Source organism: Gadus macrocephalus, chromosome 4, assembly GCF_031168955.1.
Source record: "Gadus macrocephalus chromosome 4, ASM3116895v1".
In the NCBI taxonomy this organism is placed as follows: Eukaryota; Metazoa; Chordata; class Actinopteri; order Gadiformes; family Gadidae; genus Gadus; species Gadus macrocephalus.
In genome coordinates, this window is record NC_082385.1 from 33,144,912 (window position 1) to 33,288,608 (window position 143,697).

Genomic DNA, 143,697 nt, shown 5'->3' on the forward strand with positions numbered 1-143,697 from the left:
ATTGGTCGTCATTAAAAAAACATAAGGGGTAACACTGTTGTTTTTTATTGGTCTTCATGAAAAAAACATAAGGGGTAACACTGTTGTTTTTTATTGGTCGTCATTAAAAAAACATAAGGGGTAACACTGTTGTTTTTTATTGGTCGTCATGAAAAAAAACATAAGGGGTAACACTGTTGTTTTTTATCGGCCGTCATAAAAAAAACATAAGGGGTAACACTGTTGTTTTTTATCGGTCGTCATGAAAAAAAACATAAGGGGTAACACTGTTGTTTTTTATCGGTCGTCATGACAAAAACATAAGGGGTAACACTGTTGTTTTTTATCGGTCGTCATGAAAAAAACAGAAGGGGTAACACTGTTGTTTTTTATTGGTTGTCATGAAAAAAAACATAAGGGGTAACACTTGTTTATTATTGGTCGTCATGAATAAAACATAAGGGATAACACTGTTTTTTTTGGTCATTATGAACAAAAACATACGGGGTAACACTGTTGTTTTGTATTGGTCGTCATGAAAAAAACATAAGGGGTAACACTGTTTTTTTTTATCGGTCGTCATGAAAAAAAACATAAGGGGTAACACTCCTGTTTTTTATCGGTCGTCATGAAAAAAACATAAGGGGTAACACTTGTTTTTTATCGGCCATCATGAAAAAAAACATAAGGGGTAACACTGTTGTTTTTTATCGGTCGTCATGAAAAAAAACATAAGGGGTAACACTATTTTTTTTTATTGGTCGTCATGAAAAAAAACATAAGGGGTAACACTGTTGTCTTTGTCAAATAAAATATAAGTGGTAACACTGTCTTTTTTTATTGGTCGTCATGGAAAAAACCATAAGGGAAACAATAGAAATACACACATACTTTTTAATGTCATGTATATCCTCTTTATTGATGATTGATTATTGTGTTTTGTCATCGCCTCAGTGGTGCAGTGGTGTGCACTCTGCCTAACCCATTGGAGACCGCGGCTCAACTTCTCTGAAAAACACAAAGTCTTTAATTTTAAACATAATGCTATCATGTCTATTGCACTGTCATAGATAACCTCAGACATAATTTATTAACTAATTTCAGTGGGAAGTGGAGAGAGCTGTGCGTTAACCCCCTGGAGACCGGGGTTCAAGTCTGGTTGATGTCCTCTGATGGAAGACCCTTATTTCCATTTCATGCGAATTATAACGTCAAGTATAAACATTGTGTCGACTTTATTCAGTGTCTTGATGGTGCATTGATAAGTTCGGAGGTTCACACTCTGAACAGCTCAGGTTCGGATCCCCGCAAAAACGTAGACACTGTTATTTTTTATTGGTCGTCATGAAAAAAAACATAAGGGGTAACACTGAGGTTTTTTATTGGTCGTCATGAAAAAAAACATAAGGGGTAACACTGTTGTTTTTTATTGGTCGACATGAAACAAACATATGGGGTAAAACTGTTGTTTTTTATCGGTCGTCATGAAAAAAAACATAAGGGGGAACACTGTTGTTTTTTATTGGTCGTCATGAAAAAAACATAAGGGGTAACACTGTTGTTTTTTATTGGTCGTCTTGAAAAAAACATAAGGGGTAACACTGTTGTTTTTTATTGGTCGTCATTAAAAAAACATAAGGGGTAACACTGTTGTTTTTTATCGGTCGTCATGAAAAAAACATAAGGGGTAACACTTGTTTTTTATTGGTCGTCATAAATACAACATAAGGGGTAACACTGTTGTTTTTTGGCGTCATGAACAAAAACATAAGGGGTAACACTGTTGTTTTTAATCGTCCGTCATGAAAATAAACATAAGGGGTAACACTGTGGTTTTTTATCAGTCGTCATGAAGAAAGACATATTTGATAAAGAAAAAATATTTGTCTTTGTCAAATAAAATATAAGGGGTAACACTGTTGTTTTTGGTCCGTCATCATGGGAAAAAAACGTCCTCTAAAACCACGTCAGTTTCGAGATTAGACTTACACGCACAAAATACGCCCTTTAGTGTATGATATGAATTTCTCTGAAGACACAGCAATTGAGATCAAGGTAAGACGCAGCTGCAGGTTAAACCACAAGTAGCCTACAAGGACACAGCAATGGGGCTTAAGACGTCACTTGACTTCTTGAGTTTAAAACCGTGTTCAACTCTAAAAAGTGGCTAAGCTAGCGACAGAGCTATTGCCGCGAGCGCCGGTTCATCAGGGTTAAAAATTGTATAATTATAAATAAATAAAAATGTATTTGATTTGATTTTGATTAATTAAACTCAAACAAATGCCTTACAAACATGAAAAGACATCAAATACAATTCAGGATAAAAAAACAACAACAATCAGGTCCAGGACTTATTTCCATTGTGGAAATACACAAAAAACACAAAACATCAGGACGAGACAAGACAAGACACTCACAGAGTGTGTGATAATCAATAAAGAGTGAATATATATATGTTTATTTTTTTGTTTTCGGTACGCACCGAAATGAAACGTGCATCGAACAGTTAGACCAATACCGAACGTTTTCTGAATGCGCGTATCGTTACACCCCTGGTCCGGGTCGCTCTCCTGAGCCTGGAAGTCCCCGTCGTTCCTGGAAACCAGTAGGTTGGCCAACGGTCCCAGAGATGTGCCGACGCCCTGTCCCCGTGCCAAAGCAACACGCCGCATAGTGGACACAGAGCGACAGGGAGGAGCGCAAAGAAAGGCAAAGAAAGAAAGCCACATCAACGAGCACGGGGCAGCGAGAGGACCTCTTCCTCAGGTTGAGGAAGAGAGAAGTAGCCGATCCGATGGGCCCAGGGGAGCTCGGCGGCTTCCAGCCATAGGACGTGACGGGACGGAGGCAGAACCACCCCCACGCGGACATTTAACACACACACACACACACACACACACACACACACACACACACACACACACACACACACACACACACACACACACACACACACACACACACACACACACACACACACTGATCGTCCCCCTAGCCTAGTCCGCCATGCCTACTTTTCAATAAAGTCACACAGATTATAATGACACAAATGTAATGATTATATTTCTAAAGTATAACATTTATTTTAGTAATATCCATTCCTCGTTGTATGCAGTATATATTGTCCTTTACTGCACCATTGGGGCGATTCTAGGTTCTGTCTTTTTGGGGGGCTCAGCCCCCAGAGACCACAGGGGTGTATGAACCTACATAAAGGCGGACAGTGACCTGGTGGAGATCCTACATTTATTCTGGTGGGGGCAAATCGATCTATTTATCTATCAATCCAACACATTGTATATTTTTTAATAGTCCGCTGGTGTATCGTCAGAAAAGCACAGAGGTTTTGTAACAGCTAAACCTCAGTTAAACTCACAATACCAATGAGTAGGCCTATTTCATCCCAGAGGAAAGGATTAAACACATTGTGGCTAGACTCTAGCTCTTAAAGAAGAAACAAATTGTTTATAACTTAACGTTTTTATCGGAGTTATAGGCAACACTGTTATAAATGTAGTATTATGTATTGTTATATTATCCATGATTCTTTTTTTGTCTTGTCCAAGATTCTATTTAGTTAATGTGCTGTTGCATGTCTCAGTCTAAGCCAATAGATGGCAGTGTGAGCTAAATGATGCAGTTCTGAACAATTTGGGGTATATTCAATTTCCTTTGGGTCATTTTCACTCAAAAGTGACCATATTTCCCCCGTTTTTTATTTACACAGTTACTGAAACACATTGGTTTTCAAAGTCAACTATACATGCTAGACATGGAAAATGAAAAAAAAAAATGTGAAGACAAGTAAAATGTGAACTTCAAAACAAATATTGTCTTATTGATATCGGAATATTGTATCAACAAACCTTTTTATAAAACTTGTGATGCAAAAAAAAAATCAACACGTACGACGTGTTCTAGACTAATTCTCTGAGAAACAGACCACAATTTCTTGAGCGCTGAACAATGTCGCCTCACTTTCAGGGAGGCCCAACAATCTATCTCTCATATATATGTATATATCATGTATATATATATATATATATATATAATTTATATATATATATATATATATCTCTAATTTATATATATATCTCTCTAATTAATATATATATATCTAGTTTAGGATCTATTTTCTCAAGAACATCCCTCTCAACAGACATGCTTATCATGCTGCGCACCATTACAAGCCTCTGCAGACTAAAACATGAAGCAATTCAAGAAGAGGCATAGATAGAATCGCCTTGTGGTCAACTGTCATCTAATACGGTCATGTGGTGGCCCCAAGGAAGCATCCTAGGGCTTTATAACAATGACATGGAGTCAGCTTGTACCTGCAACCTCTATCTTTATGCAGACGATTCAGCCCTCTTAGTCTCTCATCATGATAAAACTGTGGTGGAGAGTTTACTAAGTTCAGAACTTCAGAAGGTCAAGGTGGTAGTGGGTGATTCTGAGATCACAGCCAAACAAACTGTGACATACTTAGGTTGCATTCTGGACAATAAATTATCTGGGGAGGGTGAACGTGGCTGTGAAGGTTATTTCCAAAATAAATCAGAATACAATTTCTGGCTAGAATGTTCGACCTAATTGATAGGAAAGCTCTGGAGACACTGGCTGGGGCCCTAGTACAAGGCCACTTTCATCCTCAAAAAGAAGTTACAAACATCTCAAAATAAACTAGTAAGGCTTATCCTTAGGCTACAACCTCTCACTCATCTCACTCCTGCTCATTTTAGTAGCTTGAAAGTAGAGGATAGAGTAAACTATACACAACTGTGTATGGTGCATAGAATTCTTAAAAACGAGGTACCTAAATATTTATGCAATTATTTCTCTAGGATCCTAAACCCACATGGCTACTCCACAAGATCAGAGGGGTGACGAGAACAAATATGAGACTGTGCTGGACAAGCTGGTCATTTATTTTTTGTCTTACGTGAATGTCATTCACGAGCGAGCCTGCTTTCATAAGCGAGTACAGAAACATGGAGAGAGCTTAGAGGAGTACATTAGAAGCCTGCATGAGATGGCAGACACATGCTCCTTTGCCGATGTTTAGACTGAAAATGTCCGCGACAGGTTATGTCCGCGATGACGTCACCTCAGGTGGCCTCAGGTGACGTCATCACCTCAGGTGACGGAATATTGTATCAACAAACCTTTTTATAAAACTTGTGATGCAAAAAAAAATCAACACGTATTTTGAGTGCTTTATGTACCCATTAAATCGAAACTTTCGGTTAACCTGCACCATGGGCTTTAAGTAAGGATTAATGTAATCAGAATAATGTACAAGATATTATCCCTTGATGCAATGTGTCAAACATTTGATTCAAATTGTAAAAAAAAAAAAGTTATCTTTCACACCGTTCAAGTCTTTTAGACTTGAAGTTAACATGATACATTTATCATGTTTTCGTTTAACTTTCGTTAGACAAACAAGGAGTGAAGGGTGACCAATGCTAGGAATCTTCTGACTGTCCCATTAGAATAAAGCTGCATTCTAGAGTGAGGACCGGCATGAACTGACTCAAGCATCACTGAGATCTAGACATTTAACCTGTGACCTTTTTAAGTGGATCCTCTTCAACCACGATTGCAGATTGTGATACAAGGTATGAACTAGAAAATAATGGCAGTAGAAAGACAGCAATTAGAAAGTCAAAACAAGAGGTAGTTGGCATTAAGCACATGACGAAAGGTAAGTGTGAAGTGAACTTTGCAGGCTTTTTTTAATAACAAAGGTAGAGGTAATGACATAGTTCTGGAAATATCAAGCGTAACTTTAATATACAATTGTATACAATATATATATAATTACTATTCAAATGAAAGGAATTTATATACATTCTCCTTGTAACTAGAGATACCTCCAGTCCCCTCTGATTAAAAGGCGTTAAGATAGTTTGCATTTGAACTTAATGAACGAATGCCTGGTAACTTTGCTGCCTGTATCTTCCCATGGTCAAGCTCTAAAATTAAATCAAATATTTTGCCGTCAGAAGTGTCCTAGAAATAAGTTATTCTTCATCACACAGACATCATGTGGATCTTCAACTTGGAGCCATGACTGAAGCGCATCGTGCATTAATCGCACCTGAAGGACTTTTCCCCGGTGTGATTCCTCATGTGGCTCTTCAGGGTACGTTTATGTCTGAAGCGCTCCGTGCATTGGTCGCACCTGTAGGGCTTCTCGCCGCTGTGAGTCCTCATGTGGATCTTCAGTGTGCCTTTCCGATTGAAACGCTTGATGCATTGGTCGCACTTGTAGGGCTTCTCCCCGGTGTGAGTCATCATGTGGAGCTTCAGTTGGCGTTGCTGTCTGAAGCACTTCGTGCATTGGTCACACCTGTAGGGCTTCTCCCCGGTGTGAGTCCTCATGTGGCTCTTCAGATAGGAGCTGTAACTGAAGCACTTCGTGCATTGGTCACACCTGTAGGGCTTCTCCCCGGTGTGAGTCCTCATGTGGGTCTTCAGATAGGAGCTGTAACTGAAGCACTTCGTGCATTGGTCACACCTGTAGGGCTTCACCCCGTCGTGAGTCCTCATGTGGCACTTCAGATCGCAGCTGTGACTGAAGCGCTTTGCACATTGGCTGCACCTGTAGGTTTTCTCCCCGGGGTGAGTCAGCATGTGGCCCTTCAGGGAGGAGCTATGCCTGAAGCGCATCGTGCATTGGTCGCAACCGTAGGGTTTCTCGCCGGTGTGAGTCCTCATGTGGCACTTCAGGGAGGAGCTCTGACTGAAGTTCTTCATGCATTGGTCGCACCTGTAGGGCTTTTGCCCGGTGTGAGTCCACATGTGGATCTTCAATTCACATTGCTTTCTGAAGCTCTTCGTGCATTGGTTGCACCTTTGGAGTATTTCCCCGTAGTGCGTTCTCATGTGGATGTTCAGGTTGCCTTTCTGACGGTAGCTCTTCGTGCATTGGTCACACCCATACAGCTTCTCGCCGGTGTGAATCCTCATGTGTCTCTTCAGGTCGTTACTTTGACTGAAGCGCTTTGTGCATTGGTCACACTTGTAGGGCTTCTCTCCGGTGTGAGTCCTCATGTGGATCTCCAGCTTGCTTTTCCGACTGAAGCCCTTGATGCATTGGTCGCACCCGTACGGCCTCTCGCCGGGTTTTGTCCTCATGTGAACGATCATATTGTCATTATTGGGAAAAACCTTGCCACCCAAGACACCGGGCCGGCCCTTACAGCCGCCCCGATGCCCAGTCAGCTCCTCAAGGCGGACCAACCGCACGCTGCAGTTCAGGCTCTTGGCCACGCTGCGGTCCACGGACAGCGAGCTCAAGGCCTCCAGCTTACACGCAGCAGTAGCACGCAGCAGTAGCGGCGTGCTACGGTCTCTGATGTCATAGCCGTCTTCTTCAGAGAGGAAAACAAAGACAGAGAAAGTAATGGTTTGAATTCATGATTTGCACAAAGGGATACAGCATGTACTTTTACACACTGATGTATTGGAAGAAGTATATTTTGACACTTTCTTTCTAACGTCTTTTTGTTTATTATGCATTTCCCTTGTTCCCCTTGGGGGGGGTCAAGGGTCAAAGGCGTCAGCTGAGAAGGCACCGCTACGTCTCCACCTTTTAAGGATGTGGGGAGGTCATCAAGACACAACCCAGGTCATCTGTTGTTTCCTATCACCTGCTTTACCAATACTGTAGATATACTGGGAATCAGAGCGGATTCAGCATTCCTGACACCTGCCATGAAGAAGATGGAAATCATTCTACTATCAACTGTATAGTAGTCCTTGTGTTTTAGGAGGGCTTTGGTCATGATGCTTTTCAAAAGAGGACCAGGCTTTTTAGCGTAGGTAGAATCGAGTACATTCTCAGTTGGTAGGTCGTTTGCTTGCATGGATGCAATGTGTATTACTAACCTACAGCGGGCATGCCTCCACCAATATCCTCTTCAACCTTGATTGAAATGGTGTCCGGGGTCTGCTGCTTTCCAAAAAGAAGGAAACACACACAAGACAAATTCTTTCATTCGCACAGAATAGTTGTTAATCCCCACCTACGATAGACTGGGTGCCCCCAGCCTGTTCTGCCGGTGATTTGAATTCGCCCTGTAGAAGGGTCTGGAGAAGAGCAATTCATTTCTTTCTGCTTCCGATATGTTTTTGGAGGAGCCAATCACCAAGTTGGTTAGTTCTCCCCCTGGCGCCCTATTGGCTGGTTTAACACAATGACGACAGGGAAGCGACGGCAAGCAGCCATTTGGAGACAGAGTCAGTTGATCAAGCCTCTCCTGCTGAAGACAATGACAGCAGCTTCCCCAGACCAACGAGTCTGGCAATAGGCAGGCTACACTTACGGAACATTAATTCATAGAGGAGTGTGCTTTATAAGGGTGTGTGCTGGAGTTGTAACAGAGGAAGCCTCTCATTTGGATGCTGAATAAGAAGAAGATTTCCAACCTGCACACTCAGCTCCTCGCGGCAGACCAGCCGCTCGCCGCGCTCCAGGCTCTTGGCCGCACTGTGGTCCGCAGACAGCGAGTTCAGGGCCTCCACTTCTGACGGGGTTAAGAGGGTGTCATGGCCGTCCACCGCCAGTGGGCCCTCCCCTTTACCGTAGACGCTCAGGATCTTCAGCTCCCCGCTGTGACTGGACATGTGGGAGGAGCCAGGGGCGTCCACGCCCAGACTCTCCGAGGTGGCGCCGCGCTGCGTGCTACGGTCTCCAAAGGCATCGCAGTCTTCTGCAGAGGGAGAAAAAAAGACAGTCATTGTTTTGACACAGTGTTTGCATAGAAGGAGGAAGTGTGTATTTGTACACATGAAAAAACTATTTAAATGTACCATTGACATAGAGGGTTTAAAATGTGTACTGCAGACAAAGATTCAGAGTTTTGGAGAGGGACGTCTCCTCCAGCCCCCTCCCCCCTAGACTCAAAGCTCAAGCGGGGGCCAGGTGGAGGACACTGAACGAACACCAGCGCAAAATGATCTGAGCACAACACGACATGTGAGACAAGCACAATTATTCTATTTTGACAATAACAAGCGACAATGTGTCCTTCCCTGTAAGCTGATCAGCTAACATTTATACATTTTGAATTCATTGATGTTTGAGAATGATAAACCAGCTTATGGGGAATCTGTCTTGAAACCCTTCTGGGCTCTTGACTGATTCCATCTTTGAAATGCTACTCCCAAGTTTGACTCGTGTTTTAACAGGGCGCTGGTCATGGTGCTTTTCCAAAGAGGACCAGGCTTTTCAGCGCAGTTAGAATCTAGTACATTCTCAGTTTATCCAGGTCGTTTGTTTCCATGGATGCAATGTGTATGACTAACCTACAGCGGGCATGCCTCCACCAATATCCTCTTCAACCTTGATTGAAATGGTGTCTGGGGTCTGCGTCTTTCCACATAAAGAAGGAAACACACTCAAGACATATTCTTTCATTGGCACAGGATAGTTGTCAATCCCCACTAAGGACACATTATGCATTTTTACACTGCCAAGCCGGTTCGTTCGCCGCTTTGCACGCCCTGCAAATTCATTGTCTTGCCTGTGTACAACAGAGGGGGTAAAATCCCCCTTCGTAACGGAGCCAGCTTTCTTGGTTCACTGGAGATGGCGGGGCTATGCACGGAGAGTACACGTCTTATCAATAAATTGCATACTCCGAATGTCTTTTTTCTTTCGATTCACTCATTCTAGCATGCAAGAATAAGTTGACATCTGAGTGTAGACTCAAACGCGATTCACTATTTACAAGCGCAAAATCAACAACATATTCTTTGTTTGGCTGACCACTTTGCTGACCAAGCATCGTAAGGAAAGTTCTTCTGGTATTTTCTCGTAGATCGCACTCTCTCACCGTCTTCGTTAAATGAGACTGCATCACCTTCCCTCCCATGACGGTCAGCAGCTTGCAGATATCAGTATCCTTCCAGTTATAACTACTCATGTTGAAATCACTGCGTTGTCTCTGTTGTTGAGACAATGCAGCAACACCTCTACCCAAGTCCCTTCCCTGGAACCTCAAAGCTGTCTGATCACATTTACATCTAAATGAAAAGCGCCAATATGTGTAGGGTCTGAGAAGGTAAATTGGGGTGCGAAATCAAGCCGGTAAATTACCACGGTCAGTGTAAACGCGCGGATCATGCAAGGAAAAAGGTGGGCATAAGACGGGCATATTTGGCAGCGTTTACTGAATCATAAAGGGGTGTGCTTTCTAGGGGTGTGTGCTGGAGTTGTAACAGAGGAAGCCTCTCATTTGGATGCTGAATAAGAAGATGATTTCCAACCTGCACACTCAGCTCCTCGTGGCAGACCAGCCGCTCGCCGCGCTCCAGGCTCTTGGCCGCGCTGTGGTCCGCAGACAGCGAGTTCAGGGCCTCCACTTCTGACGCGGTGAAGAGGGTGTCATGGCCGTCCACCGCCAGTGGGCCCTCCCCTTTACCGTAGACGCTCAGGATCTTCAGCTCCCCGCCGTGACTGGACATGTGGGAGGAGCCAGGGCCGTCCACACCCAGACTCTCCGAGGTGGCGCCGCGCTGCGTGCTACGGTCTCCAAAGGAATCGCAGTCTTCTACAGAGGGAGAAAAAAAATGACAGAAAGTAATTGTTTCGGTACACTGTTTGCATAAAAGGAGGAAATGTGTATTTGTACATTTTAAACTATTTAAATGTATGTATATACCATTGAGACCGAGGGTTTAAAATGTGTACTGCAGACAAAGATTCAGAGTTTTGGAGAGGGGTGTCTCCTCCAGCACCCTCCCCCCTAGACTCAAAGCTCAAGCGGGGGCCAGGTGGAGGACACTGAACGAACACCAGCGCAAAATGATCTGAGCACAACATGACATGCGAGACAAGCGCAATTACTCTATTTTGACAATAACAAGTGACAACGTGTCCTTCCCTGTAAGCTGATCAGCTAACATTTATACATTTTGAATTCATTGATGATTGATGATTCATTGAGAATGATTAACAGCTCATGTGATATTAGTCTTGAAACCCTTCTGGGCTCTTGACTGATTCCCTCTTTGAAATACAACTCCCAAGTTTGTCTCTTTGCAGGGCGCTGGTCATGATGCTTGTCCTAAGAGGACCAGGCTTTTTAGGTAGGATCTAGCAGCCTAGAGTCTTTGCTGCCTAGAATCTACTACATCAAATGTAAATGTAGTCAAGGTGGAAAGTACATACCTTTACTTGTGAAGTGGGGCCGGAAAGTCTTTAAGGATAGCCGTGTGGCTACAGTATGTGTTTCCAGGTGGTCTGTATGGCAGGCAACATCCCTTGAGAGAAACACCTGAAAGTTACCAATTGATGGGCTGGCCTGTGTAGAGACAACAAGGTCAAATTTGTACTCAATGTATTGCTTTGTATGTATTCCAGGTGCAAGTTGTAAGAACATATAAGGTACGCATGTTTAGTGAATTACATTAGCCAGATACTTAAAATTAGATCTATGAAGTCATCAAATGATGTTACATTCATTTGTTTGCATATTTCATGCAACGTAAAAGATCATCTCATCATCTCACTACAATTACATCAAGCTCTGCAGAAACCTGTAAATAACCCATTGATTTGAATCAGTTGCGAAGGGGAAAATATGAGTGGGCCCTAGGGCAGTCAAACCCGCAACTCACTACCTGTGAACTCAGACCAGATCGATGTATAACATTATGCTGCGTTCCAGGGACACTTTTTAGTCCGTAAGTTACGAGCTGTAACGGAGGTCATCGATCTGGTAGAGGGTTGTGAAAACACGGGTTACGGGTTGCCTGGATCGCATCATATGTATGATTATCTCCTCATCAGTAAAACGCTAGAACTACTGCGGTCACGTCGCTGTTAAAATACAGCTGTATTAGTTTGTAGTAGAGCCCGACCGATATATCGGCAGGCCGATATTATCGGCCGATATTAGGCATATTAGCCCTAACCCTAACCCTAACCCTGGAATAACAGGACATTTTCTTTTAAATTGAATCCAAAATCATATTTAATATGTCTCATATTGGAATCTTTGGTGGGCTTTTATTTTGAAACTCCACATCAGAATGTTCTGAAACTTCGTGGGTAACCCTATGGGGTTCTGAACTATAACTCTGAAGTGAAATGAGCATGGAATAACAGGGCATTTTATTTTAAATCGAATCCAAAATCATTTGTAATATGTCTCAGATTGGAATGTTTGGTGGGCTTTTATTTTTAAAGTAAATACCACAACGGCCGTACACTTCCTTTGATAGTATTTGCTTTTATTGACTGTCTTTTTGTATGTACCCGACGAATGCTTTTACTTTAAACTAGTTCCGAGACGCTATTACCGTAATGGCTAGTATATACAGGTACGGCAAAAAACTGGGTCGGCTGGCTTGACCGCCGATCTCGATGAGTGGGCTGGCATGACCGCAGTGCTTGAAGGTAGGTTTGCAATGTTGACACTAGACCGGTAGACCTCGGGAGGTTGGCTATTTGAAAAGTAGATCTTGGGTCAAAAAAGGTTGGGCAGCCCTGCTGTAGAGCTAATGCTAGGGTAACAAGGTAACCATATACAGTAAAGCAACACGATGATATAGCGGTAGTTTACTTACTTGTCCGAGATTTGTCGCTGAGCCGAGGAGTGTTGGTACTAATCCGGACTCCATTTCCAGACGTTCCGCAAGTCCAGCTTTGTATTGGACCAAGTTGAGGAAGCAGTCGTCGGTGAAACTTCCTATATGTAGTGATGTTATGGTTTGCGTCGAGGCATTGGGGCGTGTGTCGAGTACCTCGGCTCCTCCCCCCCAGCGAAGCTCCCTATCGAGCAGGCTTCACGTAGGCGAAATGACGTAGCGTGTGACGTTCGAGGCTTCATCTCGGGCTGTGTAAAAGGTAACCTCTCCCCGTATTTTTCTTATTCTTTTTTATTGAACATGTTTATAGATGATAATAAAAAACAAAAGAATGACCGATAAAAAGCAAGAAATAAAATAAAAACGAACAAATGAGATCCTCAGGATCCTTAGCTTAGGTAATAGTTAAAATAATACTTTTTACTACTTTACTACTTTATTACTCCTCTTCTTGTTCCCTGTATCAATACCCGCCAAGACGTCGTACTAGTGCAACTATCTTGCCGTTATTAACAAAGATCCTTTATCAACAGTCTCTGTTAATGTTAAAAGTAACTCATTCTATCAATCACATGCACATTCTGAGTGCAGAAACTGACGATTGCAGATCGAAAATCTGATTTACAGAGCAGTTAGGATTACCTAAATTAAGATAAAATGGGAGGCCAAAGATAAGATAGGAAACGGCCAACAGGTTAGGGACTGCTTCTGTAATAGGAAGTTAGGATTTTTCCTATCTTTGAGTCCCTAACTTAAGTTAGGATGAGAAGTTAGGATTTTTTCTGTAATGAGGTGAGGCCCCTGGTGTGTAAAAAGACTAACTAACTCTGCCAACTAGCCACTGTTATTCACAAACGTTAGCAAGTAAACAATGTGGAAATTAGAGTCAACTCGGCTGATACTGTGCTGAATTTCACACACTAACAACATGCCGACAAGCTGTTGCGGTCTGGGATTATACACAGCTTTATCTGTATTAGCTGTCTACCCCTACCTACTGCTTCATCACATGTATCCTTAATCACTGTCTTATCCCTACCTACTGCTTAATCACATGTATCCTTATTCACTGTCTAACCCCTACCTACTGCTTCATCACATGTATCCTTAATCACTGTCTTATCCCTACCTACTGCTTAATCACATGTATCCTTATTCACTGTCTAACCCCTACCTACTGCTTCATCACATGTATCCTTATTCACCGTCTAACCCCTACCTACTGCTTCATCACATGTATCCTTAATCACTGTCTTATCCCTACCTACTGCTTCATCACATGTATCCTTAATCACTGTCTAACCCCCTACCTACTGCTTAATCACATGTATCCTTATTCACCGTCTAACCCTAGCCTGGTTCTACCAGACTCTCGTACTTCACTTCATTTCATTTGTACAGAGTCTGGACCTAATCAATTGACAAACGTTAACTCACTTGAAGGCGGGTGTCTGTTGAAGTTTTAAATGATTGGATCTGCCCAGTGCCACTCTGGATCTGCCATAACCAATCGCTAACGTTTGGTTGTGACGTATGTCATGCGCCGGGAATCATGCTCAGGTTGTACACAAACCAAACACCTTGCGCGTCTGCACGAAAATGTCCGTCAACGACAGCTGCAGGTTTTGTTCATCGAATTTAATTTATCAGGGAAAAATTGCACGTTGTAAATCAACTACCGACCTACAACAACAACTCAAACTGGCGCACGACTTTATCGTCATTGTTCTCAGACACGCCCACTGTTCGCTGATTGGGCGCCGCTGTGGCGGCACCAGAAAACCAAATTACATACAGCAGGTCCAGACCTAGTACTGAAGGGAAATTCAAATTGAGCGGAAGTACTTTGGCGGGCGGAGCCAGGCTAGTCTAACCCCTACCTACTCCTTGAATCACATGTATCTATGTACTGTAAGTCGTTTTAAGGTGAACGGGTCTGAAGGGTATCAACCACCATAGTAACGATCGAAAACGTTAAATTCAAACAATTTTCTGTTGAGATCTGAAAGAAATTAACTGCCTATTGTGATTCAAGGTATGAACTAGAAAATAATGGCAGTAGAAAGACAGCAATTAGAAAGTCAAAACAAGAGGTAGTTGGCATTAAGGACATGCCAAAAGGTAAGTGAAACGAACACAATCATGTATAATGTGGGGTTTAATTGCAGTCTATTTCACAGGTCAACTTTGCAGGCTTTTTCTAATAACAAAGGTAGAGGTAACGACAGTGTCGAAATATCAAGCGTAAGTTTAATATATACAATTATATACAAATGATATAAACCCTGTTTATAGAATAGAATACTTTGTCATCATACAATGTAGAACAATGGCTATGGCGTCCTCCGTTGATCCATTTGATCGATAGGCAAACTGGTGGGGGTCGAAGCTGGGTGGGAGGAGGGCTTTAAAGATGAACTGAGCTGAGATCTGAAGTTTAGTTGATATAACAGATGTATTGTCTGCCTTCTCATTGGTACAATAAATAAAAAGGGCTGAACTTGCTAAAAGGGATTAAATTGTCCGGTGAAGGGGTGAAAGTGTTACAGGGCGCCGCCATGTTGGATTTCAACAATCAGCTACGTCACTGGCTTGGTAACCTACTCCTACTCTGTGACTCTAGAAGCCATAGCTGGTAATGAGTCAGGCTCTGAGGCTCGCCGAAATGGCTACGGAAAATAAAACAACCAGGGCTACAGGAGGATCATACTGCATTGGCCCTGGCTTCATTAAGGAATTATATAGGGCCAAGGCAGCTGGGGTAATCATACATTTCCACAAGCTACCTTTGAATAGGAAACCAGCCCTTAATACAAGGCTGGCAGCCTTAAAACTGACTAACCCTCCGATGTAAATCAGCCCCCGTCATGTCAATCTCCACAAGCTAGCACTCCGACCATAAAGTGTATAAACTATTACTCCGACAATATCACAGATCTATGTTTCCAAGCTGCTAATTAAACTACGGCGGGTAAGTAAACAGAAGTTACACAAATGTCCCTTTCTACTCACCCTGTTGTTTGCCGACTACCCGATTGCCGATGCAGAGGGAGTTTCATAATCGAAGAAGTAGTTTCATAGTAAGATTTATCTGTGCAATATCCATCAACATCCACCAGAAAGTAAACCTCCAACATCCACCTAAAGTAAACGTGACACTCGTGAATCCGCCTCGCATCTATTTAATTACTAACTGTACATTAAAAAGTATTTCTACTCAATCTAAAAAGGTTAAACAACAACTATCTCCGCCCAGTCACACCCACATGATCCGAAGGTGGAGCTGGAGCCTGAAATTGATCCCTCTCCACCGGGTGGCAGTCGGACACTACAGGCATGTCCCTCACAGGCCCAAACTCGTAACCAGCCATATTAAAATCACTATTTTCAACCGTGGAGTGAATAAGACATTCGCGAGTCTGCAGCAACGACCTAGTTGTACCATGCAAGTGATGTCATCGGCGCTCTAATACTAAAAGACGCATTATCTTTTGTTGCTAAAAAAAAAGCTATACGTTGACTTTTTAAATAATTTTTTTAGTGTCTTTTTTTTTTATTTTTTATAATGGTCATAACTAAAACGTTGTCGATGTTTATTATTTCAGTTCAGTTCATCTTTAATGTGGTGAAAGACCAGCCTTTCAAAGGATTTCATGATCACAGGTGTTCGAGCTACTGGGCGGTAGTAGACACACGCAGGGCTTCTCCCCGGTGTGAGTCCTCACGTGGATCTTCAGCTTGGAGCCATGACTGAAGCGCCTTGCGCATTGGTCACCCATGTAGGGCTTCTCCCCGGAGTGAGTCCTCATGTGGCAATTGTCGTGCTCTTGTTGAAAGTAGTTCGAAACGGGTGTTTTTTAACTCACTTTATTTGTTTAAGTATTTCGGTATGGTAACTATGAAACAAAAGGGAGGGAATAGTATCCAACACTAGCAGAGAGAAATACCGTGAGCTACTTCGAGCCCCGGGCTTAGGCCCGAGGCTCTCTGCAGGGCGCCTATGATTCTCTGACCTCCGCTGGGTCCGGTCGCTGAAAATGGACCAATTAGGCGTGGCTTATGTGAAGTGGGCGTGGTCTAGCTGTTAGCTGCAGCTTCCGCGTCTGTCTTAAAGATGCTGCCTTCTGTGGCTGGGGTAGATATTACAGCTTTTGTGTTCGATCCTGCTCCCTTGTGGCTGTGTGGGGGTGATGCAGCTTTTGTGTTCGATCCTGCTTCCTAGTGGCTATGTGGGAGCAGCTTATGTGCTTAAAATACATAACACATGTGGTCCTGCCTTTTCTGACTGAAGAGCTTCGTGCATTTGTTCAGACCTGTAGGGCTTCTCTCCGGTGTGAGTCCTCATGTGGACATTTAGGCTGCCTCTCTGTCTGAAGCGCTTTGGTCACAGTTGAAGGGCTTCTCCCCGGTGTGAGTCGTCATGTGGATCTTCAGCTTGTCTTTCCGAATGAAGAGCTTCGTACATTGGTCACACTTGTAGAGCTTCTCCCCGGTGTGAGTCCTCATGTGGATCTGGATTAGGGATGCACCGATCCGCTTTTTTCACCTCCGATACCGATACCGATATCTGAGGTTTAGTATCGGCCGATACCGATCCGATACCGATATAGAAAAACAGCGCGAAATTATGGCTACAAACTAAGTTTCATTGAGGGGAAAAGACTGGGATCATGAGACTTGAATTTTTGGAGGTGCTTTATAAGGTTTGTGGTATTAAAGCTAGAAGGTTTAGTACCACCCCTCGGGACATTTACTTTGCATATGTTGCATGTAGCCGTGGAGCTTGCTGGCTTAGGTAAAGTGAAATAGCTCCAGATAGCAGATCCTTTTGCTCGCTCCATTTTGCAATCACTGTAGGCTCCGCATGGCGTGTTGCTTGTTCATGACGTCACTCACAGCGCACAGCATAGAAACTGAATAGATCAGCCAATAGATAGATAGATAGATACTTTTATTAATCCCGTGAGAAAATTTTCGTGGGAAATTCAATTATCAAAGCAGCAAGGTAGTAGGAATAGGATTCAAGTATGTACATAAACGTAAAAAAAAAATATATATATATTTTAAATATGGATCGGCCCATTTGTCACCGATACCCGATCTAGAAATGTCTTCAATATCGGTACCGATACCGATACAAATATCGGATCGGTGCATCCCTAATCTGGATCTGAAGGGTGCTTGTCTGTTCGAAGCGCATTGCGCATTGGTCACACTTGTAGGGCTTCTCCCTGGTGTGAGTCCTCATGTGACTCTTAAGGTGGCTTATCGTTAAGAAGCGCTTTGCGCATTGGTCACACTTGTAGGGCTTCTACCCGGTGTGAGTCCACATGTGACTCTTAAGCTGGCTTGACTCTCTGAAGCGCTCTGCGCATTGGTCACACTTGTAGGGTATCTCGCCGGTGTGAGTCCTCATGTGGCTCTTAAGATGGCTTGAATATCCGAAGCCCTTTGCGCATTGGTCACACTTGTAGGGCTTCTCCCCGGTGTGAGTCCTCATGTGGCTCTTAAGATGGCTTGAATGTCCGAAGCCCTTTGTGCAATGGTCACACTTGTAGGGCTTCTCCCCGGTGTGAGTCCTCATGTGGCCCGTAAGCTGGCTTGTCTGTCTGAAGCGCTTTGCGCAATGGTCACACTTGTAGGGCTTCTCCCCGGTGTGAGTCCTAATGTGGATCTGAAGGGCGTATGTTTGTTTAAAGCGCTTTGCGCAATGGTCACACTTGTAGGGCTTGTAGGGCTTCTCCCCGGTGTGAGTCCACATGTGGCTCTTCAAGTGACAGTTCAGACTGAAGAGCTTCATGCATTGGTCGCACTTGTAGGGTTTCTCGCCGGTGTGAGTCCTCATGTGCCTCTTCAGGTCGTTACTTTGACTGAAGCGCTTTGTGCATTGGTCACACTTGTAGGGTTTCTCGCCTGTGTGAGTCCTCATGTGGCTCTTCAAGTGTACTTTCCCAATGAAGCTCTTCGTGCATTGGTCACACCCGTACGGCTTCTCGTCGGGTTTTGTCCTCATGTGAACGATCATATTGGCATTGTTGGGAATAACCTTGCCACACAAGACACCGGGCCGGCCCTTGCGGCCGCCCCGATGCCCAGTCAGCTCCTCAAGGCGGACCAACCTCACACTGCAGTTCAGGCTCTTGGCCACGCTGCGGTCCACGGACAGCGAGCTCAAGGCCTCCACTTCTGACGTGGTGAAGAGGGTGTCATGGCCGTCCACCGCCAGTGGGCCCTCCCCTTTTCCATAGACGCTCAGGATCCGCAGCTCCCCGTTGTGACTGGCCATGTGGGAGGAGCCAGGGGCGTCCACACCCAGACTCTCTGATGTGGCGCCGCGCTGCGTGCTACGGTCTCTGATGTCATAGCCGTCTTCTTCAGAGAGGAAAACAAAGACAGAGAAAGTAATGGTTTGAATTCATGATTTGCACAAAGGGATACAGCATGTACTTTTACACACTGATGTATTGGAAGAAGTATATTTTGACACTGTCTTTCTAACGTCTTTTTGTTTATTATGCATTTCCCTTGTTCCCCTTGGGGGGGTCAAGGGTCAAAGGCTCCAGCTGAAAAGGCACCGCTACGTCTCCGCCTCCGCCTGGGGAGGTCATAAGGACACAACCCAGGTCATCTGTTGTTTCCGATCACCTGCTTTACCAATACTGTAGTTATACTGGGAATCAGAGCGGATTCAGCATTCCTGACACCTGCCATGAAGAAGATGGAAATCATTCTACTATCAACTGTATAGTAGTCCTTGTGTTTTAGGAGGGCTTTGGTCATGATTCTTTTCAAAAGAGGACCAGGCTTTTTAGCGTAGGTAGAATCAAGTACATTCTCAGTTGGTAGGTCGTTTTCTTGCATGGATGCAATGTGTATTACTAACCTACAGCGGGCATGCCTCCACCAATATCCTCTTCAATCTTGATTGAAATGGTGTCTGGGGTCTGCTGCTTTCCAAAAAGAGGGAAACACACGCAAGACAAATTCTTTAATTTGCACAGAATAGTTGTTAATCCCCACCTACGATAGACTGGGTGCCCCCAGCCTGTTCTGACGGTGATTTGAATTCACCCTGTAGAAGGGTCTGGAGAAGAGCAATTCATTTCTTTCTGCTTCCGATACGTTTTTGGAGGAGCCAATCACCAAGTTGGTTAGTTCTCCCCCTGGCGCCCTATTGGCTGGTTGAACACAATGACGACAGGGAAGTGACGGCAAGCAGCCATTTGCGTACAGAGTCAGTTGAACAAGTTGATCAAGCCTCTTGTGCTGAAGACAATGACAGCAGCTTCCCCAGACCAACGAGTCTGGCAATAGCCAGGCTACACTTACGACTTATTAAATCATAGAGGAGTGTGCTTTCTATGGGTGTGTGCTGTAGTTGTAACAGAGGAAGCCTCTCATTTGGATGCTGAATAAGAAGATGATTTCCAACCTGCACTCTCAGCTCCTCGCGGCAGACCAGCCGCTCGCCGCGCTCCAGGCTCTTGGCCGCGCTGTGGTCCGCAGACAGCGAGTTCAGGGCCTCCACTTCTGACGCGGTGAAGAGGGTGTCATGGCCGTCCACCGCCAGTGGGCCCTCCCCTTTACCGTAGACGCTCAAGATCCGCAGCTCCCCGCCGTCACTGGACATGTGGGAGGAGCCAGGGGCGTCCACACCCAGACTCTCCGAGGTGGCGCCGCGCTGCGTGCTACGGTCTCCAAAGGCATCACAGTCTTCTGCAGAGGGAGAAAAAAAGACCAAGTAATCGTATTGATACACTGTTTGCATAAAAGGAGGAAGTGTGTATTTGTACACATGAAATAAACTATTTAAATGCATGTTTATTAGGGCTGTACCGATATGCATATCGAAACCGGAATCACGACACTCAAAACCACAAACCTGTCTCGCGGTGTGAGAAGGCAGAAGCGCGATACGCCCTTTCTAACTCTCCGGTCAAATTGTCAGATGGAAATTTGCTAATAACCTGTCTAAATAATAGTCTGCTGACACCGCCCCCTCTTATCGATGCCGTAAATGTGCGACGAGATGCCCTCTCTGTGATGACAGCTCTCCGTGGCTACGGAGGATTGCATTTCTCCACCGCCTGCGAAGTCCTCATATGCGATATGAACGACATTTATCCAGAGTGGGACAAATGCGAAAAAATCGCCTGTGTGATCCTGTCTATTGTTTTGTGTGCTTTGAACGGCAGTTGGTCTGCTTATAGGTCGGAATGAAGCGGCCACCGATTATTGACAGGATGGGTACTTTATTCTACCGGACTCGTTTGTTTCTTCACTAGACACACACACGCTACCGCTCGCTCTCCTCGCTCGTCCACTCACTCGCTGACGTCACTCACACACACATACATACGCTACTCGTAACACTGCCACGTTATCGCGAATCAGACGTTCATGTTTTTTCCCCATCTATTTGAAAGTTAGGCTATTAAAAATGTTCTATACGGCCTGATTATGTAATTATTTAAGCTACATAGCCTAATAAGAATCCATAATAGGATATTTGACTAAACCACAAAACTAGTTGAGGGTTTTTGTATAACTGCAAGCATCCTCCAACTGCAATCTTTGGTTATTTATTTATTAATGTAGCGATACATTAATAGTATTCTTTCTGTTCAAATCTGATCAGTGTTCCAAAATATTTTTTATTAAATGTTACATTAAGTTTATTGTTATACAAGTGTTGTTTAAGATTAAAAAAAATCGGGGGAAGTATCGAACAGTGGGTCAAAAATCTTGATACAAACCGAATCGTGAGTTGGTTTATTGTTACAGCCCTAATGTTTATGTAACATTGAGACCGAGGGTTTAAAATGTGTACTGCAGACAAAGATTCAGAGTTTTGGAGAGGGATGTCTCCTCCAGCACCCTCCCCCCTAGACTCAAAGCTCAAGCGGGGGCCAGGTGGAGGACACTGAACGAACACCAGCGCAAAATGATCTGAGCACAACATGACATGCGAGAGAGGCGCAATTACTCTATTTTGACAATAACAAGCGACAACGTGTCCTTCCCTGTAAGCTGATCAGCTAACATTTATACATTTTGAATTCATTGATGTTTGAGAATGATAAACCAGCTCATGTGATATTTATCTTGAAACCCTTCTGGGCTCTTGACTGATTCCATCTTTGAAATGCTACTCCCAAATTTGACTCGTGTTTTAACAGGGCGCTGGTCATGGTGCTTTTCCAAAGAGGACCAGGCTTTTCAGCGCAGATAGAATCGAGTACATTCTCAGTTGATCCAGGTTGTTTGCTTGCATGGATGCAATGTGTATTACTAACCTACAGCGGGCATGCCTCCACCAATATCCTCTTCAACCTTGATTGAAATGGTGTCTGGGGTCTGCTGCTTTCCACATAAAGAAGGAAACACACAAAATACATATTCTTTCATTTGCACAGAATAGTTGTCAATCCCCACTAAGGACACATTATGCATTTTTACACTGCCAAGCCGGTTCGTTCGCGGCTTTGCACGCCCTGCAAATTCATTGTCTTGCCTGTGTACGTGAAATGAGCCTGAAATAACAGGGCATTTTCTTTTAAATTGAATCCAAAATCATATGTAATATGTCTCATATTGGAAACCTTGGTTGTCTTTTATTTTGAAACTCCACATCAGAATGTTCTGAAACTTCTTGCGTGACCCCATGGGGTCTTGAACTATAACCCTGAAGTGAAATGAGCCTGAAATAACAGGGCATTTTATTTTAAATTGAATCCAAAATCATATGTAATATGCCTCATATTGGAATGTTTGGTGGGCTTTTATTTTGAAACTCCAAATCAGAATGTTCTGAAACTTCTTGCCTGACCCCATGGGGTCGTGAACTATGACCCTGAAGTGAAATGAGCCTGGAATAACAGGGCATTTTCTTTTAAATCGAATCCAAAATCATATGTAATATGTCTCATATTTGGTGGGCTTTTATTTTGAAACTACGCATTAGAATGTCCTGAAACTTCTTGGGTGACCCTGTGGGGTCTTGGACTATCGCCCTGCAGTGAAACGAGCCTGGAATAACAGGGCATTTTCTTTTAAATCGTATTCAAAATCATATGTAATACGTCTCATATTGGAATGTTTGGTGGGCTTTTATTTTGAAGTAAATACCACAACGGCCGTACACTTCCTTTGATAGTATTTGCTTGTATTGACTGTCTTTTTGTATGTACCGGACGAATGCTTTTATTTGAAACTAGTTCTGAGACGCTATTACCGTAATGGCTAGTATATACAGGTACGGCAAAAAACTGAGTCGGCTGGCTTGACCGACGATCTTGATGAGTCGGCTGGGTTGACCGCAGTCCTGGACTGCAGAGGTGCCCACTCAGTCAGAACGGTTATCCAAATAACAAAGAAGTGTACAACACTCGCATTACAGTGCGTGTATTCACACACAAACCTGATGCCATCTACCTTTACATTAGAGACAGTAACTGGGCCGGTAGCTGTAGAGCTAATGCTAGGGTAACAACAAGGTAACCATATACAGTAAAGCAACACAATGATACAGCGGTAGTTGACTTACTTGTCCGAGGTTTGTAGCTGAGCCGAGGAGAGTTGGTACTGCTCCGGACTCCATTTCCAGACGTTCCCCAAGTCCAGCTTTGTATTGGACCAAGTTGAGGAAGCAGTCGTCGGTGAAACTTACTATATGTGCTGAGCTCACGCGGTCGCAGCTCATTTTCTCATGGGCGGTCGGGACAAATTCTCTGGACGGGCAAAGTAGAGAAAGGGGAGGTTACCTCTCCCCGTGTTTTTCTTTTCTATTGAACATGTTTATAGATAATACAAACAAAAGAATGAGCGATAAAATGCAAGAAATAAAATAACAAATGTAATGAGGATCAATGAGATCCTCAGGATCCTTAGCAACAAATATAGGGTTAGGTAATACAGTTCAAATAATAATTTTCTCTTTCATTATTTCCTTTTTGAAGAGTTTTGTTAGATTTGATATAGTGTTAAATGTTAACCCTTTGCATTGGTTCTTATTGGTGGTTGGTTGAAGGAACCACTAGGGGGGACACACACACACACACACACACACACACACACACACACACACACACACACACACACACACACACACACACACACACACACACACACACACACACACACACACACACACACACACACACACACACACACACACACACACACACACACACACACACAGTGGCGGTCTTGACATAGAGGCATAGGCCATCTCACTAATGGTCACTCAAAGTCCGGGTCACGCCCACTTTTGGCGGTGGAAACGCGACCCGACCCGCACCTTTGCGATCCGATCCGTTCCGCACCCTGCAGTGGAAACGCGCCATTAAATGTATTTAAGGTCACCATGTCCAGTATTCAAAGCATTTATTCACACATTCTTTGCCAACCGGAGCCGACAGTCCTTTGCTAGACTAGTATGCAAATTAGCCATGTGCGGCAAACAGAAGATAGACGCAATGTATAGAACTGATTGTTGTGCATTGTTGTGGATATGTAGGCTGGTTAGTTGTGGTTGTTTGTGGTCTTAGTGAAACAGCTTAGCCTTGGAGTTGGAGAAGTTGGAGTGATTGTGTGAATGTGCGAGAGAGAGCGCACCTGCCGTGGTGATGTTGGGCTTGTTGTGGGCTTATATGTGATCAATGATGTATCTGTCTGATCGTATTAGCTGTAGATGGATGGTTAAATAATGTCAAAAGATCGGTCATACTGCAGGCTCTCATTTGCAAGTGCACTGATTGTGTGCTCGTCTCCGATATGCTATACCTGGCATTTATTCAGTTCATGTTCTTCTGAGTGCGCAAGAATGTTGCCAATTATTGTCGTGTTTGCATTGTAATGCACAACTTTGCCTCTCCCTGTGTTATAAAATAACGTGCATCCCAAAAACTTTAGCCAATGCAGGCTCCTATTGCTTTCCCAGTGTGTTTAAAGTTTGTGTGCGTGTGTGTGTTTAAAGTCTGGGTGTGTGTGTCTCCAAACTTGACTCAGATTATCTTGTTCGCCACCTACAGAGCTGCTATGTACGACGAGGGAACCGCAGCCTCGGACGCGGGACTTACTCTTCAGAGGTCTATTGTTTTTCATATTTTATTAACACCACATGATTGGACCATTCAGCGAATCAATCAAATAGGCTACCTCCCTCAGCAGCAATCGCGCAACACAACTGCATGCAGAGAAAAGAGATAGAAACTAGCAGACAGAGAGTTGCAAATTACAACTCTGCTAGAGTTGTAATTTCTTTGCTGGATGGAAAGGAGCTTTTCCACCCTTTTCAGTGGAGGAATTGGACTCCCAAAGCAATATAGTAGGTCTGTATATGCAGTGTAAGCTTGGCCAGGCCCTGCAAGTCAGGGTGTAGGCTATGATTTTTAAGCTAGGGGGCATCTCAGAAATGCACCAGAATACAGAAAATAAAATTTACCAAATTCAAAATCGTCTACCCCCGTTCATTACTGCACCCCAGCCACAAATTTGATCACCAGCAGCCACTGCAAACAAGGAGTGAAGGGTGACCAATGCTAGGAATCTTCTGACTCTGTCCCACTAGAATAATGCTGCACTCTAGGAGGACCGGCATGAACTGACTCAAGCATCACTGAGATCTAGACATTTAACCAGGGACCTTTTTAAGTGGATCCTCTTCAACCACGATTGCCTATTGTGATACAAGATATGAACTAGAAAATAATGCCAGTAGAAAGACAGCAATTAGAAAGTCAAAACAAGAGGTAGTTGGCATTAAGGACATGCCAAAAGGTAAGTGAAACTAACACAATCATGTTTAATGTGCGGTTTAATTGCAGTCTATTTCACAGGTGAACTTTGCAGGCTTTTTCTAATAACAAAGGTAGAGGTAATGACATAGTTGTGGAAATATCAAACATAACTCCAATATACAATTGTATACAAATTACATGAACCCTGTTTATATAATTAGTCAATTTAAAGTAATTTATATACATTCTCCTTGGACCTAGAGCTACCTTCCGTCCCCTCTAATTGAAAGGTGTTAAGATAGTTTGCATTTGCAATTGAACTTATTGAACAAATGCCTGGTAACTTTGCTGTCTGTTTCTTCCCATGATTAAGCTCTAAAATTAAAATGTTTTGCAGTCAGAAGTGTCCTAGAACCAAGTCATTCTTCATCACACTGACATCAATTCAAAAAAAATAAAAACATGTTGAATCAAACATTGGAAAGCGTTTAATCATGATGAAAAAAAAAAGCAGCACCTGGATACAGGTGTGAAAGTATCCCTTTAAAGGGGTAGTTCCGAATTTTGGACAAAGGGCCCGATTCTCATAATGTTAGAAATAAAACTAACCTTGCGTTAGAAATTAAACTCGCCGGTGTGAGTCTTCATGTGGTTCTTCAGATTGCATTTCTGACTGAAGCGCTTCATGCATTGGTCACACCGGTAGGGCTTCTCTCCGGTGTGAGTCCTCATGTGGCTCTTCAGCGTGCCTTTCTGACTGAAGAGCTTCGTGCATTGGTCGCACCCGTAGGGCTTCTCGTCGGTGTGACTCATCATGTGGATCTTCAGTACGTGTAGCTGACTGAAGCTCTTCGTGCATTGGTCACAGCTGTAGGGCTTCTCCCCGGTGTGAGTCCTCATGTGGCTCTTCAGGTGTTCACTTCGACTGAAGCACTTCGTGCATTGGTCACACCTGTAGGGCTTCTCACCGGTGTGAGTCCTCATGTGGTTCTTCAGGCGTTGACTTCGACTGAAGCTCTTTGTGCATTGGTTACAGCTGTAGGGCTTCTCCCCGGAGTGAGTCATTTTGTGGCTCTTCAGGTTTCCACTTTCACTGAAGCGCTTTGTGCATTGGTCACACCTGTAGGGCTTCTCCCCGGAGTGCGTTCTCATGTGGATCTTCAGTTGGCCTTTCTGACTGTAGCGCTTGATGCATAGGTCGCACCCGTAGGGCTTCTCGCCGGCGTGAGCCCTCATGTGGTTCTTCAGTTCGCATTGGTGACTGAAGCTCTTCGTGCATTGGTCACCGCTGTAGGGCTTCTCCCCGGAGTGAGTCATTTTGTGGATCCTCAGGGCATCTTTCCGTCCGTAGCGCTTGTTGCATTGGTCACACCCGTAGGGCTTCTCGCCGGTGTGAGTCCTCATGTGGCTCTTCAGGTGTCCACTTTCACTAAAGCGCTTCGTGCATTGGTCACACCTGTAGGGCTTCTCCCCAGAGTGCGTTCTCATGTGGATCTTCAGATAGTTGCTCTGACTGAAGCGCTTCATGCATTGGTCACAGCTGTAGGGCTTCTCGCCGGTATGAGTCCTCATGTGGATGTTCAGTTGGCCTTTATGACTGAAGCGCTTCGTGCATTGGTCGCACCCGTAGGCCTTCTCGCCGGTGTGAGTCCTCATGTGGCTCTTCAGGTGTTCACTTCGACTGAAGCGCTTCGTGCATTGGTCGCACCCGTAGCCCTTCTCGCCGGTGTGAGTCCTCATGTGGCTCTTCAGGTGTTCACTTCGACTGAAGCGCTTCGTGCATTGGTCACAACTGTAGGCCTTCTCTCCGGTGTGAGTCCTCATGTGGCTCTTCAGGTGAGCACTTCGTCTGTAGCGCTTCGTGCATTGGTCACAGCTGTAGGGCTTCGCCCCAGAGCAAGTCCTCATGTGGATCTTCAGGAAGTCTTCCCGTATGTAGCGCTTCTTGCATTGGTCGCACCCGTACGGCTTCTCGTCTGGTCGGGTCCTCATGTGCAGCTCCTCAAGGCGGACCAGCCGCACGCTGCAGTTCCGGCTCTTGGCCACGCTGCGGTCCACGGACAGCGAGCTCAAGGCCTCCACTTCTGACGGGGTGAAGAGGGTGTCATGGCCGCCCACCGCCAGTGGGCCCTCCCCTTTTCCGTAGACGCTCAGGATCCGCAGCTCCCCGTTGTGACTGGCCATGTGGGAGGAGCCAGGGGCGTCTACACCCAGACTCTCTGAGGTGTCGCCGCGCTGCGTGCTACGGTCTCTAATGTCATAGCCGTCTTCTTCAGAGAGGAAAACAAAGACAGAGAGAGTAATGGTTTGAATTCATGATTTGCACAAAGGGATACAGCATGTACTTTTACACACTGGTGTACTGGAAGAAGTATATTTTGACACTTTCTTTCTAACATCTTTTTGTTTATGACGCATTTCCCTTGTTCCCCTTGGGGGGGTCAAGGGTCAAAGGCGTCAGCTGAGAAGGCACCGCTACGTCTCCACCTTTTAAGGATGTGGGGAGGTCATCAAGACACAACCCAGGTCATCTGTTGTTTCCGATCACCTGCTTTACCAATACTGTAGTTATACTGGGAATCAGAGCGGATTCAGCATTCCTGACACCTGCCATGAAGAAGATGTAAATCATTCTATAAATCATTCTAGAGCACAGGAGTCACTAAAGTGACTCCTGTGCTCTCTCTCCACAGGCTGACCCGAAGGCTGCAGTGTGACGCCGCAGACGCAGCCGTGTGACGCCGCAGACGCAACTTCCGGGTAGCCGGCTTGGTTTGGTTTGTTTGGTTTGGTTAGCAGGACGCTTAGCGTCGACCTGCTATCTCGGTTTGTATCGGTTTATATCTACTTTTCGGTATTTATATCTGTGACCTGTTCTGCATACTCTGTATTGTATTCGCTGCTTCCTCGCTGGAGCTCCGTCTGCATCAACCACGGTAAGCATGGATTGCGATTGTTCTTGCTCTGCCTTTCTCATGGATAAGATAGCTCTGTTAGAGAGACGTATCTGTCAGTTAGAGGATGAAAGGGTAGCGAGCGTAGAGAAAACAGATATTCCAAAAAGTATAGAGAAGAGACCCGCCAGGCGGACTCGTGGAGCTAACGCTATCGTTAGCAGTGACTCCGTCAAGGCAATCCTGTCGGCAGCACCACTTGCGAGGCAGGTTGCGGTCAGTACCCTGCCTCGCAAGTCTTTTTCGGGGGTAGAAACGCTAGTCATAGGTGACTCTGTTACACGTAAAGTTAGGCTACACTCACCAGCGACAGTTATTTGCCTACCCGGGGCCAGGGCTCCCGACATTGAAGCTAAACTTAGGGTGCTAACATGCGGTGAGACCTCATACGGAGTTAGATTAGATGCACCAAACACCGACATTAGCTTCGACAACATTGTAGTTCATGTCGGCACCAACGATGCTAGGACAAGACAAACTGAGGTCACAAAAAGCAACATAGCTAGGCTTTGTGACTTCGCCAGAAAGATGTGTCGGCATCGATTAATTCTCTCTGGCCCTCTACCCGATAAGGGTAATGATGAGCGTTATAGTAGATTATTGTCTCTAAATCGCTGGCTGGCCCTATATAGCTCAGAGCAGGGCTTTGGTTTCATAGATAACTGGCCCTCCCTGTGGGGTCGCCCTGGTGTGCTCATGAGAGACGGCCTACACCCTACTGGGTTAGGCGCCTGAATTATGTCAAAAAACATAGATAGATGTCTTAGTCAGGCGTGACTCATCCACTCATAGCACGCTGGGCTGCAGGAGTTTAGCAAACCTGCTAGCAACATGATAGTTTACGTTGCAGAGTCTAGAATAGCAGATGGGTTAGCTGAACCAGTATCTATTGCACCAATTGTTTCAGAGCGTGTTGGTTTTGTTTCAGAGAGTGTTGTACCTATATGTTCGCTGGTGCGGCCTCGCGCTGTCTCGAGGTGTAAAACCCGCAGGCGAGGGCCGCGACCAGTATGTCCAACTCTGGCGATCCCACTGATCGCCTCAGAGCTGAGTGTTAACCAGACTCCCTCTGAAAATAACCCTGTACCTATATGTACGGTGGTGCGGCCTCGCGCTGTCTCGAGGTGTAAAACCCGCAGACGAGGGCCGCAACCAGTATGTCGAAACCGCGGTATCCCCTTGACCGCTTCAGAGCTGAGTGTTAACCAGACTCCCTCTGAAAATAATAAAAGGGAAGTACTCAGAATAGGGTTCATGAACATAAGGTCGCTTTCATCGAAGGCGCTCTTGGTCCATGATTTAATTATTGATAAAAAGATCGACATACTGGGGCTTTCTGAAACCTGGTTAAAACCAGATGAGTTTCTAGTCTTAAACGAAGCTACTCCACCCCATTACGTTAGCACCCAAGTATCTAGAGAAGTTAAGAAAGGTGGTGGAGTAGCCCTGATATCTAATTCTAAGCTTAATTTAAAGCCAAAGAATAGATATATTTTCAGATCCTTTGAGGTGCTAGCGCTCTGCACCTCAGCTCCTCGAGAAGCAAAACGAGTTCCAGACTCTTTTGTTTTAGCTGTAGTATACCGTCCTCCAGGACCGTATTCAGTTTTTCTGGATGAGTTTTCTGACTTTGCAGCTGATCTGGCTACATATTCAGACAATATTTTGCTTATTGGGGATTTCAACATTCACGTGAATAACCCGTCTGATGCCCTCACAAGGGCTTTTCTGTCCATTACAGATACGCTTGGCTTCAAACAGCTCGTCCAGCAACCAACCCACATCGGTGGAAACACGTTGGATCTCGTTCTGACCCGCGGTGTTGACATTTCGCAGCTAGTGGTCTCTTCCTACACCTCAGCTTTATCAGACCACTTTTTGCTCACTTTCCAGGTGGTGGTATCCTGCCCCTGCGACGATCAGCAAGCTACTTTCAGCTGTCGCCGCATCACACCTGCAACCATTACAGCTATGGAAGATAAGTTATCTGGTTCACTTGCACCTCTCTGTAACTATAGTGGTTCTGTGGAGTGCCTTACTGATGAACTCAACATTGCCTTGTCTGTTGCCATTGATTCAGTTGCTCCGTACGTAGCTAAAAAACGAACATTGAAAAAACCAGCTCCTTGGTTTAATGCAGAAACTCGCATTTTGAAGCGAAATTGCAGGATCCTTGAACGCAAATGGCGCTCGACTAAACTTGAGGTCTTTCATCTTGCATGGCATAATAGTCTGATCACCTATAAGGGTGCGCTGACTATCGCCAGGAACGCCAACTTTTCTAGTATCATTAATTTGAATAGAAATAATCCTAAGTTTCTTTTTGACACGGTGAGGAGTCTCACTCAGAAACAGAATCAGACCGTAGGCTCCTCGATCTTGGCAGGTGAATTCATGGATTTCTTTGAGAATAAGATTCAATCAATTAGAGAGGAAATTGATGCTTACCGGGCGGCTAATCCTACACATCCTGTGGGGCAGGATGGGGTTCTGCCAAGTAGGATGGTGAACTCTGACGCGACTCTTTTGGAGTTTAAGGCGATTTCCTTGGTGGAACTTGAAAGGGTGATAAAGGCCTCAAAGCCAACAACTTGTATGTTGGATCCGCTCCCTTCTAGGGTTCTTAAGGAACTTGTTCCAACGGTGGGGCCTGTTATCCTCTTGCTTATGAATCTTTCGTTTTCAACAGGAATTGTTCCTTCCAATTTCAAGGCTGCGGTGTTAAAACCGCTACTCAAAAAGCCTGGCCTAGATCCTGAATTAGTCAGGAACTATCGGCCTATATCGAATCTGCCCTTCTTGTCTAAAGTACAGGAAAGGATTGTAGCAAAGCAAATTGTTGACTATTTGACGAGGAATAATCTCTTCGAACCTTTCCAGTCGGGGTTCAGGAATTTCCACTCAACTGAAACTGCTATTACAAGAGTTGTAAATGACATCCTTCTTGCTTTGGATAAAAATACAAGCACAATGCTTGTGCTGTTGGATCTGAGCGCTGCGTTTGATACGATTGACCATAGCACTCTTCTTCACCGTCTTGAACACTATGTTGGTATCGGGGGTACGGCTCTTGGTTGGCTCGAATCGTACCTCACAGATAGAACCCAATTTGTGCTTCATGAGGGTGCAGAATCGAAGCATTGTAAATTGCGCTTTGGCGTACCACAAGGGTCGGTTCTTGGTCCATTGCTTTTTGCAATTTATATGCTTCCCCTCGGTGACGTTATCCGCGGCTTCGGAATTAGTTTCCATTGCTATGCGGATGACACCCAGCTCTACATTCCTGTAGATTCCGGGGATTCTGCCCAGATTCAGAAGGTTGAGTCCTGTTTGGCTGCTGTGAAGGGCTGGATGTCACAAAACTTCCTACAGCTTAATACTGGGAAGACAGAGCTGATGATTATCGGCTCGAAGCGGGACCGGGAAAAGTTTGAGGATGTCTCTCTGTGGTTGGATGGCTTCGCCATCCCACAGAGTGCATCCGTCAGAAATCTTGGTGTCTTGTTTGACCCTCAACTATGCTTTGATCAGCATATAAGAAGTATAACTAGAATTGCCTTTTTCCATTTGAGAAACATTGCAAGAATCAGATCAATGTTATCTGTAGTGGATGCAGAGACACTGATTCATGCGTTTGTCTCGTCAAGACTGGACTATTGCAATGCACTGTTCTCGGGATTACCGATCTCTACTACAAAGAGTCTACAGCTGGTACACAATGCGGCAGCTAGATTGCTGACCAGAACGAGAAAGTTTGATCATATTACACCTATTCTCGCCTCTTTACATTGGCTACCAATAACTTTCAGATCAGACTTTAAGGTGCTATTGCTAACCTATAAAGTCTTGCATGGACTATCTCCATTGTACCTGAAGGACCTGATCATTCCTTATAGTCCTTCTCGGTCTCTCCGGTCTTCGGGAGCCGGCCTTCTTTCATTGCCGAAGGGTAAAAAGAAATCGGCTGGACAGAGAGCGTTTGCCTATCGAGCCCCCTTCCTATGGAATAGGCTGCCATCAGCGATCAGGGAAGCTGACTCTGTGGAGCTATTCAAAGGGAAGCTCAAAACGCACCTCTACAATCTTGCATTTGGAGTGTGAAATCAACAGATGCGTAGTGAAGACTACTCTGTTTGCTTGTGCTTTTCTTATTACATTATACATTCCCACTATGTACTTTTCCGTTCTAATTCACTATTCTGTCAGTTGTAGCGTGCTGCGGGTGCTGGACTGGATGCCTGGACTCTCCTCATGGATAACCGGCCAGAACCCCATCACCTTTTTAAATATTATGTACATGTATTTACCTGCATGCCAATTGTGGCACCCATTGCACTCCTGACCATCCCTGGAAGAAGGGATCCCCTACACTGCGTTTCTTCTCAAGATTTCTTCCTTGCTGATTCAAGGGAGTTTTTTCTTGCCCGTGTGGGGGCATGGGTAAAGGGGGGTGTCACAAATATTTGGCCTGTTAAGCCCTTTGAGACTGTAATGGTGATTAAGGGCTATACAAATAAAATTGAATTGAATTCTACTGTAAACTGTATAGTAGTCCCTGTGTTTTTGCAGGGTGCCGGTCATGATGCTTTTCAAAAGAGGACCAGCGCAGATAGAATCGAATACATTCTCAGTTGGTAGGTCAGTTTGCTTGCATGGATGCAATGTGTATTACTAACCTACAGCGGGCATGCCTCCACCAATATCCTCTTCAACCTTGATTGAAATGGTGTCCGGGGTCTCCGGCTTTCCACATAAAGAAGGAAACACGTTTTAATTTCCTTTCATTTGCACAGAATAGTTGTTAATCCCCATTTACGATAGACTTCGCCGATTTGAATCCGCCCTGTAGAAGGGTCTGGAGAACAGCAATTCATATCTTTCTGCTTCCGATACGTTTTTGGAGAAGCTGTCAAACCCAAAATGTACCGGGGGCGAAACTTGTACCGCCTACGTAATCTGCGTTCGAAATTTCCAAACCTGTCTGGCAACGGACGATCGTGTCGAACGTTGCCTGGCAACGGACGATCGCGTCGAACGATGACGTAGGAAGGTTCATGAATATTCACAAACATTTGCGCTCATTCATTGAGCGTCACAAGACGGAATAACATAAAGCAGATAACACTTATTTTACAAATGACATTTATTAGCGTTGCTAACTTTATATTTACATTGGATGTAATTGTTTAATGGCATTTAGCTACTAAACTGAGTGTATTAACACAAGCTAGTGTTCGATTTCAGCTTATTTCTAAACTGTTCGGACAGACTCTGCGTTGTGTATTTTTCGTCGTAGTAGTAATTCTTGAAGTCAAAATCAAAGCAACTTGACAGGTTGGATCAGAGGGTTGAATAGATGGTTTATTCCAGGATGTAATACAGCGAGATACAGACTTAGGTTGAATAATCTATAGTGGACCCATTGAGGAGCCGTTTGATGACTTGTTCCTTGGCTGTCGAACCCTCTTCTCGTCGAACCAAAGGGTTGGGGCGAGCATTATACAAAAAGGGGATACATGAATAACACGTGAACAGACGCACTCTGAGCCTTGATAAGGTATCTGGCCCTGGCTATGTCCCGGAGGACCAGGTCGTGTTCCTAGACTAGAAATGTGAACAAAAGAGAGACACTAAAATACACCAACATTCTACACTAGCTAGACTATGATACACTTTATAACACTCAATTTAATAGCTATATTCAATACATTACAAATATAAAGTAAAAAAAAGTGTTGTCTGTATTATTTACTGTATTATTATACTGTTATTTCTTCTTTGGCAACATCGGCGCGAATTATTTTTGAAACCTGCCTAGCAACGGACAATCGTGATTTTCGCCCCCGTACAATTTTGGTTCGACAGCTCCAATCACCAAGTTGGCTTCTCGCCCTGGCACCCTATTGGCTAGTTAAACACAATGATGACAGGGAAGCGACAGCAAGCAGACATTTGCGTACAGAGTCAGTTGAACAAGTTGATCAAGCCTCTTGTGCTGAAGACAATGACAGCAGCTTCCCCAGACCAACGCGTCTGGAAATAGCCAGGCTACACGTATGACTCATTAAATCATAGAGGAGTGTGCTTTCTATGCATGTGTGCTGTAGTTGTAACAGAGGAAGCCTCTCATTTGGATGCTGAATAAGAAGATGATTTCCAACCTGCACACTCAGCTCCTCGTGGCAGACCAGCCGCTCGCCGCGCTCCAGGCTCTTGGCCACGCTGTGGTCCGCAGACAGCGAGTTCGGGGCCTCCACTTCTGACGCGGTGAAGAGGGTGTCATGGCCGTCCACCGCCAGTGGGCCCTCCCCTTTACCGTAGACGCTCAGGATCTTCAGCTCCCCGCTGTGACTGGACATGTGGGAGGAGCCAGGGGCGTCCACACCCAGACTCTCCGAGGTGGCGCCGCGCTGAGTGCTACGGTCTCCAAAGGCATCGCAGTCTTCTGCAGAGGGAAAAATAAAAAAGACAGTCATTGTTTTGACAGTGTTTGCATAGAAGGAGGAAGTGTTTATTTGTACACATGAAATAAACTATTTCATTGACATAGAGGGTTTAAAATGTGTACTGCAGACAAAGATTCAGAGTTTTGGAGAGGGATGTCTCCTCCAGCACCCTCCCCCCTAGACTCAAAGCTCAAGCGGAGGCCAGGTGGAGGACACTGAACGAACACCAGCGCAAAATGATCCGAGCACAACATGACATGCGAGAGAAGCGCAATTATTCTATTTTGACAATAACAAGCGACAACGTGTCCTTCCCTGTAAGCTGATCAGCTAACATTTATACATTTTGAATTCATTGATGTTTGAGAATGATAAACCAGCTTATGGGGAATCTGTCTTGAAACCCTTCTGGGCTCTTGACTGATTCCATCTTTGAAATGCTACTCCCAAATTTGACTCATGTTTAACAGGGCGCTGATCATGATTCTTTTCCAAAGAGGACCAGGCTTTTCAGCGCAGTTAGAATCTAGTACATTCTCAGTTGATCCAGGTTGTTTGTTTCCATGGATGCAATGTGTATTACTAACCTACAGCGGGCATGCCTCCACCAATATCCTCTTCAACCTTGATTGAAATGGTGTCCGGGGTCTGCGTCTTTCCACATAAAGAAGGAAACACACTCAAGACATATTCTTTCATTTGCACAGAATAGTTGTCAATCCCCACTAAGGACACATTATGCATTTTTACACTGCCAAGCCGGTTCGTTCGCGGCTTTGCACGCCCTGCAAATTCATTGTCTTGCCTGTGTACAACAGAGGGGGTAAAATCCCCCTTCGTAACGGAGCCAGCTTTCTTGGTTCACTGGAGATGGCGGGGCTATGCACGGAGAGTACACGTCTTATCGATAAATTGCATACTCCGAATGTCTTTTTTCTTTCGATTCACTCATTCTAGCATGCAAGAATAAGTTGACATCTGAGTGTAGACTAAAACGCGATTCACTATTTACAAGCGCAAAATCAACAACATATTCTTTGTTTGGCTGACCACTTTGCTGACCAAGCATCGTAAGGAAAGTTCTTCTGGTATTTTCTCGTAGATCGCACTCTCTCACCGTCTTCGTTAAATGCGACTGCATCACCTTCCATCCCATGACGGTCAGCAGCTTGCAGATATCAGTATCCCTCCAGTTATAACTACTCATGTTGAAATCACTGCGTTGTCCCTGTTGTAGAGACAATGCAGCAACACCTCTACCCAAGTCCCTTCCCTGGAACCGCAAAGCTGTCTGATCACATTTACATCTAAATGAAAAGTGCCAATATGTGTAGGGTCTGAGAAGGTAAATTGGGGTGCGAAATCAAGCCGGTAAATTACCACGGTCAGTGTAAACGCGCGGATCATGCAAGGAAAAAGGTGGGCATAAGAAGGGCATATTTGGCAGCATTTTCTGAATGATAAAGGAGTGTGCTTTCTAGGGGTGTGTGCTGGAGTTGTAACAGAGGCAGCCTCTCATTTGGATGCTGAATAAGAAGATGATTTCCAACCTGCACACTCAGCTCCTCGCGGCAGACCAGCCGCTCGCCGCGCTCCAGGCTCTTGGCCGCGCTGTGGTCCGCAGACAGCGAGTTCAGGGCCTCCACTTCCGACGCGGTGAAGAGGGTGTCATGGCCGTCCAACGCCAGTGGGCCCTCCCCTTTACCATAGACGCTCAGGATCTTCAGCTCCCCGCCGTGACTGGACATGTGGGAGGAGCCAGGGGCGTCCACACCCAGACTCTCCGAGGTGGCGCCGCGCTGCGTGCTACGGTCTCCAAAGGCACCACAGTCTTCTGCAGAGGGAGAAAAAAATGACGGAAAGTAATTGTTTCAGTACACTGTTAGCATAAAAGGAGGAACTGTGTATTTGTATTTGAAACTATTTAAATGTATGTGTATACCATTGAGACCGAGGGTTTAAAATGTGTACTGCAGACAACTCCCAAGTTTGTCTCTTTGCAGGGCGCTGGTCATGATGCTTTCCTAAGAGGACGAGGCTTTTTAGGTAGGATCTTTTAGGTAGGTCTTTGCTGCCTAGAATCTACTACATCAAATGTAAATGTACTCAAGGTGGAAAAGTACATACCTTTACTTGTGAATTGGGGCCGGAAAGTCTTTAAGGATAGCCGTGTGGCTACAGTATGTGTTCCCAGGTGGTCTGTATGGCAGGCAACATCCCTTGAGAGAAACACCTGAATGTTACCAATTGATGGGCTGGCCTGTGTAGAGACAACAAGGTCAAATTAGTACTCAATGTATTGCTTTCAATGTATTCCAGGTGCAAGTTGTAAGAACATATAAGGTACGCATGTTTAGTGAATTACATTAGCCACATACTTAAAATTAGATCTATGAAGTGATCAAATGATGTTACATTCATTTGTTTGCATATTTCATACAACGTAAAAGATCATCTCATCATCTCACTACAATTACATCAAGCTCTGCAGAAACCTGTAAATAACCCATTGATTTGAATCAGGTGCGATGGAAAATATGAGTGGGCCCTGGAATGGCAGTCCAACCCGCAACTCACTGCCTGTGAACTCGTATCAGATCGATGTATAACATTATGCTGCGTTCCAGGAACACTTTTTAGACCGTAAGTTACGCGCTGTAACAGAGGTCATCGATCTGGTAGAGGGTTGTGAAAACACGGGTTACGGGTTGCCTGGATCGCACCATATGTATGATTATCAGTAAAACGCTAGAACTACTGCGGTCACGTCGCTGTTAAAATACAGCTGTATTAGTTTGAAGTATGGTGACGAGTATAGTAGAAAATAACCGAATTCTATCACTTCAACTAAATAAGAGCGCTTGAGGAATCGAGGAGTCCGGAGCAAGTAAGACAGAAGACTTTATTGTTACCAGTAATTAGTGTTGACTCGTTCGCGAACGAATCAGTTTGGATGAACGAATCTTTAAGACGATCGAACCAAACCGATTCCACTCACTCGTTCGTCTCGTTCGTCTCATTTGTCTCGTTCGTTCTCAAGACTCGATTCCTCCCAGACCCACTAGTCGCTGACTCGCTGACAGTTTTACCTTTTCATCGGTCCACACGTAGGCTATCCAGTGTTTCCCCCAGTAAAAAGCGCCGCGCAGAAAAATTGTGGGGGTATTTTGCTCAAAGATGCCAGTACGCATGAATGAAATAAACAACTGTTTATTTCCATATAAATAAACAACAGTAGGTACAAATGTTGTGCAAACATGCAGATTTTTCGGCCCTCGGTGTGAGGGAGGGGTCCGTTAAGTCGATGGATGCGATGTTTAATCATTTAGTCCAAACTACAGTAGGCTACGGGCAAACCTGAAGTCACCGTCGTGACATTTCATATACGTCCCGTCTGTGTGTGTGTGTGTGTGTGTGTGTGTGTGTGTGTGTGTGTGTGTGTGTGTGTGTGTGTGTGTGTGTGTGTGTGTGTGTGTGTGTGTGTGTGTGTGTGTGTGTGTGTGTGTGTGTGTGTGTGTGTGAGTGAAAGGGAGGAACTTATTTGAAATCGGCCGTGCGTGCCTGTTTGTTGTTTATTGTTTTTGATTAAACAATATATAGGTTTAGAGAAATCTGGCTTTCAGAACTCAGTGCCTACCCACTCACTGACCTCACCGCACGTCACTGGCGGTAAATTGACAGGTGACTATGATAGACTATGCAACAATATATTCAACCACCAGATGTCCCCGTCTCAATTACACTCAAAAAACTTTATTGGCACGACTAATGTTGTAAACAGTATTACCTGAGTATTACAATGCCATTTTTTTTATTATTATTTTTTTTTTTTTTCAATACATTGGTAGTCAAGGCGGGGCCCTAGTCTCTAGGGCAGGCATCTCCAAACGGCGGACCGCGGTCCGGGTCCGGACCAAGTGACGGTCCTATCCGGACCAAGTGACGGTCCTATCCGGACCCAGTGACGGTCCTATCCGGACCCATGACCAATTTAAAATAGTAATAATAAAAAAAAAAAGCATGATTTGGAATGAGAAAATGGCTCGCAAATGAATGCTCACTTAAGATTGCATGGATTTTGGGGCAACATAAAAAAACTTTCAGTGACACGACTGTTGTGAAGGAGTGCTTGAAGTGCTTTTACTTGAAGGTAAACAAAGGGATGAATTGCGTGAAAAAATAAAGCAAATCCCAATGTGAGCTGCAACGACAGCCAGAAAATCCGAAACGTTATCAGATGACGCACTGTCACAGCTTGATGCGGCTGTTCAGAGTGGCCCATCCTTGGCCATTGATGAGTCTTCAGATGTAACGGATAATGCCCAGGTTTTGGTTTATGTGCGATTGTTTCATCAAGACAAGGAAGAGATCTGTGAGGACCTGTTGGGTCTAACACTGCTTGAGACACACACAAGACGAGAAGATATTTATGAGGCTATTAAGGAGATGCTGTCAAAGAGGGGGATTGATCTAACAAAGGTTGTCTCAGTCACTACTGATGGGGTACCTGTTTTGCTTACTTGAAATGTAGGCCTGGTGTACCTGTTTTGCTTACTTTAAATGAAGGCCTAATGCTTTTTTTTTTTGTTGATTTGAAGTGTAGGCCTAGTGTTCCTGTTCTGCTTACTTGACATGTAGGCCTTATGCACTTTTTATATTGACTTGAAATGCAGGCCTAATGTACCTGTTTTGTTTACTTGAAATGTTAATATGTGTTACTTTGTCTTACTAGTTTTTCATGGCTAAAAGTAAGCTAATTTCTTTTTACAGTTTAATAAAATTTTTACAACCCGCCAGCTCTCGTTGTGAAGACAAGTCACCACGCCATTCGTTTCAATGGGAATGGTGACTATAATTTCAACATAAAGCGTACATATTTGTAATTTCAAAGTCGTACCAGCCTTTATACCACAGATACTATAGGGTGTCTATAGGATATAACCGCGTTTTCTGAATCCAGTTTAATGCATTTTTCACAATTTACCAGCTCTCATTTTGAAGGCAGTGTTAATTTTGCCATCCATTGTAGATTTAGTCTTGGGCTGCACAGGGTTCTGTTTATGAGAGCCTAAAACACCCGGGACCCCCACCATCATTGCTAAATCAAGTCTATTATCTTGCTGATATGTTAAACATTCAATAATCATCTACACTCCCAATCCCGCTGTGTTTGGTTAAAGTTATAATGTTGACGATTGAGAATGAGAACGAGGAGCTGAGTTTGAGAACAGTGCATTCCTTGATTCGACCCCCCCCCCCGCTTGAAGGTAGGTTTGCAATGTTGACACTAGACTGGTAGACCTCGGGAGGTTGGCTATTTGAAAAGTAGATCTTGGGTCAAAAAAGGTTGGGCAGCCCTGCTGTAGAGCTAATGCTAGGGTAACAAGGTAACCATATACAGTAAAGCAACACGATGATATAGCGGTAGTTGACTTACTTTGTCCCAGATTTGTAGCTGAGCCGAGGAGAGTTGGTACTGAACCGGACTCCAATTCCAGACGTTCCGCAAGTCCAGCTTTGTATTGGACAAAGTTGAGGAAGCAGCCGTCGGTGAAACTTACTATGTGTAGTGATGTTATGGTTTGCGTCGAGGCATCGGGGCGTGTGTCGAGTACCTTGGCTCCTCCCCCAAGCGGAGCTCAGAAATGACGTAGCGTGTGACGTTCGGGGCTTCATCTCGGGCTGTGCCGCGATATGGGTTCACAATTGGCAGAAAGAAGGCACTACACTACCCAGTTCCAAGATCACTTGAATGGCTATGTAGCCTAATTAATGACACTCATTCTCAGTCATCATGCAGTTCTATTATTACAATTATTAGTAGGCTACTGTAGTAGATAAGACATTCTATTTTGCCCGGGATGACTTAAAATCTTTGTAAAATTATTTGTTTTCTACCATAATAATAATAATAATACATTTAATTTAGAGGCGCCTTTCAAGACACCCAAGGACACCATGAGCTCGGGAGATATTTATGAACGGCACACTCACACGTAGGCCTATCAATGAAATTACTTTTCTCAAATGTTTTGATGTTGTACGAAGCAAACATCACATCATCACAGGAAACTCTTTCATCAACATTTCATTCACCAATAGGTGTCCCTAGCGTACTCATTTGAAGCTTCGAGGTCGAACCACTTTGACGGTTCATCTGGCTGCGAGGCTTTGACGTTTCATGAGGCATCATCTCGGCACCAACTAATAGGCCTATGTGCTGAGCTCACGTTGTCGTAGCTCATTTTCTCAAGGGCGGTCGGGACAAATTCTCTGGACGGACAAAGCAGAGAAAGGGGAGGTAATCTCTCCCTGTATATTTGTTATTCTTTTTTATTGAACATGTTTATAGATAATACAAACAAAAGAATGAGCGATAAAAAGCAAGAAATAATATAAAAACGAACAAATTAGATCCTCAGGATCCTTAGCTTAGGTAATACAGTTCAAATAATACTTTTTTTTTAACCGACCTCCCCCCCAAACAATACACAAACAGAGACAAAGCAAAATAAAATTAAGGTTTAGGAAAAGGGTTAGGAATTAAAGTTACCCTAAAAAGCTAAATAACGCCGGTAAGTATTTGGCCAAAAAAATATTTGGCCAAAGATTACACAGTTTTACGGCTACTGTTGGGGATACAGACAGGAACAGCAACGTCCAAAGCGTTGAACATGTGTTGGGAAAAACGGTCTGTCTAGTTACTGGACCAGATGAAATGAGACGGAGAGGTAATAAAGTCTATTGGCACGAGGACCTTGGATTTATTAAGTAAAGTGGCAACGGTTATACAGAGTCATAAAGCGTGAGAAATCGAATATGTCTAAGTCCCTACTCAGCGCATATGGTTCGTCCAGAGCTTCGCCTCCGTGGAAGGTCTGCTGCAGAAGAAGGTAATGAGTTCCTGTGTGATACACTCTTATGCTGTATCCTCCTCTCGATGAGGTGTGTGCGTTTGAGATGTGTACGGTTCTGTGTGTTTTTGCTTGACCTTGCCTCCCAGGCCTTAGTGTATGCCTGTGTATCTTCTTGTGTTCTTCCTAATGGGGGAGAGCTTCACAGAGTCTCCTGTTTGTGAATCTCCCGTTCTTGAGGATGACTAGTGCATTGTCTGAGTGTCCAACATCTGCCTGGCTGAGAAATGGGGCCTTCGGCTCCGGCCTTGACCTGACTATATATTATGTGTGTGTTATGTGTTAAAAGTTGACTATATTGTAATGTGACTGCCATGTGGTGTGCTCTTCAGGCGTTAAAAGTTGACTATATTGCAATGTGACTGCCGTGTGATGTGCTCTTCAGGCTAGGGTAGGAGTTAGCTGTATTTATAATGTACATGTGATGTACTCAGCAGGTTATTTTGCCCAACACATGCCGCTTCAGCAGCAGCAGCTAGCTGGGAAGTGGCGCTAGGTGAAGACCTGTGAGAAGACGTCAATAACATAGGACTCTGTTATTGGCGGAATTATTGGCGACCCCCTTCACAGTGGTATAATGAGCACATACCACAGACTGAAGTGAGCTATTGCTTTTATACAACGGTTACTATTATGGCAAAACGAAAGTCACACGGTACATTAAACCGCTCGGCTAGAGCGGTTCCCCGGTTATTTATCCTATGGAGCAGTTCACTCGCCGTGTGCCTAAGCTTTCGTTAGTCTCTCCATCGCCTTGCTCACTCCCGGAGTAACAACATTTACACCCTCTCCATCATTCAACATGTTTTACTTTGTAACTACTTCCAGGCGCGGAGTGATATGCAAACTTTCACAAAATGATCGGGCGTCATAGCAGTTATCCTATACGCTCATTATACAACAGTTAGGAACCAATCAGATCGCTGGATTTAAGCCACCCGTTGTATAAAGGCCTAATAATAATCGTAGTTTACCATAAAATGTAGGGTTATATTCTTCCGTACTATTACCAGTTATCTGTTTTCACTCTCTAACCCCTACCTGCTGCTTACTCACATGTATCCTTATTCACTGTCTAACCCCTACCTACTGCTTCATCACATGTATCCTTATTAACTGTCTAACCCCCTACCTACTCCTTGAATCACATGTATCTATGTACTGTAAGTAGTTTTAGGGTGAACGGGTCTGAAGGGTATCAACCACCATAGAAACGATAGAAAACGTGAAATTCAAACAATTTTCTGTTGAGATCTGAAAGAAATTAACTGCCTATTGTGATTCAAGGTATGAACTAGAAAATAATAATGGCAGTAGAACGACAGCAATTAGAAAGTCAAAACAAGAGGTAGTTGGCATTAAGGACATGCCAAAAGGTAAGTGAAACGAACACAATCATGTATAATGTGGGGTTTAATTGCAGTCTATTTCACAGGTCAACTTTGCAGGCTTTTTCTAATAACGAAGGTAGAGGTAACGACAGTGTCGAAATATCAAGCGTAAGTTTAATATATACAATTATATATAAATGATATAAACCCTGTTTATAGAATAGAATACTTTGTCATCATACAAGGTAGAACTATGGCTATGGCGTCCTCCGTTGATCCATTTGATCGATAGTCAAACTGGTGGGGGTCGAAGCTGGGTGGGAGGCAGGCTTTAAAGATGAACTGAGCTGAGATCTGAAGTTTAGTTGATATAACAGATGTATTGTCTGCCTTCTCATTGGTACAATAAATAAAAAGGGCTGAATTTGCTAAAAGGGATTAAATTGTACTGTAGGGCTTCTCTCCGGTGTGAGTCTTCATGTGGCTCTTCAGGCAGGCTTTATAAATGAAGCGCTCCGTGCATTGGTCACACTTGTAGGGCTTCTCGCGGTTGTGAGTCCTCATGTGGACATTTAGGCTGCCTCTCTGTCTGAAGCGCTTTGCGCATTGGTCACAGTTGAAGGGCTTCTCCCCGGTGTGAGTCCTCATGTGGATCTTCAGCTTGTCTTTCCGAATGAAGAGCTTCGTACATTGGTCACACTTGTAGAGCTTCTCCCCGGTGTGAGTCCTCATGTGGATCTGGATCTGAAGGGTGCTTGTCTGTTCGAAGCGCATTGCGCATTGGTCACACTTGTAGGGCTTCTCCCTGGTGTGAGTCCACATGTGGCTCTTAAGGTGGCTTATCGTTAAGAAGCGCTTTGCGCATTGGTCGCACTTGTAGGGCTTCTCCCCGGTGTGAGTCCTCATGTGGCCCGTAAGCTGGCTTGTCTGTCTGAAGCGCTTTGCGCAATGGTCACACTTGTAGGGCTTCTCCCCGGTGTGAGTCCTAATGTGGATTCGAAGGGCGTTTGTTTGTCCAAAGCGCTTTGCGCAATGGTCACACTTGTAGGGCTTCTCCCCGGTGTGAGTCCACATGTGGCTCTTCAAGTGCGTTTTCGATATGAAGAGCTTCATGCATTGGTCGCACCTGTAGGGCTTCTCCCCGGTGTGAGTCCTCATGTGCCTCTTCAAGTGACAGTTCAGACTGAAGAGCTTCATGCATTGGTCGCACTTGTAGGGCTTCTCTCCGGTGTGAGTCCTCATGTGGATCTCCAAGTTTACTTTCCCAATGAAGCTCTTCGTGCATTGGTCACACCCGTACGGCTTCTCGTCGGGTTTTGTCCTCATGTGAACGATCATATTGTCATTATTGGGAAAAACCTTGCCACACAAGACACCGGGCCGGCCCTTGCAGCCGCCCCGATGCCCAGTCAGCTCCTCAAGGCGGACCAACCGCACGCAGCAGTTCAGGCTCTTGGCCACGCTGCGGTCCACGGACAGCGAGCTCAAGGCCTCCGGTTCTGACGTGGTGAAGAGGGTGTCATGGCCGTCCACCGCCAGTGGGCCCTCCCCTTTTCCGTAGACGCTCAGGATCCGCAGCTCCCCGTTGTGACTGGCCATGTGGGAGGAGCCAGGGGCGTCCACACCCAGACTCTCTGAGGTGTCGCCGCGCTGCGTGCTGCAGTCTCTGATGTCATTGCCGTCTTCTTCAGAGAGGAAAACAAAGACAGAGAGAGTAATGGTTTGAATACATTATTTGCGCGAAGGGATACAGCATGTACTTTTACACACTGATGTATTGGAAGAAGTATATTTTGACACTTTCTTCCTAACTTCTTTTTGTTTATTATGTATTTCCCTTGTTCCCCTTGGGGGGGTCAAGGGTCAAAGGCTCCAGCTGAAAAGGCACCGCTACGTCTCCACCTTTTAAGGATGTGGGGAGGTCATCAAGACTAGGGCCCGACCGATTTATCGGCCTGCCGATTTAATCGCCCGATTATAGCCTTTTTGAAAATAATCGGCATCGGCCAAAAAGACGCAGATTACAACAGATTTTTTTTTTTTTTTTTTTATAAATGTTATTGCGATTAGTATCCTGCAGATTGCGCTCCTACTCGCCTTGCTAACTAACAACTTTAGCTGGAGTAAAAAAGAGGAGATTGAATTTTACCGTACAACATGAAAGCACGCTCGCTCAGGCAGCTGCGCGCTCACCTCACCAATGTACACAAGACGCGTTGTTTGAGCATGTTGTGCCTGTTTTTCTTTAGGTCCCAGGCCATGTTAATTTGTTATACTGTAGACTCTAACGGTGAGACCATACTGCTCAGCACGCACGTGTTAGTCACTGCTCACGAGCGCAGCACATTGGGAGTTAGTTATTTATTTTACATTTTACATTACACTCATTTTTGACTGTAAATGTATTCTAAAACACTCAAAGATTCTGCATTCAATTCACATATTCGTCAAAAGTGTTTAAAGTATATTTAAGGTATCAAAAACTACGTTTAATATGTTTTTATTTATTTATTTATTTATTTATTTATTTTTAAATCGGCCGATTAAATCGTAATCGTAATTTTTCTCTGAAAATAATCGGCATCGGCATCGGCACTCAAAAATCAATATCGGTCGGGCCCTAATCAAGACACAACCCAGGTCATCTGTTGTTTCCGATCACCTGCTTTACCAATACTGTAGTTATACTGGGAATCAGAGCGGATTCAGCATTCCTGACACCTGCCATGAAGAAGATGGAAATCATTCTACTATCAACTGTATAGTAGTCCTTGTGTTTTAGGAGGGCTTTGGTCATGATTCTTTTCAAAAGAGGACCAGGCTTTTTAGCGCAGTTAGAATCGAGTACATTCTCAGTTGGTAGGTTGTTTGCTTGCATGGATGCAATGTGTATTACTAACCTACAGCGGGCATGCCTCCACCAATATCCTCTTCAATCTTGATTGAAATGGTGTCTGGGGTCTGCTGCTTTCCAAAAAGAGGGAAACACACGCAAGACAAATTCTTTCATTTGCACGGAATAGTTGTTAATCCCCACCTATGATAGACTGGGTGCCCCCAGCCTGTTCTGACGGTGATTTGAATCCGCCCTGTGGAAGGGTCTGGAGAAGAGCAAATCATTTCTTTCTGCTTCCGATACGTTTTTGGAGGAGCCAATCACCAAGTTGGTTAGTTCTCCCCCTGGCGCCCTATTGGCTGGTTGAACACAATGACGACAGGGAAGCGACGTTAAGCAGCCATTTGGGGACAGAGTCAGTTGAACAAGTTGATCAAGCCTCTTGTGCTGAAGACAATGACAGCAGCTTCCCCAGACCAACGAGTCTGGCAATAGGCAGGCTACACTTACGGAACATTAATTCATAGAGGAGTGTGCTTTATAAGGGTGTGTGCTGGAGTTGTAACAGAGGAAGCCTCTCATTTGGATGCTGAATAAGAAGATGATTTCCAACCTGCACACTCAGCTCCTCGCGGCAGACCAGCCGCTCGCCGCGCTCCAGGCTCTTGGCCGCGCTGTGGTCCGCAGACAGCGAGTTCAGGGCCTCCACTTCTGACGGGGTTAAGAGGGTGTCATGGCCGTCTATCGCCAGTCTACCCTCCCCTTTTTCATGGATGATCAGAATCTTCAGCTCCTCCCTGTGTCTGGCCAGGTGGGAGGAGCCAGGGGCGTCCACGCCCAGACTCTCCGAGGTGGCGCCGCGCTGCGTGCTACGGTCTCCAAAGGCATCGCAGTCTTCTGCAGAGGGAGAAAAAAAAGACAGTCATTGTTTTGATACACTGTTTGCATAGAAGGAGGAAGTGTGTATTTGTACACAGGAAATAAACTATTTAAATGTACCATTGACATAGAGGGTTTAAAATGTGTACTGCAGACAAAGATTCAGAGTTTTGGAGAGGGATGTCTCCTCCAGCACCCTCCCCCCTAGACTCAAAGCTCAAGCGGGGGCCAGGTGGAGGACACTGAACGAACACCAGCGCAAAATGATCTGAGCACAACATGACATGCGAGAGAAGCGCAATTATTCTATTTTGACAATAACAAGCGACAACGTGTCCTTCCCTGTAAGCTGATCAGCTAACATTTATACATTTTGAATTCATTGATGTTTGAGAATGATAAACCAGCTTATGGGGAATCTGTCTTGAAACCCTTCTGGGCTCTTGACTGATTCCATCTTTGAAATGCTACTCCCAAATTTGACTTGTGTTTTAACAGGGCGCTGGTCATGATGCTTTTCCAAAGAGGACCAGGCTTTTCAGCGCAGTTAGAATCGAGTACATTCTCAGTTGATCCAGGTCGTTTGCTTGCATGGATGCAATGTGTATGACTAACCTACAGCGGGCATGCCTCCACCAATATCCTCTTCAACCTTGATTGAAATGGTGTCCGGGGTCTGCGTCTTTCCACATAAAGAAGAAAACACACTCAAGACATATTCTTTCATTTGCACAGAATAGTTGTCAATCCCCACTAAGGACACATTATGCATTTTTACACTGCCAAGCCGGTTCGTTCGCGGCTTTGCACGCCCTGCAAATTCATTGTCTTGCCTGTGAGGGGGTAAAATCCCCCTTCGTAACGGAGCCAGCTTTCTTGGTTCACTGGAGATGGCGGGGCTATGCACGGAGAGTACACGTCTTATCAATAAATTGCATACTCCGAATGTCTTTTTTCTTTCGATTCACTCATTCTAGCATGCAAGAATAAGTTGACATCTGAGTGTAGACTAAAACGCGATTCACTATTTACAAGCGCAAAATCAACAACATATTCTTTGTTTGGCTGACCACTTTGCTGACCAAGCATCGTAAGGAAAGTTCTTCTGGTATTTTCTCGTAGATCGCACTCTCTCACCGTCTTCGTTAAATGAGACTGCATCAACTTCCCTCCCATGATGGTCAGCAGCTTGCAGATATCAGTATCCCTCCAGTTATAACTACTCATGTTGAAATCACTGCGTTGTCTCTGTTGTAGAGACAATGCAGCAACACCTCTACCCAAGTCCCTTCCCTGTAACCGCAAAGCTGTCTGATCACATTTACATCTAAATGAAAAGTGCCAATATGTGTAGGGTCTAAGAAGGTAAATTGGGGTGCGAAATCAAGCCGGTAAATTACCACGGTCAGTGTAAACGTGCGGATCATGCAAGGAAAAAGGTGGGCATAAGACGGGCATATTTGGCAGCGTTTACTGAATCATAAAGGGGTGTGCTTTCTAGGGGTGTGTGCTGGAGTTGTAACAGAGGAAGCCTCTTATTTGGATGCTGAATAAGAAGATGATTTCCAACCTGCACACTCAGCTCCTCGCGGCAGACCAGCCACTCGCCGCGCTCCAGGCTCTTGGCCGCGCTGTGGTCCGCAGACAGCGAGTTCAGGGCCTCCACTTCAGACGCGGCGAAGAGGGTGTCATGGCCGCCCACCGCCAGTGGGCCCTCCCCTTTACCGTAGACGCTCAGGATCTTCAGCTCCCCGCCGTGACTGGACATGTGGGAGGAGCCAGGGCCGTCCACACCCAGACTCTCCGAGGTGGCGCCGCGCTGCGTGCTACGGTCTCCAAAGGCATCGCAGTCTTCTACAGAGGGAGAAAAAAAATGACGGAAAGTAATTGTTTCGGTACACTGTTTGCATAAAGGGAGGAACTGTGTATTTGTACATTTAAATGTATGTATATACCATTGAGACCGAGGGTTTAAAATGTGTACTGCAGACAACTCCCAAGTTTGTCTCTTTGCAGGGCGCTGGTCATGATGCTTTTCCTAAGAGGACCAGGCTTTTTAGGTAAGATCTTTTAGGTAGGTCTTTGCTGCCTAGAATCTACTACATCAAATGTAAATGTACTCAAGGTGAAAAGTACATACCTTTACTTGTGAAGTGGGGCCGGAAAGTCTTTAAGGATAGCCGTGTGGCTACAGTATGTGTTTCCAGGTGGTCTGTATGGCAGGCAACATCCCTTGAGAGAAACAACTGAATGTTACCAATTGATGGGCTGGCCTGTGTAGAGACAACAAGGTCAAATTAGTACTCAATGTATTGCTTTGTATGTATTCCAGGTGCAAGTTGTAAGAACATATAAGGTACGCATGTTCAGTGAATTACATTAGCCACATACTTAAAATTAGATCTATGAAGTGATCAAATGATGTTACATTCATTTGTTTGCATATTTCATACAACGTAAAAGATCATCTCATCATCTCACTACAATTACATCAAGCTTTGCAGAAACCTGTAAATAACCCATTGATTTGAATCAGGTGCGAAGGGGAAAATATGAGTGGGCCCTGGAATGGCAGTCCAACCCGCAACTCACTACCTGTGAACTCGTATCAGATCGATGTATAACATTATGCTGCGTTCCAGGGACACATTTTAGGCCGTAAGTTACGAGCTGTAACAGAGGTCATCGATCTGGTTGTGATCTGAGGGTTGTGAAAACACGGGTTACGGGTTGCCTGGATCGCATCATATGTATGATTATCTCCTCATCAGTAAAACGCTAGAACTACTGCGGTCACGTCGCTGTTAAAATACAGCTGTATTAGTTTGTAGTATGGTGACGAGTGTAGTAGAAAATAACCGAATTCTATCACTTCAACTAAATAAGAGAGCTTGAGGAATCGAGGAGTCCGGAGCAAGTATGACAGAAGACTTTATTGTTACCAGTGATTAGCGTTGACTCGTTCGCGAACGAATCAGTTTGAATGAACGAATCTTTAAGACGATCGAACCAAACCGATTCCACTCACTCGTTCGTCTCGTTCGTCTCATTTGTCTCGTTCGTTCTCAAGACTCGATTCCTCCCAGACCCACTAGTCGCTGACTCGCTGACAGTTTTACCTTTTCATCGGTCCACACGTAGGCTATCTATTATTCACATTGGCCATCTGTTGCATGGACGAATTTGTAGGATACATTGTACATATTATAATTCGAAATTCGTCCCTGCCTGTATACCAGATGCTCTAGGGCAGGCATCTCCAAACGGCGGACCGCGGTCCGGGTCCGGACCAAGTGACGGTCCTATCCGGACCAAGTGACGGTCCTATCCGGACCAAGTGACGGTCCTATCCGGACCCATGACCAATTTAAAATAGTAATAATAAAAAAAAAAAGCATGATTTGGAATGAGAAAATGGCTCGCAAATGAATGCTCACTTAAGATTGCATGGATTTTGGGGCAACATAAAAAAACTTTCAGTGACACGACTGTTGTGAAGGAGTGCTTGAAGTGCTTTTACTTGAAGGTAAACAAAGGGATGAATTGCGTGAAAAAATAAAGCAAATCCCAATGTGAGCTGCAACGACAGCCAGAAAATCTGAAACGTTATCAGATGACGCACTGTCACAGCTTGATGCGGCTGTTCAGAGTGGCCCATCCTTGGCCATTGATGAGTCTTCAGATGTAACGGATAATGCCCAGCTTTTGGTATGTGCGAATGTTTCATCAAGACAAGAAAGAAATCTGTGAGGACCTGTTGGGTCTAACACTACTTGAGACACACACAAGACGAGAAGATATTTATGAGGCTATTAAGGAGATGCTGTCAAAGAGGGGGATTGATCTAACAAAGGTTGTCTCAGTCACTACTGATGGGGTACCTGTTTTGCTTACTTGAAATGTAGGCCTGGTGTACCTGTTTTGCTTACTTTAAATGAAGGCCTAATGCTTTTTTTTTGTTGATTTGAAGTGTTGGCCTAGTGTTCCTGTTCTGCTTACTTGACATGTAGGCCTTATGCACTTTTTATATTGACTTGAAATGCAGGCCTAATGTACCTGTTTTGTTTACTTGAAATGTTAATATGTGTTACTTTGTCTTACTATTTTTTCATGGCTAAAAGTAAGCTAATTTCTTCTTACAGTTTAATAAAATTTTTACAACCCCCCAGCTCTCGTTGTGAAGACAAGTCACCACGCCATTCGTTTCAATGGGAATAGTGACTCTATAATTTCAACATAAAGCGTACATATTTGTAATTTCAAAGTCGTACCAGCCTTTATACCACAGATACTATAGGGTGTCTAAAGCAGTGGTTCCCAAACTGTGCCGTGAGGCAAGTCCAAGTGTGCCGTGGGATTTTGTGACAACCATAGCCTACTGCAATATAGTATACAACTATACAAAAATAATTATTTTAATTTACTATATACTACTTTGAATGCACTCATTCCATAATACAGAGGCAAACTCTTTATCTAAAAACTATTTAAAAAATCCTCAAAGAGGATCCCACATTTCGCTGTTCGCGCAGGTGGGAATTTAATTTAGACTGTGACACATCAAAGCCAGTGAGCGCGCTATATATGCCGAACACCTTCAGACCTTAAAAGAGAGGTTTGAGCGCTATTTTCCACGTGTGGCGGACATCGAGGACAATGACTGGATCCGAGACCCATTCAACCAGGAGTCCGGGTCCTCAAACGAGAAGCTCACTATGAAGGAGAGAGAGGAGAGCGCAGAGCTCTGTGCGGACCGCACGCTGAAACTGAAATTTAGTGAGCTCACACTCGATCAGTTTTGCTTGGTTTGTGCATCAGAATATCCAACCATCTCCCACCACGCCATCGACCAACTTCTTCATTTCCCCACCACCTACCTGTGTGAGTTGGCGTTCTCCACTCTTGTTTACATGAAGAACAAGACCAGGTCACGGCTCTCTGTCGAGCAGGACTTGCGAGTGGCCCTCTCCTCCGTGCCACCAAGGATTAAAAAAATCTGCGCGCCCCGACAGGCACATGTGTCCCACTGATTTGTTAGTAGGCAGAATATTTACAAAAAAAGCCTGATTCTAAATGTTAGTTATAATTTGTGGGTCAGATTCAGGACCATGCAGCTTTCTCATGGACAGTTCTCTGCTGAATTTCTGTTTCCTTTGCCTCACCTGTCTGGTTGAAATGGGTGTGTTTGATTAAGCCCAATTTGATAAAGTTTAAATATTTTTGTGATTTATTTTGTTGATAAAATATTTCATGACTAGAATAGTTGTCTTTGTCACATCTTATTTGGCATTAGTAAATAATTATAAACTTAACAGATAAACAGATGATATTAGTGATAACACGTGTTATAAGGCTATTTTGCACAATAGGTGTGCCTTGAAAATTGTATTTGTCCTTTGGTGTGCCTTGGGCACAAAAAGTTTGGGAACCACTGGTCTATAGGATATAACCGCGTTTTCTGAACACAGTTTAATGCATTTTTCACAATTTACCAGCTCTCATTTTGAAGGCAGTGTTAATTTTGCCATCCATTGTAGATTTAGTCTTGGGCTGCACAGGGTTCTGTTTATGAGAGCCTAAAACACCCGGGACTAGGGCTGAACGATTTATCGTTTTCTGATCGAAATCGCGATTTCAGACAACGCGATCTCGGGATCGCCAAAGACACGTTTTTTTCGGTTTTACTGTGCGTTCACGCGTCAACGTAGAGACGCGAATCGGGCGAATTAATATAATATAATTTTATAGATAATATCATGGCCAAAAGCTGAGTGAGCCTACGGATGGCCGTAGGGCTGGGAGCTCTCTTCGAGGGGTTTGTTTACCGGCGTTTGTTTACCGGCGTTGCAATGGTTAACATGCGTTCAACAGCGTGGCCACTGAGTCACATGTGTAACGTAACAGCCAATCAGCGTTCAACCGTCAAACTCAGTGCAGTTCAGTCCGGGGTGAACTGCAGCATGGAGAAGAAAGTGAATGTTGCCGTTTGCGACTCCCGGAGCTCTATATAATAGTATCGTAATATAATATTTGTATATATAATATCACGGGCAAAAGCTCTGTGCACCGCCGGACGGCCGTAGCGCGGGGAGCTCTCATAGGGATTGGGCTTCTCGGGGTTTGTTTACCGGAGTTGCTATGTTTCCGGTCTTAATAATAATAATAATACATTTAATTTAGAGGCGCCTTTCAAGACACCCAAGGTCACCTACCCAATGGTCTTGTGTGTTCCAACGGTTTATTAGGTAGGCCTATCTAATAAATCTCTGTCTATTCAATACTCATTACAATATTATGAATAGACTGCGTTGGGTTCTCTGACGTCTCTCTCTTTGTTGTTATACTCTAATGCACGAATTAACTAAAAGAGCCATCTTTGACTGTCTTAAAAAGTAGTAGTACTTTCCTAAGTTAAGACAGTCAAAGATGGCTCTTTTAGTTCATTTGTAACAACTGCAATTGGTCAAGGACTTTAGTTTACATTTATGTTTCTTAATAAATACATTTAAAATAAATTCTTAACTTTAGTTTTCATTCTTACATTAGAGTAATGGCATGTAATGTTTTAATGGTATGATTTCATGTTTGTAAATATTACTGTACATAATGAATATTGCACTGAAGCTTGATTTGAAGAAAATCGTGAAGAAAATCGAAATCGCAATATCTGCCAGAAAAATCGCAATGCAATCTTTTCCTGAAATCGTTCAGCCCTACCCGGGACCCCCACCATCATTGCTAAATCAAGTCTAGTATCTTGCTGATATGTTAAACATTCAATAATCATCTACACTCCCAATCCCGCTGTGTTTGGTTAAAGTTATAATGTTGACGATTGAGAATGAGAACGAGGAGCTGAGTTTGAGAACAGTGCATTCCTTGATTCGATTCCCCCCCCCCCCCCCCGCTTGAAGGTAGGTTTGCAATGTTGACACTAACTGACTGGTAGACCTCGGGGGGTTGGCTATTTGAAAAGTAGATCTTGGGTCAAAAAAGGTTGGGCAGCCCTGCTGTAGAGCTAATGCTAGGGTAACAAGGTAACCATATACAGTAAAGCAACACGATGATATAGCGGTAGTTGACTTACTTGTCCGAGATTTGTAGCTGAGCCGAGGAGAGTTGGTACTGAACCGGAATCCATTTCCAGACGTTCCGCAAGTCCAGCTTTGTATTGGACCAAGTTGAGGAAGCAGTTGTCGGTGAAACTTACTATGTGTAGTGATGTTATGGTTTGCGTCGAGGCATCGGGGCGTGCGTCGAGTACCTTGGCTCCTCCCCCAAGCGGAGCTCAGAAATGACGTAGCGTGTGACGTTCGGGGCTTCATCTCGGGCTGTGCCGCGATATGGGTTCACAATTGGCAGAAAGAAGACACTACACTACCCAGTTCCAAGATCACTTGAATGGCTATGTAGCCTAATTAATGACACTCATTCTCAGTCATCATGCAGTTCTATTATTACAATTATTAGTAGGCTACTGTAGTAGATAAGACATTCTATTTTGCCCGGGATGACTTAAAATCTTTGTAAAATTATTTGTTTTCTACCATAATAATAATAATAATACATTTAATTTAGAGGCGCCTTTAAAGACACCCAAGGACACCATGAGCTCGGGAGATATTTATGAACGGCACACTCACACGTAGGCCTATCAATGAAATTACTTTTCTCAAATGTTTTGATGTTGTACGAAGCAAACATCACATCATCACAGGAAACTCTTTCATCAACATTTCATTCACCAATAGGTGTCCCTAGCGTACTCATTTGAAGCTTCGAGGTCGAACCACTTTGACGGTTCATCTGGCTGCGAGGCATTGACGTTTCATGAGGCATCATCTCGGCACCAACTATATGTGCTGAGCTCACGTTGTCGTAGCTCATTTTCTCATGGGCGGTCGGGACAAATTCTCTGGACGGACAAAGCAGAGAAAGGGGAGGTAATCTCTCCCTGTATATTTGTTATTCTTTTTTATTGAACATGTTTATAGATAATACAAACAAAAGAATGAGCGATAAAAAGCAAGAAATAATATAAAAACGAACAAATTAGATCCTCAGGATCCTTAGCTTAGGTAATACAGTTCAAATAATACTTTTTCTTTTTTTTTTCATTATTTCCTTTTTGAAGAGTTTTGTTAGATTTGATATAATGGTAAATTTTAACCCTTTGCATTGGCTCGTATTGGGCACACACACACACACACACACACACACACACACACACACACACACACACACACACACACACACACACGTCTTGACATAGAGGCATAGGCCGCGGCCGCTTGTGGCCCCGTAGTGGGGGGGCCCCTACCGACCTCCCCCCGAAACAATACACAAACAGAGACAAAGCAAAATAAAATTAAGGTTTAGGAAAAGGGTTAGGAATTAAAGTTACCCTAAAAAGCTAAATAACGCTGGTGAGTATTTGGCAACACAGCCAAAGATGACACAGTTCTACGGCTACTGTTGGGGATACAGACAGGAACAGCAACGTCCAAAGCGTTGAACATGCCGCTTCAGCAGCAGCAGCTAGCTGTGAAGTGGCGCTAGGTGAGAAGACGTCAATGACATAGGACTCTGTGTTATTGGCGGAATTATTGGCGACCCCCTTCACAGTGGTATAATGAGCACATACCAGACTGAAGTGAGCTATTGCTTGTATACAACCAGGCCCGGCTCTGGGCATAGGCAGTATAGGCGAATGCTACGGGCGCATCCATCCGCCGGGGGCGCCGAAAATATGGGATTCTTTTTTCTTTTTTTTTTAATACTGTATTCATCTAACTTTAACTTCTATGTTTATATATATTAATACCAGTAGTTATTTCGAAATAAATATTAGACAACATAACATAACATGCAAAATAAAAGAGCGCCCTAGTTTCCACTTCCTCCGCGCGCCCCCCCCCCCCCCCAAAAGGGACTGCGGTCATGCCAGCCGACTCATCGAGATCGGCGGTCATGCCAGCCGACCCAGTTTTTTGCCGTACCTGTATATACTAGCCATTACGGTAATAGCGTCTCAGAACTAGTTTAAAGTAAAAGCATTCGTCGGGTAGCCTACATACAAAAAGACAGTCAATAAAAGCAAATACTATCAAAGGAAGTGTACGGCCGTTGTGGTATTTACTTTCAAAATAAAAGCCCACCAAACATTCCAATCTGAGACACATTACAAATGATTTTGGATTCGATTTAAAAGAAAATGCCCTGTTATTCCATGCTCATTTTACTTCAGGGTTATAGTTCACAACCCCATAGGGTCACCGAAGAAGTTCCAGAACATTCTGATGTGGAGTTTCAAAATAAAAGCCCAGATTCCAATATGAGACATATTACAATGATTTTGGATTCAATTTAAAATAAAAATACCCTGTTATTCCAGGCTCATTTCACTGCAGGGCGATAGTTCAAGACCCCATAGGGTCACCCAAGAAGTTTCAGGACATTCTGATGTGTAGTTCCAAAATAAAAGCCCACCAAATATGAGACATATTACATATGATTTTGGATTCAATTTAAAAGAAAATGCCCTGTTATTCCAGGCTCATTTCACTTCAGGGTTATAGTTCAACCCCCCATAGGGTCACGCAAGAAGTTTCAGAACATTCTGATGTGGAGTTTCAAAATAAAAGCCAACCAAAATGTCCAATATGAGACATATTACATATGATTTTGGATTAAATTTAAAATAAAATGCTCTGTTATTCCAGGCTCAGGGCGATTGTTCAAGACACCATAAGGTCACCCAAGAAGTTTCAGGACATTCTGATGTGTAGTTTCAAAATAAAAGCCCACTAGATATTGAAATATGAGACATTAGATATTATTTAGGTATGATTTTTGGATTAGATTTAAAAGGAAACGCCCTGTTATTCCAGACTCATTCCACTTCAGGGTCATAGGTCAGAACCCCATAGTGATATTCAAGAAGTTTCAGGATATTCTGATGCGTAGTCTCAAATTAAAAGCCCACTAGATATTGAAATATGAGACTTATATTTCAATATCTAGTGGGCTTTTAATTAGAAATTACACATCAGAATATCCTGAAACTTCTTGGGTGACACTATGGGGTCTTAAACTTTGACCCTGAAGTGGAATGAGTCTGGAATAACAGGGAGTTTCCTTTTAAATTGAAACCAAAAAAATATGTAATAAGTCTCATATGTCAATATCTAGTGGGCTTTTAACTTGAAACTACACATCAGAATACCCTGAAACTTCTTGGGTGACACTATGGGGTCTTAAACTGTGACCCTGAAATGGAATGAGTCTGGAATAACAGGGAGTTTTCTTTTAAATTGAATCCAAAATCATATGTAATATGTCTCATATTGGAATTCTTGGTGGGCTTTTATTTTGAAACTCCACATCAGAATGTTTTGAAACTTCGTGGGTTACCCTATGGGGTTTTGAACTATAACTCTGAAGTGAAATGAGCCTGGAATAACAGGGCATTTTCTTTTAAATTTAATCCAAAATCATTTATAATATGTCTCAGATTGGAATATTTGGTGGGCTTTTATTTTGAAAGTAAATACCACAACGGCCGTACACTTCCTTTGATAGTATTTGCTTTTATTGACTGTCTTTTTGTATGTACCCGACGAATGCTTTTATTTTAAACTAGTTCTGAGACGCTATTACCGTAATGGCTAGTATATACAGGTACGGCAAAAAACTGGGTCGGCTGGCTTGACCGCCAATCTCGATGAGTCAGCTGGCATGACCGCAGTTAAAAGGGGTAGGGGGCACCAGCAAAAAACTTGCCTAGGGCACCAAATTGGTCAGAGCCGGCCCTGTATACAACGGTTACTATTATGGCAAAACGAAAGTCACACGGTACATTAAACCGCTCGGCTAGAGCGGTTCCCCGGTTATTTATCCTATGGAGTAGTGATGTTACGTTTTGCGTCGAGGCATCGAGGCGTGTGTCGAGTATCTCGGCTCCTCCCCCAGCGAAGCTCCGCTTCGAGTAGGATTCACGTTGGCAAAATGACGTAGGGTGTGACGTTCGAGGCTTCGCCTCGGGCTTCTGCTTCGAAATATGGGTTCAGTATTGGCGGGAGATTTCGACTATAAAGATGTCCCGTATACGATCACAACCTTGTGGTATATTCAATATACCACTAGTCTGTGATCGTAGTAGTTTGAGCATTGCATTTTCTGTAGTATCAATCGAAACATCACACATTGTGTAAACATCACGTAGGGAGCTACGTGAAACATTACCCCCCCTGCACCTCCCTCCAAAGTTACACAAAACACTGTCCCCCACATCTCATCCACATTTCCCCTTTTACAAAATCAGTTCTATCATTCTGCCAAAAAAATTCAATAACCACTGTCCAGAACACTTTAATGGCTATTAAATTAATGAGTCCTTCTCAATCACGCAGTGTGGGTCGGCTTAGCTCAGGCGATAAAGCAGTTGACCTGTAACCAGTAGGTTGCTAGTTCAATCCCCAGCTCCTCCTAGCTCAGTGTTGTTGTGTCCCTGTCACTTTGCTCCTGACAGCTGACTGTCGCCTTGCATGGTTGACTCTGCCGTCGGTGTGTCAATGTGTGTATTTACCGATGTAAGTCGCTTTGGATGAAAGCGTCTGTTAAGACACACCTTTGTCAAATGATTTATTTTCTAGCATGAGCTCTGTGCCATTTTATGAATGTCACACTCACACACATGTATCACTGAAATGACTTCAATTCTCAAATGATTTAATGTTGTATCGGCACACGAAGCAAAAATCACATTTTGGGTTGGGTTGTCATAATTTCATTCATCACAAGATGTCCCTAGCGTACTCATTTGAAGCTTCGAGCACGAACCACTTTGGTGGTTCATCTGGCTTTGAGGCTTTGACGTTTCATGAGGCATCATCTCGGCACCACTACTATGGAGCAGTTCACTCGCCGTGTGCCTAAGCTTTCGTTAGTCTCTCCATCGCCTTGCTCACTCCCGGAGTAACAACATTTACACCCTCTCCATCATTCAACATGTTTTACTTTGTAACTACTTCCAGGTGCGGAGTGATATGCAAACTTTCACAAAGTGATTGGGCGTCATAGCAGTTATCTTATACGCTCATTATACAACAGTTAGGCACCATCAGATCGCTGGATTTAAGCCACCCGTTGTATAAAGGCCTAATAATAATCGTAGTTTACCATAAAATGTAGGGTTATATTCTTCCGTACTATTACCAGTTATCTGTATTCACCGTCTAACCCCTACCTGCTGCTTAATCACATGGAGCTGTATTCACTGTCTAACCTCTACCTTCTCTTTGAATCACATGTATCTGTATTAACTGTCTACCCCTACCTACTGCTTCATCACATGTATCCTTATTCACTGTCTAACCCCTACCTACTGCTTCATCACGTGTATCCTTATTCACCGTCTAACCCCTACCTACTGCTTCATCACATGTATCCTTATTCACTGTCTAACCCCTACCTACTGCTTCATCACATGTATCCTTATTCACTGTCTAACCCCTACCTACTGCTTCATCACATGTATCCTTATTCACGTCTAACCCCTACCTACTCCTTGAATCACATGTATCCTTATTCACTGTCTAACCCCCTACCTACTCCTTGAATCACATGTATCTATGTACTGTAAGTCGTTTTAGGGTGAACGGGTCTGAAGAGTATCAATCACCATAGAAACGATAGAAAACGTTAAATTCAAACAATTTCTGTTGAGATCTGAAAGAAATTAACTGCCTATTGTGATACAAGGTATGAACTAGTAAATAATGGCAGTAGAAAGACAGCAATTAGAAAGTCAAAACAAGAGGTAGTTGGCATGAAGGACATGCCAAAAGGTAAGTGAAACGAACACAATCATGTATAATGTCGGGTTTAATTGCAGTCTATTTTACAGCTGAACTTAGCAGGCTTTTTCTAATAACAAAGGTAGAGGTAATGACATAGTTGTGGAAATATCGAACGTGACTCCAATATACAATTGTATACAAATGATATAAACCCTGTTTATATTAGTCAATTTAAAGTAATTTATATACATTCTCCTTGGACCTAGAAATACCTTCCGTCCCCTCTAATTGAAAGGTGTTAAGATAGTTTGCATTTGCAATTGAACTTACTGAACGAATTCTTGGTAACTTTGCTGCCTGTTTCTTCCCATGATTAAGCTCTAAAATGAAATCAAATGTTTTGCAGTCAGAAGTGTCCTAGAACTAAGTCATTCTTCATCACACTGACATAATTTCTCAAAAATAAAAAGATGGCGAATCAAAAGTTGGAAAGCGTTTAATCATGATGAAAAAAAAAAAGCAGCACCTGGATATAGGGTTCAAAGCATCCCTTTAAAGGGGCAGTTCGGAATTTAGGACCAAGGGCCTGATTCCCATAATGTTAGAAATAAAACGAACCTTGCGTTAGAAATTAAACTTCTCGCCGGTGTGAGTCTTCATGTGGATCTTCAGTTTGTTTTGCTGACTGAAGCTCTTCGTACATTGGTCACACCTGTAGGGCTTCTCGCCGGAGTGAGTCCTCATGTGGTTCTTCAGGCGTTGACTTCGACTGAAGCTCTTTGTGCATTGGTCACACCTGTAGGGCTTCTCCCCGGAGTGAGTCCTTTTGTGGCTCTTCAGGTTTCCACTTTCACTGAAGCGCTTCGTGCATTGGTCACACCTGTAGGGCTTCTCCCCGGAGTGCGTTCTCATGTGGATGTTCAGTTGGCCTTTCTGACTGTAGCGCTTGATGCATAGGTCGCACCCGTAGGGCTTCTCGCCAGTGTGAGCCCTCATGTGGTACTTCAGTTCGCATTGGTGACTGAAGCTCTTCGTGCATTGGTCACAGCTGTAGGGCTTCTCCCCGGTATGAGTCCTCATGTGGTTCTTCAGTATGTTTTGCTGACTGAAGCTCTTCGTGCATTGGTCACAGCTGTAGGGCTCCTCCCCGGAGTGAGTCATTTTGTGGATCCTCAGGGATTTTTCCCATCCGTAGCGCTTGATGCATTGGTCACACCCGTAGGGCTTCTCGCCGGTGTGAGTCCTCATGTGGTTCTTCAGGTTTCCACTTTCATTGAAGCGCTTCGTGCATTGGTCACACCTGTAGGGCTTCTCGCCGATGTGAGTCCTCATGTGGCTCTTCAGGTGTCCACTTTCACTAAAGCGCTTCGTGCAATGGTCACACCTGTAGGGCTTCTCCCCGGAGTGCGTTCTCATGTGGATCTTCAGATAGTTGCTCTGACTGAAGCGCTTCATGCATTGGTCACAGCTGTAGGGCTTCTCGCCGGTATGAGTCCTCATGTGGACGTTCAGTTGGCCTTTCTGACTGAAGCGCTTCGTGCATTGGTCGCACCCGTAGGCCTTCTCGCCGGTGTGAGTCCTCATGTGGCTCTTCAGGTGTTCACTTCGACTGAAGCGCTTCGTGCATTGGTCACAGCTGTAGGCCTTCTCGCCGGTGTGAGTCCTCATGTGGCTCTTCAGGTGATCACTTCGACTGAAGCGCTTCGTGCATTGGTCACAGCTGTAGGGCTTCGCCCCAGAGCAAGTCCTCATGTGGATCTTCAGGAAGTCTTCCCGTATGTAGCGCTTCTTGCATTGGTCGCACCCGTACGGCTTCTCGTCTGGTCGGGTCCTCATGTGAAGCTCCTCAAGGCGGACCAGCCGCACGCTGCAGTTCCGGCTCTTGGCCACGCTGCGGTCCACGGACAGCGAGCTCAAGGCCTCCACTTCTGACGGGGTGAAGAGGGTGTCATGGCCGTCCACCGCCAGTGGGCCCTCCCCTTTACCATAGACGCTCAGGATCCGCAGCTCCCCGCTGTGACTGGACATGTGGGAGGAGCCAGGGGCGTCCACACCCAGACTCTCCGAGGTGGCGCCGCGCTGCGTGCTGCAGTCTCTGATGTCACTGCCGTCTTCTTCAGAGAGGAAAACAAAGACAGAGAAAGTAATGGTTTGAATTCATGATTTGCACAAAGGGATACAGCATGTACTTTTACACACTGGTGTACTGGAAGAAGTATATTTTGACACTTTCTTTCTAACATCTTTTTGTTTATGACGCATTTCCCTTGTTCCCCTTGGGGGGGTCAAAGGTCAAAGGCGTCAGCTGAGAAGGCACCGCTACGTCTCCACCTTTTAAGGATGTGGGGAGGTCATCAAGACACAACCCAGGTCATCTGTTGTTTCCGATCACCTGCTTTACCAATACTGTAGTTATACTGGGAATCAGAGCGGATTCAGCATTCCTGACACCTGCCATGAAGAAGATGTAAATCATTCTACTATAAACTGTATAGTAGACCTTGTGTTTTTGCAGGGTGCCGGTCATGATGCTTTTCAAAAGAGGACCAGCGCAGTTAGAATCGAGTACATTCTCAATTGGTAGGTCAGTTTGCTTGCATGGATGCAATGTGTATTACTAACCTACAGCGGGCATGCCTCCACCAATATCCTCTTCAACCTTGATTGAAATGGTGTCCGGGGTCTCCGGCTTTCCACATAAAGAAGGAAACACGTTTTAATTTCCTTTCATTTGCACAGAATAGTTGTTAATCCCCATTTACGATAGACTTCGCCGATTTGAATCCGCCCTGTAGAAGGGTCTGGAGAACAGCAATTCATATCTTTCTGCTTCCAATACGTTTTTGGAGAAGCTGTCAAACCCAAAATGTACCGGGGGCGAAACTTGTACCGCCTACGTAATCTGCGTTCGAAATTTCCAAACCTGCCTGGCAACGGACGATCACACCAACATTCTACACTAGCTAGACTACGATACACTTTAAAACACTCAATTTACTAGCTATATTCAATACAATACAAATATAACGTAAAAAAAAGTGTTGTCTGTATTATTTACTATATTACTATACTGTTATTTCTTCTTTGGCAACATTTTTTTTTGAAACCTGCCTAGCAACGGACAATCGTGATTTTCGCCCCCGGTACAATTTTGGTTCGACAGCGCCAATCACCAAGTTGGCTTCTCGCCCTGGCACCCTATTGGCTAGTTAAACACAATGACGACAGGGAAGCGACGGGCAAGCAGACATTTGCGTACAGAGTCAGTTGAACAAGTTGATCAAGCCTCTTGTGCTGAAGACAATGACACCAGCTTCCCCAGACCAACGCGTCTGGAAATAGCCAGGCTAAACGTATGACTCATTAAATCATAGAGGTGTGTGCTTTATAAGGGTGTGTGCTGGAGTTGTAACAGATGAAGCCTCTCATTTGGATGCTGAATAAGAAGATGATTTCCAACCTGCACACTCAGCTCCTCGCGGCAGACCAGACGCTCGCCGCGCTCCAGGCTCTTGGCCGCGCTGTGGTCCGCAGACAGCGAGTTCAGGGCCTCCACTTCTGACGCGGTGAAGAGGGTGTCATGGCCGTCCACCGCCAGTGGGCCCTCCCCTTTACCGTAGACGCTCAGGATCTTCAGCTCCCCGCTGTGACTGGACATGTGGGAGGAGCCAGGGGCGTCCACACCCAGACTCTCCGAGGTGGCGCCGCGCTGCGTGCTACGGTCTCCAAAGGCATCGCAGTCTTCTGCAGAGGGAGAAAAAAAAAGACAGTCATTGTTTTGACACAGTGTTTGCATAGAAGGAGGAAGTGTTTATTTGTACACATGAAATAAACTATATAAATGTACCATTGACATAGAGGGTTTAAAATGTGTACTGCAGACAAAGATTCAGAGTTTTGGAGAGGGATGTCTCCTCCAGCACCCTCCCCCCTAGACTCAAAGCTCAAGCGGGGGCCAGGTGGAGGACACTGAACGAACACCAGCGCAAAATGATCTGAGCACAACATGACATGCGAGAGAAGCGCAATTATTCTATTTTGACAATAACAAGCGACAACGTGTCCTTCCCTGTAAGCTGATCAGCTAACATTTATACATTTTGAATTCATTGATGTTTGAGAATGATAAACCAGCTTATGGGGAATCTGTCTTGAAACCCTTCTGGGCTCTTGACTGATTCCATCTTTGAAATGCTACTCCCAAATTTGACTCGTGTTTTAACAGGGCGCTGGTCATGATGCTTTCCCAAAGAGGACCAGGCTTTTCAGCGCAGTTAGAATCGAGTACATTCTCAGTTGATCCAGGTTGTTTGTTTCCATGGATGCAATGTGTATGACTAACCTACAGCGGGCATGCCTCCACCAATATCCTCTTCAACCTTGATTGAAATGGTGTCCGGGGTCTGCGTCTTTCCACGTAAAGAAGGAAACACACTCAAGACATATTCTTTCATTTGCACAGAATAGTTGTCAATCCCCACTAAGGACACATTATGCATTTTTACACTGCCAAGCCGGTTCGTTCGCGGCTTTGCACGCCCTGCAAATTCATTGTCTTGCCTGTGTACAACAGAGGGGGTAAAATCCCCCTTCGTAACGGAGCCAGCTTTCTTGGTTCACTGGAGATGGCGGGGCTATGCACGGAGAGTACACGTCTTATCAATAAATTGCATACTCCGAATGTCTTTTTTCTTTCGATTCACTCATTCTAGCATGCAAGAATAAGTTGACATCTGAGTGTAGACTAAAACGCGATTCACTATTTACAAGCGCAAAATCAACAACATATTCTTTGTTTGGCTGACCACTTTGCTGACCAAGCATCGTAAGGAAAGTTCTTCTGGTATTTTCTCGTAGATCGCACTCTCTCACCGTCTTCGTTAAATGAGACTGCATCAACTTCCCTCCCATGATGGTCAGCAGCTTGCAGATATCAGTATCCCTCCAGTTATAACTACTCATGTTGAAATCACTGCGTTGTCTCTGTTGTAGAGACAATGCAGCAACACCTCTACCCAAGTCCCTTCCCTGTAACCGCAAAGCTGTCTGATCACATTTACATCTAAATGAAAAGTGCCAATATGTGTAGGGTCTGAGAAGGTAAATTGGGGTGCGAAATCAAGCAGGTAAATTACCACGGTCAGTGTAAACGCGCGGATCGTGCAAGGAAAAAGGTGGGCATAAGACGGGCATATTTGGCAGCGTTTTCTGAATGATAAAGGAGTGTGCTTTCTAGGGGTGTGTGCTGGAGTTGTAACAGAGGCAGCCTCTCATTTGGATGCTGAATAAGAAGATGATTTCCAACCTGCACACTCAGCTCCTCGCGGCAGACCAGCCGCTCGCCACGCTCCAGGCTCTTGGCCGCGCTGTGGTCCACAGACAGCGAATTCCGGGCCTCCACTACTGGCGCGGTCAAGAGGGTGTCATGGCCGCCCACCGCCAGTGGGCCCTCCCCTTTACCATAGACGCTCAGGATCTTCAGCTCCCCGCCGTGACTGGACATGTGGGAGGAGCCAGGGGCGTCCACACCCAGACTCTCCGAGGTGGCGCCGCGCTGCGTGCTACGGTCTCCAAAGGCACCACAGTCTTCTGCAGAGGGAGAAAAAAATGACGGAAAGTAATTGTTTCAGTACACTGTTAGCATAAAAGGAGGAACTGTGTATTTGTATTTGAAACTATTTAAATGTATGTGTATACCATTGAGACCGAGGGTTTAAAATGTGTACTGCAGACAACTCCCAAGTTTGTCTCTTTGCAGGGCGCTGGTCATGATGCTTTCCTAAGAGGACGAGGCTTTTTAGGTAGGATCTTTTAGGTAGGTCTTTGCTGCCTAGAATCTACTACATCAAATGTAAATGTACTCAAGGTGGAAAAGTACATACCTTTACTTGTGAATTGGGGCCGGAAAGTCTTTAAGGATAGCCGTGTGGCTACAGTATGTGTTCCCAGGTGGTCTGTATGGCAGGCAACATCCCTTGAGAGAAACACCTGAATGTTACCAATTGATGTGCTGGCCTGTGTAGAGACAACAAGGTCAAATTAGTACTCAATGTATTGCTTTCAATGTATTCCAGGTGCAAGTTGTAAGAACATATAAGGTACGCATGTTTAGTGAATTACATTAGCCACATACTTAAAATTAGATCTATGAAGTGATCAAATGATGTTACATTCATTTGTTTGCATATTTCATACAACTTAAAAGATCATCTCATCATCTCACTACAATTACATCAAGCTCTGCAGAAACCTGTAAATAACCCATTGATTTGAATCAGGTGCGATGGAAAATATGAGTGGGCCCTGGAATGGCAGTCCAACCCGCAACTCACTACCTGTGAACTCGTATCAGATCGATGTATAACATTATGCTGCGTTCCAGGAACACTTTTTAGACCGTAAGTTACGCGCTGTAACAGAGGTCATCGATCTGGTAGAGGGTTGTGAAAACACGGGTTACGGGTTGCCTGGATCGCACCATATGTATGATTATCAGTAAAACGCTAGAACTACTGCGGTCACGTCGCTGTTAAAATACAGCTGTATTAGTTTGAAGTATGGTGACGAGTATAGTAGAAAATAACCGAATTCTATCACTTCAACTAAATAAGAGCGCTTGAGGAATCGAGGAGTCCGGAGCAAGTAAGACAGAAGACTTTATTGTTACCAGTAATTAGTGTTGACTCGTTCGCGAACGAATCAGTTTGGATGAACGAATCTTTAAGACGATCGAACCAAACCGATTCCACTCACTCGTTCGTCTCGTTCGTCTCATTTGTCTCGTTCGTTCTCAAGACTCGATTCCTCCCAGACCCACTAGTCGCTGACTCGCTGACAGTTTTACCTTTTCATCGGTCCACACGTAGGCTATCTATTATTCACATTGGCCATCTGTTGCATGGACGAATTTGAAGGATACATTGTACATATTTATAATTCGAAATTCGTCCCTGCCTGTATACCAGATGCTCTAGGGCAGGCATCTCCAAACGGCGGACCGCGGTCCGGGTCCGGACCAAGTGACGGTCCTATCCGGACCAAGTGACGGTCCTATCCGGACCAAGTGACGGTCCTATCCGGACCCATGACCAATTTAAAATAGTACTAATAAAAAAAAAGAAGCATGATTTGGAATGAGAAAATGGCTTGCTGGATGCTCACTTAAGATTGCATGGATTTTGGGGCAACATAAAAAAACTTTCAGTGACACGACTGTTGTGAAGGAGTGCTTGAAGTGCTTTTACTTGAAGGTAAACAAAGGGATGAATTGCGTGAAAAAATAAAGCAAATCCCAATGTGAGCTGCAACGACAGCCAGAAAATCCGAAAAGTTATCAGATGACGCACTGTCACAGCTTGATGCGGCTGTTCAGAGTGGCCCATCCTTGGCCATTGATGAGTCTTCAGATGTAACGGATAATGCCCAGGTTTTGGTTTATGTGCGATTGTTTCATCAAGACAAGGAAGAGATCTGTGAGGACCTGTTGGGTCTAACACTACTTGAGACACACACAAGACGAGAAGATATTTATGAGGCTATTAAGGAGATGCTGTCAAAGAGGGGGATTGATCTAACAAAGGTTGTATCAGTCACTACTGATGGGGTACCTGTTTTGCTTACTTGAAATGTAGGCCTGGTGTACCTGTTTTGCTTACTTTAAATGAAGGCCTAATGCTTTTTTTTTTTGTTGATTTGAAGTGTAGGCCTAGTGTTCCTGTTCTGCTTACTTGACATGTAGGCCTTATGCACTTTTTATATTGACTTGAAATGCAGGCCTAATGTACCTGTTTTGTTTACTTGAAATGTTAATATGTGTTACTTTGTCTTACTAGTTTGTCATGGCTAAAAGTAAGCTAATTTCTTTCTACAGTTTAATAACATTTTTACAACCCGCCAGCTCTCGTTGTGAAGACAAGTCACCACGCCATTCGTTTCAATGGGAATGGTGACTCTATAATTTCAACATAAAGCGTACATATTTGTAATTTCAAAGTCGTACCAGCCTTTATACCACAGATACTATAGGGTGTCTATAGGATATAACCGCGTTTTCTGAATACAGTTTAATGCATTTTTCACAATTTACCAGCTCTCATTTTGAAGGCAGTGTTAATTTTGCCATCCATTGTAGATTTAGTCTTGGGCTGCACAGGGTTCTGTTTATGAGAGCCTAAAACACCCGGGACCCCCACCATCATTGCTAAATCAAGTCTATTATCTTGCTGATATGTTAAACATTCAATAATCATCTACACTCCCAATCCCGCTGTGTTTGGTTAAAGTTATAATGTTGACAATTGAGAATGAGAACGAGGAGCTGAGTTTGAGAACAGTGCATTCCTTGATTCGACCCCCCCCCCCGCTTGAAGGTAGGTTTGCAATGTTGACACTAGACTGGTAGACCTCGGGAGGTTGGCTATTTGAAAAGTAGATCTTGGGTCAAAAAAGGTTGGGCAGCCCTGCTGTAGAGCTAATGCTAGGGTAACAAGGTAACCATGTACAGTAAAGCAACACGATGATATAGCGGTAGTTGACTTACTTTGTCCCAGATTTGTAGCTGAGCCGAGGAGAGTTGGTACTGAACCGGACTCCAATTCCAGACGTTCCGCAAGTCCAGCTTTGTATTGGACAAAGTTGAGGAAGCAGCCGTCGGTGAAACTTACTATGTGTAGTGATGTTATGGTTTGCGTCGAGGCATCGGGGCGTGTGTCGAGTACCTTGGCTCCTCCCCCAAGCGGAGCTCAGAAATGACGTAGCGTGTGACGTTCGGGGCTTCATCTCGGGCTGTGCCGCGATATGGGTTCACAATTGGCAGAAAGAAGGCACTACACTACCCAGTTCCAAGATCACTTGAATGGCTATGTAGCCTAATTAATGACACTCATTCTCAGTCATCATGCAGTTCTATTATTACAATTATTAGTAGGCTACTGTAGTAGATAAGACATTCTATTTTGCCCGGGATGACTTAAAATCTTTGTAAAATTATTTGTTTTCTACCATAATAATAATAATAATACATTTAATTTAGAGGCGCCTTTCAAGACACCCAAGGACACCATGAGCTCGGGAGATATTTATGAACGGCACACTCACACGTAGGCCTATCAATGAAATTACTTTTCTCAAATGTTTTGATGTTGTACGAAGCAAACATCACATCATCACAGGAAACTCTTTCATCAACATTTCATTCACCAATAGGTGTCCCTAGCGTACTCATTTGAAGCTTCGAGGTCGAACCACTTTGACGGTTCATCTGGCTGCGAGGCTTTGAATCACATGCATCTATTTACTGTAAGTAGTTTTAGGGTGAACAGGTCTGAAGGGTATCAACCACCATAGAAACGATAGAAAACGTTAAATTCAAACAATTTTCTTTTGAGATCTGAAAAAAAATGTAACTGCCTATTGTGATACAAGGTATGAACTAGAAAATAATGGCAGCAGAAAGACAGCAATTAGAAAGTCAAAACAAGAGGTAGTTGGCATTAAGGACATGCCAAAAGGTAAGTGAAACTAACACAATCATGTATAATGTGGGGTTTAATTGCAGTCTATTTCACAGGTGAACTTTGCAGGCTTTTTCTAATAACAAAGGTAGAGGTAACGACAGTGTCGAAATATCAAGCATAAGTTTAATATATACAATTATATACAAATGATATAAACCCTGTTTATAGAATAGAATACTTTGTCATCATACAATGTAGAACAATGGCTATGGCGTCCTCCGTTGATCCGATATTTTTGCGAATCCATGTCTTTAATAACCATGTTATTAGCCAGATAATATACCACGTTCTTTAATAGGTCCATGATCCCATGGTGGTTTCAAATAAAACCGGACCTGTTTTTTTTTTTTTGTAGCTTTAAATACAGCCCCTTGGTCAACTTAATTACTAACTGTACATTAAAAAGTATTTCTACTCAATCTAAAAGGTTAAACAACAACTATCTCCGCCTCGACTTGAACCTTTTTATACAGCGCTCAGGCTGGATGCGCGCAGGCTTGATGCGTTCCTTGAATATGTAGGTACTACAGCGTTTGTACAGCTCGTTGCAATTCCGCAATGAGTCCGTCTTTACAGAGATATTCCTCAAACGCATCAAAGGAAGACGGAGGGGGAAAGATTGTTTTCGCCTTGTTACTTGGTTGCTATTTATGGGGCGCTCCAGTGTCTCCGCTCGGACGTCCCGTAGAGAGAGCTTGGCCACTTCCAAACCCCCTCTCACCGCACAGCAATCGAAATGCCCTGTGCATGGTTATGCAACCTAATCCCACCATTAGATGGTCAAGGTTGACAGGGACCTCTCGGCAGCAGACCGATTCAATGGCAGTGTCCACGCTCCGGCAGCACCCACACGCACACCAGTCACACGCACACGATCCGGAGCTGGAGCTGGAGCCTGAAATTGATCCCTCTCCACCGGGTGGCAGTAGGACACTACAGGCATGTCCCGCATAGGCTCAAACTCGTAACCAGCCATATTTCAACCGTGGAGTGAATAAGACATTCGCGAGTCTGCAGCAACGACCTAGTTGTACCATGCCAGTGACGTCATCGGCGCTCTAATTCTAAAAGACGCATTATCTTTTGTTGCTAAAATAAAGCTTAAAAAAAAAAAAATTGTGTAATTTTTTAACCAAAACGTTAACGATGTTTATTATTTCAGTTCAGTTCATCTTTAATGTGGTGAAAGACCAGCCTTTCATGATCACAGGTGTTCGAGCTACTGGGCGGTAGTAGACACACGCAGGGCTTCTCCCCGGTGTGAGTCCTCACGTGGATCTTCAGCTTGGAGCCATGACTGAAGCGCCTTGGTCACCCATGTAGGGCTTCTCCCCGGAGTGAGTCCTCATGTGGCAATTGTCGTGCTCTTGTTGAAAGTAGTTCGAAACGGCTGGATTTTAACTCACTTTATTTGTTTAAGTATTTCGGTATGGTAACTATGAAGCAAAAGGGAGGGAATTGTATCCAACACTAGTAGAGAGAAATACCGTGAGCTACTACGAGCCCCGGGCTTAGGCCCGAGGCTCTCTGCGACGCGCCTATGATTCTCTGACCTCCTCTGGCTCCGCACCAACTAATAGGCCTATGTGCTGAGCTCACGTTGTCGTAGCTCATTTTCTCATGGGCGGTCGGGACAAATTCTCTGGACGGACAAAGCAGAGAAAGGGGAGGTAATCTCTCCCTGTATATTTGTTATTATTTTTTATTGAACATGTTTAATGGAGGACCACATAACACATGTGGTCCTCCAGGTGCCTTTTCTGACTGAAGAGCTTCGTGCATTTGTTCAGACCTGTAGGGCTTCTCTCCGGTGTGAGTCTTCATGTGGCTCTTCAGGCAGGCTTCATAAATGAAGCGCTCCGTGCATTGGTCACACCTGTAGGGCTTCTCCCCGGTGTGAGTCCTCATGTGTCTCTTCAGGCTGCCTCTCTGTCTGAAGCGCTTTGGTCACAGTTGAAGGGCTTCTCCCCGGTGTGAGTCCTCATGTGGATCTTCAGCTTGTCTTTCCGCATGAAGAGCTTCGTACATTGGTCACACTTGTAGGGCTTCTCCCCGGTGTGAGTCAACATGTGTGTCTTAAGGCGACTTGTCGTTAAGAAGCACTTTGCGCATTGGTCACACTCGTAGGGCATCTCGCCGGTGTGAGTCCACATGTGCCTCTTAAGCTGCCTTGACTCTCTGAAGCGCTCTGCGCATTGGTCACACTTGTAGGGCATCTCGCCGGTGTGAGTCCTCATGTGGCTCTTAAGATGGCCTGAATGTCCGAAGCCCTTTGCGCAATGGTCACACTTGTAGGGCTTCTCCCCGGTGTGAGTCCTCATGTGGCCCGTAAGCTGGCTTGTCTGTGCGAAGCACTTTGCGCAATGGTCACACTTATAGGGCTTCTCCCCGGTGTGAGTCCTAATGTGGATCTGAAGGGCGTATGTTTGTTTAAAGCGCTTTGCGCAATGGTCACACTTGTAGGGCTTGTAGGGCTTCTCCTCGGTGTGAGTCCACATGTGGCTCTTCAAGTGCGTTTTCGATATGAAGAGCTTCATGCATTGGTCGCACCTGTAGGGCTTCTCCCCGGTGTGAGTCCACATGTGGCTCTTCAAGTGCGTTTTCGATATGAAGAGCTTCATGCATTGGTCGCACCTGTAGGGCTTTTCCCCGGTGTGAGTCCTAATGTGGATCTGAAGGGCGTTGTTTTGTCCAAAGCGCTTTGCGCAATGGTCACACTTGTAGGGCTTGTAGGGCTTCTCCCCGGTGTGAGTCCACATGTGGCTCTTCAAGTGCGTTTTCGATATGAAGAGCTTTATGCATTGGTCGCACTTGTAGGGTTTCTCCCCGGTGTGAGTCCTCATGTGGATCTTCAAGTGACATTTCAGACTGAAGAGCTTCATGCATTGGTCGCACTTGTAGGGTTTCTCGCCGGTGTGAGTCCTCATGTGGCTCTTCAGGTGTCCACTTTGACCGAAGCACTTTGCGCATTGGTCACACTTGTAGGGCTTCTCTCTGGTGTGAGTCCTCATGTGGATCTCCAAGTGTACTTTCCCAATGAAGCTCTTCGTGCATTGGTCACACCTGTAGGGCTTCTCTCCGGTGTGAGTCCTCATGTGGATCTTCAGCTTGCTTTTCCGACTGAAGCCCTTGATGCATTGGTCGCACCCGTATGGCTTCTCGCCGGGTTTTGTCCTCATGTGAACGATCATATTGTCATTATTGGGAATAACCTTGCCACCCAAGACACCGGGCCGGCCCTTGCGGCCGCCCCGATGCCCAGTCAGCTCCTCAAGGCGGACCAACCGCACGCTGCAGTTCATGCTCTTGGCCACGCTGCGGTCCACGGACAGCGAGCTCAAGGCTTCCACTTCTGACGTGGTGAAGAGGGTGTCATGGCCGTCCACCGCCAGTGGGCCCTCCCCTTTTCCGTAGACGCTCAGGATCCGCAGCTCCCCGTTGTGACCGGCCATGTGGGAGGAGCCAGGGGCGTCCACACCCAGACTCTCCGATGTGGCGCCGCGCTGCGTGCTACAGTCTCTGATGTCATTGCCGTCTTCTTCAGAGAGGAAAACAAAGACAGAGAAAGTAATGGTATTCATTAATGATTTGCACAAAGGGATACAGCATGTACTTTTACACACTGATGTATTGGAAGAAGTATATTTTGACACTTTCTTTCTAACATCTTTTTGTTTATTATGCATTTCCCTTGTTCCCCTTGGGGGGGGTCAAGGATCAAAGGCTTCAGCTGAAAAGGCACCGCTACGTCTCCACCTTTTAAGGATGTGGGGAGGTCATAAAGACACAACCCAGGTCATCTGTTGTTTCCGATCACCTGCTTTACCAATACTGTAGTTATACTGGGAATCAGAGCGGATTCAGCATTCCTGACACCTGCCATGAAGAAGATGGAAATCATTCTACTATAAACTGTATAGTAGTCCTTGTGTTTTAGGAGGGCTTTGGTCATGATTCTTTTCAAAAGAGGACCAGGCTTTTTAGCGTAGGTAGAATCAAGTACATTCTCAGTTGGTAGGTCGTTTGCTTGCATGGATGCAATGTGTATTACTAACCTACAGCGGGCATGCCTCCATCAATATCCTCTTCAACCTTGATTGAAATGGTGTCTGGGGTCTGCTGCTTTCCAAAAAGAGGGAAACACACGCAAGACAAATTCTTTCATTCGCACAGAATAGTTGTTAATCCCCACCTACGATGGAATGGGTGCCCCCAGCCTGTTCTGCCGGCGATTTGAATTCGCCCTGTAGAAGGGTCTGGAGAAGAGCAATTCATTTCTTTCTGCTTCCGATATGTTTTTGGAGGAGCCAATCACCAAGTTGGTTAGTTCTCCCCCTGGCGCCCTATTGGCTGGTTAAACACAATGACGACAGGGAAGCGACGGCAAGCAGCCATTTGCGTACAGAGTCAGTTGAACAAGTTGATCAAGCCTCTCCTGCTGAAGACAATGACAGCAGCTTCCCCAGACCAACGAGTCTGGCAATAGCCAGGCTACACTTACGGAACATTAATTCATAGTGTGCTTTATAAGGGTGTGTGCTGGAGTTGTAACAGATGAAGCCTCTCATTTGGATGCTGAATAAGAAGATGATTTCCAACCTGCACACTCAGCTCCTCGCGGCAGACCAGCCGCTCGCCGCGCTCCAGGCTCTTGGCCGCGCTGTGGTCCGCATACAGCGAGTTCAGGGCCTCCACTTCTGACGCGGTGAAGAGGGTGTCATGGCCGTCCGTCGCCAAAGGGCCCTCCCCTTTACCGTAGATGCTCAGGATCTTCAGCTCCCCGCTGTGACTGGACATGTGGGAGGAGCCAGGGCCGTCCACACCCAGACTCTCCGAGGTGGCGCCGCGCTGCGTGCTACGGTCTCCAAAGGCATCGCAGTCTTCTGCAGAGGGAGAAAAAAAAGACAGTCATTGTTTTGACACAGTGTTTCCATAAAAGGAGGAAGTGTGTATTTGTACACATGAAATAAACTATTTAAATGTACCATTGACATAGAGGGTTTAAAATGTGTACTGCAGACAAAGATTCAGAGTTTTGGAGAGGGATGTCTCCTCCAGCACCCTCCCCCCTAGACTCAAAGCTCAAGCGGAGGCCAGGTGGAGGACACTGAACGAAAACCAGCGCAAAATGATCTGAGCACAACATTACATGAGAGACAAGCACAATTATTCTATTTTGACAATAACAAGCGACAACGTGTCCTTCCCTGTAAACTGATCAGCTAACATTTATACATTTTGAATTCATTGATGTTTGAGAATGATAAACCAGCTTATGGGGAATCTGTCTTGAAACCCTTCTGGGCTCTTGACTGATTCCATCTTTGAAATGCTACTCCCAAGTTTGACTCGTGTTTAACAGGGCACTGGTCATGATTCTTTTCCAAAGAGGACCAGGCTTTTCAGCGCAGTTAGATTTGAGTACATTCTCAGTTGATCCAGGTCGTTTGCTTGCATGGATGCAATGTGTATTACTAACCTACAGCGGGCATGCCTCCACCAATATCCTCTTCAACCTTGATTGAAATGGTGTCCGGGGTCTGCGTCTTTCCACATAAAGAAGGAAACACACTCAAGACATATTCTTTCATTTGCACAGAATAGTTGTCAATCCCCACTAAGGACACATTATGCATTTTTACACTGCCAAGCCGGTTCGTTCGCGGCTTTGCACGCCCTGCAAATTCATTGTCTTGCCTGTGTACAACAGAGGGGGTAAAATCCCCCTTCGTAACGGAGCCAGCTTTCTTGGTTCACTGGAGATGGCGGGGCTATGCACGGAGAGTACACGTCTTATCGATAAATTGCATACTCCGAATGTCTTTTTTCTTTCGATTCACTCATTCTAGCATGCAATAATAAGTTGACATCCGAGTGTAGACTAAAACACGATTCACGATTTACAAGCGCAAAATCAACAACATATTCTTTAATTGGCTGACGACTATGCTGACCAAGCATCGTAAGGAAAGTTCTTCTGGTATTTTCTCGTAGATCGCACTCTCTCACCGTCTTCGTTAAATGCGACTGCATCACCTTCCCTCCCATGACGGTCAGCAGCTTGCAGATATCAGTATCCCTCCAGGTATAACTACTCATGTTGAAATCACTGCGTTGTCTCTGTTGTTGAGACAATGCAGCAACACCTCTACCCAAGTCCCATCCCTGGAACCGCAAAGCTGTCTCTTCACATTTACATCTAAATGAAAAGTGCCAATATGTGTAGGGTCTAAGAAGGTAAATTGGGGTGCGAAATCAAGCCGGTAAATTACCACGGTCAGTGTAAACGCGCGGACCATGCAAGGAAAAAGGTGGGCATAAGACGGGCATATTAGGCAGCGTTTACAGAATCATAAAGGGGTGTGCTTTCTATGGGTGCGTGCTGAAGTTGTAACAGAGGCAGCCTCTCATTTGGATGCTGAATAAGAAGATGATTTCCAACCTGCACACTCAGCTCCTCGTGGCAGACCAGCCGCTCGCCGCGCTCCAGGCTCTTGGCCGTGCTGTGGTCCACAGACAGCGAGTTCAGGGCCTCCACTTCTGACGCGGTGAAGAGGGTGTCATGGCCGTCCACCGCCAGTGGGCCCTCCCCTTTACCGTAGAAGCTCAGGATCTTCAGCTCCCCGCCGCGACTGGACATGTGGGAGGAGCCAGGGGCGTCCACACCCAGACTCTCAGAGGTGGCGCCGCGCTGCATGCTACGGTCTCCAAAGGCATCGCAGTCTTCTGCAGAGGGAGAAAAAAAAGACAGTCATTGTTTTAATACACTGTTCGCATAGAAGGAGGAAGTGTGTATTTGTCCACAGGAAATAAACTATTTAAATGTACCATTGACATAGAGGGTTTAAAATGTGTACTGCAGACAAAGATTCAGAGTTTTGGAGAGGGATGTCTCCTCCAGCACCCTCCCCCCTAGACTCAAAGCTCAAGCGGGGGCCAGGTGGAGGACACTGAACGAACACCAGCGCAAAATGATCTGAGCACAACACGACATGTGAGACAAGCGCAATCATTCTATTTTGACAGTTACAAGCGACAACGTGTCCTTCCCTGTAAGCTGATCAGCTAACCTTTATACGTTCTGAATTCTTTGATGTTTGAGAATGATAAACCAGCTTATGGGGAATCTGTCTTGAAACCCTTCTGGGCTCTTGACTGATTCCATCTTTGAAATGCTACTCCCAAATTTGACTCGTGTTTTAACAGGGCGCTGGTCATGGTGCTTTTCCAAAGAGGACCAGGCTTTTCAGCGCAGTTAAAACCGAGTACATTCTCAGTTGATCCAGGTTGTTTGCTTCCATGGATGCAATGTGTATTACTAACCTACAGCGGGCATGCCTCCACCAATATCCTCTTCAACCTTGATTGAAATGGTGTCCGGGGTCTGCTGCTTTCCACATAAAGAAGGAAACACACACAAGACATATTCTTTCATTTGCACATAGTAGTTTTCAATCCCCACGAAGGACACATTATGCATTATTATGTTTTTTTTTTAATTCAAGACACTCATGCAAGAATGAGTTTACATCTCAGTGTAGGATAAAACAAGTGCAAAAACGACAACATATGCTTTATTTAGCTGACCATGCATCGTAAGAAAAGTTATTCTGGTACTTTCTCGTAGATCGTACAAGCTTTCCCCGTCTTCATTAAATGCGACTGCATCACCTTCTCTCCCATGATGGTCAGCAGCTTGCGGATATCAGTATCCCTCCAGTTAGAACAACTCATGTTGATATCTCTGTTCATAACTTTCATATAATGTCAATGATTTTTAAACAAGAATAAGTTGTAGAGAAAGGCGTGTCTTTATTTGAGGCACAATTCTAAATAAAAAGAAAAATAAGGTGTTCAAAGTGCTTCACTGAGCTGAAATTGAACATTTCGAACTAAACCATTAAGCAAAATAAAACTTTTTTTGTTTTTAAAGTATTACACAATTAAAATGTTGACCGGTCTCCCTTTGCGCAAAATGCGGCTGTAGAGGATCACACACTCTTTGGTAGAGACGTCTGTGTCCCCGTCAATCATGAAGGACATGTATGTGGCGTTTCCGACGTCCGCAGCTGTCTTTTGCTTTAAGGTGTCGCCTAGTACTGCAATGAATTGTGCACATGCCATCTCATTGCTATACGTCGGGTTGACGTTTAATCCATTTTTCTTCATGAGAATAATTTCGGATTTAAATTTCGTGAATGGCAACTCCTCTTTGGCAATGTTGTATGCAACATTAAATTAGATCATTTCCGATTCCTTAGAGAACCTTATTGTTACTGCCTGTCGCTGAAATGCAGCTGGGAGAGGGGCCACTTTCTCTACACACTTGTCACGTTATGTTGGGTTATTTAGACACATGCTTTTTTAATGTTTCGATACGAAACGTTGTTGACCCGCTTACAAATGCACTATTACCGGCCATATTCTGACCGCACTCCTGACAGTAAATCTGTACATCGTTTGGATGATGTGTCCCCAATCTCTTCACTTCCATTTTTTCCTCCAAAGACATTAAAGAAAACCGATTAGAAAGTAAATAATCCACTTCGTTCATTTTCATGCTAACGCCCGCCATACTGCACTTGCGCTACTGTGCTGTGATTGGTCGAAGGTCACTGTACTGTAGCTACTGTGCTAGGTCAGCCTTTGGGCTAAACTAATTTAGCCCAAATGGGAAGCATATGATGGGGGCGTGTCAGGGCACCTGTCAATCAAACGTCAATGGAAGCTTACGCAGCTTGGGCTGAATGAAATTAGCCCAAATGGGGACGTGTCACGACACCTGTGAATCACAATAAAATGGCTGCTTACGCTTGGGCTGAATTACTTTAGCCCAAATGGGAAGCATATGAAGGGGGCGTGTCACGATACCTGTCAATCAAAATTGAATGGAAGCTTACGCTACTCCGCTTGGGCTGAATACATTTAACCCATTCACAGGAAAAAAAACAAGATGTCATATATCCTGGGTTTTTCTGTCACTTTTTGTTGCTGTTGCTGCTTTAGGTTCTACCAAAATTTAAACTATATGTTTAATAATATTTTTTTAATTTTTACTGTAAAAGGTAGGGAGGGCTTAGCCCTGTTAGCCCATTTATACCAGCCGTCCCTGTTTGTGTATATATATATATCTAGCCGTCCCCTCAAAACATACCTTTTCACACCAGCCTTTCCCACCTAACCTTATTCTTCATGTTTAACCTCTGTTTTTCTTTTATTCCTAGTCTGTCTTACATAGTTTTGATAGGGCAATATGTAAAGCGTCTTAGAGTACCATATTAAGCGCTATATAAATGTAATTTATTATTATTATTACATACAGAACACACGAACAGCGTTGCCCATTAATACCAGCCGTCTCTGTTTATATACATACATACATACATACATACATACATACATACATACATACATACATACATACATACATACATACATACATACATACATACATATATATATATCTCTAGCCGTCCCTGGCGGTACACCTCTGTAACCACACGAGGTGCCTGTACCGTGACGGTTCGGTACAAATACGTGTACTGCTACACCCGTAGTAGAGAGGTGTTGCTGCGTTGTCTCTACCACAGGGACAACGCAGCGATATCAACATGAGTTGTTCTAACTGGAGGGATACTGATATCCGCAAGCTGCTGACCATCATGGGAGAGAAGGTGATGCAGTCGCATTTAATGAAGACGGGGAAAGATGGTACGTTCTACGGGAAAGTACCAGAAGAACTTTTCTTACGATGCTTGGTCAGCAAAATAAAGCATATGTTGTCGTTTTTGCACTTGTTGTTTTATCCTACACTGAGATGTAAACTCATTCTTGCATGAGTGCACACAGTACACATCCGATTCGGCAGCTGGTCCACTTTAAATCGGTCCTGATTGAAAACCACTACACCTAGACTCGTCAAATCTGGACTAAATTTTCACAGTGAGGCTATACATTATATAAAACATAGTTACAGATTTGTGAAACCTTTTTTCTATTTGTGAAAATGCAATACAGGCTAATTTTAATGCTTTTTAGGGGTCCAGACTGCATTAGAACGGTCCTGATTGAAAACCACTACACCTAGACTCTTCAAATCTGGACTAAATCATCACAGTGAGGCTATACATTATGTAAAACATAGTTTCAGATTTGTGAAACCTTTACCCTATTTGTGAAAATGCAATACAGGCTCATTTAGGTTTCAAAAATCTGAAACTATGTTTTACATAATGTATAGCCTCACTGTGATAATGTAGTCCAGATTTGAAGAGTATAGGTGTAGTGGTTTTCAATCAGGACCGATTTGAAGATTCTAAGTGGTTTTCAAGCCGAATCGGATGCTGCGAATCGGATGCCAACTTCAGCGTCGTCTCCGCGGCGCCGTTTAAAACCTCATTTCCACTGTTAATGTATTTATATGATATAGGCCTGATAATAATCATAGTTTGTTAATTTCTTCCATATGAGCAGACATTCTTAAAGATTCGGGACATTCTCTTGCGGTATCTAAGCAGTAGAGATCAGTGCCTGTACCCCCTTTGCGGAACTTTGCCCATTCTCGTGTGATCCCCCTGGTTTGCAGAGGTGCCCGCTCCGTCAGAACGGTTATCCAAATAACAAAGAAGTGTACAACACTCGCATTACAGTGCGTGTATTCACACACAAACCTGATGCCATCTACCTTTACATTAGAGACAGTAACTGGGCTGGTAGCTGTAGAGCTAATGCTAGGGTAACAAGGTAACCATATACAGTAAAGCAACACAATGATACAGCGGTAGTTGACTTACTTGTCCGAGATTTGTCGCTGAGCCGAGGAGTGTTTGTACTGAACCGGACTCCATTTCCAGACGTTCCGCAAGTCCAGCTTTGTATTGGACCAAGTTGAGGAAGCAGTCGTCGGTGAAACTTACTATATGTAGTGATGTTGTGGTTTGCGTCGAGGCATCGGGGCGCGTGTCGAGTACCTCGGCTCCTCCCCCCAGCGGAGCTCCCTATCGAGCAGGATTCACGTAGGCGAAATGACGTAGCGTAATGACGTAGCGTGTGACGTTCGAGGCTTCTCGGGCTGTGCCGCGATATGGGTTCGGCAGAAAGACGACACTACACTACCCAGTTCCAAGATTACTTGAATGGCTATGTAGCCTAATTAATGACACTCATTCTCAGTCATCATGCAGTTCTATTATTACAATTATTAGTAGGCTACTGTAGTTGATAAGACAACTTATCTATTTTGCCCGGGATGACTTAAAATCTTTGTCAAATTATTTGTTTTCTACCATGAGCTCGGGAGATATTTATGAACGGCACACTCACACGTAGGCCTATCAATTAAATGACTTTAATTCTCAAATGTTTTGATGTTGTACGAAGCAAACATCACATCATCACAGGAAACTCTTTCATCAACATTTAATTCACCAGTAGGTGTCCCTAGCGTACTCATTCGAAGCTTCGAGGTCGAACCACTTTGATGGTTCATCTGGCTGCGAGGCATTGACGTTTCATGAGGCATCATCTCGGCACCAACTAATATGTGCTGAGCTCACGTTGTCGTAGCTCATTTTCTCATGGGCGGTCGGGACAAATTCTCTGGAAGGACAAAGCAGAGAAAGGGGAGGTAACCTTTCCCTGTATTTTTCTTCTTCTTTTTTATTGAACATGTTTATAGATAATACAAACAAAAGAATGAGCGATAAAAAGCAAGAAGTAAGTAAAAACGAACAAATGAGATCCTCAGGATCCTTAGCTTAGGTAATACAGTTCAAATAATTTATTTATTTTTTTCCTTATTTCCTTTTTGAAGAGTTTTGTTACATTTGACAGAGTGGTCAATTTTAACCCTTTGCATTGGTTCTTATTGGACACACACACACACACACACACACACACACACACACACACACACACACACACACACACACACACACACACACACACACACACACACACACACACACACACGTCTTGACATAGAGGCATAGGCCGCGGCCGCTTGTGGCCAAGTAGTGGGGGGGCCCCTACCGACCTCCCTATATCCTTATGTATCCTTATTCACCGTCTAACCCCTACCTACTGCTTCATCACATGTATCCTTATTCACCGTCTAACCCCTACCTACTGCTTCATCACATGTATCCTTATTCACTGTCTAACCCCCTACCTACTCCTTGAATCACATGCATCTATTTACTGTAAGTAGTTTTAGGGTGAACAGGTCCAGGGGCGGACTGGGGGGAAAAAGTGGCCCGGGAGTTTCTGTCAGACCAGCCCACTCAATACACGGCGCGCGGCCCACTAAGTACACGCCGCGTTGCCCACTCAATGGATCGCGCGTATCGAACAGTCAGTGGCCTTCTGGGAAAAATACCCATACACTTAACATTATTTTGGATGATTACAAAGAAATTACATCATATATGTATGTTTGTTTTTTAATAACATTTGGATCCACCAATTTGCCTGGATGGACACATGGAATAAAATGATTATTGGCTATTGTAACACTCCAAGGTAGGTATAGTTTGCTAGATGAATATGCTTAACTCTTGGCTAGTATCAGATGGTTAGACAAGTATAACTACAAAGAAAGAGAGAGAAAGACCACACAATAAAGAAACTGGAATCAGAGGGTAGAATTAGCATGAACAATATATTAGAAATGAACAGAACAGAACATACGATGGGGTGTGAACATCAGTGGTATCAGTAGTGTTGCATGCTGGGTGTGTGATTGTTTGTGTGTGTAGGGGTGCTGAATGTGCATAACAAAACAGTAAGTTACATAACGACGTTCCCGAAATTCAGCCGTGGTGCAGAGTTACAGCCACTCCGAGCCAGTCGCACATTGAGCTTCCCCCAAATGCGCTGTTTTGGTGGCTGTAGCTATAATGCAAATGAGGAGGAGCGAGGCGGGTCAAGGAGGAGGGTGGGGGTGTGGCCCTGAGCAGCTTGCAGCCACGGTACCATTCGCTCTGTTTACAGTGGATGTATCGCAATGGCGAGGCTCACACAGCCTTTAGCCGTGTTCTGTAAATATTCTAGAACACACGGGAGTCCTGGAGCTCTATATCAAAATATTATCATATAGCCTACATAGCCTATATCATATAATATTATAACGGCCAAAAGATGTGTGAGCCGATATTATGAATCTCAAACGACCGCGTTGGGTTCTCCGACGTTCCTGGTTCTTCAACGTCCTCATCAATGTGAAGTAGACTGAACCACGACAAGGAGGAGAAAGGGATCGTTGCCGGGCAGCGCTTAGGCACCTCCGCCTCCGGCGGTGGTCCCTCAGCGGGTCTCAAGCTGGAGACATTCGCCGCTAACAATCCCTTTCTCCTCATGGGTTGAGCGCATGCGTAGAACTGGGTGCCGCGTTGCGTGTATGTATGCAAATCCAAATTCTCTACCTCAATCCGCACAGCTGAGAACACTTCGGCTGTATAAGAACCAATTTAGAGGTGTTTATTAATAAGGTGGAGATCTTTTCTTACTTTGGACTTCCGAAGTCTGTAAAACACATATTAGAAGACACTTAAAAAAAAAACGAAAAATAGTCACCATGAGTGTGAAGACCGATTGCGAGTAGCAGTATAAAACTCAGTCAGTGCGATTCTGATAATATAGGTATAGCTCTTGGAGAAAATTACGCTTGTGCCGCTGTGATAACCATTATAGGGCTGATGCCATGATGGGCGTGGGCCGGTACATAATAGTATTTTCGGCCATCGGCCCACCGGGGATGTCCCCGGTATTCCCGATGGCCAGTCCGCCCCTGGCAGTGCCACAGGCTGATAGCATCCATGCCACGCCGCATTAGTGATTCATGCAAAAGGGGCCCAAACCAACTACTGAGTACATATGCATGATCATACTTTTCATAGGGCCAACATTTCCTTATTTGAAATCCTTTTTTTATTGATTGCATGTAATATTCTAATTTTCAGAGATTTTGAATTTTGGGTTTTCATAAGGTGGAAGCCATAATCTTAAAAATTATAACAAATAAAGGCTTGGAATATCTCAATTGACATGTAATGAGTCTACATAATGTATAAGTATGACCTTTTAAGTTGAATTACTGAAATAAATGAACTTTTGCACGATATTCTAATTTTCTGAGTATGACCTGTTCACTTTACACTGACTATTCCTCCAAGCTAGTTAATACATCCGATGGAAAGTTAATGCACGTAACGATTGGTCACCAGACATAACAGAAAACATAATTTGTTAATTAACTCGGTTTTGCGGTGGTATCTGGGCATATATAATGCCGCTTTTCCACTGCATGGTACCAGCTCGACACGACTCGACCCAGCTCGCATTTTTTGCGTTTCCACCGCGAAAACATGGTATCTGCTATCTGGTACCTGAAGTGGCTGCTTTTTTCAGTACCGCCTCGCTCTAGGTTCCAAGCGAGCTGAGCCGATGCTAAAAGGTGACGTCGGCAGACGGCCGGCCACTGATTGGCTAGAGAGTGTGACGAAGTCACGAGAGCGACATGGCAACCATGCTGGTAACAGCCATAGCAGCGCCGCAGCCAACATATTCCACTTCTTCAACATGCCAGCTAATAATAGTAATGTTATCGATGTCCTCCATTGTTGTTATGTTGGTTCGGGCTGTTTCCCAAAGTGAAGGCTGCAGCCTTGCTAGGACGCGTCCTTGCTAGTCGCGTCCTATGGAGATGAGACTAGAGTGCTAGATCGAGTGCTTCCTAGCGTTTGTAACGTCGGACTTTGGGAACGACTTGGTAGTGTGGAAGCGCTTCCGCTTCCGCTTTTTAATACTGCGTGTCCGCTTGTAAACACATGTGCGCTTATGAATAAAACATGGCAGCAATCAAGCTGATCGATATTTATTTGACTTTTGTCTGTTATGAATGCGGTCATGTCTCCTTCGCATGGAGCCTCTTTGGGGAAGTCACAAAAGCTTTGTTGTGGTTGATCGAATTGTCTTTATTAAAAGGAAAATCCATTCAATTTTTATAAAACTAAGTATAATTGTCTGAGAACTTAATTCATGCATCACATTTACAGTACGGTTGATTACGATTATGCAGGGGGAAAAAGACAAGAAAGACAAGAAAGAGATGATAAACGTGTATTTATTTGGCTATATTATTTAACTGATCCGATTCATTCATTCATATATGCCTACAATCTACCAGTGCTTTGAACACATAAGTATATCATATAAAATACAATTAAATACGTTCATTAAAAATTACAAACATTGCAAATGATCGGTTGTGCATTAATTGTACAACATTGGATAGTGGCACTATCCCTTCCACCGGCAAACAAATGTTTGTGCGCCACCCTAAAGGTGCGGCCACACCAGACGCGTATCTCGCGTACTTCGCGTATGAAATCGCCATTTTTTCCATAGGGAACCATTGGTTTACACGCGTATTACGCGTATAAGCAACATTTTACGCGCGTATTGCGCGTATATTTACGCGCTATACGCGCGTACTTTTCAAGAGTTCAAAAAATTGAATTGAATTGTTTTTGGCACATACCTCACTCATTTAGCTGGTTATCAATCATTGTTTGCAAGGATGGTGAAGAAAAACCTTGTTTTCTAATTCTCCACAATAATATCAATGGCTGGTGGAACGACCTTAAAATGGCCATAAAGTAGTTCTGTATATGCAGTGTAAGCTTGTCCAGGCCCTGCAAGTCAGGATGTAGGCTAATAGTCTGAATGTTTTTTTTACCTAGTGGGCATCCCAGAAATGCACCACAATACAGGAAATCAAAATTGTCTACCCCCGTTCATTACTGCACCCATCCCACAAATCGGATCACCAGCCGCCACGGCAAACAAGGAGTGAAGGGTGACCAATGCTAGGAATCTTCTGACTCTGTTCCATTAGAATAATGCTGCATTCTAGAGAGAGGACCGGCATGAACTGACTCAAGCATCACTGAGATCTAGACATTTAACCAGGGACCTTTAAGTGGATCCTCTTCAACCACGATTGCAGATTGTGATACAAGATATGAACTAGAAAATAATGGCAGTAGAAAGACCGCAATTAGAAAGTCAAAACAAGAGGTAGTTGGCATTAAGGACATGACAAAAGGCTTTTTCTAATAACAAAGGTAGAGGTAATGACATAGTTGTGGAAATATCAAAACGTAACTTCAATATACAATTGTACACAAATTATATAATTAATCAATTTAAAGTAATTTATCTAAATTCTCCTTGGACCTAGAGATACCTCCAGTCCCCTCTAATTAAAAGGCATTAAGATAGTTTGCATTTGCAATTGAACTTACTGAACGAATGCTTGGTAAATTTGCTGCCTGTTTCTTCGCATGATTAAGCTCTAAAAATAAATCAAATGTTTTGCAGTCAGAAGTGTCCTAGAACTAAGTCATTCTTCATCACACAGACATAATTTCTCAAAAATAAAAACATGGCGAATCAAAGTTGGAAAGCGTTTAATCATGATGGAAAAAAAAAGCAGCACCTGTATACAGGTGTCGAAGCATCCCTTTAAAGGGGTAGTTTGGAATTTTGGACAAAGGGCCTGATTCCCATAATGTTAGAAATAAAACGAACCTATCGTTAGAAATTAAACTTCGCCGGTGTGAGTCTTCATGTGGACGTTCAGGGTGCCATGCCGAGCGAAGCGCTTTGTGCATTGGTCGCAACTGTAGGGCTTCTCCCCGGTGTGAGTCCTCATGTGGTTCTTCAGGGTTTCACTTTGACTGAAGCGCTTTGTGCATTGGTCACAGCTGTAGGGCTTCTCGCCGGTGTGAGTCCTCATGTGGTTCTTCAGGTGTTCATTTCGACTGAAGCACTTCGTGCATTGGTCGCACCCGTAGGGCTTCTCGCCGGTGTGAGTCCTCATGTGGATCTTCAGTTTGTTTTGCTCAATGAAGCTCTTCGTGCATTGGTCACACCTGTAGGGCTTCTCCCCAGTGTGAGTCCTCATGTGGATCTTCAGTTTGCTTTGCTCAATGAAGCTCTTCGTGCATTGGTCACACCTGTAGGGCTTCTCCCCGGTGTGAGTCCTCATGTGGTTCTTCAGGGTTTCACTTTGACTGAAGCGCTTCGTGCATTGGTCACACCCGTAGGGCTTCTCCCCCGTGTGAGTCCTCATGTGGATCCTCAGGGACGAGCTCTGACTGAAGCTCTTCGTGCATTGGTCACACCTGTAGGGCTTCTCGCCGGTATGAGTCCTCATGTGGTTCTTCAGTTTGTTTTTCAGAATGAAGCTCTTCGTGCATTGGTCACACCTGTAGGGCTTCTCGCTGGTGTGAGTCCTCATGTGGATCTTCAGCATGTCTTTCGAACTGAAGCGCTTCGTGCATTGGTCACACCTGTAGGGCTTCTCCCCCGTGTGAGTCCTCATGTGGATCCTCAGGGACGAGCTCCGACTGAAGCACTTCGTGCAATGGTCGCACCTGTAGGGCTTCTCGCTGGTGTGAGTCCTCATGTGGTTCTTCAGGCGTTCACTTTGACTGAAGCTCTTCCTGCATTGGTCACAGCTGTAGGTCTTCTCCCCGGTGTGAGTCCTCATGTGGCTCTTCAGGTGATCACTTCGACTGAAGCGCTTCGTGCATTGGTCACACCTGTAGGGCTTCTCCCCGGAGTGAGTCATTTTGTGGATCCTCAGGGATTTCCTCTCTCTGTAGCGCTTGATGCATTGGTCGCACCCGTAGGGCTTCTCACCGGTGTGAGTCCTCATGTGGTTCTTCAGGCATTCACTTCGACTGAAGCTCTTCGTGCATTGGTCACAGCCATAGGGCTTCTCGCCGGTGTGAGTCCTCATGTGGTTCTTCAGGCATTCACTTCGACTGAAGCTCTTCGTGCATTGGTCACAGCTGTAGGGCTTCTCCCCCGTGTGAGTCCTCATGTGGATACTCAGGGACGAGCTCCGACTGAAGCACGTCGTGCATTGGTCGCACCTGTACGGCTTCTCGCTGGTGTGAGTCCTCATGTGGTTCATTAGGCGTTCACTTTGACTGAAGCTCTTCGTGCATTGGTCACAGCTGTAGGTCTTCTCCCCGGTGTGAGTCCTCATGTGGCTCTTCAGGTGATCACTTCGACTGAAGCGCTTCGTGCATTGGTCACACCTGTAGGGCTTCTCCCCGGAGTGAGTCATTTTGTGGATCCTCAGGGATTTCTTCTCACTGTAGCGCTTGATGCATTGGTCGCACCCGTAGGGCTTCTCACCGGTGTGAGTCCTCATGTGGTTCTTCAGAAGATCACATCGACTGAAGCTCTTCGTGCATTGGTCACAGCTGTAGGGCTTCTCGCCGGTGTGAGTCCTCATGTGGTTCTTCAGGCGTTCACTTTGACTGAAGCTCTTCGTGCATTGCTCACAGCTGTAGGGCTTCTCGCCGGAGTGAGTCATTGTGTGGATTCTCAGGGAATCTTTCCGTCCGTAGCGCTTCTTGCATTGGTCACACCCGTACGGCTTCTCGTCTGGTTGGGTCCTCATGTGGACGATCATATTGGCATTGTTGGGAGAAACCTTCCACCAACCATCCACCGCCAGTGGTCCCTCCCCTTTTCCGTAGACGCTCAGGATCCGCAGCTCCCCGTTGTGATTGGCCATGTGGGAGGAGCCAGGGGCGTCCACACCCAGACTCTCTGAGGTGTCGCCGCGCTGCGTGCTGCAGTCTCTGATGTCATTGCCGTCGTCTTCAGAGAGGAAAACAAAGACAGAGAAAGTAATGGTATTCATTAATTATTTGCACAAAGGGATACAGCATGTACTTTTACACACTGGTGTATTGGAAGAAGTATATTTTGACACTTTCTTTCTAACGTCTTTTTGTTTATTACGCATTTCCCTTGTTCCCCTTGGGGGGGGGTCAAGGGTCAAAGGCTCCAGCTGAAAATGCACCGCTACGTCTCCACCTTTTAAGGATGTGGGGAGGTCATAAAGACACAACCCAGGTCATCTGTTGTTTCCGATCACCTGCTTTACCAATACTGTAGTTATACTGGGAATCAGAGCGGATTCAGCATTCCTGACACCTGCCATGAAGAAGATGGAAATCATTCTACTATAAACTGTATAGTAGTCCCTGTGTTTTTGCAGGGTGCCGGTCATGATGCTTTTCAAAAGAGGACCAGCACAGTTAGAATCGAGTACATTCTCAGTTGGTAGGTCAGTTTGCTTGCATGGATGCAATGTGTATTACTAACCTACAGAGGGCATGCCTCCACCAATATCCTCTTCAACCTTGATTGAAATGGTGTCTGGGGTCTCCTGCTTTCCACATAAAGAAGGAAACACATTTTCATTTCCTTTCATTTGCACAGAATAGTTGTTAATCCCCATTTACGATAGACTGGGATCCCCCAACCTGTTCTGACGGCGATTTGAATCCGCCCTGTAGAAGGGTCTGGAGAAGAGCAATTCATATCTTTCTGCTTCCGAGACGTTTTTGGAGAAGCTGTCACACCCAAATTGTACCGGGGGCGAAACATGTACCGCCTACGTAATCTGCGTTCGAAATTTCCAAACCTGCCTGGCAACGGACGATCGCGTTGAACGTTGCCTGGCAACGGACGATCGCGTAGAACGATGACGTAGGAAGGTTCATGAATATTCACAAACATTTGCGCTCATTCATTCAGCGTCACAAGACGAATTAACATCAAGCAGATAACACTTATTTTACAAATGACATTTATTAGCGTTGCTAACTTTATATTTGCATTGGATATAATTGTTAAATGGCATTTAGCTAGTAAACTGAGTGTATTAACACAAGCTAGCTAGACTATGATACACTTTAAAACACTCAATTTACTAGCTATATTCAATACATTACAAATATAAAGTAAAAAAAAGTGTTGTCTGTATTATTTACTGTATTATTTACTGTTATTTCTTCTTTGGCAACATCAGCGCGAACGTTTTTTTAAACCTGCCTAGCAACGGACAATCGTGTCGAACGATGACGTAATGTTTCGAACGCGAATTACGTAGGTGGTAACATTTTCGCCCCCCGTACAATTTTGGTGCGATAGCGCCAATCACCAAGTTGGCTTCTCCCCCTGGCACCCTATTGGCTAGTTTAACACAATGACGACAGGGAAGCGACGGCAAGCAACAATTTGCGTAGAGTCAGTTGAACACGTTGATCAAGCCTCTTGTGCTGAAGACAATGACAGCAGCTTCCCCAGACCAACGAGTCTGGCAATAGCCAGGCTACACTTACGACTCATTAAATCATAGAGGAGTGTGCTTTCTATGGCTGTGTGCTGGAGTTGTAACAGATGAAGCCTCTCATTTAGATGCTGAATAAGAAGATGATTTCCAACCTGCACACTCAGCTCCTCGTGGCAGACCAGCCGCTCGCCGCGCTCCAGGCTCTTGGCCGCGCTGTGGTCCGCAGACAGCGAGTTCAGGGCCTCCACTTCTGACGCGGTGAAGAGGGTGTCATGGCCGCCCACCGCCAGTGGGCCCTCCCCTTTACCGTAGACGCTCAGGATCCTCAGCTCCCCGCTGTGACTGGACATGTGGGAGGAGCCAGGGCCGTCGACACCCAGACTCTCCGAGGTGGAGCCGCGCTGCGTGCTACGGTCTCCAAAGGCATCACAGTCTTCTGCAGAGGGAGAAAAAAAAGACCAAGTAATTGTTTTGATACACTGTTTGCATAAAAGGAGGAAGTGTGTATTTGTACACATGAAATAAACTTTTTAAATGCATGTTTATTAGGGCTGTAACGATATGCATATCGAAACCGGAATCACGACACTCAAAACCACAAACCTGCCTCGCGGTGTGAGAAGGCAGAAGCAAGATACGCCCTATCTAACTCCGTGGTCAAATTGTCAGATGGAAATTTGCTAATAATCTGTCTAAATAATAGTCTGCTGACACCACTCCTCTTATCGATGCCGTAAGTCTGCGACGAGATGCCCTCTCTGTGATGACAGCTCTCCGTGGCTACGGAGGATTGCATTTCTCCACAGCCTGCGAAGTCCTCATATGCGATATGAACGACATTTATCCAGAGTGGGACAAATGCGAAAAAATAGCCTGTGTGATCCTGTCTCTATTGTTTTGTGTGATTTGAACGGCAGTTGGTCTGCTTATAGGTCGGAATGAAGCGGCCACCGATTGACACGATGGGTACTTTATTCTACCGGACTCGTTTGTTTCTTCACTAGACACACACACGCTACCGCTCGCTCTCCTCGCTCGTCCACTCACTCGCTGACGTCACTCACACACACATACATACGCTACTCGTAACACTGCCTCGTTATCGCGAATCAGACGTTCATGTTATTTCCCCCCATCTATTTGAAAGTTGGGCTATTAAACATGTTGCATTCTATACGGCCTGATTATGTCATTATTTAAGCTACATAGCCTAATAAGAATCCATAATAGGATATTTGACTAAACCACAAAAACTAGTTGAGGGTTTTTGCCTACCTGCAAGCATCCTCCAACAGCAATCTTTGGTTATTTATTTATTAATGTAGCGATTCATTAATAGTATTCTTTCTGTTCAAATCTGATCAGTGTTCCAAAATATTTTTTATTAAATGTTACATTAAGTTTATTGTTATACAAGTGTTGTTTAAGATTAAAAAAAAAATCGAGGGATGTATCGAACAGTGGGTCAAAAATCTTGATACAAACCGAATCGTGAGTTGGTTTATTGTTACAGCCCTAATGTTTATGTAACATTGAGACCGAGGGTTTAAAATGTGTACTGCAGACAAAGATTCAGAGTTTTGGAGAGGGATGTCTCCTCCAGCACCCTCCCCCCTAGACTCAAAGCTCAAGCGGAGGCCAGGTGGAGGACACTGAACGAACACCAGCGCAAAATGATCTGAGCACAACATGACATGTGAGACAAGTCATGCGAGTGCGGACAGTGTACTACGTTTAAGGGAACTAATGGAAGTATGGATATTGGAGCACAGCACAAATGACAACGTGTCCTACCCTGTAAGCTGATCAGCTAACATTCAATTCATTGATCTTTGAGAATAATAAACCAGCTCATGTGATATCGTTCTTGAAACCCTTCTGGGCTCTTGACTGATTCCATCTTTGAAATACAACTCCCAAGTTTGACTCGTGTTTAACAGGGCAATGGTCAAGATTCTTTTCCAAAGAGGACCAGGCTTTTCAGCGCAGTTAGAATCGAGTACATTCTCAGTTGATCACGGTTGTTTGCTTGCATGGATGCAATGTGTATTACTAACCTACGGCGGGCATGCCTCCACCAATATCCTCTTCAACCTTGATTGAAATGGTGTCTGGGGTCTGCTGCTTTCCACAGAGAAGGAAACACACAAGACATTATTTCATTTGCACAGAATAGTTTTTAATCCCCACTTACGACTCATTGCTTCATAAAGGGGTGTGCTTGAGTTGTAACAGAGGACGCCTCTCATTTGGATGGTGAATAAGAAGATGATTTCCAACCTGCACACTCAGCTCCTCGCGGCAGACCAGCCGCTCGCCGCGCTCCAGGCTCTTGGCCGCGCTTTGGTCCGCAGACAGCGAGTTCAGGGCCTCCACTTCTGACGCGGTGAAGAGGGTGTCATGGCCGTCCACCGCCAGTGGGCCCTCCCCTTTACCGTAGACACTCAGGATCTTCAGCTCCCCGCTGTGACTGGACATGTGGGAGGAGCCAGGGCCGTCCACACCCAGACTCTCCGAGGTGGCGCCGCGCTGCGTGCTACGGTCTCCAAAGGCTTCGCAGACACAGAGGGTTTAAAATGTGTAATGCAGACAAAGATTCAGAGTTTTGGAGAGGGATGTCTCCTCCAGCCCCCTCCCCCCTAGACTCAAAGCTCAAGCGGCAACGGTAAGCTGATCAGCTAACATTTATACATTTTGAATTCATTGATGTTTGAGAATAATAAACAGCTCATGTGGCATCTGTATTGAAACCCTTCTGAGCTCTTGACTGATTCCATCTTTGAAATGCAACTCCCAAGTTAGACTCGTGTTTAACAGGGCGCTGGTCATGATGCTTTTCCAAAGAGCTTTTTAGCGCAGTTAGAGTCTAGCATCAGCCTAGAATCTATGCTGCCTAGAATCTACTACATCAGGTAAATGTACTCAGGGTGAAAGTACATACCTTCACTTGTAAAGTGGGTCCGCAAAGTCTTCAAGGATAGCCGTGTGTTTCCAGGTGGTCTGTATGGCAGGCAACATCCCTTGAGAGAAGCTGCTGAATGTAAGCACTTGATGAGCTGGCCTGTGTAGAGACAACAAGGTCAAATTAGTACTCAATTTACTTTGTATGCATTCCAGGTGCAAGTTGTAAGAAGACATAAGATAAGCATGTTTAGTGAATTATATTAGCCTAATACTTAAAATTAGATCTATGAAATGATCAGATGAATTCATACAATTTATTTGTTTGCATATTTCGTCTGTCTGAAAAGTTCATCTCATCATCTCAATAGAATTACATCAAGCTCTGCAGAAATCTGCTAATAACCCATTGATTTGAATCAGGTGGGATGGGGAAAATATGAGTGGGCCCTGGAATGGCAGTCCAACCCGCAACTCACTACCTGTGAACTCGTACCAGATCGATGTATAGCATTATGCTGCATCCGGGGACACATTTCAGACCGTAAGTTACGAACTGTAACGGAGGTCATTATTATTATTATCAACCTTTATTTACCCAGGCAAGCAAATTAAAAACAAAATTCTTATTTTCAAGTGCAGCCTGAAAAGAGCTAATTCGCTCTTTAAGGGGTAGAGGGAGGGGAGTGCTCAGAGGGAAAACAAGGTGATGGTAGAGGGTTGTGAAAACGCTACAACTACTGCGGTCACGTAGCTGGAAAAAGACAGTTGTACTCATTTGTAGAAGGGTGAGCAGACATTCTTAAAGATTCGGGACATTCTCTTGGTATCCAAGCAGTAGAGATCAGTGCCTGTACCCCCTTTGCTGAACTTTGCCCATTCTCGTGTGATCCCCCTGGTTTGCAGAGGTGCCCACTCAGACAGAACGGTTATCCAAATAACAAAGAAGTGTACAACACTTGCATTACAGTGCGTGTATTCACACACACATACCTGATGCCCAGTGCTTAATTTGAGGGGGAGCAAGGGGGAGCGCGCTCCGGAAGCTCTGACGTGCGCTCCGCCAGCTGGATCTGGAGTGTGTGTGTGTGTGTGTGTGTGTGTGTGTGTGTGTGTGTGTGTGTGTGTGTGTGTGTGTGTGTGTGTGTGTGTGTGTGTGTGTGTGTGTGTGTGTGTGTGTGTGTGTGTGTTTTGTTCAGATGTGCAGCAAGAGAGGTTGGACTTGGAGTGACACGAGTCGGTTGAGTGATGTGTGATAAATCTGCGAGGAGTTAGCGAAAGTGGCTGCGGAGAAGAGGGGCAAGAAGGCCAAAATGAACTTTATTATTATTATGGTTTTTGTGGTATTCTGGTATTGTTCTGGTTAATAATATGTATCTATTTGTTAACGTGGCCAAGTTGTCATGCCAGATTGTTGTTCTAACTAGGCCTACTATAATCTATGAGGTAGCCTATCTATTTGTTTTCATCTTTTGATGCGACGGAGATCCATTTTCAAGGACTTGGTGTATTTTGTTGTGTTGAGAATACAATGACTCAATGACGCACCTGCGAGTGCATGACATTATTCCTCAACTGTTAGTAAACAACGGTAAACTTTATAACGTCTCTCCAACCCAACATATGTTTACTATTTTTTCTGGGTACATCCCCATTCACGAGGCTTTAGTAGGCTAATTTCTTGCGATGTTGACTAAATAAGTGTGGGTTGTTCGAAAGCGCCCACCAGAGCCCCCGCCCCCCCCCCGCTTTTTTTCTACTCGTCCTCAGCGCTCCGGGAGCTCCCACTTGACAAATTAAGCACTGCTGATGCCATCTACCTTTACATTAGAGACAGTAACTGGGCTGGCAGCTGTAGAGCTAATGCTAGGGTAACAAGGTAACCATATACAGTAAAGCAACACAATGATATAGAGGTAGTTGACTTACTTGTCCGAGGTTTGTAGCTGAGCCGAGGAGAGTTGGTAGTGATCCGGACTCCTTTTCCAGACGTTCAGCAAGTCCAGCTTTGTATTGGACCAAGTTGAGGAAGTCGGTGAAATGTTTGGCGCGTTTCCAGAGAAAATAGTCTCGGATGAAGGAACTAAACATAGACTTTTGTGATCATTTGTACATCCCAACACTGAGCAACTGCCATGCTTGCAAGCTATGATGTCTCTCCAGGAAAGAACTGTGTGTATGCTGAGCCCACGCGGTCGTAGCTCCTTTTCTCATGGGCGGTCGGGACAAATTTTCTGGGCGGGCAAAGCAGAGAAAGGGGAGGTAACCTTTCTTCTTCTTCTTCTTGGGGTTTTACGGCGATTGGCATCCACAACTTGGTTCATTACCGCCCTCTTCTGATCCAGTTAATGAATCAAAACAAAAAATATCACTCACTCGTTCACACCTTCTTTCTACTCTATATCCTATCATATAACCCTGTTTCTTTTAAAAAGCCGAACAATACTTTTATACAATTCCTCTTCATTAATCTTAAAATATTTTCCAAAGTAAACTCCTGCATACCCAATTCTCTCAATAGATTTTTCATACTTTCCCTCTCCGTCCCATAACCACTATAACCACATTAAAACACGTTCCACTGTCTCCTCTACCTGGCACCCCTCACATAATCCAGTGTGGTGTTTACCTATCAAATTCATTGTTTTATTTAGTGCACTGTGCCCCAACCTTAAGAGGTAACCTTTCCCCGTTCTATTATCCTTTTATTGAACATGTTTAAATGGAAATGTCACCCATTTTCATTAATCGTTGTATCGTTAGAAACCAACTCATATTTTTGAACGGTGAAGAACATTTTTCGCTATCTGTGTGCTCAATGTTTTGTCTAGACAATATCGCCTAACAGCCTACCGGGACTTTCTGGAATGGGTCCTGCAAGGCGAGAGATTGGGCCGAGGCTGTCGTGTCGTTCTACCTACTTAACTTGCGTCGTGCAGACCATCCGACTAAAATATCCAGCTCCAGACGACCAGTAGTGCGGGCACTAAGAAGCTGACGACGCTCCGGAGGAACTATACGTTTCATTGTTTACATATATTTTTGTTTATATTTCTTGTAATAAATGGTTCAAATTCACGCTGTTGTTGTAGGAGTGTTGCTCCAAGTCTATATTCGAGAAATAATATTATTGGACGACCAACATGTCACAAGCGGAGCTACTAAGCTACTGTTTCCTTAGATTAAAACAATAGGCCCTATCAGAATAACGGTCATACATCATTTTTTATCAATTATTATAAGTCTAAATTGCACTATAAGTTAGCTGCCTATCAGTTACCTCCTTCTAAGTTTTGGTGTCAACAAAGCAGGAGATAAGCTACATTGTATTTTTTATTCACAAATGAAAGAATTGTGTCATGGGTAGAAAATACATTTGTGAATCCTTCTCTGTGCATTCATTATTAATGAGACTGTTCTGACCCCATAAAGATAGTTCACATTTGCATTCCTACTGGAGCGTCTGATACTAAGGCCAGGCCAATCAACTGAATACTTTGTTGTGTAGATTGTTGTTCCTTGCAGACATGTCCACCTCCCCCATAGTGTAGGCCTACTGCCGTTAACTTGGCTTTTAATATGCGAGAGAAAACGGCCATCTATTCTCACAAGTATGTTTGAATTTGAATAGTGACATGAGGCTGAATTCATTGCCAATAATCTTTTCACGGCAGTCCTTTACACCTTCATCTTGTGATGACGACGCCGATGTGGGCGTGAGGGTTGACTCAGACTGATAGCTTTCGTCGGTTTCACCAACTTCATGGCTACTGGCACTGGTATCGAGGCCTGTTGACTATAAAACCAAAGTTTTAATATCAAACTAACACACGTGAAACATTGTAAAACACTGATAACAGCAAACGTATATAGAACGCAGAGTCTATACAACGTTAAATTGCCAACTTGGCTTATTCACTGCTGAAAGAACGAAAGAAGGCAGATTTACTTTGTAAACAGCCAACTTATATACAACTCCTATGAGATGTGTTGCTTTACTGCAAACGACTGTATCAGTGTGTTTTATCTACTGTATATACACATTTTATGTGTTTAGGCCATTTATAAGATCTCGTTAACATCACTAAAGGTAATTTCCAAATACATTAAAGAAAAGAAAAAGACAAAAGCAAAGAGACTTTGCAGCAGTAGCACACTTTTATTTGAGTGGGAGACGAATCAGGTCAACAAAACATCTGAACATCTAACCCGTCTAACACAATAACAACGCAACATTAGAACATCATAAGAACGGCAAAAAAAAACCTCGACCAACATGCAGGAAGCTAGCCTAGTGTTCTTTATGGAAGGGACTTCAAGCTGTCCAGTGCTGCAGAGAGTCCAGCTACCTCTGTATACATGGGCAGGTCTTCCCTGCACTTGAGGCAGTGATCAGACGTTTTCTTCCTTTCATCTACGCAGAATTTACACCCCACCAGGGTCCTGCAGCAGGATGAGAACATCGGCTGAGTCATTGTAGCTAAAAAAAGAACCTGTATGTACATTTTAAATATTGATATTGATTTGAGATTGGAACTTCAGAAAAATGAACTGGCAATTTAGAAAAAAGACTGTTCCATTATGAAATTCAGGTACTGGGATCATAAAAATGAATAATTATTAGTAGAATTTAGAGCTCTCACATTACATTGGACACAGAAATGAGTCAGAATTTTGAGAAGCAGCTTCTGCCAAGGCAACACATGTTGATGTCTATTTTGGCATAATTTATATTTTGCTTTAATAAAATGTATGCATGTGGAGCCAGAGTCGTCTTTTACAGGGTTGCAGTACTTATACTTAATTTCAGAGCCTGAACTTTAAAGGCTCTGTACTTATGCAATTAGAAGTTGAATCGGTATTTCTATTTTTAACCAAGTATTTCTTAAAAGGTCATACTAATACATTATGTAGACTCATTATATGCAAAGTGAGATATTCCAAGCCTTTATTTGTTATACATTTGAAGATTATTGCTTACAATTTATGAAAACCCTAAATTCAAAATCTCAGAGAAGTAGAATATTGTGAAAAGGTTCGATATTGTAGGCTCAAAGTGTCACATTCTAATCAGCTAATTAATACAAAACACCAGAAAAGAGTTCCTTAGCCTGCTTCAGTAGGATTCACAATCATGGGGAAGCCTCAGAAGGTAATTGCAAAAGAAGTTGGATGTTCGCCAAGTGCTGTATCAAAGCACATTAATAGAAAGTTAAGTGGAAGGGCAAAGTGGGGAAGAAAAAGGTGCACAAGGAGCAGGGATGACCGCAGCCTGGAGAGGATTGTGCGCAAAAGGCCTTTCAAAAGTGTTGGAGAGCTTCACAAGGACTGGGATGAGGCTGGGGTGAGTGCATTAAATCTGTGAAATGGGCTTTAAATGTCATATTCCTCTTGTCAAGCCGCTCCTGAACAAAGAACAACATCAGAAGCGTCTTACCTGGGCTAAAGAAAAAAATAACTGATCTGTTGCTCAATGGTCCAAAGTCCTCTTTTCGGAGACCAAGGTCCCAGAGTCTGGAGAAAGATTGGAGAGGCACAGAAGGCAAGATGCTTGAAGTCCAGTGTGAAGTTACCACAGTCTGTTGGTTTGGGGAGCCATATCATCTGCTGGTGTTGGTCAACTGTGCTTTATTAAGACCGGAGTCAACGCAGCCGTCTTCCAGGACATTTTAGTGCACCTCATGCTTTCTTCAGCGGACCATCTTTAAGAGGATGCTGACTTCATTTTCCAGCAGGACTTGGCACCTGCCAAAACTACAAAAACCTGGTTCAATGACCATGGGATTACTGTCCTTGATTGGCCAGCAAACTCGCCTGACCTGAACCCCATAGAGAATCTATGGGGCATTGCCAAGAGAAAGATGAAAGACTTGAGACCAAACAATGGCTAAGAGCTGAAGGCCGCTATTGAAGCACCCTGGTCTTCCATAACACCTCAGCAGTGCCACAGGCTGATAGCATCCATGCCACGCCGCATTAGTGATTCATGCAAAAGGGGCCCAAACCAACTACTGAGTACATATGCATGATCATACTTTTCATAGGGCCAACATTTCCTTAATTAAAATCCTTTTTTTATTGACTTCATGTAATATTCAAATTTTCAGAGATTTTGAATTTTGGGTTTTCATAAGGTGGAAGCCATAATCTTAAAAATTATAACAAATAAAGGCTTGGAATATCTCACTTGACATGTAATGAGTCTACATAATGTATTAGCATGACCTTTTTAGTTGAATTACTGAAATAAATAAACTTTATGAGTATGACCTGTTCACTGTTCACTCCATGCTAGTTCATACAACCGATGGAAAGTTAATGCACGTAATGATTGGTCACCAGACATAACAGAAAACATAATTTGTTCATTAACTCGGTTTTGCGGTGGTATCTGAGCATACAAGACTCTTCTCTCTTCCTTTTTAACTATTCCTGAATGTGTCAGGGCTGGATTGTCCTGTCTCTCTTACGCTTTCTTCAGTACCAGCTCCTGATTCCTGGCTGTTCCAGGTCCGTGTTGTCTCTGTAGTTTCATCCTTCCCCAGGATCTGTCCTTGAGCCAGCGGAATCTGGCCCAACCCGTAGTAGAGGATCAGGAGTAGGCTCGCCATTTTCAGCATCGTCGTGTGTCTGTTGCTCCTTGCTCGGCTGGGTCTGGTCCTCGGGTAGTTGGTCAGCCCCAGGCGTGTCTACATCTGGTTCCTCCTCACGCTATTCCCTTGTTTTGGGTTGAGCGGCTTCTGTGCAGTGGTTGAGGTGATACCAGGTGGCACTGCCTTCCACCTGGATGGCTGTTGGTGTTGCGTTGGTGACTTTGTATGGTCCTTCTCTCCTGGGCTGGTCCCACCCCCTCCTGAACTCCCCTTAGGTACACCTGGTGACCTGGCTCCGACTCTCTTGGTGCTTCTACTCCTACTCTGGAATTCAGCCTTTTTCCTGTTGAAATATAAGCCTGTGTATGCCAGTTAGCTGTCCTATATACCGTCTTAATTCCGTTTCCAACTGTTCTAATGGAGGTCCCTTATGGGGCCCTCGAATGATAGGTGAAGGCATGGGTCGACCCGTAAGCATTTCATGCGGTGAACGATGCGTCGTTCTGTTAGCTTGCATTCGGTAGCTCATTAGTGCCAGTGCTTCAATCCAATTCACGTTTAATGCATGCTTTTAATGCTGACTTCTCTAGTCAGAAAATTTGATTACTGGAGCTGCACTTTGGTCTTTTGATGGGACTGCTTCTACCCATCTGCTGAACCTGTCAATAACTAACATGTACCTTTTACCACCTACACTTTTTATAATTAAGTACGGCTCACTATGCTGCATACGTAGATCAATTGGTGTGGCCTACAAACTACTCACCACCACGGGTTTGGGGGTAAGCATGAAAGTCACTCGGTCACAGGGGGATATCCTAAAGATGGTCACCAGCCACAGCAGAGACAAAGCCATACTGAGGCACATCACACCTGCTTTATATAACGGGCTTGATTAGGGGACTGGGCCATTTTCATGCTGTGTTCAAGAGCACTATGTTCAACACCGTTTAGAAATGCTTCTACATTGCTACACAGGCTTTTTCTATTAACAAAGGTAGAGGGAATGACATAGTTGTGGAAATATCGAACGTAACTCCAATATACAATTGTATACAAATGATATAAACCCTGTTTATATAATTAGTCAATTTAAAGTAATTTATATACATTCTCCTTGGACCTAGAGCTACCTTCCGTCTCCTCTAATTGGAAGGTGTTAAGATAGTTTGCATTTGCAATTGAACTTACTGAACGAAAGCTTGGTAACTTTGCTGCCTGTTTCTTCCCATGATTAAGCTCTAAAATTAAAATGTTTTGCAGTCAGAAGTGTCCTAGAACTAAGTCATTCGTCATCACGCAGATATCATTTCTCAAAAATAAAAACATGGCGAATCAAAAGTTGGAAAGCGTTTAATCATGATGAAAAAAAAAAGCAGCACCTGGATACAGGTGTCAAAGAATCCCTTTAAAGGGGTAGTTTGGAATTTTGGACAAAGGGCCTGATTCTGATAATGTTAGAAATAAAACTAACGTTGCGTTAGAAATTAAACTTCTCGCTAGGGCTGGGCGATATGACGATATATATCGTGTGATGCTATAAAAATGTCTATCGTTTCATATTATCCTCTATCGCTTAAATCGTCTTGTCGCAAATCACACTCTTCACGGTAATATTTTACGTCATTTGGACACACGTAAAATACATGAACGCAACACAAACAAACATGGAGGAGAGTGAACGTGACAATTCTGAATGGGAGAAGGACTCCAACAACCAGCCAAGACAAAGTGAGTTCGTACCTTAAAGAGGGGCTACGAAATAGGCCTTTCCATGTGGTCACTTTATATAAACTACCATAATTTTCGGACTATAAGACGCGCCTTTTTTTTCTTCTTTTTTTTCTCTGCTTCTGCGGCTTATATAACGGTGCGGCAGAGGACAGCTGATTTGGAACGGAACAACAGCTGTTCGCTTTCACGGGGAAAAACTAAGGAACTTCAACCTACTTAGGCCTAATCAACCTTTAAAAGCTATTAAATCTTCAACAAAATATGCAGATACTGTCAAAATCGGTTCCAGGGAGTATATAGGGATTATTAATGTTGTTTTTGATGGTGTTTTTTCTTGAACGAGTATTCGAATATTCGCTCGGAAAAACCAACGTGTATTTGAAGCCTGAAAAATGGCATTTGGGCCAGCCCTGATGGTAATTAAACATTAAAACACCTGTGGTTTATAGTCCAGTGCGGCTTATGTACACATCATTAAATTTAGCTGCTGCGGCTTATACTCCGGTGCGCCATATAGTGCGGAAAATACAGTATTTATTCATTGAATTTACAGAAAATGTGCTATTGCGTGATATATATTGTTATCGGGATATGAATGACCTATATCGAGATATGATATTTTGGTCATATCGCCCAGCCCTACTTCTCGCCGGTGTGAGTCTTCCTGTGGACGTACAGGGCGCCATGCTGAGCGAAGCGCTTTGTGCAATGGTCGCAACTGTGGGGCTTTTCCCCCGTGTGAGTCCTAATGTGGATCCTCAGGGACGAGCTCTGACTGAAGCGCTTCGTGCATTGGTCACACCTGTAGGGCTTCTCGCCGGTGTGAGTCCTCAAATGGCTCTTCAGATAGTAGCTCTGACTGAAGCACTTCGTGCATTGGTCACACCTGTAGGGCTTCTCCCCGGAGTGAATCATTTTGTGGATCCTCAGGGCATCTTTCCATCTGAAGCGCTTGATGCATTGGTCACACCCGTAGGGCTTCTCGCCGGTGTGAGTCTTCATGTGGTTCTTCAGGCTTTCATTTCGACTGAAGCGCTTCGTGCATTGGTCACACCTGTAGGGCTTCTCCCCGGAGTGAGTCATTTTGTGGATCCTCAGGGAATCTTTCCCTCTGAAGCGCTTGATGCATTGGTCACACCCGTAGGGTTTCTCGCCGGTGTGAGTCCTCATGTGGACGTTCAGGGTGCCATGCTGAGCGAAGCGCTTCGTGCATTGGTCACAGCTGTAGGGTTTCTCCCTGGTGTGAGTCCTCATGTGGTTCTTCAGGTAGCAGCTATAACTGAAGCGCTTTGCGCATTGGTCACACCTGTAGGGCTCCTCCCCTGTGTGAGTCTTCATGTGGATCTTCAGGTTGCCTTTCTGACTGAAGCTCTTCGTGCATTGGTCACAGCTGTAGGGTTTCTCCCTGGTGTGAGTCCTCATGTGGTTCTTCAGGTAGCCGCTATAACTGAAGCGCTTTGCGCATTGGTCACACCTGTAGGGCTTCTCGTCGGTGTGAATCCTCATGTGGCTATTCAGGTGTTCACTTTGACTGAAGCACTTCGTGCATTGGTCACAGCTGTAGGTCTTCTCCCCGGTGTGAGTCTTCATGTGGTTCTTCAGCTTGCTTTTCTGACTGAAGCGCTTCTTGCATTGGTCACAGCTGTAGGGCTTCTCCCCGGAGTGAGTCATTTTGTGGATCCTCAGGGAATCTTTCCATCTGTAGCGCTTGATGCATCGGTCGCACCCGTAGGGCATCTCGTCGGTGTGAGTCCTCATGTGGTTCTTCAGGTGTTCACTTTGACTGAAGCTCTTCTTGCATTGGTCGCACCCGTACGGCTTCTCGTCTGGTCGGGTCCTCATGTGAAGCTCCTCAAGGCGGACCAGCCGCACGCTGCAGTTCCGGCTCTTGGCCACGCTGCGGTCCACGGACAGCGAGCTCAAGGCCTCCACTTCTGACGGGGTGAAGAGGGTGTCATGGCCGTCCACCGCCAGTGGGCCCTGCCCTTTTCCGTAGACGCTCAGGATCCGCAGCTCCCCGTTGTGACTGGCCATGTGGGAGGAGCCAGGGGCGTCCACACGCAGACTCTCTGAGGTGTCGCCGCGCTGCGTGCTACGGTCTCTGATGTCATAGCCGTCTTCTTCAGAGAGGAAAACAAAGACAGAGAAAGTAATGGTTTGAATTCATGATTTGCACAAAGGGATACAGCATGTACTTTTACACACTGAAGAAGATGTAAATCATTCTACTATAGACTGTATACTATAGTAGTCCTTGTGTTTTTGCAGGGTGCCGGTTATGATGCTTTTCAAAAGAGGACCAGCGCAGTTAGAATCAAGTACATTCTCAGTTGGTAGGTTGTTTGCTTGCTTGCATGGATGCAATGTGTATTACTAACCTACAGCGGGCATGCCTCCACCAATTTCCTCTTCAACCTTGATTGAAATGGTGTCCGGGGTCTCCTGCTTTCCACATAAAGAAGGAAACACATTTTCAGTTCCTTTCATTTGCACAGAATAGTTGTTAATCCCCACCTACGATAGACTGGGTGCCCCCAGCCTGTTCTGACGGCGATTTGAATTCGCCCTGTAGAAGGGTCTGGAGAAGGGCAATTCATTTCTTTCTGCTTCCGATACGTTTTTGGAGAAGCCGTCACACCCAAATTGTACCGGGGGCAAAACTTGTACCGCCTACGTAATCTGCGTTCGAAATTTCCAAACCTGCCTGGCAACGGACGATTGCGTCGAACGATGACGTAGGAAGGTTCATGAATATTCACAAACATTTGCGCTCATTCATTGAGCGTCACAAGACGGAATAACATTAAGCAGATAACACTTATTTTACAAATGACATTTATTAGCGTTGCTAACTTTAGATTTGCATTGGATGTAATTGTTAAATGGCATTTAGCTAGTAAACTGAGTGTATTAACACAAGCTAGCTAGACTATGATACACTTTAAAACACTCAATTTACTAGCTATATTCAATACATTACAAATATAAAGTAAAAAAAAGTTGTCTGTATTATTTACTGTTATTTCTTCTTTGGCAACATCAGCACAAACGTTTTTTGAAACCTGCCTAGCAACGGACAATCGTGTCGAACGATGACGCAATGCTTCGAACGCGAATTACGTAGGTGGTAAAATTTTGGTGCAACAGCGCCAATCACCAAGTTGGCTTCTCCCCCTGGCACCCTATTGGCTGGTTAAACACAATGACGACAGGGAAGCGACGGCAAGCAGATATTTGCGTACAGAGTCAGTTGAACAAGTTGATCAAGCCTCTTGTGCTGAAGACAATGACAGCAGCTTCCCCAGACCAACGAGTCTGGCAATAGCCAGGCTACACTTACGACTCATTAAATCATAGAGGTGTGAGCTTTATAAGGGTGTGTGCTGGGGTTGTAACAGAGGAAGCCTCTCATTTGGATGCAGAATTTCCAACCTGCACACTCAGCTCCTCGTGGCAGACCAGCCGCTCGCCGCGCTCCAGGCTCTTGGCCGCGCTGTGGTCCGCAGACAGCGAATACCGGGCCTCCACTTCTGACGCGGTGAAGAGGGTGTCATGGCCGCCCACCGCCAGTGGGCCCTCCCCTTTACCGTAGACGCTCAGGATCCGCAGCTCCCCGCTGTGACTGGACATGTGGGAGGAGCCAGGGGCGTCCACACCCAGACTCTCTGAGGTGGCGCCGCGCTGCGTGCTACGGTCTCCAAAGGCATCACAGTCTTCTGCAGAGGGAGGAAAAAAAAGACCAAGTAATTGCATTGATACACTGTTTGCATAAAAGGAGGAAGTGTGTATTTGTACACATGAAATAAACTTTTTAAATGCATGTTTATTAGGGCTGTACCGATATGCATATCGAAACCAGAATCATGACACTCAAAACCACCAACCTATCTTTTTCGGTGTGAGAAGGCAGAAGCACGATACGCCCTTTCTAACTCTCCGGTCAAATTGTCAGATGGAAATTTGCTAATAACCTGTCTAAATAATAGTCTGTTGACACCGCTCCTCTTAACGATGCCGTAAATCTGCAACGAGATGCCCTCTCTGTGATGACAGCTCTCCGTGGCTACGGAGGATTGCATTTCTCCACCGCCTGCGAAGTCCTCATATGCGATATGAACGACATTTATCCAGAGTGGGACAAATGCGAAAAAATAGCCTGTGTGATCCTGTCTATTGTTTTGTGTGCTTTGAACGGCAGTTGGTCTGCTTATAGGTCGGAATGAAGCGGCCACCGATTATTGACAGGATGGGTACTTTATTCTACCGGACTCGTTTGTTTCTTCACTAGACACACACACACGCACACGCGCACGCGCACGCGCACGCTACCGCTCGCTCTCCTCGCTCGTCCACTCACTCGCTGACGTCACTCACACACACATACATACGCTACTCGTAACACTGCCTCGTTATCGCGAACCAGACGTTCATGTTTTTTCCCCATCTATTTGAAAGTTAGGCTATTAAAAATGTGGCATTCTATACGGCCTGATTGTCATTATTTAAGCTACATAGCCTAATAAGAATCCATAATAGGATATTTGACTAAACCACCAAACTAGTTGAGGGTTTTTGCCTACCTGCAAGCATCCTCCAACAGCAATCTTTGGTTATTCATTTATTAATTTAGCGATACATTAATAGTATTCTTTCTGTTCAAATCTGATCAGTGTTCCAAAATATTTTTTTATTAAATGTTACATTAAGTTTATTGTTATACAAGTGTTGTTTAAGATTAAAAAAAATCGTGGGAAGTATCGAACAGTGGGACAAAAATCTTGATACAAACCGAATCGTGAGTTGGTTTATTGTTACAGCCCTAATGTTTATGTAACATTGAGGCCGAGGGTTTAAAATGTGTACTGCAGACAAAGATTCAGAGTTTTGGAGAGGGATGTCTCCTCCAGCACCCTCCCCCCTAGACTCAAAGCTCAAGCGGAGGCCAGGTGGAGGAGACTGAACGAACACCAGCGCAAAATGATCTGAGCACAACATGACATGCGAGATAAGCCCAATTATTCTATTTTGACAGTTACAAGCGACAACATGTCCTTCCCTGTAAGCTGATCAGCTAACATAACAGGGCACTGGTCATGATTCTTTTCCAAAGAGGACCAGGCTTTTCAGCGCAGTTAGAATCGAGTACATTCTCAGTTGATCCAGGTTGTTTGCTTGCATGGATGCAATGTGTATTACTAACCTACAGCGTGCATGTCTCCACCAATATCCTCTTCAACCTTGATTGAAATGGTGTCTGGGGTCTGCTGCTTTCCACATGAAGAAGGACATTATTTCATTTGCACAGAATAGATTTTTAATCCCCACTCACGACTCATTAAATGATAAAGGCGTGTGCTTTCTAAGGGTGTGTGCTGGAGTTGTAACAGAGGAAGCCTCTCATTTGGATGCTGAATAAGAAGATGATTTCCAACCTGCACACTCAGCTCCTCGCGGCAGACCAGCCGCTCGCCGCGCTCCAGGCTCTTGGCCTCGCTGTGGTCCGCAGACAGCGAGTTCAGGGCCTCCACTTCTGACGCGGTGAAGAGGGTGTCATGGCCGCCCACCGCCAGTGGGCCCTCCCCTTTACCGTAGACGCTCAGGATCCGCAGCTCCCCGCTGTGACTGGACATGTGGGAGGAGCCAGGGCCGTCCACACCCAGACTCTCCGAGGTGGCGCCGCGCTGAGTGCTACGGTCTCCAAAGGCTTCGCAGACACAGAGGGTTTAAAATGTATAATGCAGACAAAGATTCAGAGTTTTGCAGAGGGATGTCTCCTCCAGCCCCCTCCCCCCTAGACTCAAAGCTCAAGCGGCAACGGTAAGCTGATCAGCTAACATTTATACATTTTGAATTCATTGATGTTTGAGAATAATAAACAGCTCATGTGGCATCTATCCTGAAAACCTTCTGGGCTCTTGACTGATTCCATCTTTGAAATGCAACTCCCAAGTTAGACTCGTGTTTAACAGGGCGCTGGTCATGATGCTTTTCCAAAGAGCTTTTTAGCGCAGTTAGAGTCTAGCATCAGCCTAGAATCTATGCTGCCTAGAATCTACCACATCAAGTAAATGTACTCAGGGTGGAGTACATACCTTCACTTGTAAAGTGGGTCCGCAAAGTCTTTAAGGATAGCCGTGTGTTTCCTATGTGTTTCCAGGTGGTCTGTATGGCAGGCAACATCCCTTGAGAGAAGCTGCTGAATGTAAGCACTTGATGAGATGGCCTGTGTAGAGACAACAAGGTCAAATTAGTACTCAATTTACTTTGTATGCATTCCAGGTGCAAGTTGTAAGAAGACATAAGATAAGCATGTTTAGTGAATTATATTAGCCTAATACTTAAAATTAGATCTATGAAATGATCAGATGAATTCATACAATTTATTTGTTTGCATATTTCGTTTGTCTGAAAAGTTCATCTCATCATCTCAATAGAATTACATCAAGCTCTGCAGAAATCTGCTAATAACCCATTGATTTGAATCAGGTGGGATGGGGAAAATATGAGTGGGCCCTGGAATGGCAGTCCAACCCGCAACTCACTACCTGTGAACTCAGACCAGATCGATGTATAACATTATGCTGCATCCGGGGACACATTTCAGACCGTAAGTTACGAGCTGTAACGGCGGTCATTATTATTATCAACCTTTATTTACCCAGGCAAGCAAATTAAAAACCAAATTCTTATTTTCAAGTGCAGCCTGAAAATAGTTATTTCGCTCTTTAAGGGGTAGAGGGAGGGGAGTGCTCAGAGTGAAAACAAGGTGATGGTAGCGGGTTGTGAAAACGCTACAACTACTGCGGTCACGTAGCTGGAAAAAGACAGTTGTATTCATTTGTAGAAGGGTGAGCAGACATTCTTAAAGATTCGGGACATTCCCTTGGTATCTAAGCAGCAGAGATCAGTGCCTGTACCCCCTTTGCGGAACTTTGCCCATTCTCGTGTGATCCCCCTGGTTTGCAGAGGTGCCCGCTCCGTCAGAACGGTTATCCAAATAACAAAGAAGTGTACAACACTCGCATTACAGTGCGTGTATTCACACACATACCTGATGCCATCTACCTTTACATTAGAGACAGTAACTGGGCTGGTAGCTGTAGAGCTAATGCTAGGGTAACAAGGTAACCATATACAGTAAAGCAACACGATGATATAGCGGTAGTTGACTTACTTGTCCGAGGTTTGTAGCTGAGCCGAGGAGAGTTGGTAGTGATCCGGACTCCTTTTCCAGACGTTCAGCAAGTCCAGCTTTGTATTGGACCAAGTTGAGGAAGTCGGTGAAATGTTTGGCGCGTTTCCAGAGAAAACAGGCTCGGGTGAAGGAACTAAACATAGACTTTTGTGATCATTTGTACATCCCAACACTGAGCAACTGCCATGCCTGCAAGCTATGATGTCTCTCCGGGAAAGAACTGTGTGTATGCTGAGCCCACGCGGTCGTAGCTCCTTTGCTCATTGGGCGGTCGGGACAAATTCTCTGGGCGGGCAAAGTAGAGAAAGGGGAGGTAACCTTTCTTCTTCTTCTTCTTGGGGTTTTACGGCGATTGGCATCCACAACTTGGTTCATTACCGCCCTCTTCTGATCCAGTTAATGAATCGAAACAAAAAATATCCAAACACTCACTCATTCACACATTCTTTCTACTCTATATCCTATCATATAACCCTGTTTCTCTTAAAAAGCCGAAGAATACTTTTATACAATTCCTCTTCGTTAATCTTAAAATATTTTCCAAAGTAAACTCCTGCATACCCAATTCTCTCAATTGATTTTTCATACTTTACCTCTCCGTCCCATAACCACTACAGTTCATTAAAACACGTTCCACTGTCTCCTCTACCTGGCACCCCTCACATAATCCAGTGTGGTGTTTACCTATCAAATTCATTGTTTTATTTAGTGCACTGTGCCCCAACCTTAAGAGGTAACCTTTCCCCGTTCTATTATCCTTTTATTGAACATGTTTAAATGGAAATGTCACCCATTTTCATTAATCTTTGTATCGTTAGAAACCAACTCATATTTTTGAACGGTAAAGAAACATATTTCGCTATCTGTGTGCTCAATGTTTTGTCTAGACAATATCGCCTAACAGCCTACCGGGACTTTCTGGAATGGGTCCTGCAAGGCGAGAGATTGGGCCGAGGCTGTCGTGTCGTTCTACCTACTTGCGTCGTGCAGACCATCCGACTAAAATATCCAGCTCCAGACGGCCAGTAGTGCGGGCACCAAGAAGCTGACGACGCTCCGGAGGAACTAAGTTTCATTGTTTACATATATTTTTGTTTATATTTCTTGTAATAAATGGTTCAAATGCACGTTGTTGTTGTTGTAGGAGTGTTGCTCCAAGTGTATATTCGAGAAATAATATTATTGGACGACCAACATTTCACAAGCGGAGCTACTAAGCTACTGTTTCCTTAGATGAAAACAATAGGCCCTATCAGAATAACGGTCATACATCATTTTTTATCAATTATTATAAGTCTAAATTGCACTATAAGTTAGCTGCCTATCAGTTACCTCCTTCTAAGTTTCTAATGTTGAACTTTGGTGTCCACAAAGCAGGAGATACATTGTATTTTTTATTCACAAATGAAAGAATTGTGTCATGGGTAGAAAATACATTTGTGAATCCTTCTCGGTGCATTCATTATTAATGAGACTGTTCTGACCCCATAAAGATAGTTCACATTTGCATTCCTACTGGAGCCATTAAGTCTGATACTAAGGCCAGGCCAATCGACTGAATACTTTGTTGTGTAGATTGTTGTTCCTTGCAGACGTGTCCACCTCCCCCATAGTGTATTGCCGTTAACGTGGCTCTTAATATGCGAGAGAAAACCATCTATTCTCACAAGTATGTTTGCATTTGAATAGTGACATGAGGCTGAATTCATTGCCAATAATCTTTTCACGGCAGTCCTTTACACATTCATCTTGTGATGACGACGCCGATGTGGGCGTGAGGGTTGACTCGGGCTGATAGCTTTCGTCGGTTTCACCAACTTCATGGCGTGGTGACTGTAAAACAAGAGGTTTATTTTCAATGTTAAATTCAACAGATTACAGTAGTTTTATAATTCAATTAGAGACAATATGCTGTACAAACTTACAAACGGTGCTTGGCCAGAGGGAGGATGCTTGACTGGTGTTGACATCATTGGTGCTGACTGGTGTTCCTCATCTTCTGACGACGAGAACAAAGCTGCAGCAGACGTCGTTTGAGTCTGAAATGCGATACGTTCCATAAAGATTTTAATATCAAACTAACACACGTGAAACATTGTAAAACACTGATAACAGCAAACGTATATAGAACACAGAGTTTATGCAACGTTAAATTGCCATCTTGGCTTATTCACTGCTGAAAGAACGAAAGAAGGCAGATTTACTTTGTTAACAGCCAACTCATATACAACTCCTATGAGATGTGGTGCTTTACTGCAAACGACTGAGCAAGGTACGTTTTATTACTGTTTCCTGGGAATAATTGACCTAAGCAGAAACAAGAAAACAAGCCGTTTTTTCGTTTTGTCCAAAAAACGAAAATCCAAAATTTCAGTTCGTTTATTCGTTTTTTGGTTCTTACTGAGCGAGTGCTTCGTTGACCTGTGCTCTTCATAATAAAAGTTCTTCCGTTTGATATGTCGACCAAAATATTACTGTATCATAGACACTAGCAGACACAGAGGACCACACCACCCACAGTCAAGACTGACACGGCTTCAAATAACAATAATAGTATTCATAATCATTTGAAAATGAGAACTTATGAAGTTATGATGTCTTCAGTGCAGTTGATGTTTAGCCACAGTTAATACATGCAGAGTAGACCTGAGGGCTTTACTACGACATCATTGTCCGGCTCTGAACTCTGCGCTCTGTGCGCGTTCACATCAAAGGAGCTGCGATCGCGGGCTGCTGATTCCCTCACAGCCTGAGAGCTATGAGGAATACAAGTGATTACAACACATTTCTGACAGCTGAACATTGCGCAGGGCTCTCCGTGAGACGCACGCAATTCAACCCATGCACACGCTCACACGCCACACAACTTGCGCAGCTAATTAACAGTGGAAGGGTAGGAATCAAATGCGTCCAGGTGAAATTTCAAAATCGTCCGGGATTTTATTAAAGCCTCAATACATGTTCACATTTAATTTGCGTTGCATTCCTCTGGGTCTTTTCATATTATTATTTACTGACGGTGATTACAGAATGCGAGTGCGTGTTATATTGAAAGCGAGGCTGGGTGTGCCTATGAATACAGGCTACAGTGGGTTTTTTAAGGTGCTGTACAGGCAAATCATATTGACTACTCTACAGTGACAAAGAGTGTACAGGAACCTACTTCATTCAATACAGTATGTACACTGAATAGGTTTACAGAGGACTATATACAATATGCACACTGAAGGCCTGATGCCACCATGGTTGCAGAGAACTATATACAGTATGTACTGAATAGCTTTGCAGAGGACTATATACAATATGCACAATGAAGGCCTGTCACCCATCCCTTAAATCTGATCACCAGCCGCCACGACAAACAAGGAGTGAAGGGGGACCACTGCTAGGAATCTTCTGACTCTGTCCCATTAGAATAATGCTGCACTCTAGGAGGACCGGCATGAACTGACTCAAGCATCACTGAGATCTAGATGTTTAACCAGGGACCTTTTTAAGTGGATCCTCTTCAACCACGATTGCCTATTGTGATACAAGATATGAACTAGAAAATAATCTTCCTGGACCCCAGGAAGATTAGCAAACTGCTATGGCATAAGCTAATGGGGATCCTTTAATAAAATAAAATAGGCTACTGTAGCCTACACTATGTACAAATGGTTTTGCTCTTGGCAGTTGTGGCAGTCATTTTAACATGTGAGCAGGCAAGCTTCACTCATTCCAGGATGTATTATGCTTTGTCCTATAGCCTACTTGGAACGTGTTTTGAAATGGATCTATAGTAGCCTATAGAAATTTGCCAGCTGGAATACAAAACAAACTCTCCTTCAAATGCACATTCATGGAAGTCTTGTATTGTCATCCCCAAATAATGCTGCAATGTAATAATATACATTTTTAAATGCACAATAATGAGTCATTATTATTATTATGACTTGTTTTTATTGGCTCATAGAATGCAGGTCTGTTAGTGACTCCCAGTATCTCTAAAAACAGACTGGGAAGCAGAGCCTTCAGTTACTGGGCTCCTTTACTGTGGAACCAGCTCTCTCGGGTCAGAGAGGCAGACACTCTTACTAAATTTAATCAGAGCCCCCCCTCCCACACCTTTCACACCTTGTAGTTTAATTAAACTTCTCGCTGGTGTGAGTCCTCATGTGGATCTTCAGCATGCCTTTCGAACTGAAGCGCTTCGTGCATTGGTCACACCTGTAGGGCTCTCCCCAGAGTGCGTTCTCATGTGGATCTACAGATCGTTGCTCTGACTGAAGCTCTTCGTGCATTGGTCACACCTGTAGGGCTTCTCCCCCGTGTGAGTCCTCATGTGGCTCTTCAGGTGGTTTTGCTGACTGAAGCGCTTCGTGCATTGGTCACAGCTGTAGGGCTTCTCCCCGTGTCCACACGGTTCCACATGAGGACCCGTGTGAGTCCTCATGTGGCTCCTCAGGGACGAGCTCTGGCCGTGGCATTTCGTGCATTGCTCGCACCCGTAGAGTTTCTCACCGGTGTGAGTCCTTATGTTGTTATTCAGCTGGTTTTTCAGACTGAAGCGCTTCGTGCATTGGTCACAGCTGTAGGGCTTCTACCCGGTGGGAGTTCTCATGTGGTTCTTCAGCTTGCCTTTCTGACTGAAGAGCTTTGTGCATTGGTCGCACCCGTAGGGCTTCTCGTCGGTGTGAGTCTTCATGTGGCTCTTCAGCTTGCCTTTCTGACTGAAGATTGGTCACACCTGTAGGGCTTCTCCCTGGAGTGCGTTCTCATGTGCTTCTTCAGGGACGAGCTGTGGCCGAAGCGCTTCGTGCATTGGTCACAGCTGTAGGGCTTCTCGCCGGAGTGAGTCCTCATGTGCTTCTTCAGGTCGTTACTTTGACTGAAGCGCTTCGTGCATTGGTCACAGCTGTAGGGCTTCTCCCCGGTGTGAGTCCTCATGTGGCTCCCCAGGTGTTGACTTTGACTGAAGCTCTTCGTGCATTGGTCACAGCTGTAGGGCTTCTCGCCGGAGTGAGTCCGCATGTGCTTCTTCAGGTCGTTACTTTGACTGAAGCTCTTCGTGCATTGGTCACAGCTGTAGGGCTTCTCCCCGGTGTGAGTCCTCATGTGGCTCCTCAGGTGTTCACTTCGACTGAAGCTCTTCGTGCATTGGTCACACCGGTAGGGCTTCTCGCCGGAGTGAGTCCTCATGTGCTTCTTCAGTACGTTTAGCCGACTGAAGCTCTTCGTGCATTGGTCACAGCTGTAGGGCTTCTCCCCAGTGTGAGTCCTCATGTGGTTCTTCAGTACGTTTAGCTGACTGAAGCTCTTCGTGCATTGGTCGCACCCGTACGGCTTCTCGTCTGGTCGGGTCCTCATGTGTACCATCATATTGGCATTGTTGGGAGAAACCATCCACCAACCATCCATCGCCAGTGGGCCCTCCGCTTTTCCATAGACGCTCAGGATCCGCAGCTCCCCGTTGTGACTGGCCATGTGGGAGGAGCCAGGGGCGTCCACACGCAGGCTCTCTGAGGTGTCGCCGCGCTGCGTGCTACAGTCTCTGCTTTCATTGCCGTCGTCTTCAGAGATGAAAAAAAAGACAGAAAGTAATGGTATTAATTAATTATTTGCACAAAGGGATACAGCATGTACTTGCACACGCTGATGTATTAGAAGAAGTATATTTTGACACTTTCTTTCGAACGCATTTTTGTTTATTATGCATTTCCCTTGTTCCCCTTGGGGGGGTCAAGGGTCAAAGGCTCCAGCTGAGAAGGCACCGCTACGTCTCCACCTTTTAAGGATGTGGGGAGGTCATCAAGACACAACCCAGGTCATCTGTTGTTTCCGATCACCTGCTTTACCAATACTGTAGTTATACTGGGAATCAGAGCGGATTCAGCATTCCTGACATCTGCCATGAAGAAGATGTAAATCATTCTACTATAAACTGTATAGTAGTCCTTGTGTTTTTGCAGGGTGCCGGTCATGATGCTTTTCAAAAGAGGACCAGCACAGTTAGAATCGAGTACATTCTCAGTTGGTAGGTCAGTTTGCTTGCATGGATGCAATGTGTATTACTAACCTACAGAGGGCATGCCTCCACCAATATCCTCTTCAACCTTGATTGAAATGGTGTCTGGGGTCTCCTGCTTTCCACATAAAGAAGGAAACACATTTTCATTTCCTTTCATTTGCACTGAATAGTTGTTAATCCCCATTTACGATAGACTGGGATCCCCCAACCTGTTCTGCCGGCGATTTGAATCCGCCCTGTAGAAGGGTCTGGAGAAGAGCAATTCATTTCTTTCTGCTTCCGAGACGTTTTTGGAGAAGCTGTCACACCCAAATTGTACCGGGGGCGAAACATGTACCGCCTACGTAATCTGCGTTCGAAATTTCCAAACCTGCCTGGCAACGGACGATCGCGTTGAACGTTGCCTGGCAACGGACGATCGCGTAGAACGATGACGTAGGAAGGTTCATGAATATTCACAAACATTTGCGCTCATTCATTCAGCGTCACAAGACGAATTAACATCAAGCAGATAACACTTATTTTACAAATGACATTTATTAGCGTTGCTAACTTTATATTTGCATTGGATGTAATTGTTAAATGGCATTTAGCTAGTAAACTGAGTGTATTAACACAAGCTAGCTAGACTATGATACACTTTAAAACACTCAATTTACTAGCTATATTCAATACATTACAAATATAAAGTAAAAAAAAGTGTTGTCTGTATTATTTACTGTATTATTTACTGTTATTTCTTCTTTGGCAACATCAGCGCGAACGTTTTTTTAAACCCGCCTAGCAACGTACAATCGTGATTTTCGCCCCCGGTACAATTTTGGTTTGACAGCGCCAATCACCAAGTTGGCTTCTCCCCCTGGCACCCTATTGGCTAGTTAAACACAATGACGACAGGTAAGCGACAGCAAGCAGCCATTTGCGTACAGAGTCAGTTGAACAAGTTGATCAAGCCTCTTGTGCTGAAGACAATGACAGCAGCTTCCCCAGACCAACGAGTCTGGAAATAGCCAGGCTACACTTACGACTCATTAAATCATAGAGGAGTGTGCTTTATAAGGGTGTGTGCTGGAGTTGTAACAGAGGACGCCTCTCATTTGGATGCTGAATAACTGTACGTCCACACCAGGAGCGACCAAAGCGTCAAAGACGCTTTGGTCGCTGCGAATTTTCGCTGCGAATTTTTCTGTTCGCTTTGGTCGCTCAAGTCGCTCATGACGTACAATTCAATTATGCAGACGCATTTAAAGGAGCCGTATGCGTTTAGTAGGCCCTACAGACAGCCATATCAAATATTGAACTCTCCCATACACCTTGGCCATATTGCCGAGACGGTTTTGCTTGTTCGATAAAGTGCTTCGACAACAAGTAGGACAGTGATTCCCCCCAATATAAAAATCCTAAAATGTAGGCTAATTACAACCGAGAACAAAAAACCCTGCGTGCTGTAGTAGTTGAAATATGTTTCACTGATCTGGATCTGCAAATCATGATCTGCACTCATTCGTCGCATTCAAAACAAATAGACGTTAGCGCACATGGCTAATTTGCATACGTGCACAGGACTGGTTGGCTCCGCAAGGCAAATAATGGAACATATCTATCTATCTAGGTCTTTCTGTCTATCTATCTATCAACGCGTGTCTAGTTTTAATGTGATGTATTGTGTGTATGTCCAGTCAGACTTGTTCTGTGTGGTCTTGTAGGCTACTGTCCTGTGTGGGACGAACCACCTAAATGGATTCCCGACGATTTGTGTCGTTTGGTATTAATAAAGACTTGACTATCTATCTATCTAGACTATTTAATTAAAAATTATTCACCTCAGGCTCCGTGAATAGTGGGGAATAGAGGGATAAAAGACAAGAGATATATCCCTTGTCATTTATCCCTCGTCTTGTCGATTAGTTTGTTTATGTGACGGTTTTGTTTAAAGCATGCTACACGCGATTGGTTGGTTAGATTGGTGGCATGTAGAGCAAATTATAATGATTCCCGCTTAAATACGAACGTTCTAGATGTAGCCTATAAATACTCCCGCTTATCATCACTTGATATCCAAACCACTATGGCGTTTCGATCTCTGAACTGAAAAAGGGTGGGTTCGTACAACACCGGGTGCCCAGTTACAGCCGCGATTAATACTTCAGCCGACATTTTGTTCAGTGAGTGAATAAAGGTAGGTAGGAACCAAAGTGCCTGCCGATGTTCCCTGGGATCCACGCAAGCGAAGAGCGTCTACATTCCGATTGGCTGTCAGTGTTTGGTCGCTGAAGCGAATAATAGTCATTTGCATAAAGTTAAAAAGTTTTCAACTTCTTTTTGACGCTCTGGTCGCTCAACTTTGGCCGCTGGTAGCGTTGGTCGCTTTGGTCGCTCTTGCCCATAGAAAGTGAATGACTTCCGGCGATTTGGTCGCTCAATTCGCTTCTGGTGTGGACGGACAGTTAGAAGATGATTTCCAACCTGCACACTCAGCTCCTCGTGGCAGACCAGCCGCTCGCCGCGCTCCAGGCTCTTGGCCGCGCTGTGGTCCGCAGACAGCGAGTTCAGGGACTCCACTTCTGACGAGGTGAAGAGGGTGTCATGGCCGCCCACCGCCAGTGGGCCCTCCCCTTTACCGTAGACGCTCAGGATCTTCAGCTCCCCGCTGTGACTGGACATGTGGGAGGAGCCAGGGCCGTCCACGCCCAGACTCTCCGAGGTGGCGCCGCGCTGCGTGCTACGGTCTCCAAAGGCTTCGCAGACACAGAGGGTTTAAAATGTGTACGGCAGACATAGATTCAGAATTTTGGAGAGGGATGTCTCCTCCAGCCCCCTCCCCCCTAGACTCAAAGCTAAAGTAAGGGCCAGGTGGAGGACACTGAACGAACACCAGCGCAAAATGATCCGAGCACAACATGACATGCGAGATAAGCCCAATTATTCTATTTTGATAATACTAAGTGACACTGTTTACTTCCCTGTAAGCTCATTAGCTAACATATACATTTTTTATTCATTGATGCTTGAGCGAATAATAAACCAGCTCATGTGGCATCCGTCTTGAAACCCTTCTGGGGCTCTTGACTGATTCCATCTTTGAAATGCAACTCCCAAGTTTGTCTCGTGTTTTGGCAGGGCGCTGGTCATGATGCTTTTCCAAAGAGGACCAGGCTTTTTAGGTAGAATCTAGCATCAACCTCGAATCTATGCTGTCTAGAATCTACTACATCAAAAGTAAATGTACTTATGCTGGAAAGTACAAACCTGCACTTGTATAGTGGGGCGGCAAAGTCTTTAAGGATAGTTGTGTGCCTACAGTGTGTGTTTCCAGGTGGTCTGTCTGGCAGGCAACATCCCTTGTGAGAAGCTGCTGAATGTAAACACTTGATGAGCTGATCTGTGTAGAGACAACAAGGTCAAATTAGTACTCAATGTATTACTTTGTATATATTCCAGGTGCAAGTTGGAAGAAGACATAAGATAAGCATGTTTAGTGAATGCCATTAGCCTAACTTAAAATGAGATCTAAGAAATGATAAAATTATGTCACATCATTTATTTGTTTGCGTATTTCATATATCTTAAAAGTTCATCACATCATCTCAATAGAATTACATCAAGCTCTGCAGAAATCTGCTAATAACCCATTGATTTGAATCAGGTGTGATGGGGAACATATGAGTGGGCCCTGGAATGGCAGTCCAACCCGCAACTCACTACCTGTGAACTCGTACCAGATCGATGTATAACATTATGCTGCATCCGGGGACACATTTTAGACCGTAAGTTACGAGCCGTAACGGAGGTCATCGATCTGGTAGAGGGTTGTGAAACCACGGGTTGCCTGGATCGCACCATATGTATTTAGGAGGAGTTAACGGGCCATAATTATCTCCTCATCAGTGAAACGCAAGAACTACTGTGGTCACGTAAGCAAGGCAATTCTATTTGTGTAGCGCATTTCTTACATCAAGCAGTTCAATGTGCTTTACAGAATACAAAAAACAACAGTTTTTGAAAGTACTTCTATGAAATGACACGTAATAAAAGGGAGAAAAAGATAAAAAGGAATAAAAAGACCTTCAGATATAAGCAGTATGAATAAGTATAGATCGATTAGAATAAAAATAAAAAAGAGACGGAAAACATTAGAAAGGTTAATAGTATGCATCACTGAAGAGCTTAGCCTTTAGTTTGGATTTAAAAATACAAGTTGTGCCGTAATTTCTTGATTCTTTTTTAATTTCTTCTGGCAGTTTGGTCCAAAGTTTAGCTGCATAAACACTAAAGGCTGACTCACCACATTTTGTTTTGGCCGTAGTTTGAACCAAAAGATGTTTGTTTTGAGACCCCAGTGATCTATGAGGGGCCGTATGGGACATTATTCAGAATAAGCATGCACATATGAAACCAAACTCATTCACATACTATACTGAAAAACTCACACACATACAAGTGAAAAGCTTTTACATACACAACTGAAACACTCTCACACAAACAACTGAAAAATTATACGCTCACATACACAACTGAAAAGCTTGCATACAACCTAGTGAAACCTTTTACATGGACTACTGAAATGCTTTCACACATACTGGTAAAATGTTCTCATATACACAGCTGAAAAATGTCCTCTCACATACACACATGAAACCATTCAAATAGTCTATAAGAGCTTTTCAGTTGATTGAGTGAAGGTGTATCAGTTGTGTATGTAAAAGCTTTTGCTTGTGTATGTGTGAGGTTTTCAGTATAGTCTGTGAATGGTTTCATACGTGTGTGAGAGGACATTTTTCAGCTGTGTATATGAGAACATTTTACCAGTATGTGTGAAAGCATTTCAGTAGTCCATGTAAAAGGTTTCACTGGGTTTTATGCGAGCTTTTCAGTAGTGTATGTGAGCGTATAATATTTCAGTTGTTTGTGTGAGAGTTTCAGTTGTGTATGTAAAAGCTTTTCACTTGTATGTGTGCGAGTTTTTTCAGTATAGTATGTGAATGAGTTTGGTTTCATATGTGTATGTGCATGCTTATTCTGAATAATGTCCCATACGGCCCCTCAGTGATCTGGCTTGGTTGTGCTGTGTGAACATGTCATGTATGTACTATGGTCCAATGCCATTTAGTGCTTTAAAAACAATTCTATAAATAGGCCTAACTGGAAGCCAGTGTAAGGACCTTAGGATAAGGGTAATGTGCTCACTTCTTTTAGTCCTAGTTAGCATTTTGTATAGTTTGTAGTTGCTATATAGTTTTTTGGGGAGTCCCAGTTAAAAGGGCATTACCGTAGTTGTCTATCCTGCTTGAAATGAAAGCGTGAATACATCTTTCTAAGTCACTCTCCGACATAAGGTTCCTCAATATTGCAACGAAGAAAGAAGTGTACAACACTCGCATTACAGTGCGTGTATTCACACACAAACCTGATGCCATCTACCTTTACATTAGAGACAGTAACTGGGCCGGTAGCTGTAGAGCTAATGCTAGGGTAACAAGGTAACCATATACAGTAAAGCAACACGATGATATAGCGGTAGTTGACTTACTTGTCCGAGGTTTGTAGCTGAGCCGAGGAGAGTTGGTACCGAACCGGACTCCATTTCCAGACGTTCAGCAAGTCCATCTTTGTATTGGACCAAGTTGAGGAAGCAGTCGTCGGTGAAATGTTTGGCGCAGACTTTCTCATTTCCAGAGAAAATGAAATCAACCCACTGCTTCTTCAGAGGCTCGGATGAAGGAAGTAAAAATACACTGTTGTGTTCATTTGTACTACATCCAAACACTGAGCAACTGCCATGCTTCGCTCGTTTGCAAGACATGATGTCTCTCCAGGAAATAACTATGTGGGCTGAGCTAACGCGGTCGTAGCTCATTTTCTCATGGGCGGTCGGGACCAATTCTCTGGGCGGGCCAAGCAGAGAAAGGGGAGGTAACCTTTTCCCCGTATTTTTTACTGAACTTGTTGATGCAAAGCGATCCTCAGGATCCTAAGCAAGAAATACAGGCTTGATGTAAATAATACCTTGTTTTCTTTCCATTATTTTTTTAACCCTTCTGCATTGGTTCTTATTGGTGGTTTGTTGAACTTACAGGTTCCTCTTTGATGAATGACTATGAATGACTAAAAGAAAGCCAAGAGGCCGTTTATCAAAGCCAGGCTCTGTTATTGCATGTGGAACCACTAGGGGGCACGTACACACGTACATACACACACACACACACACACACACACACACACACACACACACACACACACACACACACACACACACACACACACACACACACACACACACACACACACACACACACACACACACACACACACACACACACACACACACACGCACGCACGCACACCGTGAGGACCCAGTCGGGTCTTTGACCCCGCCCCTGCTGTGTGTATGCGTGTGTTTCTCTCCCTCCTACTTAGGAGATTGTCTGCAGGTGTGGACGGACGGTGCCGCAGGAGCCTGGCCAGACAACAGACCGGCGGGGTATACCTACTACGAACCTCGCTGAACATACCCAGCCATTCGACAGAGACGCAACTCACGATCAGAGTTAAATGGTACTACGAAGCTCACTTAGGATTAGAGGGGTTTTATATGCGTCTGAAAAAAAAACCAGTACAGAAACAATAGGGGCTAAGCAGCTTCGCTGCTCGGACCCCTAATAAGGTACGTCCAACCTGCCTTATTCTATAATTTAGGGAATTCACTTTAATTAATTTTACTCTGCAATAACTTGAATGGAACTTCAGATGTTTGGGGACAAGCAGCACAGCAGTCAGGTAGCTATTTAAAGCTATAATAAACCGCGTATTTTGTTTATTTAGATAAAGCATTGTGAAAATGTTTGCATGCACAATAAAAATGCGATATGCGTGGTAGAGAGACGGAGAAGGGAGGAAGGAAGGAGGTGTGTGTGTGTGTGTGTGTGTGTGTGTGTGTGTGTGTGTGTGTGTGTGTGTGTGTGTGTGTGTGTGTGTGTGTGTGTGTGTGTGTGTGTGTGTGTGTGTGTGTGCACGCACTTCAGTTTAACCAGTGAATGAGTCTCTCTGGTCTCTTTGATGAAAGCTTCCTTCTCCCTCCTCAAAGGGCCGTTCAGGATGCTGCCAAGTTACGGGTGCAATGGAGACGGTGTCTCGCAGAGCGCTCAGAGAGCAGATGTTCTCGTGTGGTAACATCGCCCTCTGCTGTCCACATCCGCTCACTACACACACAGGGACGCAAGATCATACGGGACTTGCTTTTCACCAACTTGACATCAGTAACACACACACGCGCGCACACACACACTCATGCACACAGTAAGGTGAATTGAATGAAGACTTTTTCGTTTTGAAGTATGAATCTAAATCAGTCAAATCAGACTCATCCCTTTAATTAAAATGAGGGAGGTCATATAAGATCAAACACAAAGCTGAAATAGCCTCTCACTGTTACCAAGTGAGAACCTGCGTTGGGTTTCACTAATTAGCTCACCTGCCGCAGCTCGCCTGCCTTTCTTAATTAGTTAATTGGTTGCATCTGGTGCGTTTCACTTAAGAGGGAGCCGGACAGTACGTTGGAGTTCTCCACTGGCAGTGTATCGTCTCCCAAACGCGGTATGTTGTGTTCCCAGAAATCAGAACGTGTGTTTAATGTTTTGTTGAGGTCTGTTGTAACTTATTTGACATCTCTTCCTGTTTCATAGGTTAAAGACTTTTTGAAGTAAGGAGGAGCATCTCATCTGAACCTGATGTGAGTAGTATTGTGTGGTGAAGCACAACTGTGGTGACTTGTATGTTGAATATAAATCACTGATAATGTGCGAAGGAAATCGGGGATTGTGGTGGTTTAACTCTCATTTGAAATTTAAATAATGAGTCCACCTGAAAGTAACATTTTAGAAACTATACATTCAAACTTGTCAAAGTAAGAGGTAAATCACTCTTGACTAATGACAGTCAAATAATTAGTGTAACTTATATAAAAAAGCTGGATTAGTTAATTATCTTAATCATTATTTAAAAGTTGGATGATCCCAAAAGCCCTGCATTTGTATTGTCATTCATTTACCTGATTTAATGGAGATGGTAGATGTTGAACTGTGGGACAGTGCCCAGGTTTGGGGACCATGAGTAAACTGTTCCTTCCTTCAAAGGTCTAGCATGGATATTTAACTGCAGCTCTGTGAGTATCCCAACTTGACCATGAAGTTGAACTGCGAACTGTAAGTGATTAGTTTCTCATTACTCTTGGGCACATTGATGTACTTTGGCTTCCTGGCGAGTTAACCTGTTAGCTGAAGGTTGATCTGAGAAGTGAGGATGTTTTATTGGTTCATGGGTTACTGAGGTGTTTGTTTTATGTTGGTTTTAATGGTTTGTTAAAACGGTTACAGGTTCTAAGTTATTGTTGTAAGCTGGAGTAATGGGTTGGGTTCTGATATCTTCAGTCTTCTTTCCAGCTACTCTCCTGAGCTCTGCATCTTCATCACATGAGTGTTGCTTTACTGATGAGGTTGTGGTCTGAGTGAGCAGAGGTGCATACTGGGATACAGAGCTGTCTGAAGTCTACATGTCTGTAGACGCGCCCCCTCAGGGGAAACCGAGTGTTTGAGAAACCGTCGTGATGTCAGTTACCTGGACTAGAATGTTCTTTAAGATGGAGACAGGGATTCAGAAGGAGAAACGCCAGGGGGAGATGAGGGGGGCTCCTCATCTCAACGACTGAAACACAACTACAGTCTGACACAGAGAACCATGGAACACATTCAACAGTCCCCTCCAGGCATCGTGAATCCTCAGGAACAGTTTCATTTCCAAGAAGGTCTTATTTGGGGCCATCCCCAGATGTATCCTGCTCCTCAAGAGCCACCCCCCTCCACTGGGTGGTCTTCTGAACAGATGACTTCCTTCCTGTCGTCAGGCTGACTAAAGCTGCACCGTTTGCATCTGTGAAGGCCCCTCATTCAGGAAACCACTGGACTACAAAGACATGACTTCAGAGACGTTGAATCAACCTTGGAGACGCCAAGAATAATCCATCACCAATGTGGGACGCCACTGAAGAATGTTGTACATAATTTACGTCTCTGGAGACATTGGTTGTTCTGTTCTGGGTGCCCTGGCAGGAGAGCTGGGGTTGGATGATGGAATGTTCTTTGGCATGAGGCTTTTACCCTGCATGATTGTTTGGCCTTTTATGGCTCGGTGGTGTGTGGGTTTGACATGAGATGGATGATTTTTGAGCATCTGGCATGGGGTTCTACGTGTGTTTGGTTCCAATTGGCATGGGGTTCTACGTCCGTGTGTGTGTGTGTGTGTGTGTGTGTGTGTGTCCGGCTTGCTTTGACGGTGATAATGTTCATACGGGGGTCTGTGTGGTTGGCTTGGGATATTGGAATGGTCAACTAAATCATACCTGATGGACGGCCACACGTTTACTTAAGGGCCTCCAGTAGACGTGAAGAGCCCTGAGCGACGCTCCGGAGCGATATCCAACACACTGGGCAGGAAGGAGAGTATCCAACTCAAGTGTAAAAGGATGCAAGCAGCGTGTTCAGATCAGTGACTTCAAACTAGGACTACACCAATCAGGATCAATGGAGGATGGACACCTAAAGGAATTCCACAAGGAGAGTCTGACGTTGGAAATGGACCTAAATGGATATTCAAGATGACCGTCAGACCTGCAAGGAGGCGGCTCTTCATACCTGGCTGGATTGATGGAGAGCCCTGTGGATCTTGTCTCGCTCTCAGTTGCACGTCTTCGCAGGCTGAACTGTATTTGTTTCGGACAGGACTAGCTGAACGATTGGTTCTGATTTAAGGGAACCAATCGTGGGAACTCCAACTAGTGCGCTCTTCGAGCTGAAGTTGTGCTCTTCGGCTGAGGAGGTAAGGAAACCTTCACTGGGGCTTCAAGGTGTAAAGAGGACTGTTTCAAAGTGTTCCATGGTACTCTGATGAAGACCGTTGTTGTGTTCCACTGGCTGAGGGGAAGAACCCTCACATCTTCCTCTTGGCCTTTCTCCTCTGAGAATCCTGCCGCCATCTTGAAGGATATTCTAGCGCATGTAACTTATGTCACGACACATTCTCAAACACTTGGTTTCTCCTGAGGGGCTTGTCTATAGAACTGAAGACGTCAGACAGCACTGTATCCCAGCATGCATCTCTGCTCTCAGACCACACCCCCATGAGTAGGATGCAACACTAGCGATGGAGATGTAGAGTTTTATAAGTAACGAGGGACAAGACAAAGGTGATTAGAACACAATGGCATGTCAAGTCTGGAAATCTTTAAACCATGAAGATGGTTGGATAGTTCAGGAATTGGGCTTTATTTTAGTATGGGCAGTCCTTATTGAATGATTCCATTGTTTTTAGGCAAGGATTTGTTGTTGTGGGATGTACATGGTAGTTTGGTTCTTCGTACGGTTTTGATTGATATAACTTGTACACACTGGGTGCATAATAATTTAAAGGTACACTGAATAGTAGTAATGACCAACAGCAACAAACAGATCTCCTCAAGGTAAGTCTGTTGGCTGTGTTTTCATGAAGACCATCACTGGACTTCAGGATCTTCCTCCGTTCAGCTCAAGGTGAGGCGCTGGTTATGTTTTTTCTTTGGTTGGTTCCGGCTGGAATGTTCGGATTCCAGTCGGACGGTTTGTGCTTCCCGCCGTGGAAGGTTTTGAGTGCGGTCACTTGATTTAGTCCCAATGGATAGCATAGAACGTTGTAGTCTTGACAACCATTAGAAGCCACCTAGCAGTTAGTTGGATAGGAATCTGGCTGAACGTTCTGGATTGTATTTGCGTAACCTCGAGCCGTTGCCAACGGAAACTATTTTTCAGTCGGTTTCCATTGGGAAATGTTTTCCCCTTATCTTAAACAACTTAAGTTTGATATTAAATACATACTGACACGTACAATCGTACAATATGTTGATAATTTCCGATGGTTGCGGCGTACTTTTAACCACGTTAACGGGACTCTCGCTGCGTACGAAACGGCATTCTACTTGCGGGCCCATTTCTGACATCAGTGAAGGCTGAAAAACATTTCAAGGTGGAAGGCAATTTGACATTTCTTCAGCGGAACCCAGCACCTGAATATGGCGAGTAAATTTGATTTAATATCAATACTACTTGGTGTTCTTTGTTACTTCTATCTGCTGTCATTAATTGCCACATAAGTTAAACCCTACCTAATGGAATGACGTTAAACAATGACTTTGGTGCTGAGTTACCAACTGGATAATATCAAAGCTAAAATAATGGCCGTCCTTCCCATGTGTTACAGTAGAAGATACTCTGTATCTGTACAAGGTTAAAAAGGTAACATGTAGTTTGTCCCAAGGTGTCCACCTCCTCACCCAGAGCCAGACCTCCACCTCCTCACAAGTCCTCCAGAACAGGTCAGTGCTCTTGTGTGTGAGTAGTGGTCAGTTTCAATGCATGGCCTGAACCACATCTTTAAACTTTTAGACTGCTCTGTCTTCATTCCCAAAATGGAATGCTCATGTCTGGTCTCAAGTATTTTCCAGCCTTGAGTTATAAAATAATAGTTAATTTAATTGTGTAACTAGGTTTTGGATGAGTCAATTAAGTTTATTGTTGGGCAAATGCTGATATAAATCTGCTGCTGTAGCTGAAAGGCGAGGCTGGGGACCGGAGGCTTGTGGTGCCAGGGTGGACCGGAGACTGAGGCTGGAGACCAGGGGCCTGCAGCACTGGACCAGAGGGTAACCGTCACCAAGCTCATCTCAAACACTAAAATCCACGCTAGTTTAGGTCTGGTTTTAATCATCTTATGACTTTATCTGTGCCAAGCTGTGATTTGAGTTAATTCATACCAGGTTTATGTAGGAGTCATTATTGTTACTAGTGCTGCTATGACCGTAGTGGATGAATTGCGGAATGCGACAATCTGCAGACGTTGTCTAATTTAAGTGTTCAAATATGTTTTAAATTCGTCTTCCATTTTACAAGTGAACCTCAGATGCAGGAGGTGGGGTGTGTTGTGTCCCCAGGTGATTTACTGCTGAGACCAACTGTTTGTAACCAGACCAGGAATCCATGGCTGAAGGAGCTGATGGAGGAGCCGTGCTGAAGGAGCTGATGGAGGAGCCGTGCTGAAGGCCCTGCCTGGTGGAGGAGCTGACGGAGGCCCTGCCTGGTGGAGGATGTCTGTCGTGGGGTAGATGGAGCCTGACTCTGAAGTGATCATCACACTCACTGCCACTTCTCGTAGAATACTGCTACCACAAACCACCGGCGTTTGTACCACATATACCAGACGACTACATCTGTTTTACCACATGTTGAAGCAAGACTTCTGCTGTTTGTTCCAGACCAGGACTCTGTCTGAGGAGAGCTGATGGAGGAGCTGAGACGCTGGAGGACGACTAGGAATCGACCAACAAGGATTCCTCGTAAGTTTGTATTTACTTACATGGTTGACTTAAAGGGCAAAATACAGATGTTACTTTGACATGCGTTAACAAACTACTGCTGTGTTTTCTTACTAGGACGTGTTTCTGGAGCGGAGGCGAGCTGGTAGGGGAGCCATGAATCTGGAGGATGACCATGACTCTACCAACAAGGATTGTAAGTTTGTATTAACCTAACAAAGTGGAAATAAAGGGCTTAAAATGAGACAAACTACATGTTTGTTACCAGACGTTGGGGCCAGACTTGCGCTGTTTGTTCCAGACCAGGACTCTGGGTGAGGAGAGCTGATGGAGGAGCCAAGACTCTGGAGGACGACATCACTCTACCAACAAGGATCCTCGTAAGTTTGCATTAAGTAAACAGAGTGGACTTGTTGTAACGCAGGATTAGTTTGTCCAGTAGAAGTTAAGGCATACTACTGTGGTTGGTTACCAGACAAACTACAGCTGCTACTTTGTTACGCGCCATTAGAGCCCAACTACTCCTGTGTTTGTGACCTTACATTAGAGACAAACTACTACTGTGTTTGTTACCTTACATTAGAGACCAACTACTCCTGTGTTTGTTACCTTTCATTAGAGACAAATTACTGCTGTGTTTGTTACCTTACATTAGAGACAAATTACATTTGTAACCAGACAAGGAATCTGGAGGACTGACGGAGAAGCCGTACATCTGGAAGGCAAATCCTGAGGACGACCAGGACTCTACCATCAAGGATTCCTCGTAAGTTTGCATTATCTGGATATAGTGGACTAGGTAGGGGGTTGGGGGTTCAACTCACAGACCAATGGTGCCGACATTCAAGTCCTCAGGATACAGTGATGCGTCCTTGAGCAAGGCGCCCTAAAGCCTGCCTGCTCCTTAATGACGTCTCTTTGGTTCAGATAATGTTGCATCTTTTGAATATTGAACCTAATCCATGTCCATTTGGTCCGGGCAGACACACCTGAGCTGAACCTCACCTGATCCTGTTTGGTCGGGGGCAGACACACCTGAGCTGAACCCGCCCTGATCCGGCCATCCTGCTGGTCCCGTCTCCTCAGTTCATCTGAGCCTCGTCCTCCAGAAGACCTGCTGAGCTCAGCAGTCTGAGGCTGATGGATCAATGACCTCCAGTGGGAGTGATCTTCTTGACCCCACATGTAACCGTGTGCTTCCACATGCCTTTCCCTCACGTCTGTCACTAACCTCACTACTTCACTACTCTCTACTCCTTCACCTTCTTCTTCCTTCTCTGTTGTTTGAACCTTTACACTGAAGGCGTGTCTTCCTGCCCTCAGAGGGTTCAGCGTTAGGGTTGAGAGTCAGGGTTTAGAGTCAGGGAAAGAGCTGGTCAGGGAGGACTGGTTTTACACAAACCTCTTCACTTGCTTTCTGAATGGTGGTGACATTTTGAAAAGATTCATTTGGGAAAATGTTTTCCTCTGCTTTCCTTTACAAAAATATGTATTAAACTTCTGTGTTTGTAACCAGACCAGGAATCCATGGCTGATGAAGCTGATGGAGGAGCCGTGCTGAAGGCCCTGCCTGGTGGAGGAGCTGATGGAGGCCCTGCCTGGTGGAGGAGTCGTGCTGCAGGCCCTGCCTGGTGGAGGAGCTGATGGAGGCCCTGCCGGGTGGAGGAGCCGTGCTGAAGGCCCTGCCTGGTGGAGGAGCCGTGCTGAAGGCCCTGCCTGGTGGAGGAGCCGTGCTGAAGGCCCTGCCTGGTGGAGGAGCTGGTGGAGGCCCTGCCTGGTGGAGGAGCTGGTGGAGGCCCTGTCTGGTGAAGGACGTCCGTCGTGGGGTAGATGGAGCCTGACTCTGCAGTGATCATCACACTCACTGCCACTTCTCGTAGAATACTGCTACCACAAACTACCGGCGTTTGTACCATATATACCAGACAACTACATCTGTTTTACCACATGTTGAAGCAAGACTTCTGCTGTTTGTTCCAGACCAGGACTCTGTCTGAGGAGAGCTGCTGGAGGACGACTAGGAATCGACCAACAAGGATTCCTTGTAAGTTTGTATTTACTTGCATGGTTGACTTAAAGGGCAAAATACAGCTGTTACTTTGACATGCGTTAACCAACTACCGCTGTGTTTTCTTACTAGAATGTGTTTCTGGTGCGGAGGCAAGTTGGTTGGGGAGCCGCAAATCTGGAGGATGACATCACTCTAATTACCAATTACTACTGTGTTTGTTACTTTACATTAGAGACCAATTACGTTTGTAACCAGACCAGGAATCTGGAGGACTGATGGAGAAGCCGTACACCTAGAAGGCAGATCCTTAGGACGACCAGGACTCTACCATTAAGGATTCCTCGTAAGTTTGCAAGATCTGGACATAGTGGACTAGGTAGGGGGTTGGGGGTTAAACTCTCAAACCAATGGTGCCGGGTTCAAGTCCTCAGAATACAGTGATGCGTCCTTGAGCAAGGCACCCTAAAGCCTGCCTGCTCATTAATTACTTATCTTTGGTTCAGAAAATGTTGCATCTTTTGAATATTGAATCTAATCAATGTCCTTGTTTGGTCCGGGCAGACGCACCTGAGCTGAACCCGCCCTGATCCTGACATCCTGCTGGTCCCGTCTCCTCAGTTCATCTGAGCCTCGTCCTCCAGAAGACCTGCTGAGCTCAGCGGTCTGAGGCTGATGGATCAATGACCTCCAGTGGGAGTGATCTTCTTGACCCCACATGTAACCTTGTGCTTCCACACGCCTTTCCCTCACGTTTGTCACTAACCTCACTACTTCACTACTCTCTACTGCTTCCTCTTCTTCTTCCTTCTCTGTGGTTCGAACCTTTACACTGAAGGCGCGTCTTCCTGCCCTCAGAGGGTTTAGCGTTAGGGTTGAGAGTCAGGGTTTAGAGTCAGGGACAGAGCTGGTCAGGGAGGACTGCTTTTACACAAACCTCTTCACTTGCTTTCGGAATGGTGGTGACATTTTGAGATTTGGGAAAATGTTTTCATCTGCTTCCCTTTACAAAATTGTATTTTACTTCTGTCAAGTGTTTTTGTTTATATATTAAAATCCCACATTGACTTCTACATGTTTGGTGCGGTTCATTTAATTGTCCTTTTAACTTGGTTAATGTCAAGCTAAACTCCTGCAATACATTTAATATACATGATTGTTATTCAGCAATGTTCACATAATCCATTTAGTAAAAATATGAAACCTCAATATTACTACAAAATTCAAGCCTATTCATGTATTTAACAATGTACATACTGCCCTGCAGGCCATTCTCTGCTACTACAACACTTTCAAACCACCAACCCATCTCACATCAATGTACCATAGCTACGTTGGTTCAAACGGAAAATGTAGTTTGGTGCGAGACTGTTGTCCAGCAGAGGGAGCTGTCATACACCTTAATTATGCAGGGATGTCTGTGTATTTACATTTTAAAATGTTCATGTGCTGGTCTTGTTTGTCTGCAAATAACTCTGTGGATAAGCAGCACAGCAGTCAGGTAGCTATTTTATGCTAAAATAAACGGCATATTTTGTTGATTTATGTGAAGCATTATGATTTTTTTTTTCATGCAAATTAAAGCATAGAAATAATTTTGCTTTTTATTTTTCCGTCTGGGCTAAGCCCCGGATGTTTATGAGACCTAGAAACACCCCTGCCGTCGACGGCGTTCCCATGGACGGGCCGGACGTCAGGTGGCGGAGGACGGGGTCCGACGGATGACAGGGGGCCACAAAGGGCCTCCAACGCCCCCCCTCCAGCTCATACTGAGCCAGTATCCTGTGTACTTATACTCATACTGAGCCAGTATCCTGGGTACTTATACACATACTGAGCCAGTAACCTGTGTACTTATACTCATACTGAGCCAGTATCCTGTGTACTTATACTCATACTGAGCCAGTATCCTGTGTACTTATACTCATACTGAGCCAGTAACCTGTGTACTTGTACTCATACTGAGCCAGTATCCTGTGTACTTATACTCATACTGAGCCAGTATCCTGTGTACTTATACTCATACTGAGCCAGTAACCTGTGTACTTATACTCGTACTGAGCCAGTAACCTGTGTACTTATACTCATACTGAGCCTGTATCCTGTGTACTTATACTCATACTGAGCCAGTATCCTGTGTACTTATACTCATACTGAGCCAGTAACCTGTGTACTTATACTCATACTGAGCCAGTTACCTGTGTACTTATACTCATACTGAGCCAGTAACATGTGTACTTATACTCATACTGAGCCAGTAACCTGTGTACTTATACTCATACTGAGCCAGTAACATGTGTACTTATACTCATACTGAGCCAGTAACCTGTGTACTTATATGCTCATACTGAGCCAGTAACCTGTGTACTTATACTCATACTGAGCCAGTTTCCTGTGTACTTGTACTCATACTGAGCCAGTATCCTGTGTACTTGTACTCATACTGAGCCAGTATCCTGTGTACTTATACTGAGCCACTAACCTGTGTACTTATACTCATACTGAGCCAGTATCCTGGGTACTTATACTCATACTTAGGCGGTGTCCTGTGTACTTATACTCGGTGGCGTCACAAGGCTGTTTTATTCGGGGCTAAAGCGCCGGATATTATTTAATTATCCCTGAATATAATTTTTGGGTAAAATAAGTAAAATAAAAGAATATTTTTCTCTCTATATATATATATATATATATATATATATACACATATATATACATCTATACATATATATATATTAGACCCACTTCCATTCATTTTACTCTGAAATAGATTGAATAGAACTTTAGATGTTTGGGGATAAGCAGCAAAGCAGTCAGGTAGCTATTTAAAGCAGTTTTTTTGTATGCCCAAAGGGATACTTTTCTTTTCCCTCTGGGCTAAGTCCCGGATGTTTATGAAACCTAGAATCGGCTGCGTCTCTTGCGGCGGCGGCGGCGGCAGCGGCGGCGGCGTCTCTTGCGGCGGCGGCGTCTCTTGCGGCGGCGGCGGCGGCTCTTGCGGCGGCGGCGTCTCTTGCGGCGGCGGCGTCTCTTGCGGCGGCGGCGGCGTCTCTTGCGGAGGCGCAGGCGGCGCCGCCGCAAGAGACGCAGCAGCTGTACATGTGAGCCGTCTTTTAGTGCCTTGCGTCGGCTCCATACATGGCTCAGGAGGACCACAGCCCAAAGCAGACTCCAGCTCCTAGCTGTGATGTCCATTGAGTAGGAGTTGCTTGAAAGAATTGAACACCAAAGGGTCATTGACAGGTTTGCCACCCTCAAAGTGCGGCGACATAGATTTTTTGGGCTTTTTGGGTTGACCTTCTTTTTATTCTTTTTTTTTTGCTCTTGATGTGAAGCATGTATTATTATCAATTATTGATGACTTATATTGGTTTATGAAAGTTCAGATAGGTGTGCAACCAAGTAGAATAGAGATGGCCATCCGTAAATAATTAACAGAAGATTGGTTGTCCAAGTCCCTTGTACATAGTACTTTGTTCAATGACAATAAAGTTGAATATAATATAATCTAATCGAATGACTGTTGATACAAAAGGAGGCACTTGGAGTTAACGGTCAGGGGGCTGTCTGTGTGAACTGGCACAATAAAGCTGGTGTTCTGGAAAGGGCTAAAAAAAATAGAAATAATCTGTATTTTGGAGTTAGTTTAACCAATGTTAAAATGAAAGTTATTTTTTGACATATTTTCTTTTTTGTGTGGAAAAAATGGTGGGTGGTGGCAGTGGGGCTCATTGGGTGCTTAGCACCCCTAAACCTCTGACCCTAGAATGACCCCTGCTTCTAGTCATTCTTGCTTTGCTTGAATTCTGGAATAATTTTGGGCGGGAGTGCATGAGGTTTGGTCAGAAGGCCTGATGTAGGCTAGATTGGATGGAATGCGTGTTGTGAATTGAGAACAGCCAGCTCACGATGTGATACAGCGTTCAGCTGTGCAACAAATATATTTTTATTTTTCAATCTTGACGACTTTTGTAGTGCTGTGTGTAGCCACACCTTTGGCCCTTCTGAACTTAAACACGCAGTTAATATCCTTTCATAACTCCTCTTGTTTATGTTGGTAGCTTAGCCATGTCATGTCACGTTGTCAACATTGGATACATGGAGCAGGACATAGTGGGTCATGTGTCCGATGCTTTTTGGAAACTTATTCTTCATAAAGCGTGCCAGACGGATTTTACATTTTATTCCTTAGTAATTAGCTCCATGGGTATGCCGTCTTTCAGAACCTTTCATTACCGGCACGAGAGAGAGAAATAAGAGGGCATCCTCCTTGTACCCAGCACTTCTGAAAATGCACTTCCGAATGCGTCTCTGTCCCTCAAACCAAACTGACGCCCATGTGCTTTGCGACTTTATCATTTACACTTTACATTTTACACTCATTTTAAATGTATATTGTTTATACCTTCTTTTTTGTTTGGCCTGTTTGTTCTGTTTGTCTTTACTTTATATTATAATATAATCGATACAACTGACTTTCTATTTAGGTGGGGTTGATATTATAATATCTAACTATGACTGATTGGTGGGGTATTATTTAGGAGTCTATGTTTAACTTGATTTATTCATATCGATGCATACACAAATGATCATATGCAATTATACTGAGCATATAAACTATATGTATACAGTGTCCATCGTTTTTTATCTTTATTTTAATCTTTAATTTATTTTTATTATATTTTATACTTGTATTTATCACTAAATCTCTCTTTGCTCTACTTTTGACCCTTATCCCTTTGGGATGAGAGAGAGAGAGAGAGAGAGAGAGAGAGAGAGAGAGAGAGAGAGAGAGAGAGAGAGAGAGAGAGAGAGAGAGAGAGAGAGAGAGAGAGAGAGAGAGAGAGAGAGAGAGAGAGAGAGAGAGAGAGAGAGAGAGAGAGAGCGCGAGCGCGCGCGCGCTACAGGTAAACCAGTTATGCTCCTCAGTAAGTTAATGATTGATGGTTTTACTGACAGCTCTTCCTCAGGTCCAGCTCGTTTCCTGATTTGATCCGAGCAGCGTGGATACTCTCCTAAAGATCTCTTTACTATGTTTGTTTGGTTTGTTGTCCTGTCTGTTTCCTAACTCTGAAAAGTGGTTTTGTTCTCCTTCAAAGTAAAAGTGTTCCCTTAGCTTTTCTTACGGTTAGGGGTTAGGAGTTGTCTGTATTTTGATACGTTGGGAGTGACATGATTTCACCGCAGGCGATACAATTGTACTTTGTAGTCTAGAAGTCACTTTAGTTCCACTGTTTTAACCTCCAACATCGTGACACCTGGTGGTTCATAGCTTTATAGGGACCTCATCAAACCTTTGCTCCGTCTTATCTTATCACTTGATAAGGTTCTGCGTGTGTGTTCTGGTGAAGCCCTGCCCTGGCCTCATCATAAAGGCTTTACACGTAGTGAGCTGTGTTCAAAGTCTCCTTCCTCATTCGATCTGTCTTCACTGAGGAGCCCAGCAGCTCAGTCTTTACTCAGAACCTTTAGAACCGTGTTCACGTTCTGGCTCCGTTCTGAACACTTACTTTGTGTTTTGTGAACAACTGAATCTCTTCCTTCAACGGATCTTACTTTCCTTCCTTTTGTGCTTTTATATTTTCCTATGACATGGGGCAGCACACGTTTTCATCACGGAGAAGCTAAGGTACAGCTCGCTAAATGTCATGTTTTCTTTGGATTATTGGTCGTATATTCGCTGGAACAATGAAGATCCCCCTTTTGGGATTAATACAGTTAATTGTGTGTGTGTGTGTGTGTGTGTGTGTGTGTGTGTGTGTGTGTGTGTGTGTGTGTGTGTGTGTGTGTGTGTGTGTGTGTCAGTGTGCTACAGGTAAACCAGTTATGCTCCTTAGTAAGTTAATGATTGATGGTTTTACTGACAGCTCTTCCTCAGGTCCAGCTCGTTTCCTGATTTGATCCGAGCAGCGTGGATACGCTCTTAAAGAACCCTTTACTATGTTTGTTTGGTTTGTTGTCCTGTCTGTTTCCTAACTCTGAAAAGTCCTGTTTTCTTTAGATTATTGGTCGTATATTCTCACTGTATTGATATGTTATAGAATAATCTGTTTCCAGTCCCAGTTCAATGTTTCCAGGTTCCTGCTGTAAAAGAGATGTTTATCTCAGAGAGGGAACCTGTCTGAATAAAGGAATATGGGTCAGGTGACCTTGGGTGTCTTGAAAGGCGCCTCTAAATTAAATGTATTATTATTATTATTAGAACATCAATCACTATTTCAGTCTTTCCTGTAGTGAGGTCAGATTGGTTCATGTTGTAGACTTTTGTTGTGGAGGTTCATTCTGTACTTTAGTGAGGTCAGATTCGTTGTGTTGTGGACTTTTATTGTGGAGTTTCATTTGTAACATTAGTTACTTGTTGGTGGTTTTATGGCTGTCTATAATGGTTTAGCACATTGATATGTAGACCCTTGATGCTTTCGTTACTATGCTCTACTGGGAGAGTTCAGTGTTTCAGAAGTTCAGAAGGGAAATAAGGAATCATCCCAATAATGAAGAATGAGATATAAACATATAGCGATGGAGTGTGTAGATTTAGACATAGATAGTGATAGAGTGTGTAGATCTAGACATAGATTGTGATATTGTTTAGATATAGACATAGAGTGACAGAGTGTGTGTGAGATCTAGACATAGTGATAGAATGTGTAGATTTAGACATAGATAGTGATAGAGTGTGTGATCTAGACATTGATAGGGATAGTGTGTAGCTCTAGACATAGAGAGTAATAGAGTGTGTAGAACTAAACATAGAGAGTGATAGTCTTCACTGCAGTAATTTCAAGTTCGGTACTAAGAATCCACAGAAACAATATGTAGCTGTGTTTGTGTCCAGGTCTCCAGTCTACTATGGATGAGGAGAGAGAGGAGGGGGGTCCTACCTCTAAGACCACTCTGTCTGGGGAACATGGCCGCCAGAGCAAAGCTACGAGGTAAGAAGAGGATCTCTCTGTCTGTGACTGTTGTCCATCTCAGAGCTTAGCAGTGAAACATCATGACTCCATCATTAGTCTGAGTAACAGCTGTGTGTGTGTTGAAGGCCAGATCAGCAGCAGAGAGCAGACTCCCCTGGACCCAGCTGTGTCTCCATGAAGAGTGACTGGTTTATGGAAAGAATTAACAGTTTTGAACCAAAGTGAGTATATATCAGAGATTAGAAAAACACTGCATCCATCAAACAAACATAAATCCTGGTTCTTGTTTTTCTAGAAGAGTCCAGCAGCAGAGAGCAGACTCCCCTGGACCCAGCTGTGTCTCCATGAAGAGTGACCGCTCTATGGGTGTACCTGTTAGGTTTAAAGACGGAAATCAACCTATTGAGAAGAGGTGAGGACTAAGAGAGTGACCGGTCAGACATGGAGGGGGGCATCTTCAGCGAGGAGGATCGGGGGGGCGGAGGGGGGGGATGTTATGGTGGTAAAAGGCTGTGATTGGCCGCGTCACACTGTAAGCAAGAGCTGCCAAATTGTTTTGCACAAAGGTGACTCCAATCAGATGGATTTCTGGATTACATCCAGAACAGCGTGAAAAGCACCAATCACATGCATCCGGTCCGTTCAATGATCTGATCTGGTTTGGGCCACTTTCATATGCGGTCCTGAATCAGATACAAGAGTGATTTCTCTCAATGCGACCTCAGGTTGAACAGTCGTCTTGTAATTAAGGTGACTTTGACGTGATTCGTCTTATAGGCCACATATAAAATGCAACGTGAACAGCCCAACCAGAGTAATAAATCTGAACTGAGCATTAAGGCTTCCCTGATATTAACACGGTTCTGTCTTTGTTCTCTACTGTGTTTTGTCTGCATGACTGCCGTTCTGTGGTCAAGATAGACAATAAAATAGGGTCTAACATTTGGTCATTGTCGGTTCTTAATATAAGAGATGGAAAGGATAACATGTTTAAATAAGACTGACTTTGACAAAGCAGCAGTTTGATACATCAGTGTTGATCAAACAGATTTATAATTCTGTAACTGTAGTTTCAAGAATGAGGTTACTCAGAAACAGTAATAACATGTCCGTAACAAGTTCTAAGATCTTATCAAGATAATTAAGGACTTGGAAGCTTGAAACAAGCTAAATGCTCTCACGTTAAAACTGCCTTGTAAGAAGAATTATCATGTCAGCTTAAAAACTGCAGTCTGAGTAAAAGCTGTGTTTGTTGTGTTGAAGCCCAGAGCAGCAGGAGAGAGCAGACTCCCCTGGACCCAGCTGTGTCTCCATGAAGAGTGACCGCTCTATGGGTGTACCTGTTGGGTTTAAAGACGGAAATCAACCTATTGAGAAGAGGTGAGGATTTATCAGAGTTTATGAAAATGCAGCATCTATCAAACGTCCATAAATCCTGGTTCTTATTTTTCTAGAAGAGTCCAGCAGCAGAGAGCAGACTCCCCTGGACCCAGCTGTGTCTCCATGAAGAGTGACCGCTCTATGGGTGTACCTGTTAGGTTTAAAGACGGAAATCAATCTGTTGAGAAGAGGTGAGGACTTAGAGAGTGACCGGTCAGACATGGAGGGGGGCATCTTCAGCGAGGAGGATCGGGGGGGCGGAGGGGGGAGATGTTATGGTGGTAAAAGGCTGTGATTGGCCGCGTCACACTGCAAGCAAGAGCTGCAAAATTGTTTTGCACAAAGGTGACTCTGAACCAATGGATTTCTGGATTACATCCAGAAAAGCGTGAAAAGCCCAAATCCAATCCAATCTGGTCCGTTCAATGATCTGATCTGGTTTGGGCCACTTTCATATGCCGTCCTAAATCAGATACAAGAGGGATTTCTCTCAATGCAACCTCAGGTTGAACAGTCGTATTGTAATTCACGTGTATTTGACGTGATTCGTCATAAAGGCCGCATTTAAAATGCAACGTGAACAGCCAAACCAGAGCAATAAATCTGAACTGAGCATTAAGGCTTCCCTGATATGAACACGGTTCTGTCTTAAGTAATAACATCTCAGTAAAAAGTTAGAAGATCTTATCAAGATAATTAAGGACTTAAAAGCTTGAAACAAGCGAAATGTTCTCACCTGAAAACTGCCTTGTGAGAAGAATTACCTTATCAGCATAAAAACTGCAGTCTGAGTAAAAGCTGTGTTTGTTGTGTTGAAGCCCAGAGCAGCAGAATAGAGCAGACTCCCCTGGACCCAGCTGTGTCACCATGAAGAGTGGCCACTCTCAACCTCCTAGGGATGGGAATTGATAAGAATTTCACGATTCCGATTCCGATTCTGCTTATCGATCCGATTCCTTATCGATTCTCTTATCGATTCTCATTGGGTGAGAAAATAAGTATAAATGTGTTTGTTTGCATTACATCTCTTTAATATCTGATCAGAAGTGCTTCTAGTATTAGGAAATTGTACATTTTCAAATCAATTGGTCTAGACGAAAAGATATATGTTTCGCTTTTTAAGCCCAAATGCCATCATTATGTGCCATACAACTAAAAACACAGACTGAAAACAGCCAAGTAAGAGCTTGTGCCTTTTGGAATTCTAACAGTGCTCATTTGCATTCAACTTGTAACAAAATTAAACTGACATAAACAAAATGAAGCATTGATTAGACAGAGATTTATTAGATGGGCCTACCTAATAAACCGTTGGAACACACAAGACCGGAAACCATAGCAATGCCGGTAAACAAACCCCGAGAAGCCCAATCCCTATGAGAGCTCCCCACGCTACGGCCATCCGGAGGCGACAGAGCTGTTGGCCGTGATATTATATATACAATTATAATATAGAATATAATATATTATATACTATTATATATAGAGCTCCGGGAGTCGCAAACTGCAACAATCACTTTCTCCTCCATTCCGCGGTTCACCCGGACTGCACTGCACTGAGTTTGACGGCTGAACGCGGATTGGCTGTTACGTTACACATGTCACTCAGTTATCACGCTGTTGAACGCTGATTGGCTGTCATCACGACAAAAACGTCATCGGTTTTCTCCCGCGAAAAACTCGCCCTTATACGCGTCTCTACGTTCACTTTGTATGGGATCTTGTCGCCCCGTCGCGTTTGGTGTGAACGCACAATGCGATTCTTCCTCGGCGGCGACATGTTTGCTGCGTTCTGAACCAAATCAAAACAGCGTGTGTGTGACGTCACGACGCATTTGCCGCGACCGGAACCGATGAGCGGAATCGTTAAGCAGGCTTGCTAACGATTCCAAGGAATCGGTTGACTCGGAACCGGTTCTGAACAAGAACCGGTTCTCGATTCCCATCCCTACAACCTCCTAACCTTAAAGATGGACGCCCCTCCAGAGGGGAGAGGTAGGAGTTTGAAACAGACAATGAAAACAGGCCGTGTCGTTGTTATCAGTCTAAATCGATAATTATGTTTACAAGTCGGGAAAAATGCAATTGTGTGTGTGTGTGTGTGTGTGTGTGTGTGTGTGTGTGTGTGTGTGTGTGTGTGTGTGTGTGTGTGTGTGTGTGTGTGTGTGTGTGTGTGTGTGTGTGTGTGTGTGTGATAATAAGCAAAGACCAAATGTAGATTCAGGATTCAGTTGATGAACTGTTCTTCACACTGATTTCTCACACTTTACACTGAATACCTGCCTGGCTTGTAGCTGTTCCACCTTTGGTCTCAGGTAGCACACACTGTCATCTCCTTCTCCACCTCTAGAGGGAGCCCTGACACAAGGAGTCACACGCTTTACTAAATGCAGTGATATAAAGTGTGTTAACAGATGATAAAAACGATATCTATATATTTATAAATATAATAGATCCTATGTGTGTGTGTGTGTTCTCTACAGACACCAGGAGAGGTCAAAGGCTACCAGTGCTCAGTCTGAACAGCAGCATCAAACAGAGCTGATCAAGGTGTGTAAATGCCGCCCTTCAGCTCTACATGATCATTAGAAAGCATCTCTTGTGGTGCTCATAGTCTCCAGGCTTCCCTCTTTAGACCAGCGGGACGTGATTCCAGGACAGATGCTTCTGATGACCTCAGTGAGTTCAGAGTAAAGTTCTCCTTGATGTTTGTTCTGTTCCAGAGGGCTGAGGAGAACGCACACGCTTTCCTAGACAAGGAGCTGAAGAAGCTCTGGAGGGATCTCTTCTCAGATTACCCACAATGCTCAGAGAGTCAGAGGGAGGAGGAGGAGGAGGAGGTTGATGGTAAGAACGAGGAGCAGAGGAGGCGAGCCATAGAGGGAGTGGTGGACATCACAAAGCTCTGCCTGATGGAGATGAACCAGGAGGAACTGGCCGACACACTGTGGGGCGGTAAGAGACTCTTATTTTGAAAACAGAGGAGACAATTATTTTGAAGCGCAGAAGACTCTTATCTTGAAAACAATGAAAAATCTATATTATAAAGAGTAGTATGAGACTCTTATTTGTTCTGTTCAGACTAAATAACATAATAAAATTTAGTGTTAAGAGATATCTTCATTTATAATTCATCAATGTGGAGATTGGGGGTTTAATGGTTTGATCCAGATACGAACGGTTATTGTGGGTCGATCAGGTTGAATGGTTTGATCCAGATATGTAGGGTTATTGTGGGGGTATCAGGTTAAATGGTTTGATCGTTATGCAGGGTTATTGTGGGGGTTTCATGTTAAATGGTTTGGTCCAGATATATAGGGTTATTGTGGTTCGATCAGGTTAATGGTTTGATCCAGATATGAAAGGTTATGGTGCGTCCATCAGGATAAAGAATGTTAAACAATAAATGCCAAATCAACAGCAGAATAACTATAAGTGGAATAAGTGGAAGAGATGCATCACTATCTTGTTATATCAGCATATGAAGTTAATTTCCACTGATTCACTATCATTGTTATTATCATTAGACCAATGATTTTTCTGTGTAAATAACAAACAAAAAAGAAAAAAATATGTATCCATTCCTTATTACGACCAGCTTCTCGAACCACAAGTAAAGAAGTCAGTAAATACTATGAAGTTGATCATTTTACAGGAAATATTAACATGCTTCAAGTGATGTCACCATCCACTATCTGATGTCTTCTCTTCATTCTCATGTAGGATCTGCTGCTGTTGAGTGCCAACATAAAATCAAGTCTCATTTGAAGAAGAAGTTAAAGTGTGTGTCTGAGGGAATCCCTAAAGCAGGAAATCCAACGGGTCTGAATGACTTCTACACAGAGCTCTTCATCACAGAGAGAGGCAGTGGAGAGGTCAACAAAGAGCATGAGGTCAGACTGATTGAAACAGCTTCCAGGAAACCAGCCAAGGAAGAAACACCAATCAAATGTGAAGACATCTTTAAACCCTTACCTGGACGAGATCAACCAATCAGAACAATAATGACAACTGGAGTGGCCGGCATTGGTAAAACCATCGTAACACAAAAGTTCACTCTGGACTGGGCTGAAGGCAAAGCCAACCACGACATACACTTCACATTTCTCTTAACTTTCAGAGAGCTGAATTTACTGAAAGAGAGAGAGTTTAGCTTGGTGGAACTTCTTCATCACTTCTATATTGTGACCAAAGAAGCAGGAATCTGCAGATATGAACGGTTCAAAGTTCTCTTCATCTTGGATGGTCTGGATGAGTGTCGACTTCCTCTGGACTTCCAGAACAACCCGATCTGGACTGATGTCAAAGAGCCGTCCTCGGTGGACGTGCTGCTGACAAACCTCATTAGGGGCGACCTGCTTCCCTCCGCTCGCATCTGGATAACCACACGCCCTGCGGCAGCCAATCGGATCCCTGCTGAGTGTGTTGACATGGTGACAGAGGTGAGGGGGTTCACCGACCCACAGAAGGAGGAGTACTTCAGGAAGAGATTCAGAGAGCAGACGCTGGCCAACACAATCATCTCCCACGTCAAGAAATCACAAAGCCTCCACATCATGTGTCACATCCCAGTCTTCTGTTGGATCACTGCTACAGTTCTGGAGGACATCTTAAAAAAATCCCAGATAGAAGAGATGCCCAAGACCGTGACTCAGATGTACAGCTACTTCCTTTGGGTTCAGTCGATACAGGGGGACAGGAAGTATCATGGGAGAGCTGAAACGGATCCATACTGGGGTCCAGAGAGCAGGAAGATTATTGTTTCTTTGGGAAAACTGGCTTTTAACCAGCTGGAGAAAGGCAACCTGATCTTTTACGAGGCAGACCTGGCAGAGTGTCACATCGATATCAAAGAAGCCTCAGTGTACTCAGGAGTGTTCACCAAGATCTTTAAAGAGGAGTGCGGGATTTACCAGGACAAGGTGTTCTGCTTTGTCCATCTGAGCCTCCAGGAGTTTCTGGCTGCCCTTTATGTCTTTCTGTCCTTCATCAACGATGGTGTCAATCTGCTCTCAGAAGAACCACCCACCTCTGGGGAAGATAAACTCCTCCTCCTCTACCAGAGCGCTGTGGACAAGGCCTTACAGAGTGAGAACGGACAACTGGACTTGTTCCTCCGCTTCCTCCTGGGCCTCTCTCTGGAGACCAATCAGATTGTCCTACGAGGTCTGCTGGGACGGACAGGAACTAGCTCACTGACCAATACAAAAACAGTGTCTTACATCAAGGAGAAGATAGATGTAGATCTCTCTCCAGAGAGAAGCATCAACCTGTTCCACTGTCTGAATGAGCTGAACGACCGTTCTCTAGTGAAGGAGATCGAACAGTCCCTGACATCAGGAAGTCTCTCCAGAGATCTCTCTCCTGCTCAACTGTCAGCTCTGGCCTTCATCCTACTGACATCGGAAGAGGAGCTGGACGTGTTTGACCTGAAGAAATACTCTGCTTCAGAGGAGGGTCTTCTGAGGCTGCTGCCAGTGGTCAAAGCCTCTAAAACGTCTCTGTAGGTTCACTATAAACATGTATCACAATACTCCCAACACATTATACCTTATAGTAGAATATAAAAGTTATGATGACATAGAAATCATCTTTCGAGGTTATCTTATACCATGTATCTCAATATGCACAACGTTATATTGTGTAACAAGGTTGAAAAGTCAAACTCAAAAACGATTTATTATGAATTAAGAAATAAGGAAAGAAAAATGAATATTGTTTAATAATAGTTAAATACAGCTATATATAAATATGTAGCTATATATATAAATAATTATTGATACGCATAGATTCATAAATATACGTTTATTATTAATAACAGGTAACCCATTATTTTAAAACATTTTAACCTTGTTCACTACGTTTGGCTACATGGACACTGTTTGGGTTTAACCGTTAGGATGTGTTGATACAGAGACGTCCGGGTCATCTGGGGGAAGGGTGAGAGGTCACGAGTGAGCAGGTAAAAGGAGAGAGAGGGAAGAGACAAAGGAGGAGAGTACTTAATCCTTTGTAGAGATCGCCCAGCTAAATGATATTTAAGCATTTACTTATTAGTTGTAACCAGTAGCGGCACCATATAATTATGATTGCAGGAGCTACGGGGGGCTAGATTGTTTATAGCAGAGGCTGATATATTTTGACGCAAAAAATATTACTACACACTACAATATGATACGAATCAACCATTCAAATCACACAACAAGCAGCAACGGTCATCAACACTTACACAAATGAAAAATATGATTTCATCGTTCAGTTTTGTTACATATAAGTCAGTTCGATGTCTTCATTAATGATATATATAAATATATATATTATTATTATATTATTGTGGCGATCATGGCCGGCGTCACCACGTGCCGCATTTGATCCTGGGAGGGTCGGCGGCACCGAGGCAGTCGTGGTTGTGGGCGATAGGATGTGTGTTTCAGGTGTGTGTGTGTGTTTACATAAAGTCTCTCTCAGGGTGGTGTGGATAATGGGACACGAGAGTGTCAGACTCTTATAACATGGGCTCCTGTCTGGTCGTTCCCGTGCTTCTCGCCACATTATTATTAAAAACATATTCTAAAATTCAATGAAATATTAGTCATAACAAAATGACTTGGGGTTTTGGGAGGGGGGGCTTGGCCTGTTTCAGGGGAGCTCAAGCCCCCGCTAGCCCCCTCCCCTTGTAACCGCCGCTGGTTGTAACCCTAATAAACAAAACATCTCTGTAGATGAACTATAGCATGTATTACAATACAACACAAAAAATACATAATACTTCAATAAAAAGTACAATTAAAATACTATACAAGTCTCAAACACTGCAAAAAACTCCAATATTGAATAAACATAAAGATCTAATGTATATATTAGTTAAATTAATAAGACATCGACTCAAATTTAAGATTTTCAACACAAGTCCTTCATTATGTTGAAATTAAAAGATCTAAGTTACTTTAACGTGTTCTGTTTATTGTGTGTTTAGGCTGAATGGCTGTGATCTGTCAGAGGGATGCTGTGAAGCTCTGGCCTCAGTTCTCAGCTCCAGCTCTAGTCTGAGAGAGCTGGAGCTGAGTACCAATGATCTGCAGGATTCAGGAGTGAAGCTGCTCTCTGCTGGACTGGGGAGTCCACACTGTACACTGGAAACTCTCAGGTCAGTTTCACTCAATGGTCAAACAGTTCCACCACAATTTCCCCATCAGAGGACCAGTATTGATCTGCTGTGCCCCAGTATTGATCTGCTGTGCCCCAGTAAAATCTCACGTCTGAGTTTTAACAAGATCCATATTTGGCAGTGGATTAATTTAGATTGATATTAACGGTAAAACAATGGATTATTTTCTAATCCACAACGTCAAAGCAACATTGTTTAACCCAAAATACAAGCTGAGGCGTGCACCTTGCGGTCCG

The 143,697-nt window shown here is 44.3% G+C and overlaps 7 protein-coding genes, 3 long non-coding RNA genes and 2 pseudogenes across 13 annotated transcripts in view; 3 read left to right on the top strand and 9 right to left on the bottom strand.

Annotated features, from left to right (window-relative positions):
- Positions 1-5,373: 5,373 nt before the first annotated feature.
- On the bottom strand, positions 5,374-23,302 carry LOC132455364 (zinc finger protein ZFP2-like). 3 transcript variants are annotated; one of them, XM_060049197.1, is made up of 5 exons: positions 23,132-23,302; positions 11,165-11,297; positions 10,261-10,544; positions 7,879-7,942; positions 5,374-7,361 (listed from the first exon to the last, which is right to left on the bottom strand). In XM_060049197.1, exons 1-5 carry the CDS (start codon positions 23,285-23,287, stop codon positions 6,076-6,078), a joined length of 1,923 nt encoding a protein of 640 aa, XP_059905180.1. In that variant the 5' UTR covers positions 23,288-23,302; the 3' UTR covers positions 5,374-6,075. The 3 variants fall into 3 exon arrangements, with proteins under 3 accessions (XP_059905180.1, XP_059905182.1, XP_059905181.1); XM_060049199.1 differs by lacking the exon at positions 23,132-23,302 and adding an exon at positions 12,565-12,952 and having other exon boundaries at positions 11,165-11,256; XM_060049198.1 differs by lacking the exon at positions 23,132-23,302 and adding an exon at positions 12,565-12,946.
- On the bottom strand, positions 14,726-89,544 carry LOC132455431 (zinc finger protein 271-like; annotated as a pseudogene).
- LOC132455448 (uncharacterized) lies at positions 34,731-40,971 on the bottom strand. Its single transcript, XR_009525247.1, has 3 exons — positions 40,163-40,971; positions 36,853-36,985; positions 34,731-36,749 (listed from the first exon to the last, which is right to left on the bottom strand). It is a non-coding gene; the product is annotated as an uncharacterized LOC132455448 (long non-coding RNA).
- On the bottom strand, positions 43,035-47,287 carry LOC132455397 (zinc finger protein 699-like). The gene is made up of 2 exons (XM_060049253.1): positions 45,871-47,287; positions 43,035-44,655 (listed from the first exon to the last, which is right to left on the bottom strand). Exons 1-2 carry the CDS (start codon positions 45,881-45,883, stop codon positions 43,409-43,411), a joined length of 1,260 nt encoding a protein of 419 aa, XP_059905236.1. The 5' UTR covers positions 45,884-47,287; the 3' UTR covers positions 43,035-43,408.
- Positions 48,060-54,250, bottom strand: LOC132455420 (uncharacterized). Its single transcript, XM_060049298.1, has 3 exons — positions 53,773-54,250; positions 48,826-48,958; positions 48,060-48,539 (listed from the first exon to the last, which is right to left on the bottom strand). The coding sequence occupies exons 1-3, from the start codon at positions 53,824-53,826 to the stop codon at positions 48,109-48,111; spliced, it is 618 nt and encodes a 205-aa protein (XP_059905281.1). The 5' UTR covers positions 53,827-54,250; the 3' UTR covers positions 48,060-48,108.
- LOC132455362 (zinc finger protein ZFP2-like) lies at positions 58,598-107,848 on the bottom strand. The gene is made up of 6 exons (XM_060049195.1): positions 107,567-107,848; positions 106,485-106,615; positions 105,825-106,096; positions 105,593-105,656; positions 59,294-61,599; positions 58,598-59,202 (listed from the first exon to the last, which is right to left on the bottom strand). The coding sequence occupies exons 2-5, from the start codon at positions 106,570-106,572 to the stop codon at positions 60,110-60,112; spliced, it is 1,914 nt and encodes a 637-aa protein (XP_059905178.1). The 5' UTR covers positions 106,573-106,615; positions 107,567-107,848; the 3' UTR covers positions 58,598-59,202; positions 59,294-60,109.
- LOC132455453 (uncharacterized) lies at positions 68,828-99,844 on the top strand. Its single transcript, XR_009525252.1, has 2 exons — positions 68,828-69,085; positions 99,656-99,844. It is a non-coding gene; the product is annotated as an uncharacterized LOC132455453 (long non-coding RNA).
- LOC132455363 (zinc finger protein 271-like) lies at positions 85,455-89,308 on the bottom strand. The gene is made up of 2 exons (XM_060049196.1): positions 88,192-89,308; positions 85,455-87,681 (listed from the first exon to the last, which is right to left on the bottom strand). Exons 1-2 carry the CDS (start codon positions 88,325-88,327, stop codon positions 85,604-85,606), a joined length of 2,214 nt encoding a protein of 737 aa, XP_059905179.1. The 5' UTR covers positions 88,328-89,308; the 3' UTR covers positions 85,455-85,603.
- LOC132455392 (zinc finger protein 431-like) lies at positions 99,996-102,624 on the bottom strand. The gene has a single exon (XM_060049247.1). It carries the CDS (start codon positions 102,424-102,426, stop codon positions 101,032-101,034), a length of 1,395 nt encoding a protein of 464 aa, XP_059905230.1. The 5' UTR covers positions 102,427-102,624; the 3' UTR covers positions 99,996-101,031.
- Positions 107,849-110,502: 2,654 nt separating the features above from the next.
- On the bottom strand, positions 110,503-114,712 carry LOC132455403 (zinc finger protein 239-like; annotated as a pseudogene).
- Positions 114,713-119,603: 4,891 nt separating this feature from the next.
- Positions 119,604-128,997, top strand: LOC132455434 (uncharacterized). The gene is made up of 15 exons (XR_009525216.1): positions 119,604-120,261; positions 120,682-121,190; positions 121,280-121,326; positions 121,730-124,995; positions 125,229-125,322; positions 125,646-125,799; positions 125,932-126,012; positions 126,109-126,187; positions 126,260-126,386; positions 126,647-126,757; positions 126,975-127,176; positions 127,508-127,817; positions 127,972-128,035; positions 128,235-128,345; positions 128,564-128,997. It is a non-coding gene; the product is annotated as an uncharacterized LOC132455434 (long non-coding RNA).
- Positions 128,998-133,279: 4,282 nt separating this feature from the next.
- LOC132455348 (NACHT, LRR and PYD domains-containing protein 12-like) overlaps positions 133,280-143,697 on the top strand; it is a 48,691-nt gene continuing 38,273 nt past the window's right edge. The window contains exons 1-10 of one of the 2 annotated variants that reach the window (XM_060049170.1): positions 133,280-133,628; positions 134,835-134,931; positions 135,039-135,134; positions 135,209-135,325; positions 136,177-136,293; positions 136,368-136,484; positions 138,777-138,843; positions 139,017-139,248; positions 140,017-141,796; positions 143,270-143,440. In XM_060049170.1, the coding sequence (XP_059905153.1) occupies positions 134,849-134,931; positions 135,039-135,134; positions 135,209-135,325; positions 136,177-136,293; positions 136,368-136,484; positions 138,777-138,843; positions 139,017-139,248; positions 140,017-141,796; positions 143,270-143,440 (2,780 nt within the window). In that variant the 5' untranslated portion in view covers positions 133,280-133,628; positions 134,835-134,848. The remainder of the gene's footprint in view (positions 133,629-134,834; positions 134,932-135,038; positions 135,135-135,208; positions 135,326-136,176; positions 136,294-136,367; positions 136,485-138,776; positions 138,844-139,016; positions 139,249-140,016; positions 141,797-143,269; positions 143,441-143,697) is intronic. The other variant, XM_060049172.1, reaches the window with a different exon arrangement.

Coding starts and splice junctions, on each gene's coding strand:
- LOC132455392 (XM_060049247.1), bottom strand. CDS start 102,426: ATGGCCAGTCACAACGGGGAGCTGCGGATCCTGAGCGTCTACGGAAAA.
- LOC132455362 (XM_060049195.1), bottom strand. CDS start 106,572: ATGTTGCCTGCCATACAGACCACCTGGAAACACATAGGAAACACACGG. Junction 106,097..106,484: donor GACCCACTTTACAAGTGAAG/GTATGTACTCCA, acceptor GTGTCTGCGAAG/CCTTTGGAGACCGTAGCACT. Junction 105,657..105,824: donor GCGAGGAGCTGAGTGTGCAG/GTTGGAAATCAT, acceptor TGTGGAAAGCAG/CAGACCCCAGACACCATTTC.
- LOC132455364 (XM_060049197.1), bottom strand. CDS start 23,287: ATGAGCTGCGACCGCGTGAGCTCAGCACATATAGTAAGTTTCACCGAC. Junction 11,298..23,131: donor CAGCTACAAACCTCGGACAA/GTAAGTCAACTA, acceptor GTCTCTACACAG/GCCAGCCCATCAATTGGTAA. Junction 7,943..10,260: donor ACGAGGAGCTGAGTGTGCAG/GTTGGAAATCAT, acceptor TTTGGAAAGCAG/CAGACCCCGGACACCATTTC.
- LOC132455420 (XM_060049298.1), bottom strand. CDS start 53,826: ATGGATTCCGGTTCAGTACCAACTCTCCTCGGCTCAGCTACAAATCTC. Junction 48,959..53,772: donor CAGCTACAAATCTCGGACAA/GTAAGTCAACTA, acceptor GTCTCTACACAG/GCCAGCCCATCAATTGGTAA. Junction 48,540..48,825: donor GCCCCACTTCACAAGTAAAG/GTATGTACTTTT, acceptor CTCCCTCTGTAG/AAGACTGCGATGCCTTTGGA.
- LOC132455363 (XM_060049196.1), bottom strand. CDS start 88,327: ATGGGGATTAACAACTATTCTGTGCAAATGAAAGGAAATGAAAATGTG. Junction 87,682..88,191: donor TGGAGGCATGCCCTCTGTAG/GTTAGTAATACA, acceptor TCCTCTCTGAAG/ACGACGGCAATGACATCAGA.